Below are 140,675 nucleotides of genomic sequence, written 5' to 3'. Positions count from 1 at the left end.
TGCCATGTCCCTTCAGAGAGCAAGCCCGCCCACCTGAGCCCCCAGCCTGGCCCCCTGTGCCTCCTGTCCCTGCACAGACTTGCCGTGTCACGTGTCCCCAGGCTGGTCCTGGTGGCAGAAGGGATGAAGCAAGCAAGCTCTTACCCGCAAATGTCCTCTGTGAGCCTCTGAATCATCATTCTTGAAACTTTGTCTTGGAATTTGCTCTGTTGGCCCCCAGTTGAGTGTGTCCAGCAGGGAGGATCAGGCCGGGATTGGGGGGGGCGGGTGGTCTGAGGAACGTCACTTCCCTGGGAATGTTCCTGAGTTCAGCTGGCTCACACATGGATCAGATTTGGGCCCAACATCCTCTGCCAGGGAAAATAGAAACCATGAAAAAAATGAGAAAGGAATAGAGAGAAGCTTTTCCTCAGCCACAGTGAGTCACCAACAGGAACATGAGCAAAAAGCCTCGTGGGGAGCTGGGCAGGGTGGGGCAGGGAGTTGGGGGCCCTCGGCCCCCAAGTGTCTGGCCAGGTGGAGAGGAGGGGGTGAGTGCCTCCCATGCCAGGCCAGTACCCTCCAACCCTGCTCAGTGGGCAGGGCTGGGACCCCACTTAACTCTAAGACTCACACCCAGGAAGTCCCTAAACCCGGGCCCAGGTTCCACCTGGAGGGCAGGGAGGCAGCACAAGGCCTGCAGTGGCTGCCACTCACCCTTCCAGGGTCCAGCGCCCCTGCTCCTGGGCAGGGCATTCATATCTGTGTCCGGGGGCTCTCGTGAGCTAGTCTGGGGGTCTGCTGGGCACCCTGGCTTCTGAACCTCCATGTCCAGCTTCCTACGAGAGGCCCTGGCCTTCCCCCTCACTCCCAGGGAGGGTCTGCCCAAGGGGCCACAGCAGGACTGGGCTCGACAGGGAAGAGGGTGACATCTCCCTGGAGGGGGCCTACCCTCGCTGCCTCCGGAGAGAGAAAGGAGAGCTCTTAGGGATCCTGTGGGCTGGAGGGGGGGGTGTCCATGGAGCTCCCCTGCAGCCACGTGAGGGTGAGGCTGGGCATGGCCAGGCTGGGGTCGTCCTGTGTGGCCCTGGGAGCCGAAGTGTACTGCTGAAGGCTACTGAGAACCATGCCTCAAGGGCTGCCAGCCAGGGTAGGTTCTCTGGAGAGACAGCCCGAGGGGTGCCCCAGCCAGGGTCAGGAACAGGGGCCCTCAGGGCAGCAGTGAGGCCCACCTGGAAGGAGTGGGTGGGTGGGGCAGACACCCTGCAGGCTGCAGTGGAGGGGGGGGAGACGTGTGGGCAGAGCTGTCCCCTGTGGGGGATGCCACGGCCACTTTGCCCCATTCAGTAGTGCCCTGTCCCCCCAGCAGCGTGCAGTGTGAGCCACAAGCTCCCACATTGGAGGAGGCGAGGAGGTGGAGAAGAACAGGAAAGAAAGAATGGAACCCTCTTTCCCATCTGGTGAGGTCAGCCCCACAGGGGTGGGGAGGGAAATGGAAGCTTTGATCTGGGTCCGAAGGGATTGGCCTGGGACAGGAGGGAGAGGAGATTTCCTAGGAGTCAGTCTTAGGCCTGTGACCTTGAACACTTGGGTTGACTAGTCTGCACGAGGAGGGTGGCTCCAGGACCACCAGGGCCCCTTCCCCCAACAGGAAGGGAGTCCCATTGGGTACGGTCCCCAAGTAGCAGGGTTAGCATCTGTGTTTGCAGCTCGGACAGCTAGGGCCTTGAGGCAGGGCTGGCCTGGGCCTTGAGAAGCATGAGGGTCAGTCCCATCCTGGGGTGCCCCGGGTGACCTTGGCTCGGTCCCCCCCCACACATACCTCAGGGTTCCTTCTTTCCAAATGTGGGTCATCCACATAAGCACTAATTTTGCACATCTAGGTAATGGGGGGGCATGGTGTGGGGGTCAGGGGACCTGGGGGGACAGGAAGGAGGCCCTCTACTGGCCCTTCTGGGGAAGAGCCAACCTCTGGGCCAAAAGACAACCTCAGGCCAGGCAGCCACCCCAGCAGGGGACTGCCTCCCCCATTTTGCTGCGGCTGGAAAGTGCACCATCTCATTGCCCTCCAACCCCCAGTCTCCAGACCACAGCTGCCACCCCCCTGGTGCCAGCACCCTCACTTTTGGGTCCCCAGGCCTCTGTGGCATGGGTCCCTGACTGTGGCTCACTGGTTCCCTAAACAGGCCCTTATGGAGCACTCAGCCTCAGTGTGGCCCAGAGAGCCATGGGGTAGCCTTTCTCTGAGACAGTCTGGAGGGAAGGGCAAGTCAGTGACCGAACCCCCAGAGGACAGAGGGCAGAGGAGGGCAGTGACCTGCCGGGAAGTAGCGTCCTGCTCTGTGGAAGAAAAGGCGGGTCGGGGGGAAGACTCTAACCCCACCCTGGGACTCCCCCACCAGTCACCCACGACTCAGGGGCTGGCATGTGGACAGCAGATGGGGCAGCGGTTTATGCTCTCTCTATGTGGGCTCTGGGGCCTCTGGCACGAGGCTATGGGGCCAGGGCGGCCCTGGCTCCTCTGCTGAGGCCCAAGTGTCACCAATAGACACCTAGTGACCCAGCCTGGGCAGAGGTGGGAAATTCACCACCAGCAGCACCAGCGTGCCCAGGGTGTAGATGGGGCAGCACAGAACACAGGGGCCAGGGCAAGCAGGAGGGCTGAGCCTGGGAGGCTCCTGGGTCCTCTGAGGAAGCAGCTCAGATATGGAAGGCTGGGCCTCGGGGGGAACAGAGCCAGAGTTCAGATATGGCCGAGTGGGGCCTTCTGAGGGGCCTTCCTCCATGGCCCCGTTGGCCAGCCTACCTCAGATGGCAGGAAGGCTGGGCTCTGGACGGCAGGCCGGGGCATCAGTCTCCAGCTCCTCTCTGTCTCCTAGAGCCCTGGGTCTGTCTCCAGGGACTGAGGGAGGAGGACCCAGGCCCACCAGGTCCTTCCGCTCCTCTCTCTCTGGAGAGGCCCCCAGAAGTGCCCCCTTGTCTGCAGTCTGGATGTCACCAGGGGGGCTAGGCTGGTTGGACCCGCAAGAAGGGTGGTTTCCAGAGCCATGGGGCCTGGGGTCTCGCAGACGGAGCCTAGCCATCCACACAACTGGAAGAACAATCTCCTGGGTTTCTGACAACTTGAAAACCACATGTGATTTTCCACCGTCCGGTGTCCCTGCCCAGTTTGCTGGGCCAGCACTGCTGAGTGAGCAGAGTTCACCCGGATTCCTTCCACTCACCGCAGGGCCCAGCCCCTGGGGAAACGGGGGTCACCACAGCCGCGGGGGCGCTGCTGGCCAGCTGGGGGCAGGCTTCCAGTGCCCTGAGTCTCTTCCACACTGGGAGGACAGCGTGTAGCCAAACAGGGTCACAACTGGCCAGTGTCGTTCCCAGGGGAACAGGGGTTGTTCAGTTCCAAACTCCTTTTTTAAAATATTTATTTATGTTTGAGACAGAGAGTGTGAGCGGGGGAGGGGTATAGAGAGGGTGGGGGACAGAGGATCCGAAGCAGGCTCCAGGCTTTGTGCTGAGAGCGGACAGCCCGACACAAGACTCGAACTCACGAGCCACAAGATTATGACCTGAGCTGAAGTCTGACGCTTAACCGACTGAGCCACCCAGGAGCCTCCAAATGAACTCCTAATGGACTGAAGATATAGATGTCACAGTATTCAAGGAAAACACAGGAATCTGTGTTTATATCCCTCTTGGGAGAAACCTCTCAAGAAAAACAGTAGAAGGAAATCTCAAGAATGTCGGCTGGATAGAAGTTTTAGCTTTCTGTTCGAAACATACTGAAAATTAAATCAAAAGACAGAACGCTGGGGAAGGACCTACATCCCCAGACAGCATTTTAGGGGCCCATTGTGACCCCAGAGGTGCTCTCTGAGCCTCAGTTTCTCTGTTCTGGACAATGGGGTGATGACGGTATGGCTGCCTCATGACAAGGGCACACGGACTCCCGCAGGTGACTCTAGAAAGCTCTGCCCGAAAAACAGTGTCTTTGATAAAACAAAGCTGTTAAAGAAAATTATTTACATTTTAAACCAGTTTGACTTTGTCTCCACTTTTTAAAGTCAGCGATGAGACACAATCAGGCACTTCACTAAAGTAGAAACGTAAGTGGCCAGTGAATAGACACAAAAATGTTGACCTCATGAAAAATCATGAAAATGCCGACTAAAATGTGCTCACTGCTGTCTTTCCCATTATAAAATTCTCATTGACTTAACACCTCCTAGGAAGACTCGGGGCGCTGTCACTCAGAATCCTGTGGCTGCAAAGAGCAGAAAGCCATGGTGACTGCTAGCCATGTGTCACTGGTGGGGCCGGGGGTGCCCAGGGAGCTGGTCAGATGTCCTCTGGTCAGACGTGCCTGCATCTGGATCAGTGTGCCGAGAAAAGCAGACAGTGCTCCCCCAAGCAGGTGGACCCCTGTCTCTGCTTGAGCCGAGATGGAATCTTCTCCTGCCTGTCCTGGTACATCATCTCCCCAGCTTCTCAGGCCTTCGGGTGTGGACCGAACTGCAGTCCCCACTTCCTGGGCCTCCAGCTGTCAGACGGCAATATTCTCAGCCTCCATAACTCCATGTGCCAAACCTGAGTGATAGATCCGTCTCTCTATGTATATTATATGTCTACACAGGTATATTTTACCTATCTATCTACCCATATATTTATACATACACACAAATGTATCCTATGGGTTCTGTTTCCCTGGAGAACCCTGGCTGATGCACCCTCTACAGCAGCTGAGCCCTGACAGGCCACCCCAGAGACACCTGTGTCATCAGCTTTCACTGTCCCCCCAGGCCCCTCCACACCCCAGAACTTGAGCTCACTAGGTGTCCCAGAAAGGGCTGGGACCCCGTGACCGGACTCTAACCTACCCCTTGTTCCAATGAGACACAACCAGAGGGTCAGCCGTGTGCACACCACACATGACTGCACCTGTCCACCTGTGCAAGGGCAGGGTTGGGAAGGCCCCCAGATTGTCTTCTCAGGAAATTGGATGCCGGCCTCACAAATGAGCGTGTGCCCCTGCATCCCGCCCAGAACGTTTCCTGCCCTGACATGCGCTGTGGCTGCGAAAGAAGTGTCCTGTGGCCCTGAAGTTGACAGGCCTGACAGGCCCAGCCTGTCCACAGGGACTTCAGGGAGCAAGGTATTGCATTAGCCCCTGAGACACCCTCCCCTGACCCCACAGTCTAATTCAACATGTCCCTGATTTTAGTAGGAGAAAATGCTACCAGCATGGGGCATGTTCTATCCTGGGGATGTATTTGCTGTTCCTTCTATTTGCACACCTTTTCCTCAAACATCACTACTTTTACAAAGACCCCTGCTCACTGCGGCTTCCCCCACTGCCCTGCGTAGAGCTTCAGCCCCCTACATCTGCCGAAACAACCCACCTGACGACCCCCCCCCACTTCATGTCTGACGTATGGACCCATTGGGCTATCCCGACAGCATTGATGGCTCTGACTGAGTGGCCTTCCTGTGCTGATGCCCTTTGCCCTGTAACTTTGTAGGACACTCACAGGCTTGGCCACATGGCTATTCTGCCCAGTGGCACAGAGACAGACCCAGTTCAAGGAGAGGCTTGAAGAAGTACTTGCAATGTCCCCCGCCCCCTCCCCCCAACCTCCCAGAACTGTGGGGGCCCACCTGGGCCAGCTGGCTAGAGGACAGGCCACTGGACCAAGCTGAGCCCCTATGAGGCCAGCACCCTGCCAGGGGTACCATGAGGGCAACCAGGGGACCACCAAGCCGGGCTCAGACAGGAGTGTGAGCTAATATATGTGATTGTTTCTATCTGCTGAGCTGGGTGGTTGGTCGCTGAGCGAGAGCTGACACTTACCTCGTGTGTTTATTTTCTGTCCCCGACTATCTGTCCCCGACCAGCAATGCTGGCTTCACAAGGCCAGGGTTTGGAGCTGTGACATTTATTTCTGCATCTTCCTGTTTAGAGGAATGCCTGGCACATGAGGCCATGAGTGAATATCTGCTAAAGGTCTGAATACACCACAAACACCTTCACAGGATCCTGTGGGCCGGGCGGCAGAGTGCGCGGGAACCGTGTGAGAACGGCCGTGTGGCTGTGGCTGGTGCCCCCCACGAGCACTGGGGTCCAGAGAACCACCGTAGGTCCTGTCTGTGAGCGTCACGATGAAGAATAGCCAAGAGTCCCCTTCGTCTTCTGGAAGGGTAACAAACTCCGACTAATCATAACTGAGCACTCTAATTAAAGTGACACCCACGTGCTGGAGCACTCTGATGGCTTAGGCCAACGTCCCGGAGAAGACAGTGCATCAGGCACTGACTGCATCATTTCTGGAAAAGATACAAAGTCTCCAAAATGTAAAATCTGCTTGAACAATAGGATTTAAGAGCTCCATAACATACCAAGTAAAACTTTAATAAAAAAAAACAAAACAAAACAAAACCACTCAGTCTAATACTTAAGTTTGAATATTCTCAGGAAGCACAGAGGGCCCTTGTGTCCCAGTGGAGTGACACAGGGACGATTGATCGACCCTTTGTAACCTGCAACTTCCACTTATCCAAAACGGGCTTTTCCATCAAGACAGGGTCATATACGAGTGATGGAAAACCCAATGATGGCTAACATAAGATGAAGTTATTTTCCCACATACACAAATCAGAGGTAAGCAGTCCAGAGCTGGCATAGCAGCCTGACAACAATCAGAGATTCCAGCTCCTCTCCTCTCATTATTCCCCCATTCTCAACTTATGGCTTCCATATCTTGGTGCAAAATAGCTGCTTGAGATCCAACCATCATTACATCATCCCAGGCAGTAGAAAGGAAGAAAGAAATAGTAGAGCGCAACTTTTTCCTTTAAGAACATTTTCTACAAGCTCACACAAAGCTCCAAGTTGATTCCATTGACCTTGGCCTGAACTCAGTCACAGGCCGTAGCTACAAGGGAAGCTGAGAAGTGTAGTCTTTTTCCGATGGCCTTGTACTAGCGAAATTTCAGGAGTCCTATTACTGAACAAGAAGGAGATAATAGATGTTGAGGAATTAGTAACAGTCTTTGCTGCAGATGATATTCTGAGTCTGGAGAGATTACCAAACTCTTACGAAGGTATGAAAACACTCAGTCTGGTGGAGGAAGATGTCAAAGCTGAAATCTGTGGGGCACCTGGGTGGCTCAGTCGGTTGAGTGTCCAACTTCGGCTCAGGTCATGCACGGTTCATGGGTTCAACCCCGCGTTGGGCTCTGTGCTGACAGCTCAGAGCCTGGAGCCTGCTTCGGATTCTGTGTCTCCCTCTCTCTCTGCCCCTCACCTGCTTGTGCTCTGTCTCTCTCTCTCAAAAATAAGTAAATGCTTAAAAAAAAAAAGTTGAAATCCCAGGACAATATAAGAAACACACTATGGCATTAGCAATTTTGTAATCAGCTTGTGGTTAAGGTATTCATATTCTTGCCTGTGTGTCTACAGATCTGTGCCAAAGCCCAGCCAATGAAAACCAGAAGTGCAAACCAGCTCTGATGGAGGAGGGGGGCCCTCAGCAGGCGTGCACCCCAGTTCCACAGCTCCAGCTGTCTGAGGGGTTCCGGAATGCTCCCAGGGCCTCTGTGGCACCCTGAGTCCTGAGGGCTAACACCAGCACCTGCTCTGTCTCTAGCCCCTCCTGACAGCCAAACTTCTCAGCCTCTTTTTCCTCCTTCCTCGGTCCCAGGCTGCTGCACCTAGGCCTGGCACTCTTACCAAACCCCAGGGACTGCCCAGGGCCATCACACTCCTTTTGGGAACTTCTCCTGGACAGGATTGCCCTGTCCAGTCTGTTAGGGTCACCCAGACTTCTGGGCTGGCTCCTTCTGCCCCTCCCCCACTTCTGCACTGGGGCCTTTACAAAAATGTCCCCCACCCAGTCCACACCACATAGGCCCAGGACTTCCTCCTCTCAAATCACCTACCCCCAGTCCTGTGCTGGAGTTCAGCTCCAGCAGGGTCAGGGGTTCCAGAAGGATGAACAGCATTGGGGAAAATAACAAATGGACACAGACAACAACAGTGTGTTAGACTGGCCGCTTTATTGTGGCAAATGTGGCATTATATTTGTTAGCAGTTTCCTTGTAGCATGCGTCATCTACATCTATGCTTCTCGGCATTACCTAATTCTAAAAACGTTCCTTTGTGTAATCACCCATTAAGAAACAATATAGTTATTTTCTTGTAAACGTTCCCTCCTACCCTTTTGCTTATTGACTAATTTCTTCATATTATTTTCATTATGTATCTACGTTTGTAACTGGTAGGTGGAGGTCTGAGAGAGGCCCACAGGAAGAGTCTGTAGAGGGGAGTGGAGGGGTAGGCCAGGGTTGGGGCCACGCCCTGTGGACAGCTGGTCACACAGACCTGAGCACAGGGGCATGAATGAGGCTCTGTGGATTTGGGGGTGACTAATGGGGGAGGAGAAGGTCAGACGCACCCAGTGAGGGTGTGGAGAGAAGTAACCCTACCCCATCCAGGTTGATGTGGGGGTCAGATGTGATGCGGAGGTGGTCACTTGACCCTGTTCCCCCTTGAGATGTCACTTCCCGGAACGAGTGGTCTTGAGGGGGCAGGACTCCCAGTGCTAGTGCTGAGCTGGACATCAGGAGGTCCCATCAACCTTGCTGCTGGGTCTGCAATTCTGCCAGCTTGGAGTCATCAGAAACGGGGGTGGGGATGGTGGTGTCTCAGAGTGTCTGGTGCCCCTGCCCACCCGACACCTGCCCCACCCCTGCACCCCAGCGGGCTCGGCATCCCCACTTGGCAAAGTTGCAACTCCTCACGGCCGCTGGCTGCGGATGTACTGAACACCCTTCTTATTTCCAAGTTCCTTATCATGCAAGTGGTGGGTGCTCATTGTAGAAAAATCAGAAAATACAAATAGGCAGATAGAGCAAAGTGAGTATGGTAGGTCTTACTGAATGTAACCCACTTCCCAGAGAGAACCAGTAACAGTTTGTTACATAACCATCCGGGCTTCTAGGAAGCACATAGCCTGGAGGTGTCCGTGATGGAGACAGGCTTCTTGGGTCACATCTGTGAAATAATGGAAAATACGCATATGGGTGTCTGCCCCCACTTCCTGATACAGAGCTCCCAAAGCCGTTGTAATTTCCTAAGTGACGAGAGCACTGGGCACATGTTTTGTCCCAATATTCGGTCTCTGATCCCATCCCAGACACAGAGTTCCTAAATCTCTTGGAATTTCCTGGGTGAAGGGAATGTCTTTTGTTCTAAGAGGAGAGTGTGGTTGGCTTCAGGGGGGTGGTCACCAGAAAGATTCAGCCATGATTAGGAGCCTAGAGCATTCCGCCTCACTCCCATCCTCCAGGGAAGGGAGAGGGGCTGGTGGTTTGGTCAATGATGGACCCTGCCCCCGAGAGGAGACCCCCATAAAATCCCTGAAGTTACAGGGTTCAGAGACTTTGCCATGGCACACTCCATCTCCCTGGGGCAGGAATCACCTGTGCCCCGCACCCTTCTGGATCTTGTCCTGTGTGACTCTTCATCTAGCCGCTCATTCCTATCCCTTAATATCCTCTGTAAAAAGCACTCTAGGAGGCAAACTGTTTTCCTGAGTCCTGTGAGCCGCTCTAACACATGATTGAATCAAGGAGGGCTTCCAGGGAACCCCGATTTGCAGCCAGTCAGTCAAAGGCACAGAAGCACCGGGACTGCAGGTTGGCAGAAGTGGAGCAGTGGCCGAGCCCTTGACCCACAGGATCTGCGCCAACTGCAGTCGGTGTCAGAACCGAACTGGACCTCAGGACAGCAGCTGGTGTCAGAGAACTGCTCAGTGTGGGTTCAGAAGTTGTGCGACAGTAAAGGAGACACAGGAGTGTTTTTCCAACACAACATCTCAACACTGCCATTCACTAGCTGTGCAAATGCAGGCAAGTTACTTGGCCTCTCTGTGTCTCTATTTCCTCCATAGCAAGATGGGAACATGAAGGTCATCCACTGACAGGAATGTCCTGGGCGTCGACGAGCTGACATGTGTAAAGAGCTTAGGATGTGGGCGCCTCCGTGTCTCAGTCGTTTGGACGTCTGATTCTTCATCTCAGCTCAGGTCATGATCTCATGATTTGTGAGATCGAGCCCCATGTTGGGCTCTGTGCAGACAGTGTGGATTGGGATTCTCTCTCTCTCTCTCTCTCTCTCTCTCCCCCTGTCTCTCTGCCCTTCCCCTGCTCATGTGCTCTCTCTCAAAATAAACTTAAAAAAAAAAAAAAAAGAGCTTAAGACAGTGCCTGGAAGAGACTGTATGTGCATATGCTTAAAAAACATTTTATTATTAAAATTTCAAACATATGCACCAGTGGAGAGTCGATGAGCTGAACTTCCTTCCATCACTGGCATCTAAGTTATCAGTTCATGGCGCCGTCTTGTTTCACAGTGTCCCACGCTTTCCTCTACCCCAGCATCATTTGAAGCAAATCCCAGACATCACGTGATTTCAGCAGGAAACATTTTATTGTGCATTTCTAAATGAAAGGGCTCCCTCTGCCTCTCTCTGTTCAATATCACCGGGGTCACTGTTGACCACAATTCTGTTAGCACTCAGAGCTAGGATCAGTCAGCGCGCACTTCCCCAGCTGCTTCCCGCATTCTGCTGTCTATGCTGGTTTATTTGAACTGGGATCCCGATAAGGCCCACATGCTGTGATTGATTGAACACATCAGCTCTCACTGAGTCTGCACATCACCTGATGCAGGAGGGTGCTTCATCGCTGATGTGTACAAACCAGGAAACAGGCTGGTAAAGCCGCCCAAATACCTGGCAACAAAGCCAAGCACGAGCTTGAAGTGGGTGGAAGACAGAGGACATCTGGGGGAGGTGAGGGTAGGCCTAGCCCCACTCCCCACGGGAGCTGCTGGGTCAGGCCCGCAGCAAACCGTGACACCCCCGATTCTCGCCTCAGGTGAACTTGCTCAGCACCTGGCCTTCTCTCCGTGCCCTGGGGACAGGCTCCCCCCTCCACTGTGGAGGCCCCTCCCCGCCGCCGCACCCCCTAGCCGCTAGACAATCCGGCCAGACTGGCCGGCCCAGGGCTCTCCTTGAAGCCAGTACTCTGGAAACCCCCATCTTCATATCTTTGTTTTACTGCAATGATAACAGTAGTAAATGGGAAAATATCTAAATAAAGGACATTGGTTCTGTTAACCTCAGTGATACACACTGACAGTTATTGGGGCGCCTGGGTGGCTCAGTCGGTTGGAAATCCGACTTCGGCTCAGGTCATGATCTCGAGGTGGGTGGGTTTGAGCCCCATGTCAGGCTCTGTGCTGACAGCTCAGAGCCTGGAGCCTGCTCCGGATTCTGTGTCTGCCTTTCTCCCTGCCCCTCCCCAGCTCACGGTCTGTTATCTCTGTCTCTCAAAAATAAATAAATGTTAAAAACAACAACAACAACAACAAAAACCCCACTGATAGTTATTTCTTTTACCAGGAACAGAGGGGTTTACTCAGGAGTAAAGGAGGATTACAACCCGGGACAAACAGGTTGTGGCTAAACCGGGGCAAGTGGGGGGAACAGGGGAGAAAAGGAGAAAGTTGGGAGGGGCTGTTCCAAGGAACAGTGTGTGGAGGAGACTTCCAGTGGCCAGTGTGGTGGCTTCTTGCTGACGGAGCTGCTGGCAGGAGGTGGGGGCAGTGTCCACTGCAGGGGTAGTGGGAGCACGACCACGTGCAAGGTCACATCCAGGTAAGGTCAAGGTCAGCTCTTCCTGGCGGTCTGCAGTCGACCTCAGGCCGCGAGCTCCCCCTGCCTGAACCTCCCCCCACCCCGCACCCCAGCGAGGTTTCCCGTTACTGACTTTCAGTCACATCCATTCAAGAATGTAGTAACGTCATATTCTGTCCTAATATAAATGGAATAGTCTGTAGTGGGAAGAGATGATTTGTTAACTTATGATGGAGTTTGGGTCAGCAAACACCCCTCTTCTCATAAGCCTTGAGACCCCCTAGCTCCCCACTGTTGGCAACCAAGTGGAGCCAGGACTGGTTGGCCAGCTGAACCCAAAGAACTTCACTGAAGGACATGCCTCTTCTCTGTCATTCTTAGGCCACGTTCCCGTGGTGAGGGGAGTCAGGGGCTGTCCTCCTCCCTCTGGCCGTGTCTTTCTGCTCCAGATCCTGACCTTCCAGTCTCCCCACCTCTTTCTTATACCAAGCGTGTCTAGGTCCCCCCCACCCCCAAATTCACATGTTGGAACCCTGGTTTTAGGAGGTGGGCCTTGAGAGGTAATTAGGTCATGAGGGTACAGCCTCCTGGATGGGATCAGGGCCCTTGTGAAAGAGCTGCCGTGTGTGACCCCTTCCACCCTGTGAGACCACAGCAAGAAGTCCGCAACCCTCCGCAGCCTCCCGAACCGTGAGAAGTAAGTATCTGTTGTTTATAAGCCTCCAGTGCGTGGATTCACTATAGTTGTCCAAACGGGCTAAGATGCCATCCAATCAGCAACCCACCTCCTCCTGAAAAGGCAGTATGGTTCCTCAAAAATAAAGTGTCTTTATTATACAAACTTCCAGGCCCTTGGGAAGCCACAGCACCTAACACTAGCACATCTATTCCTATCAGAAACCAAATCCCGTAGCTCTGATAGATCTCTGCAGCTCAGCAAGGTTGATCACGGAGCCCCAGCAGCAGAGTCCAGAGCTGACCTAGGTCAGAGCTGTGGACTCAGGCAGCAGGGTAAATGGTGGCCATCCCCCCTCCACCCCCCCCCCCCCCGCCCCATTCACATCCACCTGGAACCTCAGAATGTGACCTTATTTGGAATAAGGGTCTTTGCAGATGTAATTAAGATAAGACATTTCGAGACAAGGTCATCCTGAGTTAGGGTGGGCTTTAAGTTCAATGACTGGGGCCTTTTTAAGAAAAGAGGAGAGGACTGTTGGGGTGGTGGGGAGCGGAGGGGGGGGAGGGCAGGCAGCCACTGGAGGGACCAGCCACGGGCCCAGACCTGCCCGGACCCTCTCTGTGAGGCAGGAAGCACCCTCCCCTAGAGCCTGCAGGGGAAGCACGGCCGTGGACCTCAGAACTCTGGCCTCCGGAGCTGGGAGAGAAGAAATTTCTGGTGTTTGAAGCCACTCAGTTTGTTGTGGTTTATTACGGCAGTGCCAGGATGGAAAAACACAGGGTGCTATGAACTGAATTGTCTCCCTCGCATCCCTCAAATTTCTATGTGGCAATCCAAACCGTCAACGTAGTATCTCCAATATTTGGAGATAACAGGGCTTTTAGGAGGTAATAATGTCAAATGGGGTCATGAGGGTAGGGTCCTGTTTTGATGGGATTAGTGGCAAAGGGCGAGGCAGAGAACTCTCTCTTACCGTCTCTCCATAGCACACGAAGAGGCCACATGAGCCAAGAGAGGATGCCTCAGGACGGAGTCTACCTGCCTGCACTTTGACTTGGACTTCGGGTCTCCAGACTGTGAGGAGTAAGTTGCTGTTATTCAAGCCTCCAGTGTGGTGTTCCATTGTGTCAGCCTGAGCTGACTGCCACACGAGGTACCCCAAGCCCACGGTGGTGTGGAGGGAGCGAAGGAAGGCCCCTGGCTAGCACTAGCGGCTGGAGTGTCAGCAGCCTGACCACATGCTCTCTGGAATGCTGCTGGCAGGCAGCCCCCAAAACACAGGAACCCGAAGGAGGGGTGGCCCCCTGAGCCAGGGCAGAGTCCTGGCCCCAGAGGCCAAGGACAGGTGCAAATAGCACCAAGGTGAACTTTTGAAAAGGTCCACAGGGAGGTTTGGAAGATCCTCCCAGGGACCTCTCTGAGCTGGAGGTGGAAACCGGAAATAGCTAGATGAGATTCATCTTAGAAAAATGCAAGCTCACATATCTGGGCAAAACTAATCCACATCACAGCATGAGACAGCCGCAGTATAGAGCGGGTGGGAGCATCGGTCCCCAGGGCAGCTGCAAGGGCCCAGGCAAGAGGTCATCTGTCCAGCCTGACTTTTTGAGGGGTGGTCTCAGCATGGGGAAAGTCCCTGAGGCTAGGGACTTAGGGGTCTGGCAACCCCAAGGCACGTTTATTGGAAGTAGAGGGCTGAAGCTTCCATTTCCCAGCCGGCCAGATGGCGACCTGATGGTCCACAGTGTTGCGGAGAGGAGCACCCCACCCAGCAGTGTTGTGGCCTCGCCCACTGGTGCCCAACCTCCACTCAGTGGGTACAGAGGGTTCCCCTCCCTGATCCTCCCTGGGTGTGGGAAGGCCATGTTCCTCCGTTTTGCAAGTTGCCCCGTGTTTTAAGCATTCAGGTGTGATGGGTCATTAGAAGTTAGAGACACAGGACACAAGAGGAAAGGAAATCGTTCTAGGGGAGATATGGCTGCTCCCTGAGGAGAGGCAGGGCCCGCATGTGAGGAACGAGGCTCTGACCCCTTACACAGGTCCTGGGAGCTACTCCTTCCCTGCTGGCCAGAGAAACGGGCACAGGGAAATGAGAGAGGGGCCAAAGCCCCGGCCTCCTGGCTGAGGAGTGAGCATCCTGTGGCCCAGGAGGGCAGGTGGAGGCAGAAGAGGCCTCTCTCAGCCCTGTGCCTAATGCCCTTGACAGGAGGCCCCAGGGAGAGGAGATCAAGGAGAGGGGCAGGAACAGGTTACACCTGGTCTGTCCCACCTGTTAGTCTGAGCATAGGCTAAACCTGCTTCAACAAAAAGATTCCAACATGTGGCACCTGAAAATAAGAGAGGAGCAGCTCCCTACTGTCAGGATGTCAGCTGTCCCAGCCTGATCTAGACAATCAAAAGAATCCCTATGTTGGAAAAGGCATTGCTGGGTGTGATTTTTGTTTTCATTTTGTTGGATATGGTTGCCAAATAGGCTTCCAAGAAGTCCTTTCTACAAAGTGCCAGTCCCCTCACATCTGACAAGTGCCCAGGTCAGGCAATCCGGTGGGAGTTTACTGAGTAGTGTTTCTTCTGTGGCATTCCTCCCAGTGTTCCTGCCGATTTTTCCATTAGATCACTGTCTTTTTCTTATTTATCTGTGGATAGTTTCACAATTACAGGAATTAGATAATTTCAAAATACATCGCAAATATTTTCCCCGGGGTTTGCCTTTTGATTATAATTTTTAACACATTTAAAATGCGAATGTGGTCAAGCTTATCACTCTTTTTCTTCCGTGTCTCCAGGTTTATCGTGACAGACTATGAAAACATTCGTGGACTTTTCAAGACGTTTTTCTGGTTTCTTTTTTAGGTTTGGATGTTTGATCCATCTGGATTGCATTTCGGTGTTAAGGACGGAGGGAGCCAACTTCTATTTTTCCGAATGGCCGGTCAGTGGTACCAACGCCGCTGGACTGGAAAACCTTCCCGGGTTTGAAGCCCTCCACCCTCACCTTCCACCCGGCTCCGCGTCGCCAGGTGCAGGAGGACCCCCGCCTGGCCCTGCCCACTGCGGTCGCCGGCTCCGCCCACCCCCGTCGACCCCCGCGGGTCCCGCCCCTAGCTCCGCTTCCACATTCCATGGCTCCGCCCAAGCCAGTTTCTGCCCTTTATAGCCCCGCCCCCACATCACTGGACCCGCCCCCACGCCCCGCCTCCGAGCTCTCCAGCCCCGCCCCACCCAGCCCTGGCCTTCCCTCTCCCCGGCCCCGCCCCTAGCCCCGCCCCCTCCGCGCTTCTCGGCCCCGCCCCAACGCCGGCGCTCTTCCGGGTCGTCCCCGGGCGGCTCTAGGCGCTCCTCGAGTCATTTAAGTAAAAGACGTGTCCTCTGGTGCTAATGGCATGGAGGAGGGGCGTTGCGCGCGCGGAACTCGTTGGGAGCCTGGGGGCCTACACAGCGCTTCTAGGGGCCTAAGTTGCCTGCGGCTGGACCGGCTCGCACGAGACCGCTAGGTGCCGCTTCCCCTTCCAGCCAGCCTCCGCCGCCTTCCTTACGACTTCCGCGTGCCTTCTTTCCGGCGCCCGCCCGCGGCCAGAGCCAGGATGCTTCCGAAGCGGCGGCGAGCGTGGGTCGGGTCCCCTGGCGGTCCTGTCCCCTCCACGGCGCGCTTCCCCGGCATTGCCATCTACCTGGCCGAGCCGCGCATGGGTCGCAGCCGCCGGGCCTTCCTCACGCGCCTGGCCCTCTCCAAGGGCTTCCGGGTCCTGGATGCCTACAGGTGCGCGGTCGTGGACGAGATTGTGGCCCAGAGCAGCACCTGCCCGAGGGCTCCTGCCCGGGGCGCCTTCGGGGACGCTGACCCGGGTATTCCTCGGGGGCCCAGCTTCTGGAGGCTCCTGCTTTGGGATGCCTGGGGGATGGCACCTGCCCGGGGCGCCTTAGTGGGGGGCGTCGCAGGAGGAGCGCGGGGAGGGTGTGACGCTTACAGCGGACAGTGTCGCCTGTGTGGGTATTGCCATACTGTCGCGCCCAGAGGACACTGCTGCGTGGTGTGAGGGCCTAAGCACAAATTGCTAGTGCTCAGAACTTTGCACGTGACCAGTCACTTTCACAAAAGGTGTTTCTTTACAGCTGAGGATATTGAGATCTAAAACGACTCACCTGGCAGCTGACCCCCCAGGGCAGAGGGGCACCTGAGGTTTTTGGATTCCAAGTTAACCCTGGAACTTCATGCTCACGTGGCTTTTCTCTCAATATCCTCTTCTATGAAAAGGTGCTGTAGTTAGGGCCAGGAGTGTTCTGTAGGACAAGAAGAGAACGTCTACCAGAGAGAGGCCTTGTAAAGAGCCATAGGGGTGCGTGGGGTTAAGGGTATCAGTGGCTAACAGCCTTCTGCTCTACGTGAGTTCATCTTGCCCCCTTAGCCAAAGTGACGTCACTCCTCGGGGCTGAGAAAGTGACTTGAGGGAGGTCCAAGAGCAGCGATAATGACAGGCTGAGATTAAAGAACTGCGGTTCCCATAGGTTTGAAGTGGAAAGATCCAGTCCTCCTGCAGCTTTTTTTTTTTTAAGTGAATTAACCATTTTCAGTGGTTAGACCCACTCTGGAGGCGTGTTTAATGTACTGGATGCTAAGACCTTTTGCTTATTAGCTTGTCTAATCTTTGTAACAACCCTACCCAGTGGATATGTTGTTATCTTCTTTAAAGAGGAGGAAATCAGGGCAGGGAAAAGGGATGTGCTCAGGGGCATGCAGCATGTATGTGGCAGAGCTGGGGTTCAAACCCCAGCAGTCTGGGTCCCAAGCACTTAGATGGAGACCCACTGGTCCTGCCCACTAGAGAAGAACTTTCTCAGGGGTCAGAGGAGAGGCAGACAGACGAGTGGACACGACCCTGGACTGGGCTTACAGTCACAGGTGGAGCAGACAGGCACGGCTCTGTGGGGTCCTGGAGCGCCAGAGGGGTTCACGTGCCAGAAGAGGTTCTCTGAGAACGTGACATTTGAGGAATGAGTGGGTGCGCACCAGGCAGAGGGGAGAGGGGCAAAGGCCAGGAGGTGTAGAGCGAAGCAGGAAGGACCTCTGGGCATCACCCCCTCCCCTCTCTCTGCCCAGCTCTGAGGTGACACATGTGGTGATGGAACAGACCTCAGCGGAGGAGGCCAGCACCTGGAAGGAGCACAGGGCGGTGGCAGGCTCTCCGCAGGGCCGCACCAGCCCAGTGCTGCTGGACATAAGCTGGTTCACGGAAAGCATGGCAGCTGGGGAGCCCGTGCCTGTGGAGCCCCGGCACTGCCTGGAGGTGAGCTGGGGGGAGGGCCACAGGGGCAGGCCTCGCCCGGCGGGTCAGGTGAAGTGTCATCACCGGCTGCCGTTAGACGAAATGGGCAGGAGGGCTCAGCGCAGGCTACCGGGGACCCTGGGAGGCCAGGCCATCCTGGCTTCTGCTGTCACCTGGCATAAGCTCTTGGGATACACCTGTTTTTAGCATATTCAGGCCTTTCTTGCTCAAGTAGTGAGATGGTACCTCCTCGTGAGACAGCGGGACGCCGTCCTCAGGTGCTGTGTGTCTGTGGCTTCTGTCTGCCTTGGTGCTTCCTGGTGAGCAGAGCTGGGGTGAGGGGATGGACTCAGAGCCAGGCTCTCCATGTTCGAGCCCCACGTCCCTGTCTATGAGGTGGAGTGACCAGCACTCTGAGCCACGTGACAGAGAGGGCTGGGGAAGTGGAGCACAGGCTGCATGTGCAACGACAGGAAATGTCCTCCGTCCTCCGCGGGAGCTGCTACTCTGGCCTGAGGAGCCCTCCTCCGCCTGCTCTGCAGGGCAGGGCTGCTCTACACCTTCTGTCCTGGGAGCCGGCCCCGCAAGCCCCGCAGCCTCCAAGTGGCCTCTGTATTGCCCATCTGCAGGTGGCCGTGCCCGGGAAAGGGCTGCCAGGCTCAGTATGGATGCCACAGTATGCCTGCCAGCGCCCCACACCCCTCACACACCACAACAGCAGCCTCACGGTGAGCCCTGGGCTCCCAGCCTCCCTGGGATGGGTCCAGGCCTGTTCCTGTGAGCACTGCCACTCTGCCCTGCCCCAGCCTGGGGACGGGTGGTGGAAGGGAGGGTGGGGTGGGGTACCCTTCCCCTCACCCAGGCCCCCTCCTCGCAGGAGCCTCTGGAGATGCTGGCGGAGGCGGCTGGCTTTGAGGGCAGTGAAGGCCGCTTCCTCTCCTTCTACAGAGCAGCCTCGGTGCTCAAGGCCCTTCCGAGCCGGGTCACAGCCGTGAGCCAGCTGCAGGGGCTGCCCCACTTTGGAGAACATTCCTGCAGGGTCATCCAGGTAGGTGTTCACCACCCTTAGCAGGGTGGTTGAGGAGAGGAGGGAGTGCAGACGGTTGGTGGTTAAGTCCAGCCATGGAGATTTCCAGGCTGAGGCAGGTCACCCTCTGCTCAGATTCCTCATCTGTAAATTGGGGCCACACGATGTGGCTGAGAGGGACCGGACAGGACTGGTAGCTGGCACTGTTGGCATTGGCCCAGCTGTCCAGGACGGTAGAAGAGAACCCATGACTATAAGCACCACTTCTTAAAACACAAAGTATTTGGGGCACCTGGGGGGCTCAGTTGGTTAAGTGTCCGACTTTGGCTCAGGTCATGATCTCATGGTTCGTGGGCTCAACGAACTCTGTGCTGACAGCCCAGAGCCTGGAGCCTGCTTCAAATTCTGTGTCTCCCTCTCTCTCTGCCCCTCCCCTGCTAACATGTTTTCTCCCTCTCTCTCTCAAAAATAAACATTAAAAAAAATTTAAAACAACAACAACAAAGTAAGGACGCAAAATGTTAAAATATCTTTTTGTACACTTATCACTGAGAGAATATATTGTGACAAAAAGACTTTTGAATTCAGTTAAACTTTTAAAGGAAGTCTCATTGAATGCACCGCCTGTGTTTTGAAAAGCAGTGTTTGGGGCGCCTGGGTGGCTAAGTTGGTTGAGCGTCTGACTCTTGGTTTCAGCTCAGGTCATGACCTCATGGTTTGTGGGTTTGAGCCCTGCGGACAGTGCAGAGCCTGTTTGGGACCCTCTCTCTCTGACCCTCTCCTGCTCACACTGTCTCTCAAAATAAGTAAATAAACTTTAAAAAAAAAGAGAGAGAAAAGTGATGGTTTCCCTGTCCTGGGACTTGTAACTCATTTGAGAGCTGGCCTGTCCCTGGGCCGAGGGGCTTTGAGGCTAGGAGATTTGGTGGCTTCCTGGGCACAGTCTCTCCTCCAAGTCCCCCTGCATCCTGACTGGATGAAACTGCCCTGTGGAGTGTTGGGGTTCCACCTGCTGCCTGGGCCCCAGCTCTTGTCTCCAGTCAGGCTGACTGTTCTGCTTTGTTCCCCAGGAAGTGCTGGCACGGGGAGTATGTGAGGAGGTGGAGAGAATCCGATGCTCAGAGAGGTACCAGACCATGAAGGTACGTGTGGGGCAGACCCTGGTGGGCACATGGAGCCCGTGGCCCTCCCTCAGGTGACAGCACAGCTCCAGCCACGGACGGGAGGCCAGCAGGGGCACCCAGGGGTCAGAGAAGGTCTCACTGAGGAAGTGGCAGCTAAGTTGACACCTGATACGCACGAGGCAGCCAAACAGAGTGGGGCCTGGAGAAGCTTGTTTTTAGCACAGGGAATTTTCTAGATCACTCAGTACCATCTGCTCTGATTGGACCATCCGTGGGGTGTTCTCAAGCATGTTGTATGCTCTGGCATCTTAAACAGAGCAAACTGGACAAAATGTAACCACCTCCTGGGTGTCGCAGGGCCACTCACCCTTGCACGGTCTCCTCGTGTCCACAGTGCATCTTCCGCTGTTCCCATCTGACCTGTTGACACCTGTCGCATCAGCAACCTGTTGGGGGAGTGGGTCACGATGCTCCGGGAGGTGGCCCAGAATGTTGTGAGGGGCAGTGGGGGCTTCAGAGAGGGACCAGAGCCACATGTGACACACGGAAGGCCCCAGGTAGGCAGAGGACGGGAGTGTATGGGCCACATGGGAGTTAGTGGATGAGCACTGACGGAAGGCAGGGCCCTCACCTCTCCCTGGGCACCCAGAGGTCACCCAGGCCAGCAGAGAGGTGGGTTAACGATTAGAAGTTTGTAGTCATAAAGCAATAGGTTAGGTTGTTCTGAGCATTTTTTTCTGGCAGGACCCAGCTGGTGCTCTTGGTTCAGGGGATCAAGGGAAGAGTGGGCAGCATAGCCCAAGAAGGGCAGGGCTGCAGCCGTCCTGCAGGAAGCAGGGCCTAAGGATCCACTTGCTGCCGGGTACTTCCCCTATTCTGCACGCTGGCTGCTCTGCTGGTTGAGACCTGGCCTCAGAAGGTTCCCTTTCCATGGGTTACAGCCTCCACCACTGCCCAGGCCAGACCTTCTGTTTCAGTTCCAGAAATCCCCAGGGAGGGGATTGGCTGGCACAGGGCAGGTGCCCACCTCTGACTGACAAGCTGTGGTTGGGGAGGAAAGAGGTGATGGGCTGGGGCTGGGGTCCGGGCCGCCCTGTGTGGGAGCCCCGTGTGGCAGGCAGTCCCCGGCAGGAGGTGGGCTCCCATGTCTGTCTTCCAGCCCCAGGCTTGCATTTCCTCCAGCTCCTGCTACAACGACCCTCTGGTTGTTAACTGCCTGTTGTTTTGGTGTTTGCTGAGGAGCAGAACGAGGGGAGGCTCCGATTGCTCTTAGGTGGGAGCGGCCACTGGATGGGAGCTGTGAGCTGTCTGTGTGGGATGCTGGAATCACAGGCTGGAGCTGCGGGTTCTAGGGAGACCGAGGCCCTCTGGGGGAGGTACACACGGGGTCTCTTTGTGCTGTGCACCGTGAGGCTGGGCTGCATAGCTGGGCTCGGGGATTGGATCCTGTCTGTACTGTCACTGTGTGGCCTCGGGCAGCTTGCTCACACTTGAGAACTGTGAGTAGGGACGGCACCTGCCAGGCCACGGGGTGGGGCTCAGTGAGGCCCTAGTGAGACGCTGTGGCGGTGCTGGCCTGGGACAGCACCCCCTTCACAGACTGCTGCTGCTGTCTGCATCTTCTGAAAGGGCTCTGCTCCTGACCATGCTGCGCTCATGCCCCAAACAGCTTTTCACCGGGATCTTCGGGGTTGGGGTAAAGACTGCTGACCGGTGGTACCGAGAAGGGCTGCGGACCCTCGACAGCCTCCAAGAGCAGCCCCAGAGGCTGACCCAGCAGCAGAAAGCAGGTGAGCCCTGTGAGAAAGGACAGGACCCTGGGCTCCCACACCATGGCACCCTCAGCATGGACACAGGGCATGTGCGGATGACTGCCTGGATGGCAGGGAATGGGGTCAGTGCAAAGGGCCATGGTGGCAGGCAGGCCTCTCTGGTGGCCTCCCTGGGTCTCCACCCAGTGGAGTCTGGATCCACTGCAGCCCTTTTGCAGTGAACAGTGATGGTCACAGTAGCTGCTGTGACATTGAGGCCTCCTAGTGGAACTCGGATCTGGACCAGGCCCCTTACTACTTCTTACTGCTTCTCCTTTTTTTTTTTTTTTTTTTAAATTTAAATCCAAGTTAGTTAATATATAGTGTAATAATGATTTCAGGAATAGAATGTAGTGATTAATCACTTACTTATAACACCCAGTGCTCTTCCCTATAGGCACCCTCTCCTTAATGACCATCCCCTTCTAGCCCATCTACCACCTCCCCTCCAGCAACTCTCAGTTTGTTCTCTGTATTTAAAAGTCTCTTACTATTTGTCTCCTTCTCTGTTTTTATCTTACTTTCCCTTCCCTTCTCCTATGTTCATCTGTTGTGTTTCTCAAATTCAACCTATGAGTGAAATTGTGATATTTGTCTTTTTCTGACTTATTTCACTTAGCAAAATACACTCTAGTTCCATCCATGTTGTTGTAAATGGTAAGATCTCATTCTTTTTGATAGCTGAGTAATACTCCATCGTATATATAAATCACATCTTCTTTATCCATTCATCCATTGTTGGACATTCAGGCTCTTTCCATACTTTGGCTATTAAAAGTGCTGCTATAGGGGCGCCTGGGTGGCGCAGTCGGTTAAGCGTCCGACTTCAGCCAGGTCACGATCTCGCGGTCTGTGAGTTCGAGCCCCGCGTCAGGCTCTGGGCTGATGGCTCGGAGCCTGGAGCCTGTTTCCGATTCTGTGTCTCCCTCTCTCTCTGCCCCTCCCCCGTTCATGCTCTGTCTCTCTCTGTCCCAAAAATAAAAACAAAACAAAACAAAAAAAAAACAAAAAACAAATAAAAGTGCTGCTATAAACATTGGGGTGCGTGTGTCCCTTCAAAACCGCATTTTTGTATCCTTTGAATAAATTCCCAGTAGTGCACTTGCTGGGTTGTAGAGTAGTTCTATTTTTAATTATTTGAGGAACCTCCAAACTGTTTTCCAGAGTGGCTGCACCAGTTTGCATTCCCACCAACAATGCAAAAGAAATCCTCTTTCTCTGCATCTTCACCAACATCTGTTGTTGCCTGAGTTGTTAATGTTAGCCATTCTGACAGGTGTGAGGTGGTATCTCATTGTGGTTTTGATTTGTATTTCCTTGATGATGAGTGATGTTGAGCATCTTTTCATGTGTCTGTTGGCCATCTGGATGTCTTCTTTGGAAAAGTGTCTATTCATGTCTTTTGGCCATTTCTTCACTGGATTATTTGTTTTTTGGGTGTTGAATTTGATAAGTTCTTTATAGATTTTTGGATCCTAATCCTTTATCTGATATGTCATTTGCAAATATCTTCTCATATTCAATTGATTGCCTTTTAGTTTTGCTGACTGTTTCCTTTGCTGTGCAGAAGGCTTTTATCTTGATGAGGTCCCAATAGTTCATTTTTGCTTTTGTTTCCCTTGCCTCCGGAGACGTGTTGAATAAGAAGTTGCTGCAGCCGAGGTTAAAGAGGTTGCTGCCTGTTTTCTCCTGTAGGAATTTAATGGTTTCCTTTCTCACATTTATTCACCCATTTTGAGTTTATTTTTGTGTATGATGTAAGAAAGTGGTACAGCTTCATTCTTCTGCATGTTGCTGTCCCGTCTTCCCAACACCTTTTGCTGAAGAGACTGTTTTTCCATTGGGTATTCTTTCCTGCTTCATTGAAGATGAGTTGACCATAGAGAATGTCCATTTCTGGGTTCTCTATTCTGTTCCATTGATCTGAGTGTCTGTTTTTGTGGCAGTACCATACTGTCTTAATGACTACAGCTTTGTAATACAGCTCCGAGTCCGAGATTGTGATGCCTCCAGCTTTGGTTTTCTTTTTCAAAATTACTTTGGCTATTCAGGGTCTTTCTGGTTACATACAAATTTTAGGAATGTTTGTTCTAGCTGTGTGAAGAATGCTGGTGTTATTTTGATGGGGATTGCAGACCCCTTACTTCTGATTCCAGGAAAGGGAGGCTGTGTCTGTGCCCTGTGCACACCTTGCTAGCATGGGGCCCTGGCCCACTAGGTGATGGCATGGGGACTTGTGTGGCAGGAGAGGCTCAGTACAGGGCTTGCATGGGAGGTGGCACCATGTGGTGGAATGAACATGAACTTGAGAGTTTGTCAGGCTTGGGTTTGAGTCCTGTCTCTGCAGCTTACTAGGTAGGTGACCATGGCCCTGAGACTTAACTTCTCTGAGCCTTGGTGACATTCTCCACAAATCATGGGGCTCTGTGAGCTCCTCTTTGTGAGGCCAGTGGGGAGTAGGTGTTAATCAGTGTCTCTGTCCTCTCCATGTGGCCCGGGGTGGGGGCCCCATTCGAATTGTTCCGCAGCCCAGCACCCACCACTTCTTTGAACATCTTCCCTCGGGCTGAGGGTCGTGCGAGGGTTGCCTGGTCGGTCCACAGGAGGTGAGACCCATGGAGTCACGTGTCCAGTGGAACATTAAGTGATATCATCATTGACTGCACTCAGTCCCCTCTCCCCATGGTGCCGGAGAGATGGAACCGCCAGCAGCACTTAGCCCGGCCACATGCTGTTACTCCCCACTTAGACTTCTCATTGTGTAGAAAGGCCAGTGACACTCCCATGGAGGGGGGGGCGGGGAGATAGGACTACAGTGAGGGGTTCCTGAGTGGCAGAGCCACCTTCTTCACGTGTTTATCGCTTTCTGGGCCATTTTATGGATGGGAAAACCAAGGCATTCAAAGAGGTAGACTGCGTCGTGAGTGCACTTACATCAGCCTCCTGATGGGATGGAGAAAGTTCTGCAAGACGCTCCCATTGGGGAGAACTGGGCAGGGGGCTCAGGGGTTTCTGTCATTTCTTCCAACTACATGTGAATCTGCAGTTTCCTCTGAATAAAAGTTTACTATTTAAAAGGGAGGAGGGGACAGTGGAGAGCAAGACAGTGGGGTTGAGAAGGTCAGGAGAGCCGCACTGCCCACAGGACTCCGGCACTACCAGGACCTGAGTGTGCCGCTCCAGCGACCCCAAGTGGAGGCCCTGCAGCGGGTGGTGGAGGCAGCCGTGGGGCACATCCTTCCCGGGGCCACCGTCACGCTGGCTGGCGGCTTTCGGAGGTAAGGGGGTCTGACCTGCCCCTCCCACCCCAGTGAAGGCGCCTGAGGAGGGGGCCACAGAGGTGGGCCTTCCCGCACTAGTGGGACCGGGGACAACAGGAGGCCCACATATCCTGTGTTGGCCCGAACTCAGAGCAGGCCCCCTCAGGGGCAAGTTGCAGGGCCACGACGTGGATTTCCTCCTCACCCACCCCCAGGAGGGCCGGGAGGCAGGGCTGCTGTCCAGAGTGATGCACAGCCTGCAGAGTCAGGTGAGGAGCTGCCTGCTGCCTACCCTGGGGGCTCTGCCGGGACCCGGGCCCCCTCCCCCTCCCCCCCCCCCCCCCCCCCCCCGCCCGGCACCGCGAACCCCCGCCACACCTGCTCCTCCCCCAGGGCCTTGTCCTGTACCACCAGCACCACCACGGCCACTGTGCAGATGCCGCCTGCCCGCCCCGGCAGAACCACGCCATGGACGGCTTTGAGAGGACCTTCTGTATCTTCTGCCTGCCTTCACCCCCAGGGGCTGCTGTGGGGGGCGCCCGGAGGGCCGTGCGGGTGGACCTGGTGGTGGTCCCTGCCAGCCAGTTCCCCTACGCCCTGCTGGGCTGGACCGGCTCGAAGGTAGGGGGCTTGCTACTGGGGCTGGGCGGGGCCTCCCGTCAGGGGCCCCCATACAGCCTCGTTTTCTGCAGCATTTCCAGCGGGAGCTGCGCCGCTTCAGCCGGAAGGAGAGAGGGCTGTGGCTGAACAGCCATGGGCTGTTTGACCCCCAGCAGGTGTGTTGCTGGGAGGGAACGGCCTGGCCCCGCCCCCCCTCCCCACCCCCACTGGCACTAAGGCTCCGGCTCCTGTTGCAGAAGAAACATTTCCATGCGGCTTCGGAGAAAGACATCTTCAGACACCTGGGCCTGGAGTACCTTACCCCAGAGCAGAGAAATGCCTGACCCAGCCGCTGGCCCAGTCTGCTCTCTGGAGAGGCAGGCCCTGTGGATGACCTCGGCCGCTGGAGGTCTCCAGGGCAAAGATGCACTGTGGCCCCAAGTCCTCACCCCACACCAAGGCCCGGATATAATGAAATGAGCACACGTAACAAACCAAGCTCTGTTTTTTTTTGTGCTGCTGGCTGCCCAGGGGGCGTGGTGCTGATTCTGTGCAGAGGCCCATCCTGCTGGGTGTTGGTCGGGGGCAGGGCTGTGTGACCCTGGGTCAGTGAGGACCTGAAGGCACCTTCTCTGTGGGCTGGTTGTGGAACTTGAGGTGGCGGATGGCAAGTGCTTTGTGTGGTGGGGGTGGGGGGGTTGTCCACCTGCTGTGTGGCCAGCCACTGGGGAGGACAGGGCCCAGAGGTCGGAGCTGGGGGCAGGGGGAGAATTTCCAGGGCCCGTCTACCACCTTCCAGCCAGGCTTCCTGTCTCTGCCTCTGCTCTTCTAAGGTCTGTTCTCAGAAGGCCTTTGTCAGCAGGTCCTGTCGCACCCCTCGTTGCTCCAGGCGCACACTCGTGCTCAGCGATTCCAGAGCCTCACAGTGGCCCCCAGAGCCCTGGCCACCCCTGACCACTGGCCTCGTCTGCTCTCCCACTGCTTTGAGCCAGGTGCCTTCCTGCCCCGGTGCCCATGTGAACTGCCCCAGACACCCGCGAGGCCAGGGCAGGTCTCAGCCTTTCCTGGAGGGGCCTTGGCCATGCAGTGTTCTCTGCTCCTCAAATCCCCAGGCCTGTGCCTTTGCCACAGGACCTTCCACTAGAAGTCCTCTCCTGACTCAGGTCTCTGTCAGTTGAGGACTTTCCTGACCACTCGCTGCGTTAAAAAATATTTTTTTAAATAACATGCAGACAAATTGATTCTTTTTGGTGTCCCTGTGTACACCCATTCCCCTCCACCTTGCGAGCCCTGGAAATAAAACAGCCAGTTATTGTGCCAGCAAAACAGGTTTGTTTACTTGGGAATGACTGAGGGACAGTAACCTAGGACAAGTAACCTGATAAAACCAAAAGATGGGAACAGGAGGAGGAACAGGAGGAACAGCCTTCCCTTTGGGAAGGGCTGTCATGTATGAAAGTCCGATGGAAATTCGGAGTTCGGGGTGGTGGTTTCTCACGGGCTGGGCTGGTGCCAGGACAAGGACCCTCCTCCTGTGGGCAGTAGGACAGGCTTCCCTGCCTTCCCTTCCTCTGTGCTGTCAGCACAGAGCCTGACCCAGGGCTCAAACTCACAACCCAGGGATCATGACCTGAGCCAAAATCAAGAGTCGGACAGGGGCGCCTGGGTGGCTCAGTTGGTTAAGCATCCAACTCAGTTTCGGCTCAGGTCATGATCTCATGGTTTGTGAGTTCGAGCCCTGCATCGGGCTCTGTGCTGAAGGTGCCGAGCCTGCTTAGGATTCTCTCCTTCCCTCTCTGTGCTCCTCTCCCACTCTGTCTGTCTCAAAAATTCTCCCTCTCTCTGCTCCTCTCCCACTCTGTCTCTCTTTCAAAAAAAAAAAGGTCGGACACAACTGAACCACCTAGGCACCCCTAATTTTCATTTTAAGTAAGCTCCGTGCCCAGTGTGGGGCTTGAACTCACAACCCTGAGATCAAGAGTTGCACACTTGGGGCGCCTGGGTGGCTCAGTCGGTTAAGTGTCCAACTTTGGTTCAGGTCATGATCTTGTGGTTTGTGGTTTTGAGCCCCGCGTTGGGCTCTGTGCTAACAGTTCAGAGCCTGGAGCCTGCTTTGGGTTCTGTGTCTCCTCTCCCATGCTCATGCTCTGTCTCTTAAATAATAAATAAAACGTTAAAAAAAAAAAAAAAAAAAAAAAAGAGTTGCATGCTCTACTGTCTGAGCCAGCAGGGAACCCTTATCTTTTGTCTTTTCGATAATAGCCGTCCTAACAAGTGTGAGATGATACCTCCTTGTTTTGATTTGCATTTCCCTGATGATTGGTGAGTTAGAGCATCTTTCCATGTGTCTGTTGGCCATTTGTGTGTCTTCTCTGGGAAAATGTCTATTTGGTTCTTCTGTCCATTTTTTATTAAAATTTTTTTTTAACGTTTATTCATTTTTGAGAGAGACAGAGTGTGAGTGGGGGAGGGGCAGAGAGAGAGAGGGAGACACAGAATCCAAAGCAGGCTCCAGGCTCTGAGCTGTCAGCACAGAGCCCAACGCGGGGCTCAAACTCCTGGACCGTGAAATCATGACCTGAGCCGAAGTCGGACACTTCGGCACCCAGGTGCCTCTGTCCATTTTTTAATCAAATTGTTTGGCTTTTGCCATTGAATATATGAGTTCTTTATATAACTTCTATATTAACCCCTTGTCAGATACAGGATTTGCAAATATTTCCTCCCATTCCATAGGTTGGTTGCCTTTCCATTTTGTTGGTTGCTTCCTTTGCTGTGCAGAAGAATTTCAGTGTGATGTCCCACTTACTTATTTTTGCTTTTGTTACATTTTGATTTGACATCCAAAAAATCATTGCTAAGATATCCTTCCCTGAAGTCAGAACCGAGGTTTGCTTCCAGATACACGTGATGGTAGCACCTTACAACTTCTAGGCCCTTGACTATGATATCCTTGGCATTTCCCAGGCCCATGCTGATCAGGCCCCAAGTTCAGGTCTAAAATAGTGATATAGAATGCTCCTGAACTCACTTTCTTCTCTGGATACACCAAATCTGCAACACAGAAGCAATTTCCTCTAAAAAGAAATCCAGAAACTAGCTGAACAATTCCTACCTACTGGACAAACTGAGAATATCCACATCAAGATGGGTCACCAGTGTCTCCCTGGAAGGAGCTCATGCACATACCTGGTGCATCCAGAGGACATACCCCTTGATCACCTGGTTCTGGTGGCCGGTGGGGTTTGCATTTGCAGGGCCCCACAGACCTGTTCAAAGAAACCATTCTTAACCAGCTATCCTTCCAGTGTTCAGCACAGAGTATGCAGACCGAAATCCTGTCTCCCAGGCCTTCCACAAAAGAGGCCTGTTTGTCTACGAAAGCTGCAGCCTGGGGGTCAGGCTTCTAATTTAGCACACATCTATGGCTGAGCCTCCCCTCTGGGACACTGACAGGCCTTGGCATACTTTCAACCACTGGAATGATTATGAACAAAGAAGGTGCTCGGGCAATCACGAAAGTTTGAGAGAATCGAGAGCTTGGGCTGGGCTGAAGGATAAGGTCCATCCCCTTCATGAGACCCCCCCCCCCCCATCAAACCTTGGAGAGGTGGCTGTTTTGTCTAATACACAGAAATCAACACAGAGTCAAGGAAAAGGAACAGAGGAATATGTTCCGAACCAAAGAACAAGATAAAACTCCAGAAATAGACCTTCATGATATGGAGATTAGTGACTTAGCTGATAAAAAGTTCAAAATAATGGTCATAAAGATGCCCACTGAGCTCAGGAGAATAATGCATGGACAAATGAGAATTTCAACAAAGACATGAAAATTATAAGAAAATACCCAACAAACCACAGAGCTGAAGAATACAGTAATGGAACTGAGATTCAACAGAGGGGTTCGGCAACAGACTATATAAAGCTGACTCAGATGAATCACTGGATTCTACTCCTGAAACCAATATTGCATTGTATGTTAACTATCTAGAATTTAAATTAAAAAAAAAAAGTTAAAGCTGACTTGGGCGTGCCTGGGTGGTTCAATCAGTTGAGCATCTGACTCTTGATTTCAGCTCAGGGTTGTGTGATTGAACCCCATGTCGGGTTCTGCACTGAGTGTGGAGACTGCTTAGGATCCTCTCTCTCCCTCTGTCCCCTCCTCAGCTTGTGCACTCTCTCTCTCACTCAAGAAAAAAACAAAAAGCTTACTTGAAGACAGTACAATGGGATTCATCCAATTAGAGGAGCTAAAAGAAAGAAGTGAAAAAGAAGATAGCTTAAGGGGCTTATGGGACACTACTCAAGTAGGCCAAAATGTACATTATGGGGTCCCAGAAGGAGGAGAGAGAAAGAAGGCTTATTGGAGAAATCATGGCTGAAAACTTCACTAACCTGGGAAAGAACTAACTATCCCGATCCAGGAAGCCCAGAGAGTTCCCAATAAGATGAATTCAAGGAAACCCACACCAAGACACATTTTAATTAAGCTGTCACAATTTAAAGACAATGAGAGAATATTAAAAGCAGTAAGAGAAAAACAACTGGTTACATAGAAGGGAACCCCCACCTCCCATAAGACCATCAGATTTCTCAGCAGAAACTTTTCAGGCCATAAGGGAATGTCATGGTATTTTCAAAGTGCTGAAAGAAACAAAACAAAACAACCCAAAAAAAGCCCTTCTGGTCAAGAATACCATACCTGGCAAAATCATCCTTCAGAATTGAAGGAGAGATCAAGAATTTTCCAGAAAAGCTTGAAGGAGTTCATCACCATTAGATCAACCTTACAAGAAATATTAAAGGGACTTCAAGCTGAAACAGAAGATGTTAATTAGTAACAGGAAAGCATATGGAAGTATAATTATCACTGGTAAAGGTTAATACCTAGTTAAGTTCAGAATACTCTGATATTGTAATGGTGATGAGTAAATCACTTACCAATCTATAATTCACTTAAAGGTTAAAAGACAAAGGTATTTATAGTAATTTGTCAATGGATATAACATGTAAGGAGATGTAAATTGTGATATCAAAACCAAAATGGGGGGGGGGGTAAAAATACAGAACTTTAGTATGTGTTCAAAGCTAAGGTATTATCAACCTAAAATAGACTGTTAAAACTATGTAACCCTCATGGTAACCACAAAGTCAAACTCTGTAGTAGATACACAAAAGATTAATCTAAGCATATCACTGCAGCAAATTATCAAATCACAGAGTGAAAGAGGAAGAAAGGAATGAAGGAATTACAAACCAACCAGAAACAATGAACAAAATAGCCATAGTAAGACTGTATCTATAAGTAATTATTTAACAAAAATTTTTAACGTTTATTTTTGAGAGAGACAGAGTGTGAACGGAGGAGGGGCAGAGAGAGAGGGAGACAGAATCTGAAGCAGGCTCCAGGCTCCCAGGTGTAAGCACAGAGCCTAATGCAGGGTTTGAACTCACAGACTGTGAGATCATGACCTGTGCCGAAGCTGGACGCCCAACTGACTGAGCCACCCAGGCACCCCAATATAAGTAATTAAATGTAAATGGACTAAATTCTCCAATGAAAAGATATAGAGCAGCTGAATGGATTATAAAAAAGACCAACTATAAGCTGCCTTTAAGTTTTAAGGAAGCAGACTGAAAGTGAAGAGATGGAAAAAGATATTTCATGCAAACGAAAACCAAACGAAAACAGGGGTATATTAGACAAAATAGACTTTAGACCAAAGACAGTAAGAAGAGACAAAGAAGGTCATAATATAATGATAAAGGGGTCAATCCAACAAGAGGATAAAATAAAAATTTAAAATTATTGTTGTACCCAACATAGGAGCACCTAAATATATAAAGCAAACAGTAACAGACCTGATGAGAGAAATAGACAGGAATACAGTAACAGCAAACTTCAAGACTCCGTTTTCAGTAATGGACAGAAAATAAGAAGACTTAACTATGCATTAGACCAGATAGACCTGACAGACATCTACACAATAGTTCATCCAGCAGCAGAATACACATGGGACATTCTCCAGGATACAGAATATCCACAAAACAGGCCTTAATAAATTCAAGAAGATTGAAGTCCTATCAAACATCTTTTCTGATCATAATGATATGAAACTAGAAATCAATTACAAGAAGAAACTTGGAAAGTTCACAACATGTAGAGATTAAACAACACACTTCTAAACAATCAGTGGTCAAAAAAGAAAAAGACAAAATATATCTTGAAACAAATAAAATGGAAATACAACATACCAAAACCTATCAGATGCAGTAAAAGCAGTTTAAAAAAAATTTTTTTTTAACATTTATTTATTTTTGAGACAGGGAGAGACAGAACATGAACAGAGGAGGGTCAGAGAGAGAGGGAGACACAGAATCTGAAACAGGCTCCAGGCTCTGAGCTGTCAGCACAGAGCCCGACACGGGGCTTGAACTCAGGGACTATGGGATCATGACCTGAGCCGAAGTTGGATGCTCAACCAACTGAGCCACCCAGGAACCCCTGTAAAAGCAGTTTTAAGAGGGAAGCTTATAGCAGTAAACGCCTACATTAAGAAAAAGCTCAAATAAATGACCTATCTTTACACCTCAAGGAACTAGAAAAAAAGCCCCAAATTAGTAGAAGGACAGGAATAAAAAGATCAGAGTAGAAATAGAGTCTAAAGAGATAATAGAAAAGATCAACAAAACTAAGAGATTTTTTTAAAAAAATATAAAATAGACAAATTAGCTACTTTTACTAATAAAAAAAAGAGGACTCAAAATTATAAATGAAAGAAATGACGTTACAACTAATACCATGCAAATACAAAGGATCACAAAGGATGACTAACACCAGCAAACTGGGTCAGCTAGAAGAAATGAGTAAATTCTTAGAAACATACAACCTACCAAGACTGAGTCATGAAGAAACAGAAAATCTGGACAGACCAATTACTAATAAACAGATTGGTAATCAAAAACCTCCTAACAAGGATTTCAGGACCAGACCGTCCTGGTGCTTCTACCAAACAGTTAAAGAAAAATTAACACCAATTCTTCTCCAACTATCCCAAAAACTACAATAGGAAGGAACAATTTCAAACTTATTTTATAAGGTCAGCTTTACCCTGATGCTAAAACCAGACAAAGACACTCTAAGGAAAGAAAAATTACACTTAACTATCCTTGATGACATGGATGTGAAAATCCTCAACAAAATATTAGCAAACTGAATTTAACAATGCATTAAAAGGGTCATACACCAGAGTCAAGTGGGAGTTAACCCAGGGATGCAAGGATAACTCAGCACCCACAAATTAGCCAGTGTGATCCACCACATGAATACAATGAAGGACAAAAATTATGATCATCTCAATAAATGAAGGAAAAGGATTTGACAAAACTTAACATTGATTTAGGATTTAAAAACCCTCAACAAAATGCATATAGAGGGAACATATCTCAGTACAGTGAAGGCCATATATGATAAGCTCACAGCTAATTACTCCTAACAGAGAAAAGCTTTTCCTATTAAGATCAGGAATAAGACAAGAATACCCACTCTCACCACTTTTGTTCAATGTAGTACTAGAGGTCATAGCCACAGCAATCAGGCAAGAAAAAGAAATGAAAGGCATCCAATTGGTAAAAGAAGAAGTAAAACTTCCTCTATTTGGAGATGATATGATCTTATATATGGAAAACATTAAAGGGATGACAAAAAACCCCTCCAAACTGTTAGAACTAATAAATGGATTCAGTAAAGTTGCAGGAGGCAAAATCAATACACAGAGATCAGTTGTATTTCTATGCACTAACAATCAACTATCAGAGAAATTAACAATCCCATGTGTAATCGCATCAAAAAGTAATAAACGACCTAGGAGTAAATCTAACCAAGGAAGTGAGAGATCTGTACACTGAAAGATACTGATGAAAGAAATTGAAGACACACAAATGGAAGGATATTCCATGCTCATGGGCTGGAAGAATTAATATTGTTAAAATATCCACATCATCTAAAGCAATCTACAGGAGCTCCTGGGTGGTTCAGTTGCTTAAGCTTCTGACTCTTGATAACAGTCAAGTCATGATCTCTCGGTCATGAGATCAAGCCCTGTGTTGAGCCTGCTTGGGATTCTCTCTCCCTGCCTCTCCCCCATTTGCTCGAGGGTGCTCTTATTTTTGAGAGACACACACACACACAGAGAGAGAGAGAGAGAGAGAGAGAGAGGGAGAGAGAGACAGAGACAGAGACAGCATAAGCAGAGGAGGGGCAGAGAGAGAGGGAGACACAGAATCTGGAGGAGGCTCCAGGCTCTGAGCTGTCAGCACAGAATCCAACACAGGGCTCAAACCCATAAACTGCGAGTTCATGACCTGAGCCAAAGCTGGATGCTTAACTAACTGAGCCACCCAAGGTGCCCCAATAAACATTTTTTAAAAAGGCAACCTACAGATTCAATGAAGCCCCTATCAAAGTTCCAAAGGCATTTTTCTCAAAATAGAAAAAATAGTTCTAAAATTTATATAGAATCACAAAAGACCATGGATAGCAAAGCAATCCTGAGAAAAAAGAACAAAGCTGGAGGCATCATGCTCCCTGATTTCAAACTATACTACAGAGCCATAAGTAATCAAAAACACTATTATTGGCATAAAAACAGACACATAGACCAATGGAACAGAATAGAGAACCCAGAGATAAACCCACACATCATGGCCAACTCGTTTATGATGAAGGACCAAGAATATACCATGGGGGCAGTATTTTCTCTGCAATAAATGGTGTTGGGAAAACTGGACAACCATGTGCAAAGGTGTCCTAGATATTTTGAACAGTACCACGAGAGTCTGGGTCTTATTTAAATCACAGGGAGAACGCTGAGTGTATTGCTCTGGCAGGTGTTAAACTACCTGCCTTCTGCCCCTGTCTTCTTGCATCCATTGGCTGTGTGCAGTGTTGCTAGTCGGGTCGGAGCTGCGTCTGTGCAGACAGTGGTTGGCATAGGACCTGTGGTGGTGCGTGTCTGCGGTCAGACCCCACAGGTGCACTCATCAGACAGCCGGGAACTACACTGGACCACTCACCTGATCTCCTTCCTCTGCAAGCCTGCCCTGCCACTTCACAGCTCCCTGGGGCCTCAGTTTCCCCACCCTGCTGCACAGGGCCGAGTAGCTGCGCACACGCCTCTGGTTGGAGGGCAGCCTGCCTGGAGGGGCGCTGCCATAAATATACCACCTGCACATTATTACTCAGGAGCTGGGGTGGGGAGGAAGGGGACAAGGGAGGGATCGCCCCACCCCTGACCCTCAGGGGCTTCATTTCAGCTACTCAGACCAGAGGGATTCTCCGGAGCGCTTTCCTTGCATACTGGGGCGCACTGCCAGCTGGGCAATCCTAGAAATGAAACTGGTGAAGTCACTGCTGTTTCGTGGAACTTCCCATCCCAACTCCTTGCATCACCTGCCTGCTCCTTCTACCCCCGGCCCGCCCCCAAGTTTGCTCTCTGCGTCTGTCTGCCGAGGACTCACAGCTGTGCTCAGGATGCTCCCTCCACCTCCCCAGGACCACCCTGTGGAGACAGCAGCCCCCTCGCTCCCTTGTCTGAGGCCTCGTCACCACCCAACCGCCAGGCCAGACGTGATGCCTCCAGTGTCCGCTCACTGAGCTGCAGGCCCCTCGGGCCGTGCCTCGCTTGCCCCCTGCAGCACCCCCAGCGCTTGAGCCGCCCCGGCACCGCAGACGGATGGACTTGTGCTTGTGGAGTGGGTCCGAATCGGGCCGGCACCGGCGCACAGAGGCCTGGACCCTCTGGTCCGAGCTCATCGGGGCACAAGCCCCGCCCCTCTCTGTGCTCCTCCCTCGGGGGGGGGGCCAGGCGGGGGTGGGGGGTGGGGGGGGAGGGGCAGCGAGACCCAGCGCCTGCCCAGTCCCACAGCCTCTCAGCGCCCATCTGCGCCCAGGTCAGGCCGGCTCCTCTACCAGGGCCCCCGCTGGTAGAGCTGTCTCCAAACAGCTTCTTCTTACCGCTGCAGTGACGTTAAAATACGACCATGCTTCAAACTCTCCAGTGGCCCGTGTCAGGACGCAGGACCCAACCCCTCATACCCCCCTGCCACACACCTGTGTCCTCTCTGGTGGGGACCGGTTCCTTGCTGGCCCCTCTGCCTGGAACACTGTCCCCCAGAACTCGGTCATGGCTGAGCCCTTTGCCTCCTGCTGCACCTGAAAGGGGCTGTCTCTACCCCTCCTCTATCCCCTCCCTCCCCTGGCCCTCCCATCTCTCCCTATGCCCTTTTTACTCATTCCTAGACTAGGACAAACTAGAACAGCTGCTTGCACCGTTCTGCCTGGGCCCTGCTGGGGCATCCCAGGGCCTGGTCAGTGGTCAAGGGGACAAAGAGTAGACCATGCATAGGAGAGGTGGCTTTAAGGGGGGTAGAGCTGGAGTGGCAGAGCCTGTGTGTGGCACCGTCAGGAGGGGGAGGGTGACCTCCACTTGCAATCTGTGGGGTGGGTGTGCGGCCTCCATGTTAGGAACCCAGAGCTGGGAGGCTCTCCCTTGAGTGGACAGCAGGGCTGGAGGGAAGCATGTCAGGGCCAAGTCTCAGTGTAGTAGCTGACCCTCTGCTGGCCTCCCGCTCACCCTTTTCCATTTTCAGAAGCATGATAGGGTGAGGGTGTGGTCACTGCAGCAGTTGGGGGGAGGAAGGGGACCCTGGACAGCCTCCCTCATGACGGTGCAGCCCCCGCCCCAGTGGCCTTCGTCTCCCGAAATCAGAATGCAGAAGTCTCGGGCAGACCCCCCAGCACCAACCTCAGCCCATTTCTGGGCGCTCTTGCTTAGCTGGGCGTGAACCCGGCAACCAGTGTCTCTGGTTCTGGGATCCCTGGGGAGCATGACTCTTGGATTTCTTTCTCCTTAAAGGTGGTTTCAGTGGGGAGGGGTAAGCCTGGCTTTGGTGATGGCAGCGGGTGGGAGGGGTGGCAGGTGTGCACCAGAGCTTGACAGAGGGGCCCAAGAGGAAACAAAGGCACCCTCTTCTTCCTTCTGGCCTCCCCTCCCCTGGGGTTGTCTTAGAAACAGCTCTGCCTGCTTGGCCTCAGCCTGTTGCCCACACTGCTGCCTGCTGCTCTCCCTGCAGGGCCAGACCTCTCTCCCCAGGGCTTCGGTCCCCACCGGTTCCCTGGCTCTGCCCACAGCAACCTGACCTTTCACTACCTCTCCCCCCTCCCTTGAGGGGACTTGTGGAGATTATGTCACAGCCCCTCCCAGTCCAGCCATCAGCCACAGGCTCCTGCAGGCCTTCCTCTGAGGGCAGGGCCTGTCAGAGCAGCAGGACCTGAGGAGAGGGTCCAGCACCCCTAAGGAAAGACTGTATGTGGCCCCCACTTCCGGGTGAGCAGAGTTGAGCCACTAGGGGAAGGGATTTCTGGCACTTTACATGCACATACACGTACACGCAACAAGCACCAGATACGAGCACATGTGTGTACATGCAACGCACAGCAGGCATGCACATGTGCCCACACACGTGTGTACACACTCAGGCGCATGTGTGCACACAGCTCCTGGCTCCCCTTTACATGGGTCAGTTTCTCACTGAGATGCAGGCATGTCCCCACTTGTGTTAACAAGGAACAGGAGAAAGCAGGTGGGGATTCACTGTGCCTCGGCCTGAGTGTCGGCCCCATTGGGACAGAGAAGTCTTGCTCTGGGGACCCCCTCTACTCCTGCCAGCCCTCTTCCCCCTCCTCAGGCTTGTCAAGGGCCCTGACTTGTGCCCTGCATGCTGGGTCCTGCTCAACAGCCCCACCCAGCCCAGGGGCCAGGGTTGGTAGGGCTATTTTAAGTCCGGCTCTGTGCCTGCCCTCCCCCCAGGCTTTGCTACTGGCCACCTGCCGCTGCCCGTCAGGCCTGGAATGCTGACTGGCAGTTGGCCAGGGTGGGGGCTGGGGACAGACTGTTATAAAACTGGGTGCACCTGGGAGGCGGCTGTCCCTGTCCAGAGCCTGCCACGCTCCCCAACACCACCGCCATGTCCACCCACCGCCTCGTGATGGTTCGGCACGGTGAGAGCACCTGGAACCAGGAGAACCGCTTCTGTGGCTGGTTCGATGCAGAGCTGAGTGAGAAGGGGGCCCAGGAGGCCAAGAAGGGTGCCGAGGCCATCAGGGACGCCAAGATGGAGTTTGACATCTGCTACACGTCGGTGCTGAAGCGAGCCATCCGCACCCTCTGGACCATCCTGGACGGCACAGACCAGATGTGGCTGCCCGTGGTGCGCACCTGGCGCCTCAACGAGAGGCACTACGGGGGCCTCACGGGCCTCAACAAGGCAGAGACAGCCGCCAAGCACGGCGAGGAGCAGGTGAAGATCTGGAGGCGCTCCTTCGACATCCCGCCGCCCCCCATGGACGAGAAGCACCCCTACTACAGCTCCATCAGCAAGGTGGGCTGCTTGCAGCACCAGGGGCAGGTCTAGGGCAGGGGCCCCCGGGGATGGCAGCTGGGGTCTGGGGTCTGGCTTTCTGGGGACAAAACAGCAGTGTGGATGCCCCCAGGAGCGGCGGTATGCAGGCCTGAAGCCCGGGGAGCTGCCCACGTGTGAGAGCCTGAAGGACACCATCGCCCGGGCCCTCCCCTTCTGGAACGAGGAGATCGCCCCCCAGATCAAGGCTGGCAAGAGAGTGCTCATCGCCGCCCACGGGAACAGCCTGCGGGGCATCGTCAAACATCTGGAAGGTGAGGACTACCTTGTGGGATGTGCATGGAGGTGGGGTGGTTACGTACCTTTGAACCATTCGGGCCCCAACTTCTCACGTTAGCCAAGTACCCCCTGCATGATGGAGGCAGCTGTGCAGACAGGAGCCTGCAGGGTGGGGGTTTCAAACTGAGTTGAACTGAGGTTGAGAAACCACTTACAAAAAACCCACTTTGTAAAATGTTTCACTTGCTTGTGTACAGTGAGTTTCCTTCTGAAGACTGGGTGAAAACATCTGCCACCACTGACCCAGGCCCAAGCCCTGCACAGGGGTCACAGGCCTGGGGCGGGGCTGGCTTCCTAGCTAGACACAAGCCTGGGCTAGAGACAAGGCCATGCCCAAGGACACCCAGCTGGGCAAAGGCAGGGCCGTCTGGCTGCACATTTATTGTGACCCTCGTCAAGTCACTTCACTTGTTGGGTCTCAACCACCCTCTCTGGGGTTTGGCGGGGGGCTCTTGGGGCTCCTCCCAGTACTGCCTGCAGTTGGACATGAAGCCCAGGGCAGAGCCCCAGCTCACACCCATGCCAGGCAAAGGTAAAACCAGTCAAAAGAAGGGTGCAGGGTGTGCAGCAGTCCTAGCCGCCTGGCACATAGCTGGGTTCCCCCACCCCTGCACGCATGTGTCTCCACCGAGCCCCCCTGATACTACCTTAGACAGTTGCACAGATCCTCAGGAGAGTTTAAATTAGCATTCAAATGGACTTCACGCTTGTGGGGATTGTGGAAAGGGGAAGAAGGCAGGCAGGGTGTGGGGTTCCAAACCTCCTGCTTTGGGGGTCAGGTGGGCAGCTGGCCAGAGCAGAGAGAGGCCCCTGAGGCCTGGCCAGCCCCAGCCCCCCCTCCCCAGGATGCTGGGTCCTCACATGGTGGGAAGACCCTCCTGTCCCCTCCCTTTCAAGGGCCCCATCTGGGAGGGCAGGATGGAGGCCTCAGCTTCCCATTGCCTGGAGAACATTTTCTTCAGTCACACTGAGGGGGCGGGGTGTCAGGAATCGCAAAGGTCGAGCTGCTATTCCAGGCCAGGGGCTGTGGAGGCAGGCAGGGTCAGGTTTCCTTGGGAACCCTTGCCCTTTCCACCCAGCAGGGCCTCCCTCCACCTTGGCCATGGGAGGCCCTTCTCACTGTCTCTCCAAGCACATGTGTCAGGAGCACCCCTGCTCCTGACATGTAGAATTTAGAATGTCCTAGAAGCCAAACATCCATCGATCTGGCTGGAGGAGCCCAATGGCACTGTCCCAGGTCAACAGCAACTCCAGGCTGGGGGTGCAAGGTCCCGGCTCACCACAGCTACTCTGTAGGGCACTCCGTCCCTGCCTTCTGGCTTGACCTTCCCCAAGCCCTTTTCTGTGGCTTACTGTGGGGGCATGAGGGTTGACGCCTGGCTGACCCAGCTCTGTGGCCCATAAAGGTCATGGGGCCAGCTGAATGTGAGAGCAGGCAGCTGCCTGGCACAGGCCAGCAGGGAATAAGGACCCTGTTCCCCCGGTCCAGGGATGTCAGACCAGGCCATCATGGAGCTGAACCTGCCCACGGGGATCCCCATCGTGTACGAGCTGGACCAGGCACTGAAGCCCACCAAGCCCATGCGGTTCCTGGGTGATGAGGAAACTGTGCGGAAAGCCATGGAGGCTGTGGCTGCCCAGGGCAAGGCCAAGTGAGGGGTGGGCTTTTGGCAATAAAGGCACCTCCTCCCACCACCTGAGTCCAGTGTGGCTCCGGACGCCTGGCTCCTAAGGCCTCCAGCTGGGGGTTCCACAAGCCCTGCCCCAGGGCACTTGGCCTCGGCCAGGCCCCTGCCACCTGCCCTGCCCACCCCCGTTTAGGTGCAAGGGCCCCAGGAGCCAGGGGCAGGAGTCTGCTCCCCAATCTGGGCTATCAGGTAACTTCTAACAAGCCCCCTATGGTGACCCTAAAAAGCAAAACAGCCACTTGGTGACTTTGCTTTAGGATCTGGGTGCCTGGGGTGAACAAGCTGTGCCCAGGATGAGCAGGGACTGCAGCCAGGACAGCATCACTTCATGGCCACCTTCCTGCAGACGGGGTGTCCTCTGCTGTCCCTGCAGCCCCAGGGACCAAGCCCCACCTCCAAGGCATCCCAGTGTCTTAGGACAAGCCCACAGCTGGCCTCAGAGCCGTGTGACCCTGACTCATGGAGCCTCCGAAGCTGGTTGGGCCCTGCTGGCTTCGTGGTGGAGAAATTGGGATGTGGTAAGGCCTGCCTGAAGCTCAGCCTGAGACAGATGAGATGGGACAGCGATCCCCTTAGTTTGGCCTGTGCCCCAAGCTGCTTCCACCCAGCACCTGCCAGAGCATGAGGAACCGTAATCTGTGACATTCGGGGGGTGCCAGGCACCTCATTCCGTGCACACGTGCACACAGGCTTGGCCCTGCATGGGCAGAGGGTCCCCAGGGTAGGGAGGGAGGCCCTCAGCCCCTCCCAGAGAACTGAAATCCAAGAGGCTGACTGTGGTCACAGCTTCATGTTTATGCCTCTCCCAGGTGGCTGTCTGGCCTGAGGTCTGAGGGTGCACGTGCACACACACACACCTGCACACGCGTCCCACAGACACCCAGGAAGGGGTCTGTTTCCACACGGGGGCATTCAGGCCACAGCAGGGCGGGTCACAACTGGGGCCTGCATGGGGCAATTCTCTGAAAGCAGACAGGCCTGGGGCACCTGGGGCGGGACAGCAGGCACAGGCTGGGGCCATTGTGGGGGGTGTGGTACACAGAAGGACGCTCCCATCCCTTCCTTCATACACTCGGGGGCGGGGGGGGGCATGCTCAGCCCCGGCAGAGGGACAGAACTGGGGACACAGGGCAGGGTCCGGAAGGGTGATCTGACGCTGCCCAAACTGTCACGACCCGAGACTTTGGTCATAAACTCTTAAGTTCACTGTTCCCGAGGGTCACTAACAGCTGTAACCACCACTCTTCAGAGCCAAGAGGAAGAGGAGATAAGGAAATGCCCCTGCTCAGACCGCCCGGCTCAGCAGTGCCACTCTCCTCAGGCAGAGGTCACTGAGGGGCTGGCCATGGGCAGGGCTTGGCTCAGTGTCCTCCGTGGGGGTCAAAGGCAAGGCTGGTGGGGCGGGGGCGGGCCAGGAGCTGCCAGAAGCAGGTGTTGGGAATCAGCTGCATTGAGGCGTCTGCAGGAGCCCGAGGGCTCATCTTCTCTGGGGGTCCCATTCTTGGAGGACTGCTGAGCGGCTCTCGAGCCACACACGCCACGTCCCCCGGTAAGAAGGAAAGCACGCCTGGGTGGGGAAGGGAAGGACAGCCTCGGAGCGGCCAGCGGTGGGGGGTCCTCACTCAATGAGCTCCACGTAGTTGGCGGGAAACATGCCAAAGTGGCCGTCAGGCCCGTAGCCGCGCCACCAGCCCTCGTCAATCACCTCGATGCCCGTGATGAGATTTTCGGGGTCGAAGGAGATCTCTGTGTCGTCGGCTGTGGGAAGGTGAGCCAGAGGGTGAGCCGGAGGCCGCACTGGAGCTGGGGGCCTGGCAGCCAGGCCCTCACCTGTCCAGACACAACACGGCAGCACGCCTCCCAAGGCCTCCACCCAGACTCGCCAGGGGCCCAGCGTCCAGGGTGTACCCAGCCCTCTGGTCACACCTTCAGGCTCAGCGCGGCGCTGGCAGCAGGGATTCACACCAACAGACGTTGGGCAGCTGCCCAGAGGGCACGTGAAAGCCCGGGCTGTGTGGGGCATCCACCCCATCCTCACCCTTCTGGCCCCCCAAGGGAGCCCCCAAAGCCTGTCTCCTGACGTGGGGCCCTGTGGTCTGAGCACATTACCTGCCTGGTAGTCGTACAGGGCCCGGGCACAGAGCCCCTTCCCGCTCAGCCCTGGGTAGTGGTCCACGTGCTCAGAGCCGGCATCTTGCTGCTGCACCTGCCCGCGGATGGAGAGAAGAGGAACCTGGGGTCCTAGTTACCGGCTCGCACACAGAGGACGGGGGCTGCCGCCACCCCACCACCCCACCACCCCAACGATGCTCCCCAACGCAGGGCCTCCCACATGGCAAAGTGTGCCAGACAATTCCTCACACAGGGCTGCTCCGAGACGAAACAAGATAATCCGCACGTAGTGAACCGTCACAAAGTTAGGCGTCCCACGAGTGGTATGGCTGAGGAGGGTGTTTCTAGGCCCCCTCACAGCCATGCCCCGCCCCACTCAAGGGACCCACCATCGGGGGCTCCTCATAGAGGGTCTCCTGCTCTGGGGGCTCCTCGTACACAGCTTCCTCCTCTTCTACCTGCACCGGGCACGGCGGCGTGCTGGGCGCCGGCTCCTCACAGAGACCTGCACAGGAGGGCGCAGCCCGCTCTGAGCCCAGGGAGCGGAGGACACCTCCTTGTCCCTACCGTGCCCACATGCCCAGCCTCCCACGGGGTGGCTAAGCGCCTTGCCTGGCCTGGGCCCTGAGGTGGCCTGGGCGGGCTCTCTGCTGAGGTGGGTCTCTGGCTGGGTAAGCTGCTTCTGCAGGAAGGGGCTCCGCAGTTTGCCTGCAGACCAAAGGCACACGCATGAGAGCTGACAAATGGGAAGAACAGGCAGTCTCCACCGTTTCTGGGCCTTGTGCTGGCGGACCTGTCCTGGAACAGTGGCTGTCACACGGAGTGAATGGGGACATAGAGCAGCTACAGAAACACCACGGTGCGCACACACACATGCACACTCACAGAGCAGTCCTGTTTCCCTGGGGGCCAGAGAGCAGGTGACAGAGGCTCCTGGGGCCAGCTCTGAGCCAATGTGCGAGCTGCACTACAAGTTTACAGGGCCAGGCTGGAGGGTCTCCCCTCTGAAGCCACACGTGGCCCTGCCCTTCCAGGTCTCTGCGGGACGAGGCTGAGGGCGGGGAAGGGACCCCTGAGGCCCAGGCTCCCCTCTCAGAAGCCACTCTCATGAGCACGGGCTCTCCCTGCTCGTGTGTGTCTGTCATACTCTGACACATCTGTCACCTCAGGGAACCCTGTACTGGGACCCCAGGACCCCTCGGCCGGCCTCTACCTCAGGGCTAGGCCCAGAGGGTAGGCTTACCTGGCTGGGGGCTGGAGATGGATGTGGTAGACAGGGCCCTCTCCTTCTGTCTGAAAATGTCCCGTGGATGTGCTGGCTGTGGACTGCCAGGGTCCTGGGGGGTGGGGGGAGGGGGGGAAGGGTGCGAGCACCTGGCAGTGAGCGTGGGCCCAGGTGCTTTGGGAGGGGCTCCCAGGCCTCGTCTTGGACAACAACTTCTGCCTTTTGAGCTCATTTCCACCACCACCGAGACACACCCACACGCGCTCCAGGCTCCACTCTGCCCAGCCGGCCACGGGACCCTCCCGGAGACCCCCGCATCACTGGACAGACAAGTCTCACCTGCTCCTGTCTGCTCCCCAAAACCACTTCTGGCTGCTCACATGTCCTGCTGGGAGGGGCACAGGGAGGAGCTGCAGCCCGGCTGCCTGCTTAGGACCCTCCCTCTGCCCGCCCTCTGGGCCCTCACCTCTGGGGCGCAGCCTCGCTGCCCTGCTCCTCCCGATAGCGCTGTTCCCTGCGGGCGGCCTCACGCAGCTCCCGTTCCCGGCGCTCCTGCTCCAGCTGCTGCCGCTCCTCCTCTGCCCGCCGCTTCTCCTCTCGCTTGCGGTTCTCCTCCTCCTTCTGCGGGGAGAACAGTGCCCGTGGTCCACTCAGCCCCCGCGCCGCAGGCGGACCTGCCCCCTCTCCGAGTCCACCCTGGCGTTCTTGCGAGTGCCGCCTGGGGCGTCGGGGGCCTGTGGCCTGCGTGCAGGGGTGCAGGTGAGTGCCCTCGGGCCCTGTCACTTAACTCCCTCAGCCCAGTCTGACAGCCTATGAACGGGCGCGAACAGGAACATGTGTCCCAGGGGTTCACTGTGAGAAAAACCAAGGGACAGAGAGGAAGGCACACTTAATCTCTGCGAAGGGCACTCACCTCTGCTTTGGCCCAGAAGCTGTCTTTGCCAACCTTTTTGATCTCAGACATGGCATTGGTCTTCTGGTACACGGAGCCCTGCAGAGGACAGAGGGTTCCCCACTGGACCGCCCACAGAACATGAGCAACAACCTTCAGGATGGTGCCTGGCAGGGCAGGGGCGCCGGCCCTGGCCCTCTCAAGGAGACCAGAACCAAGACAGCCCAATGGCCCTAGGAAACCACCAGGCAAGGAAGCTCTCAACCCCAGGCAACACTGAGGAGGTCTCTGGCTGCACCAGACCCCTGTGGATGGAGGCCAAGGAGGTTCTGAGACCGGCCTCTGGCCATTTCTAGGAGGCTGGTCCACCAGACACAGATAGCTGACTGCACTGGGTGGTGCCCGGGAATCTCCACAGACTCCGGCTGTGCGTCAGGGGACTGGATCCCCCCCACCTGGCATTAGGACTACAGGCGTCTGCCCATCCACTGCCTTACATTCCTCCACAGTGCCCCCCACCCAGGGCTGTGCAGGACACACCGGTGCTGTGGCCTCGAGGGTGTCCCTGCAGAGAGGCTCCAAACAGCTGGTGGGACCAGACAGGGTGGAGGGCTGCTCCTCATGCCCACTAGCACCTGCCCCACCAGGGGGGGCAGCTCCCACTTCTGTCGGCCATCTGCACCTTCATCTGGCTCCGGGGCTGGAAGCCAGGTAGCCAGGAGCCCAGCCCTGTGAGGGATAAACCACCCAGGGCGGGTGCAGCCAGGTGGGACAGGGTAACTGCACACTCCTGACCTGCCCCTGCCCTGCTGCCCGCCCAGGCAGCACTCACCACGGGGGCCTGGGGGCCCGTGTCCTGGAAACGGCCGCTCTCCCTGTGGAAGGCATAGTTGGCACCGGAGGCTCTGGCCACCTTCTGCATGATGCACTCAGGCTCCACATCCTCCTCGGCCCTAGCATTGATGGTCACATGGGCCCCCTGCAGCAGGAGAGCAGTCAGGAGGTGCAGCTCCAGGAGAGGACAGGATGCACACCGCAGTCTGCACAGCTCAGACAACTGCCACCCAGGCTCAAGGACAGGGGACCCTGCTGGGCACCTAGGCACACTCTGCTCATGTCCCACAAACCACCTTGAGGCAAACTTGTACTTGTCCAGTGCGGGCACGAGGTCTTTGCCCTCTGCGGCACTGCCTACGGCTTGTTATGTGTGCGGCATGCTCTCTGCTGCAGGCCCAGGTGTTAAAGAGCTCCTTTCTCATGAGCAAAAACAAACTTTAAAAAGAATCTGGAAACTCATTTTCTACAAAAAGCAAGCCACCGACTTCTTGAGAAGTCAGATCCACGACCTCACTCACTGTTAGTAAACACCTAATAAGCTTGGGATCCTCTCTTTCTTTCAGCTCCTAGAAAAGAAAGCGAGGCATATCTGGAGAAGCACTGGCAGAACCAGAAATCAAAGTCCTGAGTCTCTTTGCCGGTAACCAAGAAATGCAAAAAGTTACCCGACAAGCAAACAACAAATGCTTCTGGCACTGAAGGAGGTTCCGCTACAAGGATGGACATAAATACGTGCGGGGACAGGCTGGAGAGGAGCCATCAAAAGGAATGTGCGTGCTGAGGCGGCTGGGCATACACAACTGTTCTCCTCCAGATCCTGACCACACTGACAAACTAGGGGAACCCAAGGCCCTGCCCTGCCCCAGGACCAGCTCCAGCCTGTTCCTCCTGAGCTCAGAAAGGACAGTCATTCACCCTTCCTCCCCACTAAAGCCAGCCTGCTAGTGGCTCTGGCTGCAGTGTGGCCTCCCACGCACCTGCTGAGCAAGAGCACGGCAGCCTCGGGTCACACCCTCAAGTCCAGACAGAGTACTGGGGCATGGGACACACTTCCAGCTCTGGCTGCAACTCCTGCTCATGCACACCCAGGAGCCTGGGGGCCTGGCAAACTCTGTGAGGCCCTCAGGGAGCAGCCCTCACCTTCAGAAAGCTGGCCATAGTGCTGACGTGGTTGGCGCATGCTCCCTTCCGTACGTCGTTCACACCCTCGCCTGTCTGCAACACAACACACCCAGCATGACTCACCAATCCCTCCCTGAGGGCTCAGCAGCATCCCTGTGTGTCCCAGCAAAGACAGAGCTGGGACCCTAAAGCAGAGGATAAGGCAAGGCCCATACCTCCAAATCAAGGAGGTTCTTGTGGCAGGATGACCACCAGCTTCCATGGGCAGGGGGTTGGCTCAGAATTTTCTAGTCCCACCCACCAGTCCTGTGTTCTCAGAGCCTTCTCCAGGCCCCCTGCTCCCTCAGGATGACTACTCTGAAGGGGACACAGGCAAGGGGGTCCTGCGATTGTTTGTACTCCATTTTGTAGGAATAATCCTGGGCTTGGGGGGGAGGCACTGGGAATTCTATGCTAGCCAGGCCCCCATTATCCTTTGGGCCACAATGACTTAATCTACTAGTGTGTTCCTTCACCACCTCCAAGCTGCCCTGAAGTCAAATCCTTCTCTGCTCCAATCATGAATAGCAGAGGAGGAGAAGGAAAGGGAGTTCTTCCGGGTCACACCTGGATGAGAACCGAAAGCCCGCCAGTTCCACATACCCAGTTGATGAGGACAAATTTGGGCAGGCCGGAGTTGGGGTCTTTCACCCTGCAGAAGCCGTACATCACCTTCCCGCTGTTGAGTTCCTCCACCATCTCCTCCAGGCCTCCCTCTGCAGCAGGTCACAGGGAAGTGAGGGGCCCCACACCTGCTGCCCGCCCTGGCACACTGTCCGCCAGGAGACCAAACCCAAAATGGCTCTAAACCAGGGGTTCTCAGTGTCGCCTACATCAGAATTGGATTCCTGTGCCTGTCCTCACTGAGCTAACTCACAGGAGCTGGGTGGGACCCAGGATCTGCATTTGTGACAAGGACCCCAGGTGATTTTTTTTTTTTTTTAAGATTTATTTTTGAGAGAGAGAGTGGAAGTAGGGAAGCAGCTTAGAGGGGGACAGAAGATCCCGGGCAGGCTCTGCGCCGACAGTGGCGAGCTCATGCAGGGCTTAAACCCACGAGCTGTGAGATCATGACCTGAGCTGAAGTTGGACACTCAACCAACTGAGCCACCCAGGTGCCCCGAGGACCCCAGGTGAGTTTTAACATACGCCAGTCTAAAAACCATTCCTATAAAACCCATGGGTAATTCTGTAAGTAAAATCGTCATTTTTGTTACAAACTGGGCATCAGGCTTCCAAATGGAGGATCTCTGCAACAATTTTACTGTTGCCTGGACCTACTGAGGGCCCTGGAATAGGCCTGCTGGGAGTCACCTGCCCTACCCATGAGTCTGCTCAGACCCCCAGGCCACCAAGAGGGTCCCAAGCAGGTGGGAACGTCCTGCAGTCACGCTCAGGCTCAGTTCTTAGATCCTCCAAGTGAAGGTAAGGGGATGGGTGATGAGGGCACAGGAGTGAGCCATCCTCAGCCATTCTCCTGACACTGAGGCTGTGGTCCTTATCAGCTAGTGAGGAGCTGGGTCGGGTACTTTAGCTATAGGGCCACAGAGACCTGGGACAGCCCTGAGCCCCTACTTGGAGTGCGCACAGCAGAGCCCTGTGAGTACCAGTGGAGGCGGTGGTAGGAAATGCAGGCTACTGAACCCTGCACTTCTCCACCACCTGAGGCATCACAGTGCACGTGACAGCACGGCCAGCAGTGGTCCTTCTAAAGGTCAGGGAGCAGCCCTCACAAGGGAGGGGCTTTCTAGAACAGGTCACCAGAAGCACTTGTATGGCAAGTGGAGAATGCACTGGTGAACATTTGCTGAGTAACAAAGCTGTGTCCAGCTCCCCAACGGTGATGCTACTGTGGTGTGGGCTGGGGACCCTGATGGCTACCACTCTCTCCCCTCCTCCCACCCTCCTCCCCCACCAGCCTCCTCGCCCCCTCACTTGGTTATACTCACCTCCAGTGCCAGCCACACGGATGTCATTGCTGTTACCCTCATAGGTAAAGAGAGCCCTGAAACAAAACACAGGTGAGCTCTGTAGCCAGTGCGCTGGGTGCCATCTGCCCTTGCCACACCCACCAGAGCTCAGCATGATGATAACACAGGCCCCAGGCTGGCCCAGAGCCATGGCCTTCTTAGTTCTCACCCACAGGGGCTTATCCTGAGAGACAAACTTATGAAGGGGAGCCTATGTCTACTGTGAGGGAAACTAAGCTGTAAAGTTTGTTTGTCTGACTTGATTTTAAGGAAGCTCTATGCCCAATGTGGGACTTGAACTCATGACCCAGAGATCAAGAGTCACACACTCTACCGACTAAGCCAGCCAAGCATCCCTATGCTGGAAAATTTGTTTGACTTTTTAAAAATTTTTATTTATTTTGAGATTGAGAGAGATGTGGGGTGGAGGGGCAGAGAGAGAGGAAGAGAGAGAATCCCAACCAGGCTCTGCACTGTCAGCACAGGGCCAGACGTGGTGCTCAAACCCATGAACTGTGAAATCATGACCTGAGCTGAAACCAAGAGTCGGATGTTTAACTGACTGAGCCACCTAGGCACCATCTGATTAGATTTTAAGGAAGCTCTATGCCCAACATGGGGGTGGAATTCACAACCCAGAGATCAAGAGTTTTACACTCTGCCAACTAAGCCATCGGAGATGCCCCTAAACTGGAAAGTTTTATGGCAACTGTCCACACATTCATGTGTGAAATACTCACTTGTCTATCAGGTTTGTGAATTTGAGAAGATAAAAGATACCTGCATATTCCTCAACCCAAAGCCCCCCAAGGAGAAGCACATGAGGCATTTCGGAATGCCGCCCAACACCTTGTGCTTATCTGCTCCGCCTTCTGAAAGCCTGGAGTTTCTGGAGCAGATCTCTCTGGGCTTTGGACTCTTCTGGAAAACCCAGAAACCACATGGGCCATGACTCACCATGAAGTCAAGCAAATTCTTTTTTCGGAGGAGCCTTAACTCTCCACAGGTGACCATAGACCACACCTATCTTTTTCTGTAAGACTAATTATTCACAAGAACTGTGGGAAAAATTTGTTTTTATAAACGAGCCCCAGAGGTGTTGAGAAAATATAGCAGATTTTATTATATGTGGGGCATAAAAAGTCCCATGACCAGAACAAAGGTTACCCAAGGAGAACGTTCTGGAACAGGTGGCTTCTCCACAGTCCGCACGGAGCTCAACCATCAACACCAACTCTGCAGGAGCTCAGCTCCAGGTTGGTGGAACCTGGGGTAGGAATGCTGACCCAGCAGACAGCAAGTCAGAGGCAAAATCTGGTCTTGTGCACTATCTCCCCCGCTCTGAGCACAGCTCTGCTGTGGCTGGCCAGACAGGGACTTTGGGGTAAAGAGTCCACAAGGAAGCAAATCAGCCTCCACTCAGCTTCCCCAAGGCCTTGCTAAGGCACAGGCAGAGCTGCCCAGCCTGAGGAAGTCAGAAGAAAGAAACCCAGACCCAGAGGGTCTGGCTGGCGTGGGGGACACCCCTCCTAGGAGAGAGACACTAAATGGAACACACAGACAAATGGAAAGGATGTGGGAGGAGGGGGACATCCAGATTCTGGTGACCGGAGTCCTGGTCAGCCCTCTTCCTGGAAGAAGCTTGGATGTTTGAAGCCACCAAGCCCTGACTGCAAAAGACAGGGACACCGGACACACTGCGGGGAGCAGAGACTTCTGCTCAGTGCGGCTCTCCCAAGAAGTGACCCAGCAGCTAGTAAGAGCCAAGCTCCATGCCTGCTGCCTGCCCTCCAACTTGACCCCCCCTATACCCTGGGCTCCAGCCCAAGCCACCTTCTTGAATGTTCCCAGATCAGAGGCTCATTCCCACATTCAACTGACTTCCATCCTTTTTTCAAATCACCATGGAAAAGCGGTATGCTGGTCTGTGCACAGCACAAGGACTGTGGTGTGCTGAGCACCTTGTAACTCAAACCATCCCTTCTGACACATGTACTGAGAACCTGCTGCTTGTGGTGATGGGCACAAAGCTTCGGATACATCCAAAGAGGCCCTTCCATGAGCATGGAAGTCACCTTCTAATGGGAGACAAGAAAGAAACACACTGTCAAGAATGTACTGTCAGGCAGTGATATGGGTACAAGAGGTCAACAAACATGACTCCATCTAGGAGAACAACCTGGGGAAGCAAGAAAAAGATCCAAGATTGGGAGCTGACATGCCTGCCCCCTACCCCACCCAGCTTCGGGTCCCAGCCCAATGCCACCCACTCTGCATGTGAAACCTTTCGTGACCTGCCTCTTCTTGCTGATACCCTCCACAGCACTCTGTGCCCTTCCCAGTCCAGTCTCACCCAAGCACTGAGCACACATGGTAGCCCTGCACCAGGGACAGACAGGCCCTATTCCTCCTGGTGAAGAGAAAGGTGACAAGAAAAACCATGTGTCTGGAGACAGTCACCCAAGAGACAGAAAATGTGAGTGCATCAGGGACTGGGGAGTTGAGGAAGGTCTCTCCATGCTGAGAAGTCTGGGGAGACCCCCAGGGATGATGAGGGTGGTAGAAAGCAGAAGCGGCAAGAGCGAGGGCTCTAAGGAGGAACCAGCTCACATGTTTGAGGAAGAGAAAGAAGACCAGAGCGGTGGCAAACAGGTGTGGCCCCAGTATGGTAAGGGGGAGGGGTGGCAGGAGGGGTCAGGAGCTAGCTGCACAGGGCCTGCTGGCCGAGGTAAGGGGTCTGGGCTTTATTTCACATGAAACAGGAAGCCGCTCAAGTTTATGCACAGAAGTAACACAATCTAGGTATTTTTTCAGCTGAGTGGGGTCTACCACATGTACCTGTTGAGATACTTAATGGCTGTGGCAGTGGGAGCAGAGGCTGGCTGGTCACATGGTGAGGGGAAAGAGGCTTAGCACCCTCCTCAGGGACAGAGAGGTGGGGAGGGGAAGTTTCAGAGCAGGGTGGTGGCAGACAGCTCTGAGAAGCCTAAGGAAAAGCTGCGAGCGTAGGAGGCCTGAACTGCCAACTGGGCTGTGGGACATCATCCCCAAACCGGTGTAAACTGAGAATGAAGAGAGACCTGGAAGGAAGCCAGAGGGAGGCCCAGGAGTCCCTTAGGTAAGTCATCAAGGGCTATAGCACGTCCTTAAGAGCACACAAGATAGCAAGACCCTAGCTGAGCAGGACTGGAGAGGGGCAAAGATGGTTCCGGGGTCTAGAGTCAGGTGGCCTCATGTAGATGTCAAAGGGGACACTTGGCAATACTGTCAGCAGGGTCTGGAGTCACAGCAGAGGGCTAAGGGCTCTCTGGGAGTAGGAGAGAGGTGGGGTGGGGGCTGACATCTAGAAACTCTTAGGCTTAAAAAGAAGTACATGATTTGCGGGTGAACTTCCTAAGCATAATGAAGCCGCGAAGGCAGAGAAATCCCACGGTTAGCAGACACCCTTCCTCACTAATTAGATGTGCTGCAAACAGAGGAGCTGCTTGGCTCCCCTGCAAAAGTGTGCACGAGCCCCGGGCAGGGAGCCCACGTCAACTCTGCCCGAGAGCCTCTGCTGACCCAGGCAGCTTGTGTTCCCAAGCTCTCCCCGACAAGGCTGAGGGCTGGAGGAAAGATTAGAATGTTCCCCGTGCCACAACAGCCCACGGTAGGAAAGCGCTCTGTGTTGGGCACCAGGAAGAGCAGAGATGGGGAAGCAGCACCGGGGCGGCGCAGAGAGACCAGCCTGTCGCTGCAGCCTGTCCCAGGGGGCCCTGCCCCCGCCAGGAGCAAAGGCTCCCCAAAGCCGGTCACCTTAGTTCATCACACTCAGCATATTTCCTTAGTACCGGAAGTGCTCAAAACTGGTCAGCGAAAACGGTTCAGGCAAAGGGGAAAGTGATGGAGAATGACCGCGCTGTACTCCCGGTCTGCCGCCCAAGGCTGCCCCAGAGCCCTCGGACAAAGGCTGCCGGTACCGTAAAACCCCAGCAACTGCATGAGGGGTACTGGACACTGACGGCCCACTGGAAGCTGTCACGAGGAGGTGGACGGATGAGGAGGGGTCTCCTTCCAGACTGGTGGCCGGCAGTTTCATTCGTGTCCGCGCGGCTCAAGCACGGGAAGGACTATTCTCGGAGAAAGGGAGGTTCTGAAATCCACACTCACAGAGCCCGGGGGACCCGAACGCCTGACCTCCTGGGATGGCTCCCATTCCCAGACGGGCTTCCGGCCGCCCAGGGCCTCGTCCCTGCAGTGGGAGCTGGGGAGACGCTCCCTCCGACGGCTGCGGAGATCCCCTTTGTGTGGGGACGGCCGTCCGCCGCAGCCCGACGCCGAAGCCAACATGGAGGCCGGCGGAGGGGGGGAGCTGGGGCGGCGCGGGCCCCCCACGCACGGCGGGGCTGGCGGGACGGCGGGTGACGACGGTGCGGACGGCACCTCACAGGGAGCGGCGCAGGTGTGGCTGAACCGGGAGCCCCAGCGCACCCGTGGCCCCTGGCCTCCTGCCCCCCGCCCGGCCCGCTCCCTCCCGGCGCCCACCAGTCAGTCGGGGACTTCTCGGTGACCACCCGCACGTAGGCGTCTTGCAGCGCCGGCCCGTTCCGGCTCAGGTTCGCAGCCATGGCCGGCCCTTTCGGTCCCCGCGCCGCCGCCGCCGCCGCCGCCGCCGCCGCTTCCGGGCCCCGCCCACTCCGGCGGCCTGGAAGCGGCAGCGTCTTCGCGGCCGGAAGCCCCGCCCCCACCGCAGGAAGCCCCGCCCCTAGGCCGGAAGCGGAAGCACTGAGGGCGGGGCCGACGGGAGAAGGTGTGGCTGGCAGAGAAGATAGAGGGCGTGTCCTTTGTGTGGCAGAGTGGCGGAGGAGCCCAAGCCGGGCCCCCATAGCTGCGCTCACGGAGGACCGTGCATTTCTCTCCTCTCTTGTTGCAGTCAGTGCCCTGTTTTCAGAATCTTGGGCTCACCTTTCCCGTGGGCTCGGTCTGTGAATGGGTGAAGCGTGAACGCATCGATGCGTGCACGAGTAAACTCGAGGTGCTGCTGAGCCGCCTCCACCTCGCCTGCACTTTGTCCTCTTGTTGGTTAAGGACCGGGTGCAGAGAGAACCCCGCTGGCCTCCCTGCACAGACGGGCCCCGGGGCCACCCCACGGCCCTGCGCAGGTGCATGGCAGCCTCTCGGGTTTCGGAGCAGCAGCACCACGCGTGTCCTGTGCGCTCGGGAAGCCCTCCCGCAGGGTCCTGAGCAGTATCCCAGCGCGCTCCTATTCCGCACCCATTCTGTGAAACGTCACCCAAGCCGGCCAGCGAAAGACTAAATAGCTTCGTGGCAGTTCGGGTCAGGACTTGCTGCCGAATCAGCTACTGAAATCTTAAGGTGTTGGGGTCTGATTGTGTAGATAAAGGCTCGTGAACTTTATTTGGACACAAACCTTGTTCATCGGTTATGTCCGCTTTTACTTCCGTACATTCTGTCATTGCTGCTTGCCTTACAGGCAGAAGTTCTGGCATCTCATGGGCAGAGAGGCAACCTCCCCCCCCCCCCCCCCCTCCTGGGTCTTCTCTGATGCAAGGTGCAGCTTTCCCCATTTCTCCACTTTGACTTCACTGCTGTGTTTGCATCAGAAAACCGAGCTCTAGCAACGGGGAGGCCTCGGGGGTCTCCCAACTCTCTCAATTTCTAAGTCTTCTTTTCTTCAGTAACGTCTCCACTGCCCTTGTTTTTCCGTCACACCCCCTCAGGTGACTTTCTGCTCCATCCCAGGCTGTCGCCCTCCATGTTCAGGGAAGTTCAGCCCTCAGTCTGACTATCCTGCCTTCTTTCTTTTGGCCCCAATGCATCTTTTTTCTTCTTTCTCTGGGAATATTCTCTATTTAAACATGTCCTAGTTCCCAGTTTCTTCACTCACCTAGCTGGTAAGCCCCACATAGGGTCCTTGGACCCTTAAGAGGTCTGGGAGCACTTTTCAACATTTTGGTCAACTTGGAGAGAACCTACCAGCCTGAAAAGAGGCAGGTCTCTTTGTTCTGGAAGTAGATCCGCTCAGTGTGCTAACCAGGTGCATCTACACTGAACGGAAAAGCAGGAAGACATGGGCTCCACGAGAGAAGGTTATTAAGGAGTGTTCCCTGGTGTGGAAAGTTGGGGCCCCAGGATTCTGTTTTTCTGCTCTAGGGTATGGGAGCCTATTTCCACTTGACAAGCCAGGAAAGGCCTGGATATGGGATGGGGAGCACAGCTGTGGCAAGTCTGGGAAGAAGTGCTCCAGGCAGAGGGAGCAAGATGTGTTGGAGCTGCGAGGCGGGATCCAGCCTAATGATGGGCTGAGGATGGAGCATGAGGGTGGAAACTGGGACCCGGAGGACCCTGTGGGTCAGGGAAGGGCTTGGCACTTTATTCTAGGTGTAATGGAATCCCTGGCAGCCTTTATGGAGAGCAGTGTGATCTTGTGTGTGATCGGGTGATTTTTTTTGAACAAAATTTTAATGTTTACTATTTATTTTGAGAGAGAGAGACAGCCCGACACGGGGCTCCATCTCACAAACCGTGAGGTCATGACCTGAGCTGAAACCAAGAGTCAGATACTTAACCGACTGAACCATCCAGGTGCCCCAGAAGGAGACATTTTTTAAAGAAATCAAGAAGCTGCTATTTGGTCTGATAGAGGATTTTTACAGATTCTCCATAGCTGTCTGGTTTTGTTAGTAATAAAATCTGTCAACAGGGAAAAACCAGAGTGGGGGCTGATGAGGCCAGCGGACTGGCCAGGGGGAACAGTAGGTATTTCCTCCTTCACCAGCAGCCAGCACACAGCTCTGGGCTGCTGTTGTGGGGAATGGCAGTCACATCCTCCATTTGTCAGAGGACCATCTAATCCAGGTCCAACCCTCACCCAGCGCTGCTGGGGAGGAAGCAGGTGGCACAATGAGAAGGGCCAGTGGAAGAACAGAGGCACAGGATGGGGGTGGGTGGGTGAGAGTCCATGGTGACCTCCAGGCTCTTTCTCAGCACCACCTCCCACTGGGTACCCGCTACAGACCTCAAGCAGAGAGCTCTGCAGAGCAGTTCCCCAACTGCCTTTCTGGCCCTTAAAGACACTTGCTCTCTAATTGCAGAAATCTGCCCAACCCTGAGCACTTGAAGTGAGGTGGCGTGGCGTCCCACGCGTTGATGTAGTGCTCAGGGTCAGCGGCTAGGCCTGTTGGACATTTGTGTCCCAGCGTTTTAATCCCCTGTCAGAAAATCTGGACTTGTGCCATAGTCTTAGAACTGCTGGGTCCTGGGGCGCCTGGGTGGCGCAGTCGGTTAAGCGTCCGACTTCAGCCAGGTCACGATCTCGCGGTCCGTGAGTTTGAGCCCCGCGTCAGGCTCTGGGCTGATGGCTCGGAGCCTGGAGCCTGTTTCCGACTCTGTGTCTCCCTCTCTTTCTGCCCCTCCCCCGTTCATGCTCTGTCTCTCTCTGTCCCAAAAATAAATTAAAAAAAAAAAAAAAAAAAAAGAACTGCTGGGTCTTCCTGGAGCTTGACAAAGGGCCAGGATCTCGGCACCACCCCCTAAACGCAGATGCTTCTGGCCAGAGTTAATAGACTTCCATTCGTGGTAGATTGGTTGCTTAAGATCATGCAGCTTCCTGATCTGTCTGGTCCACAGGGAAGAACAGCACATCCCCCCAAAGGTGGGTTTTTGGATCTGCTCCCCAGTTGCTGGCCTGGGACTCACCTTGGAAACATAGCATTTGGACAACAGTGCACCATGGTGAGTCTTAAAATAAGGTTTTGGCCTAAGAAGCCTGTTCTTGAGGCTGACCGGAGCCCTGGAAGGCATGATAAGCAGACAAGTTCCCCAGGGGGAGAGAGTCCAGGGGACGTGCCAGAGAGACTGTGGGCCCCTGTCCAAGCAGCCTGGCAGGTATAGAGCACAACTCAGGCTTGCAAAGGGTGAATGATAACTTACACTGTGGACCTGAGAGCGTTGCCTTCACTCTCTCTGCTCCATTTCTCCAGCAGAGAGAGCAGGCTCGGGAAACTGACTGGACTCAGAAAGGTCACCAGTTTCCTGGGTCTTAAGCTGTTGTGCTTGAACATGGCACCCGTGGTCTCAACACCAACCTGAACCTAGATTCTCCCTCTCTGAGCTTCTGATTGGTCTCTGAAATGTGAACTTACTGCGAGGTACAAGGTGGCCACTGTCTGAAGTGGCAGAGCCATGCTGAGAAGCTTCCCAGGAGGTATGGTGACAATGGCATTCTTCTCCTCTATTAAGATTTGTCATTTGGCTTAAGCAGAGAACAAAGGGATAGCAAAGAGAAACATTTAAAAGACAATTCTCACCATGGTGAGGCAGGAAATAGGGCCATGGAATCCAAAAGGTAGCCTTGTGGTAACAGAGGGACCCCCCCTGGGGACCCCCACAACGACTCCGACCAGGCTCCAACTTCTGCCTGCTTTGCTCAGGAAGTGGTGGTGTGGCTAAACTCAGTAATCTCACTGGAGTGCTTCAGCAGTGAAACTGTGCTATAACTTGGGAGCTGCTGGAGCAAAGTAGCCCCCTGTGGTCACCTTGATCTCCAGGTCCAAGGTCTGGAGGCTTCCTTCCCAACTCCGCGGGTCTGCAAAGCCCCGTTCTGGCCTTTGATCGCAGAACTTGACTGCTTCTCTGCCCACCACCCTCTCTCGTGAGAGGCGAGGCCGAGGCTCCTGTGTGGCTCATGGTGATGAAAAGGCAGAAGGGGTGACAGCCTCACCCACGGTGCTCACCTCCTTCCAGTGCAGAGCGGAGAGCAGACCTGATGCAGAGGGGATGCTGCCACTTCTCAAACACTTGTGGCTGATACGAGTGAGGGGAACAGACCGCCTTGAGCAAAGACGGTCACACAGAGGAGGTGAGTGCTGGGCTGGGGGTTCCTGGCGGCTCCATATAACCGTCTGCCATGGGAGATGAAAATGCCACAGGCCTCCTCCCTCGCTCTCTCCTGTTCTACCGTGTGGGTGCATGGGGATGGGGGAGATGCACAGAGATCACTTGGGATGGTTCCAGGCTTTCTGGCACATGGACTCCAGGGCACAGCTTTGGAGCCCGGCCACTGGCGTGAGTCAATGCCACCGTCGGCAGCCGTGGAGCAGGCATGGCTGCCTCCTGGGGGTCAGGTAAATGTGGGCATTTGTCCTCATGACTGTAAGGAGATCTGGTGCCATGACACTAAGATTTGTAGTCAAAGGAGGCAATGAACAAAATAATTTTTGGTATGTCTAAAAATCTCATAGTAAGTGTTAAATAAATACACTTTATGTATTTATTTTTAAATGTTTATTTATTTACTTTTGAGAGAGAGAAAGAGAGAGAGAGAATCCCAAGCAGGCTCTGTGAACAACCTGAGTTGTACTGTGTGACGTCCCAGTAGTCACGGAAGGGTTCACTCTGCCCACCTACTGGCCTAGCAGCACCAGACTTCACCGCTCTAGGGCCTTTTTGCCCTGCTCTGCTGAACACCACGCTCCATGCACCTCAGCTGCTCAGTCTCAGGAGCCCTGCTCAGTCGTAAGGAAAGGGAACTTGGAACATTCCAGTAACTTGTCCAAGGTTACAGAGAGTCCTAACCTAAGGGCAGGGCTCCTGCGTGCCACCTCTCTACCTCCCCTACTGCCCTCCCCACCACAAGGGTGTGGCACATCCTGGGGCTCTGGGGGTGACTAAGGACATGGGGGTCATTCTCAGGGTATGGTAAACCCAGGGTGCAGGGCTCATGCATGTACATGGCTGACATTCTTCCTGACCCGAATTCAGCCTGAAACAGCTCATCCTCAAAGACCCTCCTGATGCCACCTAACGTGTCTGAGCATGCTGAGCATTGTAGTGACCCCCCACCTCCCTAGCTATCCTGTACTTCTCCCAGTCCCCACCAAATACGGTTGGCCACGGTGAGATTATTTGCACCGTGGAAGCCAGCACACATGACAACTTGGGGCCACGTCTCACACCAGAGGGCTGGTTTTCAAACACCCACCAGAATTCCACTGGCCAGTTGTAATAAGTAACGTGTCTAAACGGGGTACCTGTGCTCAGTAAGCAGAGTTGTCACGGCAGCAGTGAACGTGGGGAACTAAGGTCATGCAAGGGGACCCGTGGACACACTCAGAAGTGCAGTGTGGCCCCAGACACTTTTCACAGGGCAGTTTCTTTCCTGCTCACTTGTGCTCCCAGGGGCAGGTTGGCTCCTTGATGGAAGGTCTGTTAGGGCAAGTCCTGGGGAGACCATGAGAGCCGTGGGGGCAGGGAAAGCTGGCGGTCCCGGCTGTTTCCCCCTGACTCTAGGGGTTTCTGAACAGCATGGGCTGTTCCCTGTCCAGAGAATGCACCTCCCTCTTTGGCGTTGTGGAGAGTGGATACTAAGACTTAACCATTCCTGAAAGGCCAGGAGTGGTCTCCATTGATAGACTCCAACCAATACTGAGGAGTTTCGAATGCTAACTGACATTTCAAAGAACGGTGTGATTTGAAAGAAACTAGTCCCCATGTGTCGCATTTCTGTGCTTATCTAATGCGGTTGGAAGACCCAGGTCTGAGTCCCAGCTCTACCACTGGGAAGATCACTGTGACCTCCTTGGGCCTCGGTATAATTATCTGTTAAGTTGTAATTCTAACACTGGCTGGCCAAGTGGCCAGCACTTTCGGATGGCTATACGTTTTGTAGTGTGTATAGCATGCACAAGTGTCCCCAGCATGGAATCCGGGAAGACAGCGCGTACAGGACGCACTGTGAACACAGGTGAGGAGTGTGTAGAAGGTATCTGGTACCAGAGGAAGAAACTGGTGGCCCCAGCGAGAAGTGGAAGGCTGGGGGCAGGAGCAGATGTGAGGCTTTCTCTGCAGATCTTTTTGTACCTTTTGAGTTTTGAACCATGGGAACTTACTACTTATTCAATACATATGTAAATAAAACATTTGATTAATTGTAAAGGACTCCACAGGTTATGACTGTATAGTAATGATTGTTATACATAACAAAGATGATAAACATGAGTCCTGAAACCGGGAAAGGCTAAAAGCACAAGAGTATCACCCGGGAAAAATAGTCGGGCAAACATTTGGACGCACTCAATTCTTTTACTGTTTCATCGAACCCAAGATGCCATCCAATTAAGATACAATTTTATTTTGTGTATAACTAAGAAAGAAGGCACATGGCAATTAAGATTGAGCGCTCTCTTTATACATGAGACATTTAATTTAATTTAATTTGGGGCGCCTGGGTGACTCCCTTAAGCGTCCGACTTCGGCTGAGGTCACAATCTCGCAGGTCATGAGTTGGAGCCCCACGTCGGACTCTGTGCTGACAGTTCACAACCTGGAGCCTACCTCAGATCCTGTGTCTCCCCCTCTCTCTGCCCCTCTCCCGCTCGTGCTGTCTCTCTCTCTCTCTCAAAAAATTATATATATATATATATATATACACATATATATATACATATATATGTATATGTACATATATATGTATATATATATGTGTATATATATACATATGTATATATATTTTTTTTAGGGTGAGCAGGGTAGGGGCAGAGGGAGAGAGAATCTTAGCAGGCTCCACACCCAGCATGGGGCTTGATCTCACCACCGTGAGATCATGACCTGAGCTGAAATCAACAGTTGGAAGCTTAACCAATTGAGCTACCTGGGCGCCCTACTTTTAATTTTATTTTAAAATTATTTTTTGAAAGAACAACTTTTAAGCTCTTGGGCATAGGTTGTTAATATTATTTTTAAGATCAAGTATCACTTTGCATATGCAGAAAAAGAAAAAAAAAAGGAACAAGAAGGGAAATAAATAAATCGGTTGTATCCATTGAGTCTAAAGCTCACCCTGGGTCATGGATGTTCTGTCAATCATCCTCTGTGCCTTCCAGGCAATGCCATGTAGAAATTTTTACAGAATCCTTCATTATTCTTTCCCAAGTTTCCTTCCATGCCATCGAGACCCATTCTGCAAAGCCCTGTGATACACAACCTCTCTGTGCAAACCTCAGCAAACACAGAGGACCCAGCCTCCCTGACCTGAGGGTTGGTGATACCTTTCTTTCTGGGGCCTGTGGAGCATTTGGTTGGCATAGAAACAGGTGATTGCAATCCTTCCTCCAACAACAAATATCTGTTCCACTAACACAAAATGTATTCCCTACTCGTCTGTTTCTGTGCCTATGTTTACAAAAGCTTTTCTTTCTAGTACTAAATCACAGTATCTTTTTGAAGACATTTTTAAAGCAATTAAACTCAATACACCAACCATGAATTTGCCTCAGTAGTCACTGCCATGACCAGCTCACGCATACAGATGGTGACAATTAAGTCACTACTGCTGCCTGGCTGACAGCAGTTTTAAAAAGCATTGTAATTTCAGGGATGTGAAAGTGTGAAAAAACACTCACTGTAGAAGAGATGAAATATGGTGTTATCTATACTTCCCTGATTGTGCAAGTTCTCCAAAGAACAATTCAATCAGAAAAAAGTTAACGAAACTTTTTGGAAAAGATAAATCAAGTATTATGCAGTCATTGAAAATTACAGTTTCTAAATACTACAGAGTAACAGGAGAAAAGGTCATGACATTAAGGAAAAAAGAGAGGAATGGGCAGAATATAAAATTCGGTGTACCATGTGACTACAACAATCAGAAACGTGCATGGCAAAGAGACTCGAATGGAATCCATCAAAATGTTAATCACAGATACCTCATGGGGCTATAGATGACTTTTTAAAAAACTGCATTTTGGGGAATTTTCTAAATTTTCTCTAAAGGACATGTATCGCTTTAGAAAGCAAAAAATATTGTCATTAACTATCAATTGTCCTATAAACATAAACCTAATTCTGCCACATAAATCACTGTCCCTATTAAAGACATTTAGAAATATTACATGGACACATACTCAGATTTTTAAAATGGGCGTTCTTGTTTGCACATAAAATAACTGAAGTAATATTTTTCCAATAAAGTGAAACATCATCTACAAATATTTAGAAGTTTCTAAAAAAGGGATGACGTTGGTTGGCAAAGGCTGTGGGTTGGGAGGTGAGGGGGCAGCCAGTAGAGGCCCCTCTCTTGACCCTGGCTTCATAGTGCTGCTGGTGTCCACTCCCCTTCTTCCTGAAGAGCTCCTGTTCAGTTTGGTCCCTCACGAGAGGTAAATTCACCCTTTTCAAGTTAGTCTTTCCCACAGCTGTGTTGTTTCTCCCATGACTTGCTACGTAATATGTGAAATGAAAACGCAGGGTCTCTTGTTCAATAATTATTAAGAATTTCAAGCTGGTGACTGCAGACCATTAAACCAAGGGCAGGACCCTTCATCATAAGGGCCCTGTGACCCCTGTACGGGTCACATCCCTATAAGGCCAGGTCTGGTTCCTTCTTTCAGTGATTCCTTTCAAGGAAGTTCTCCCTCACCTTATGACTTCAGTCACCTGTGTCTGTGGTTGCCACCTCATCCTCATGCCCCAAACTTGTTCCTACCGGTTCCCCTCTTACAGATCATATCAGCCTCCAAGTTCCAACCTGTAGGGTCAGATCACACTGCTCATCTCGCCCATCCTGTTCCCTGCCCTCAAGATTTCTATCTTCACACTTAGGCAAGGACACACCATCCACCCAGGGGCCCATCTGGGGCCTCCCTCTCTTCCATCACACTCGTCCTCAAGTCCAGTACACTCCATCTCTGCCATGCCATCCAAGCCCTGCCCTGGCCTTGGTGTCTGCTCCCTACTCAGTAACTGGAGCCAAGTCTTTGGGGGGCTTTCACTCTAAGCCCCTCTTACTCCAGCCCACAATGCAACCACCAGTGTTTTTTTATCACACAGATCTCAGCATATCATTCACCTGCCTCCAAGTCAGTCCTAGGAAGGCAGATGACCCCTTTTAGAGAATAATTTGCCAAAAACATTCCTTTTTGGAGAACTATTTACAAAAAATGAGTCATACCCTTAGAGACTGTGTAATTACATATCTAGCAATGAAACCTAAGGTCAGTGCACAAGATGCCTGTCAAAGCATTATTTAGTTTATGAAGAATTCAGAATATCAGTGGCAGTTAAGTCACTTTGAGTGCTTGGTGTGTGCCAAGTACTTGCTAAAAGTGTATCATCTCATTTAACTTTCTATATAAACGTGGGACACAGAGGCTGGGAATGATTGGTGCCTTGCCTGAGGTCCCACTGGAAGTGACCTCATGCCCTATCCCACCCCCCGGGGGTGGGTTACTATAGGTAACCCACCCATTACTATAGGTAATGGTAAAATAAGTTACTGGAATGTTAACCTTTAAAATTGGTCATGAATACTATTTCACAACATGGAAAATGGTCACTTTAAAGGCTATGAGAAAAAGTGGAATACAAAATATGCTACAATGACTTATTTTTTAAAAAGCTTATTTTTGAGAGAGCCAGAGAGAGAGAGAAAGAGAGAGAGAGAGAACAAATCAGTGGGGAGAGGCAGAGAGAGAGGAAGACAGAATCTGCAGCAAATTCCAGGCTCTGAGCTGTGAACACAGAGGCCAGTGCGGGGCTTGAACCCACTAACCGGAGATCATGCCCCGAGCAGAAGTCGGACCCTTAATGGACTGGGCCACCCAAGTGCCCCTACAGTTATTTTTTAAAAAAGTATGGTAAAGACTGGTAGCAGATGTGCTAGACTGTCAACAAATGGTAAGGTAGCGAAATCGGAAATACTTTTTCTTTCTATTGTTGTACACGTTCCAGATTCTAATCTACTGAATGCCTACAGGGACTCCCAGTTACCTGCAGGAGAAAAAAGTTATCCCAGCACTGCCTCTAAGGCCAGTCCCGCCAAGCCACTCCCTTCCCGCTTCAAGCCACGCCGTGCGGGCTCCCGGTGGCCGAGGGCGTCTGTGTCCCTTTTCTCCACCTGCAGAATCCTTACTTATCCTACGGATCCGGCTCCAATCTCGACTCCTCGGCCAGCCCCCCAGACACCCCTACAAGGGCAAGCCCTCCTTGCTCAGGGGACTCGCCACCAGGCGACCTGAGGACAGCGATGCAGGTTCCGCAAGGTCGCAGCAAGGGCCGCGGGCGAGAGGCCCCTTCCTCAGGCCCCGCCCCGCCCCGCCCCGCCGCCCCTCAGGCACCGCCCCACGCGACGCAAGCTCCACGTGATGCCGGCGCCGCTCGGTGCCCTTTTAAGGCCGCGCGGCTGCGATCCCGCCTGACGGCCTGGCGGGTGCTAGTCTCTTCGTTTTCGACGGCCTGCGCGTGCGCGCCGCGGTGCACTGTGGGGCCGGCACTGCCGAGCGGGACGCTCCTCGCCGCCTGGCGAGGTGGGGAGAGGCTATGAGGCCTGTGGCCACCCGTCCGCCGGGGTCCTGACACCCGGGACGGCCGGCGGCGAGAGGGGCGCTCGCCGGGGTGGCCGTGCTCTCTGTTCGCCTGCTGGGCTCGCCCCCGGGCCGTGGTTCTCAGCAGTGCTCTGGACTGCGGCCTGTAAGTACCGACGCCCGCGGACGCCCTGTGGGAGGCACCTGCCACGGAGATGCGCGCAGCCCTATCTTCCATCACACACTTCAAGTCCAGACCCTAGGTTTTCATAATACTTATGTATTTGTGTACGAATAGAAACCTCAGTGACAATGATGGTTATCTCTGGATGGTGCGTTTGCTAATGTTAATTCTGAAATTTCCATAGAGGATTTGCATCAGTTGTATAACAGGAAAGAAGAAAAGAAACAGAATTGTGTTGAATAGCAAATAAAAAAAAATTCTTTTGCAGCTCCTGTTAGGAATTTAGTGCAGAGTATTTTAAACGTTTTACATGAATTTTTATATGTAGTTTTTTATTTTTTATTTTATTATTGTTTTTTTAAAAAATGATTATTTTTGAGAGAGACGGAGCATGAGCAGAGGGGCAGAGAGAGAGGCACAGAATCTGAAGCAGGCACCAGGCTCTGAGCTGTCAGCACAGACTCCCACTCAGGGATGGAACTCATGAGCTGTGAGATCATAACCTGAGCCGAGGTTTGTTGCTTAACCGACTGAGCCACCCATGTGCCCCTATGTAGTTTTTTATTTTGATCATTGTGTATTTTGTACACCATCTTCCATATAATTTTATATGTACAGAAGTGTTGTGAATGTAGTAAAAGATATAAAATTGGTAAATTGGACTTTATAAAAACTTAAAACTTTTGTGTTGTGAATAGCACCATCAGGAAGCAAAAAGACAACCCACAGAATGGGAGAAAATACTTGCAGATCGTATATTTGATAAGGGCCTGGTATTCAGAATATATAAGAACTCTCACAACTCAATAAAAAGGACAAACCAGGGGCACCTCGGTGCTCATTCGTTAACAGGCTGACTCTTGATTTGGGCTCAGGTTATGATATCATGGTTGCGTTTGTGAGTTCGAGCCCCACATTGTGCTCTGCACTGTCAGTCCCACGTTGTGCTCTGCACTGTCAGCGTGGAGCCTGCTTGGGATCCTCTTTCTCCCTCTCTCTGCCCCTCCCTTGCGCACGCTCTCTCTCTCAAAATAAATAAATAAACTTAAAAGGCAAACTAATTAAAAACTGGGTAAAGGATTTGAATACACATTTCCTCAAAAAAGATGAAGGAATGGCCAATAAGCACGTAGAGCAGACAAACTCAGTATCCTGAGTCATTAGAGAAATGCAGATCGATGGCATGTTGGGGAGCGTGTGGAGAAGTTGGAACCCTCACCATGGCGGGAACATAAGCTGGTGCTGCTGCTTTGGAAACAGTTTGGCAGTTCCTTAAGGAGTTAAACATAGAATTATATGACCTAGCATTTCCATTCTTAGGTATATACCCAAGAGGAATTAAAGTGTGTCCACATAGAAATTTGTGTGTCAGTGTTTATAGTAGCACTACTCACACTAGCCAAAAGGCCAAAACAGCCCAAATGTTGAAGGGATAAACCAAATATGATAGATCCACTCAGTGGAATATGTTTGGCAATAGAAAGGCATGAAGTACTGATATATGCTACAGTGTGGATATATTAGATTGCGGTAACAAAGTACTCCACACTGGGTGGCTGAACAGAAATTTATTGTCTCATGGTTTTGGAGGCTAGAAGTTTAATGTTTATTTATTTTTGAGTTGGAGTGGGAGTGGGGAAGGGGCAAACAGAGAGAGAGAGAGGGAGACACAGAATCCGAAGCCTCTCCAGGCTCTGAGCTGTCAGCACAGAACCCAACACAGGGCTTAAACCCACGAGCCATGAGATCATGACCTGTGTCAAAGTCAGACACTCAACCGACTGAGCCATCCAGGCACCCCTGGAGGCTACAAGTTTAAAATCCAGGTATTGGCAGGGTTGTTTCCTTCTTAGGGCTGCGAGGGAGAACCTCCACCCTGCCTCTCATCTAGCTTCTGGTAGCCTCAGGCATTCTTAGCCTGTAGATGGTGTTCTCCCTGTGTCTTCACATTGTCTTCCTTCTGTGTGGATTTCCGTCTGTGTCCAAATTTCTCCTTTTTATGTGGAGTCCATTCGTTTAAGGCCCAGCCTAATGACCTTATACCTTGACAACTGCAGAGACCCAGTTTTCAAATAAATCACATTCACAGGGACTGGGGGTTAGGACTTCAACATCTTTTGGAGGGGTCACAATTCAAGACATGACAATGGATGAACCTTGGAAACATGGTAAATGAAAGAGGCCATTCACAAGAGGCTACATACTGTGTGATGCCACTTATGTCAACTGTCCAGAATAGGCAGCTCTCTAGAGACAGAAAGTAGGTTAGTGATTGCCTAGGGTTGAGGGACGGGGGAATGTGTGTAAATTATATGTCTGTGAAGCTGTTGAAAGTATAATAAGAACCACAATACACAGTTCTTGTATGTCCATCCAGCTTCCTCTGGGTGAATAAAATAATAGCATATTATATAACTAATAAGGTTGGCTAGTCCAGAAGATTAACGTCTATACAATACTATTAGCTAATTTACAGATTTCATTCAAATTTCATTACTTGTCCAATTACTGTCTGTTTTCTGGTCCAGGACATGGTTTCGGATGCCATGTTGTATTTGTTTATCCTAGCTCTTAGCCTCCTGCAGAAATTCTAGTCTTTTTTTTTTTTTTTTTTTGTCTTTGATAACCTTGTCATTTTTGAAGAGTATGGGAAAGTTATTTTGTAGAGTGTCCTTCAGTTTTGATTTTCTGTTTGATGAGATTAAGACTTTGCATTTTTGGCGAAACTATTACGGAAGTGATGTGTTCTTCTCAATGCATCATATCAGAGGGTACATGACATTGATACGTTTTATTACTAATTAAGTCTGATCACTTTGTTATGTACATATTTGTCAGATTTCTCTTTTAACTGTAAAGTTAAATTTCTTTTTAAATTAACAAGTAGCTTGTCGAGAAACGTAAAAGTTTATGTAGCACAGTTTCATTCACTATCTTTAGGTTACGTTATTGTCTATAGCAATTATTACTGTGGTGTTTACCTATTTCTAGTTCTCTTCCTACATTTATTAATTAGAATTCTACTGTAAGGAGGAGCTGTCTTTTCTCCCCCATTTTTATTATTTATTTATTTAACACTTTTTTTTTTTAAAGTAATTTCTACGTCCAATGTGGGGCTTGAACTCACGACCCTGAGATCTAGAGTCATGTGTTCCACTGACTGAGACAGCCAGGTACCCCTTTTCTCCCCAATTTTTATTTATTTATTCAGTTATTTTGTTGATATGCACGGACTCATGGCTATTTATTGTATAGTTTTTAATCGATTAGTGTCATTATCTATTATGTTGCTAAGATTGTCCTCGATATGGCCATTGAGAGCTTGTTGTAGGGAGCCTCTAAGATGTCCCCCAGCAAGTCCCACTTCCTGGTATTCAGGCCCTTACGTAATCTCCTCTCCTTGAGTGTGGGCTATATTTAGTGATGTTTCTAATTAATAGAAAATGTGATGGGATGTCATTTCTGAGATTAAGGTAAGAAAAAGACTGGCTTCCATCTTGGGCAACCTCTCTTGCTTCCTTACTCTGTCACTCCCTTGCTCTGATGGAGGTCAGCTGCCATATTGTGAGCTGCTCTATGGACAGGCCCCTATGCCGAGGAACTAAGGGAGGCCTTCCAGCCACACCTAGTGAAATACTAAGGCCCTGAGGCCAGTACCCCACCAGATCACCCCATAACCTTACTACTATCTAGCGTACTGGATGTTCTAGCTGTTATTATAAGGCAAGGAAAAGAAATAATGACAAGGGAAGAAGTAAAAATGTTTTTATTCACAGATGACGTGCTTGTGTACACAGAAAATCTGAGGGAGATGACAGAAAGCTTCTGGAACTATTAATACTTTAGCTGTTACAGATGCAAGATCATCAATTGTATTTCTATGTGCTAACAATCAGAAATTGAGAAAACATTTTAATGCCACATACAGTACTATGAAAAATATGGAATGCTTCTGAATAAACTTGAGAAAATATTTGGAAGACCTTTACACTGAAAACTACCAAACGTTGCTCAGAGCAATTAAAGATCAAAGTAATGGCAAGACATAGTGTTCATGGATTGGAAGAGTCAATGTTGTTAAGATATCAGTTCTTCCTGAATTCATATATTCGGTGCAATCCAAATCAAAATCCCAGCAGGCTTTTTTGTTTTGGTAGAAATTTACAAACGGATTCTGACATTTATGTGGATATGCTGAGGATTCAGAATGGGCAGTACTCAGGCTATATGATTACAAGATATAAAGTTATGTAATGAAAAGGTGTGTTGGCATAAAGATAGCCAAGTTGTCTTGAAACAAAGAATGGAAAATGAAATATGAAAATGAAAGAGTACATAAATAAACCCACATATTGATTTTCAAAAAGGTGCAGCTATAGACTGAATGTGTCCCCCTAAATGTCATATGTTAAATCCTAACCTTGTATTAGAAGGTGGGGCACTTTCCAAATGATTAGCTCATGAGAGCAGAACCCTCATGAATGGCATTAATACCCTTGTAAAAAAGAGACCCTAGAGAGTTCCCTAGTCCCTTCTGTCATGTGAGGACACAGCAGACAGCCATCTATAAACTAGAAAGAGGACCCTATCAGATACTGAATCTGCTCGTGCCTTGATTTTGGAATTCTCAGCTTCTAGAACTGTGAGAAATATATTTCTGTTGTTTATAAAAAGCCCCCCAGTCTATGTTTTTCTGTTACAGCGACCCCAATGGACTAAGACAGGTGCCAAAGCAATTCAGTGGAGAATGGCTTTGGAACAATTAGACAGCCATATAAAAAAATAACCGCAACTTTACCTCATGTTATATGCTACAAGTAAATAAAAATGAGTCATAGACCTAATTGTTAAATTAAGTTAGAACTATAAAACTTCTAGAAAAAAACATGAAAAAATCTTTGTGACCTGGGGTTCAACAAAGATATTTTAACTATAACATAAGCATGAGTTATAAAAGAAAAAAAATCAATAAATTGGGCTTTATCAAAACATAAGCAAACTCTGAAGTGTGGAGAGAAGATGGCAAACTTGGGAAGGGATCTTAAGATCTGAAAATGACATGACAGTGAGTTCTCTTTTTGCTTAATATATCCCGGATTGAGTGCTGGAGAAGCCAGCAACCAGGGAATACCAATGGGAGCGGTGAGGGGGGGAAATCCCCAAAAGTAGCCTCCTCTCTTTCACCAAAGGACCAGGAAAGGGGCAATTTAGCAAGACAGAAAACCTATAGGCAATGACTGCTTTACTAAAGTCAAACACCGTGGAACAAAATGGCGCCCCATCCCTATCAGCCTAGAGTTTGATGATAGCCATGTTGTAAAGGGGCAGTCCTCCTCCCTTGCTGGGGTGGTGTCAGAGAAGGCCCAGAGGAACTGGGATTATCATGCCCACCCAGTGATGAGACCTTTTCTCTCTCACAGTGTCTGTGAAGGCGACATGGAGAACAGTTACAAGGCATTCCTCACCCTCTGTATTAGTGTTCTCTAGAGAAACGGGGGCGGGGTGGTGAGGAAAGGGAGATAGATTTATTATAAGATATTAGCTCATGGGATTATGGAAATCCCATGATTGGCTCTGTACAAACCGGACACTCAGGGAAGCTGTTGGTGCAGTTTGAAGGTCTGAGACCTGGAGAACTGATGGTGTGGATTCCATCTGTGTCCGAAGGCCTGAGAACCAGGAGCACTAAGTACAGAAGATTGATTTCTTAATTCAAACATTTAGGCAGAGAGCCAATTTAACTTTCCTCCACTTTTTTGTTCTGTTCAGGCCCTCAACAGATTGGATATAACCATCCACATTGGAGAGGACCATCTGCTTTATTCAGTCTACCAATTCAAAGACTAATCTCTTCTGGGAACACCCTGACAGATGAATTCAGAAATAATTTTTAACCAGCTACCTGGGCATTTTGTAGCCTAGTCAAGTTGACACATAAAATTAACCACCTTTGCAGCCAGGGTGGTGGACTTTCATCTTCACGTGGCTGTAATAAGGTGGGGTCTTCATTCTTGTGTTTGTGTGATGTCACAGGAGGCCTGAAAAAAAAAAGATTTAAATAAGATCCAGAGTCTCATAACACGATACTCAAAATGTCCAGGGTACATTTGAGAATCATTCATCAGACCAAGACTGTCTCAATGAGTAAGGTAAGACAGTTATCAGATTCCAAACCAGAAATGACACAGAGATGAGAATTATCTGACAGATTAAAAAAAATTTTTTTTAATGTTTATTTATTATTGAGAGAGACAGAGCATGAGCATGGGAAGGGCACAGAGAGGGGGAGACACAGAATCCACAGAACCCAAAGCAGACTCCAGGCTCTGAGCTGTCAGCACAGAGCCTGACACGGGGCTCAAGCTCACAAACCATGAGATCATGACCTGAGCTGAAGTCGGACGCTTAACCAACTGAGCCACCCAGGTGCCCCTCAGATTTTAAAGAAGGCATCATAAAAATGCTTTGATGAACAATTAGGAAAATGCTTGAAGCAAAAAACCAGAAAGTCTTAGCAAAGAAATACAAAATATAAAGAGGAAGCAAATGGAAATTTTAGAACTGAAAAATACAATAAAGGAAATAATAAACTCACTAGATGAACTCAACAGCAGAGTGGAGATGATAGAGGAAAGGATCAGTGAAATTAAAGATAAAACAATAGAAATTAATCCAACAGGGAGCAACAGTGAAAAAAAAAGATTGGGAAAAAAAGTAAATAGAGCCTCAAGGACCTGTGGTAGTATAACAAATGATCTAACATTTCATTGCATCTGAGTCCCCAAGGAAGATGAGAAAGAATTTGGAGCTGAAAAAGTATTTGGATAAATAATGGCTGAAAAACTCCCAAAGTTTGCAAAAGACGTAAACTTACAGATTCAAGAAACTGAGTTAAGCCCAATGGGATACACCCCAAGAAAGACCATGCCAAAATATGTCCAGTCAAAATTCTGAAAATTAAAGACAAAGTATCTTGAAAAAAAGAAATAGTATGTGAAAACCAATTGAAATTACAGCGGAATTCTTACCACAAACCAGAGGCCAGAAGGAAATGGCATGGCATTGGCAAGTGCTAAAAACAAAGAACTGTAACTCAGAATTGTCTCTCTAGTGAAAATATCCTTCTGGAATAAAGTGGAAATCAAGACATTCTCTGATGAGAGAAAAGTAAGGATTTGTCACCAGGGGAATCTATCTTTAAAAAAAAAAAAAAAGGCTAAAGGAGTTTCTTGAGTTGGAAAGGAAATGATAAATGAAGGAATCTTGAAACATCAATAAGGGATATAGAACAATAGAATGAGTAAATATGTAAGTTAATACAATGGAATTTTTCTTTTGTTGAGTTTTATAAAATATATTTGATAGTTGAAGCAAAAATGGTAATGTCTGATATGGATCTCAAAGCTTGCAGGGGGAGTCTTTAGGACAACTGTATTATAAATGACAGAGGGTAAAGGAACTTAAAGGATTATAATGTTTTTACATTTCACTTGAACTGGTAAAATGTTGACACCAGAGTGCTGTGAAAAGTTATGTATGTGTAACATAAAACCTAGAGCAACTGCTAAGGGTCTGTTCAAAGAGGTAAGTTCAAAAGCAGTATTGATGAAATGGAATTCTAACAAAAGGCACAAGTAAGCTGGAAAAAGAAAACAGACAAATGAACAGGAAAGAAACGAAACAAAATGAAAAAAAAACCCCACTGAAGTCCTAGCATATCAATAATTGCCTTAAATGTAAATGTCAGGATACACCAATTAAAAGAAAGGGGCAGAGTGGTTAAAAATATATACTCCCCATAAGAAAACTCAGTTCAAAAGTAATGATATAGGTAGGTTGAAATTAAAAAGATGGAAGAAGGTATGCAATACAGACTGTAATCAAAAGAAGGCAGTAGTATTAACATCAGATAGACTCTAGAGCTAAGAAAATTACAGGGACAGAGAGGAGTTTTTCATATGATGAAAAGGGTCAGGCTATCAAGACATGGCAATCCTAAATTTGTATGCATTAAACAACAGAGCTACAAAATATGTAAAGCAAAAATAGACCTGAGAGGAGAAATAAACAAATCATGATTATATTGGAGACCTCAACACCCCTCTTCCAACAATTGATTAAAATACCCAGAAAATCAGCCAGGATATGTAATAACTCAATCAACAGGGTTAACCCCCCCCCCCCCCCCCCAGCAACAGCAACAGCAGAATAGGCATTCTTTTCAAGTTCTCATGGACAGTTTACCAAGATAAGCCATTTACCACAATAGGGTCATAAAACAAGCTTCACCGTATTAAAAACAATTGAAATCCTACTGTGTGTGTTCTTGCCACAATGGAATCAAACTAGAAATCAGTAACAAAGGTAACAGGAAAATCTTGGAACAGTTGGAAACTAAACAATTTTGCTAAATCTATGGGTTAAAGGAGAAGTCTCAAAGGATAATAAAAACAACATATTGAACTAAATGAAAATGAAAGTAAAACATACCAAAATATGTGGGATGTAGCTAACGTAGTGCTAACAGGAAATTTTATAGCACCGAATTCTTAACATTAGAAAAGAGGGAAAGTCTCAAGAAAATAATTTAACCTTTCAATTTATCCTATAAAAAGAAGAGCAAGATAAACGTAGAGGTGCAGAAGGAAGGAAACAATAAGAGGAGAAACCAAATTGAAAAGAGAAAAACAGTGGAGAAAATAAAAGATGGTTCTTAGAAAAAATTGACAAACCTTTGATAAGACAAAAAAGGATGACACGAATTACCAATATCAGGAATGAAATGGGCTAGCACTATAGGCCTTACAGACATCAAAAGTATAATAAGGGTATAGAACTATACATATATAGATTTGACAACTTAAATGGACTAATTTCTCAAAAGTCATCTAATATAAAAGATAATTTGTATAGTTCTGTAAATCTTAAATTGAATTTTTAATTTAAAAACATCCAACAAAAGAATCAGAGATTTTCAGTAAAGAATTCCACCAAACATCTACAGAACAAATTCTACACATTATTTTCCAGAAAACAATAAAGGAGAGATTTTCTAACATTTTATGAGGCCAGTATTATGCCCAAACCATACAAAGACCATCCAAAAAAGGAAAACTACAAGTTAATATATCTCAGGAATACAGATGCAGAAATCCTCAGTGAAACATTAATAAGTGGAATTCAATGTATAAAAAGAGTTATGGGATTTGGAAAGGATGACAGAGTAGAAAGCACCAGAAATCTGTCTTCCTACTTAGACAATTGTCCTGGCAGAATGTGCTTGACTTAATTATGTTTGAACTCTGTAGTTTATTCAAAGACTTGTAACTTCCTGAAGAAGGCTTGAATGGGAGAGTGCAGTTAATTTTGGTCAGTTTCACCAATGGATACCCACCACCCATCTTCCACTCAGTGACAGTCATGCATTTGTTCCAGGAGCAGCTTACATCTAGGTGAGCCAGGGTGGGCAATATGGGCCCTGTCCTTCAAATATCAGGATCTGTTTTGTGCTTGCTGCTTCTTCTCATGGAAGTACAGACACAGGAGCGGGCAGCCATTGCTGCATGTTCCCTCCCATTGTTTCTTTTTTTTTTTTTTTTTTTTAAATTTTTTTCAACGTTTTTTATTTATTATTTATTTTTGGGACAGAGAGAGACAGAGCATGAACGGGGGAGGGGCAGAGAGAGAGGGAGACACAGAATCGGAAACAGGCTCCAGGCTCCGAGCCATCAGCCCAGAGCCTGACGCGGGGCTCGAACTCACAGACCGCGAGATCGTGACCTGGCTGAAGTCGGACGCTTAACCGACTGCGCCACCCAGGCGCCCCTCCCTCCCATTGTTTCAAGCCCCTTGCCCTACAGCGGAAGTGACTTCCAGGAGATTTAAAGAGGTGGCACCTTTCCCCCCACCTTTATCTCTTTTCCTCATTTTGGGAGCCAGACATTTAAGGACGAGGTCCTTAAATGGCAAAAGTGACCACACATACAGGGGAATTTAGAAAGTCTTTGTGCATGCCTAGGGAAAAGTTCAGGCTCAGAAAGACCTGAGAAGACCTTAAGTTTACTCCTCAGGCTGATCTCAGGCACAGAGAGCCTACAACAATAAAACTAAAGCAAAAAACAACCCCCCAAAACCCCAAAGAAAATCCTGGGGAGATAGAAAAGGAAGAATCTGATTTCCAGGCTTCATACATTATTAGATTCAAGCATGAGGTTTTCAGGGAAAAAACAGTCACAAGACACACAAGGAAAGAGGAAAGTATGGCCCATTCAAAGAAAAAAACAATTACAGTAGAAAATGTCCAGTGAGAAAGGCTAGCTGGCAAATCTAGAGAAAGACTTTAAAACAACTGTGTTAAAGATGCTCGAAAAACTAAAGGAGGACAATGGAGAGAGTCGAGAAAATGATGTATGAGCAAAATGGAAATATTAGTAAAACCACAAAGAAATTCTGGCGCCAAGGAGAACTGCAGATTTGAGCAGGCAGAAGAAAGAATCAGTGAACCAGAAGGTAAGATAATTGAAATGATCGGGGCGCCTGGGTGGCTTGGTCGGTTAAGCTTCCGACTTCGGCTCAGGTCATGATCTCACGGTCTGTGAGTTCGAGCCCCGCGTCGGGCTCTGTGCTGACAGCTCAGAGCCTGGAGCCTGTTTCAGATTCTGTGTTTCCCTCTCTCTCTGCTCCTCCCCCGTTCATGCTCTGTCTCTCTCTGTCTCAAAAATAAAATAAAACGTTAAAAAAAATTAAAAAAAAAAAAAAAAAAAAAAAAAGAAATGATCAAGTCTGAGGAAAGGAAAGAATAAAGATTGAAGAAAAATGAACAAAGCCAAAGGGACCTGTGGGACACCTAGAGGTTTACCATGCATTGTAGAAGTCCCAGAAGAGAGAGAGGGTCAGAGAGATTACTTGGAGAAATAATGCCCGAAAACTTACCAAATTTGAAGAAAGACATATAAACGTCCAAGAAAGAATATAAACATCCAAGAACTTAAACTTCAAATAAGACGAATTCAAGGAGACCCACACAGAGACACATAAATTGTTGACAACTAAAATAGAATCTTGAAATCAGCAAGAGAGAAGCAAATCATCACATAAGAAGGATCTTCAATAAGACTATCACCAGATTCCTCATTTGAAACTTTGTAGGCCAGAAGTCAGTGGGCTAGCATATTCAAAGTAGTGAAAGGGAAAAAAAGATGTCAGCCAAGAATACCGTGTCTGCCAAACTGTCCTTCAGAAGTGGTGAAGAAATTAAACCCAAAGCTAGCAGAAAGAAAGTAATGGAGATCAGAGATGAACAACACATGGAATAGAAAAAAACAAATAAGAAAGATTCTAGGAAGATGGGGTCAGAAGCCTCAGGAATCTGTTTCCCTCCTTCGACAACAATTGTACTTGCAGAATCATCTGATATAACTATTTTGGAACTCGAGTCTGTTGAAGGCTTGCAACTTTTAGGGAAAGGCTTGGATGGTACATTTTACTTTATTTCTGTTCTTAGCATGATAGTAGCTACACATCCCAACCCCCAGCCACTTGACAGACAGCCGTGTTGCTGGATCAGCTTGCACACAGCTTGTGGGAGCCAAGCAGGCAAGAAGGACTCTGTCCTCTGAATATCAGGGATCTTTCCTCTGATCACTGCTGCTTCTGATCATAGAGGTTCAGAGAGGCAGGGAGCCATTGCTATTGCACCTCCCCCATCTGGCTCAAGTGTGTTACAATATATTTAAAGGGCCAGTGCCCTTTCCCCCCTTTTGTCCCTTAATTTTTTTCTTTTCTGTGTCGGGGGGAGATGGGGAGTCAGAACCAGATGTTAAAGGCTAAGGTATTCAAACACTCCTGCATATACAGGAAAAATTAGAAAGTAATTATGCATGTCCAAGGAAAAGAGATGAGAAGAGTTAAATCTACATCTCAGGCTGATTCTAAGCACAGAAATGGTATAACAATCAAAAAGACAAGTAACAACAGCAAACCCTGAGGGAAGGGGAAGAATCTAATTTTCAGAGTTATCACATTATTAGATTGAAATGTCTAGTGTTCAACAAAATATCACAAGTCAAAGAGACAGGAAAATATGTCTCATTCAAAGGAAAAAAATACAACAGAATCTGTCCCTGAAAAATACATTGGGAGATATATTAGGCAAAGACTTGGTGGTAAAGATACTAAAAGTCAATGGGGTGCCTGGGTGGTTCAGTTGGTTAAGTGTCTGACTTCAGCTCAGATCATGATCTCGCACTCCATGAGTTCGAGTCTCATGTTGGGCTCTGTGCTGACACCTCAGAGCCTGGAGCCTGCTTCAGATTCTGTGTTTCCATCTCTCTCTGCCCCTCCCCCACTCATACACTGTCTCTTTCAAAAATAAACATTTTAAAAAATTAAAAAAAGACACTAAAAGTCAAGAAAACAATGTGAGAACAAAATGCAAGTATTCATTAAGAGATGGAAAATCCAGAAAGAAACTAAAATGAAATTCTTTAGCTGAACGGTACAATAACTAAAGTAAATCACAAGGAGTCAAAGGCAGATTTGAGCTGGCAGAACATAAATCAGTACTTTAAGGTAGGACAATGGAAATTATTGAGGCTCAGGAACAGAAAAAGATGAAAAATAGCAAACACAGCCTGAATGTCTATGGGAAACCATCAAAAGCACCAACATAGGCATTGTGGGAGTTTCAAAGAAGAAGAGTGAGAAAGGGGCAGAGAGAATATTTGATGAAATGATGACTGAGAATTTCCCAAATTTGAAAAAGGACATGAATAGAAACATCCAAGAAGCTCAACAAACTTCAAGTAAGATGAGCTCAAAAAGATCCACTCCTTGGGTCCTCCCTCAACCTCCAGGAGCTTGTGGAGGGATGTGTAACCTCCCCCTCTTGTCCACCCTATTCCCAGGATGAGAGGAAGCCTCTCTCCTTCCCCATCAGACTGGATGTGCCTTTATCCTCCAATGCCCCGATCTCTCTGAACACCCCCATTCTCCACCTGGTGGTGCAGGGTGCTCCTTGACCCACCCAGATTCAACAGTTCAGGGGCTCCCCTGCTATATCTCCTCCCATCCTGTACCCTATTTCTGGGGCCTCATCACTGTGGAAGACAGGGACAGTAAGGGTATAAATGGATGGGAGGCATGGGTAAGGTTTTGGAGTAGAACCAGGGTGTGTGTGTATGAAGGGGGAGTGATAAAGTCCCCTAGGGGAGGGGGGGACTAACCTTGTCTGGTGGATGAGAAGGCATACTTATTTTTTGCCTTCTGTACAGTATTTGAAAAGAGAACTAAAAAACCCAAATGGCAAAAAAAAAAAAAACCACCCCACATTATAATCAAACTTTCAAAAGCCAAAGAAAAAGGGCAAATCTTGAAAGCAGCGAGAGAAGACAATTGTCTCATACAAGTGATCCTCAGAGATATGCAGATCTTTTTTTTTTTTTTATAAAAACTTCGGAAGCTAGAAGACAGTGGGCAGATGCATTCTAAGTGCTCAAAGAAAAAGAATCTCTCAACCGACAACTCTATATCCAGCAAAACTGTCCTTCAGAAGTGAGGAAGAAATCAAGACATTACTTGATAAAAGCTGAGGGAGTTTGTGACCACTAGACCTGCTCTGCAAGAAATGCTTAAGGGAACCCTGCAAAATGAAAGGACACTGGACATTAGCCTGAAGCCATGAGGAGAAATAAAGATCTCAGTAAAAATAAACACATGAACAGTTAAAAAAGCTAGGATTATTGTAATAGCTTGTAACTGTGCTTTTTCTTTTTTATGGAATTTATGATACTAATGCATTTAAATAAAAAATGCTAATGTAATTATTACTGTAACTTTGCTTTGTAACTCCAAATCTTATTTTGTACATAATTTAGGAGACTAATGCATTTAATATACTAACTTATGTTTTGGAGCATACAATGTATAAAGATGTGGTTTTGTGACATCAACAACCAAAAAGTTTAGGGACAGTGTGAAGGAGCAGCTTTTTTTGTGTGTATTATTGAAGTTAAGGTGCTATAAATTCAAATTAGAGTTTGACAGCTTTAGGATATTAAGTGTGAGTCCCCATGGCAACCACAAAGAAACTAGCTATAGAATATATACAAAAGGAAAGTAAGAAGGAGCTTAAACATTTTGCTACAAAAAATCAACTAAATACAAAAGAAGACAGGGCTGTGGGAAATGAGGGACAAAAAAGCAATAGGGCATATAGAAAACAAATAGCACAATGATAGAAGTAAGTCCCTCCATATCAGTAATTATTTTTTTTTTAATATTTATTTTTGAGAGAGACAGAGCATGAGTGGAGGAGGAGCAGAGAGAGAGAGGGAGACACAAAATTTGAAGCAGGCTCCAGACTCTTAGCTGTCAGCACAGAGCCCTATACAGGGCATGAACCCACGAACCGTGAGATCATGACCTGAGCTGAAGTCAGACACTTAACCAACTGAGGCACCCAGGCATCCCAGTAGTTACTTTAAATGTAAATGGATTCTGGGGTATCTGGGTGACTCAGTCATTTAAACATCTGACTCTTGATGTCTGTTCAGGTCATGATCTCATGGTTTGTGAGATCGAGCCCTCTGTTGGGCTCTGCACTGACAAGGGGGAGCTTGCTTAGGAGTCTCTCCCTCTCTCTCTCTGCCCCTTCCCTTCTTGTGTTCTCTCTCTCTCTCTCTCTTAAAATAAATATAAACAAACCTTTAAAAATGTGAATGGAGAGGCACCTGGGTGGCTTAGTCGGTTAAGCATACGACTTTGGCTCAGGTCATGATCTCATGGTTTGTGAGTTCAAACCCTGTGTTGGGCTCTGTGCTGACAGCTCAGAGCCTGGAGCCTGCTTTGGATTCTGTGTTTCCCTCTCTGTCTGTTCTTCTCCTGCTCACACTCTCTTTCTCTCTCAGAAATAGTTTTAAAAAATGTAAATGGATTAAACTCTCCAATTAAAAAACAGATTGCAAGAATGGACGAGAACACATGATTCAACCATATGTCTGTCTACATGAGACTCACTTGAGATTGAAAGATACAGACTTCTTGAAAGTGAAATGATGGAGAAAGATATTCCAGGCAAATAAGTAACCGAAAGAGAGCACAAAACACTATACAAAATTCAGATGAAATAGACTTTAAGTCAAAAAAGCTTACGAGAGACAAAGATGTATGTTAACAAATGTTTTAACAGCAAGAAGGAATTGTAATTATAAACATTTATGCACCTAATGGCAGACCATAAAAATATATGAACCAAAAAGTGACAAAATTGAAGGAAGAAATAGTTTTGCAATAATAGTTGGAGACTTTAGTACCCCACTCAAAGTAGTAGAACAACCAGACAGAACTTAAGGAAATAAGGACTTAAGCAATACAATAAATCAACTAGTTCTAGCAGACTCTATACATATAGGGTACTCTACCTACCCATAACAGCATACACATTCTTCTCAAGTGTACATGGGAGATTTTCCAGGATGGACCATATGGAGGGTCACAAATTAACTCAATAGATTTTAAAAGATAGTTATAATACAAAGTGTCTTCTCTGACCACAATGGGTAAAGTTAGAAGTCAGTAAAAAACTAAAATACACAAAATTTTGGACACTAAACAACACAATTGTAAACAACCAACAGATCAAAGAAGAAATCATAAGGGAAATTTGAAAATACTTAGAGACAAATGAAAAGAAAGACACAACAGAACTCATGAGATGCATTGGAAGTGGTGCTAAGGGGGAAATTCATTGGTATAAATGTCTACATTAGAAACAAGAAAGTTCTAAAACAACAACCAAACTTTACAACTTGAGGAACTAGAAAAAGAATACACTGAAGCCACAGCTAGCAAAAGGAAAGAATAAAGATTATACCAGAGAACAATGAAATAGAAAGTAGAAAAAATGGTACAGAAAATCAAATGAGACCAAAAGGCGGTTCTTTGAAAAGATCAACAAAAACTGACAAACCTTTAGCTAGATGACTTAGAGAAAAGTCTCCAATTACTAAAATCAGAAGTGAAAGTGGGGACATTACTATTAATTCTAGAGAACTAAAAAAAATGTTTATAAGGAAGTACCTTGAACAACTTATGCTGACACATTGGATAATCTAGATGAAATGGACAAATTTCTAGAAACAAAAACCTACCAAGACTAAGTCATGAAGAAATAGATAGTCTGAGTAGACCTATTATTTGTAAGGAGATGGAATCAGCAATTTAAAAAATCTCCCAACAAAGAAAAGCACTGGTCCTGAGAGCTTCACTGGTGAATTTTACCAAACATTTAAAGAAGAATGCCTTTTCAAACATTTCCAAAATATTGAAGAGAACATTTTGTAGCTCATTCTATGAGGCTAGCATAACTCCTTGGCCAAAGCCAGACAAAGACTGCAAGCAAAGAAAACTACAGACTAATGTCCCTTATGAACATTGATGCAAAAATCGTCAACAAAATACTAGTGAATAATTCAGCAGCATTTTAAGAGGATTTTACATTATGACCAAGTGGGATTTATCCCTGGTATGCAAAGATGGTTCAAATTATGCAAATCAATCAATATCATGCACCACATCAATAAAATGAAGGGGAAAAACACATGATCATCTCATTTGGTGCAGAGAAATCATCTGTCAAATTCAACATCCTTTTATGATAAACACGACAAATTAGGAATAGAAGGAAACTACTTCCATGTAATAAAAGCCATAAATGAAAAACACAGCAGATGTAACACTCAATGGGGAAAGACTGAAAACTTTTCCTTTAAGGTCAGTAATACGGCAAGGATGTTTTCACTACTTCTCTACAACATCGTACTAGAAGTTCTAGCCAGAGCAATTAAGCAAGAAAAAGAAATAAAAGGCATCCAAAGCGGCAGGAAAAAGTAAAATGATCTCTGTTGGCAGATGATAGCATCCTAACGATGCTACAAACTGTTATCTAATAAATGAATTCAGCAAAGTAGCAGGATGATGTATTTTTACTGATTGTTATTTATTTTCATTATTAGTGTTTGTTTTATATATTTTGAGACAATGCTATTAGTCACATGCAAATTAGAAATTGTTATATTTTCCTGGTGAAGTTAACATTTCATCTTTATGATTTTTTTATCACTACCTAAAAATAAGTATTCTGAATGAAAGAAGCCAGACCCAAAGGGATATAAATTATATGAGTCCATATATATGACATACTGGAAAGGGCCAACCCAGAGGAATAGTATAAAGATCAGTGGTTGCCATGGGTTGGGGATTAGGAGAAGAGGCTGACTACAAACTGCAAAGGAAATTTTTGAGTGGACTGTGGTGAACATACAACTCTATTCTTTTTTCAGAACTCATAAAACTATATACCACAATGAACACATTTTAAAATGGGAACCTTTATGTTATTATATTTTGCCAACAATTAAAAAAAATTTTTTGAGAGAGACAGAGACACAGCATGAGTGGGGGAGGGACATAGAGAGAGGGAGACACAGAATCCAAAGCAGGGTTCAGGCTCTGAGCTGTCAGCACAGAGCCCGATGTGGGGCTCTGACCCACGAGCTGTGAGATCATGACCTTAGCTGAATTTGGATGCTTAACTGACAAGGTCACCCAGGTGACCCTACCAACAATTTTAAAATTGCATATAGAGTTCATACTGGTACGTCAGAATCTCATCTAGCACCACAGGGTAGCATTCTTCCTTTGTGTATCTGTAACTTCTTTCCCTGATGTTGGGAAACATACTCTCGTTATCTATATTTTCATATTTGTTATACTCATAATTTCAGAATTGCTAACCCCATATCCTGTGGGTTACAGGATGTGTGAAACATTTACTAACCAGTCTGTTTATGTATCATTCTTTTTGTCATTAGCCTTATAGTATCCAGTGAAAAAACACTTTTCCAAAGTTATGTAGGTTTTAGTTCCTTCATTCCCACCCTTTTCAAATGTGGTATGCTATATATTTATAACACAATTAGGTTCATTTGTCACAATCTGCTTTCCACACTGGGTTTCCCCAATAGCATGGTACCATTTTTAAGTGTACAGTTCAGTGGGATTAAGTACATTCACACTGATATGCAACCAACATCGTTAACTATTTCCAGAACTTTTTTTGTCATCCTAAACTGAAACTCTGAACCCATTAAACAGTAACTCCCCATTCTTCCTCCCCACAGCCCTGGTAACCTCTGTTCTACTTTCTGTATTTGTATTCAAGTATCCTTATATAAGTGGACTCATACCATAGTTGTACACTAATACCAGACTTTTTTTGTTTGGCTTATTTCACTTAGCATAATGTCTTTAAGGAACATCCTTATTTTAGTATATTTCAGAATTACATTCCTTTTTTCAAGGGATTACATTCCTTTTTTCGATATTTTATCATATGTATATACCACTTTTATTTATCCATCAGTGGTCATTTGGGTTGTTTCCACCTTTTGGCTATTGTGAATAATGTTTTTATGAACACTGATGAACAGATATCTGTTGGAGTCCATCTTTTCAATTATTTTAGTTATATACCCAGAAAAGAAATTGCTGGATCAAATGTTAATTGTATGTTTAACTTTGAAAAAAATTTTTTTAATGTTTATTTTTGAGAGAGAGACAGAATGTGAGCAGGGGAGGGGCAGAGAGAGAGGGAGACACAGAATCCAAAGCAGGCTCTAGACTCTGAGCTTCAGCACAGAGCCTGATGTGGTATTCAAACCCACAACCTGTGAGATCATGACCTGAACCGAAGTCGGACGCCTAACTGACTGAACCACCCAGGTACCCCTTTATGTTTAACATTTTGAGGACCACCATACTTTTTCCACAATGACCACCATTTTACAATGCCACCACCAATGCACAAAGGTCCCAGTTTCTCCACATTCTTGCCAACATTTCTTATTTTCTGCTGAATACACACACATACATACACACACACACACACACACACACACACATATACATACACACACACACACTCATATATTTGTAGGTAGATCAATAGATATGTGTAGATATGACTTGGTATATATACACAGGTTTTCCTGATCTGTCAGCTGAGGGCCTAAAAACAATGACACACTGATAGTGATGAGCACACCTAGCTCCCAGATCTTGGTTTCTAAATACAATTCTTGAGTCCAAGGGGCCAGGGCCACTTGGAGAAGTGCTTGGTTCCAGGGCTGAGGCAAGGAGAATACAAGCTAATTCTGGAGTTTCTTTGGTGGCAGACAGTAAGGAAGTGCTAGGTAAAAAGAGAAAAGGATGGGGGCACAAAGAAAGATACAGAAGCCAACCTGAAAAAGTTCCCATTGGCCACAACCAGAACAATTTGGAAAACATTTCTGTAGTATAGTTCTCCAAAATCTATGACCCTAGTCTACTTATTATAGAAAGATACGGGTTTAGAGTCATTGTGATGTCTGTATGTTTTATGCTTGTAGTGATGTCTCTGGTACTTTGACTCACAGGATCCCCCTTAGGATCTCTTGTAGGGCTGGTTTAGTGGTGACAAATTCCTTCAGTTTTTGTTTGTTTGGGAAGACCTTTATCTCTCCTTCTATTCTAAATGACAGGCTTGCTGGATAAAGGATTCTCGGCTGCATATTTTTTCTGTTTAGCACACTGAAGATATCGTGCCAATCCTTTCTGGCCTGCCAAGTTTCAAAAGAGAGATCAGTCACGAGTCTTATAGGTCTCCCTTTATATGTGAGGGCACGTTTATCCCTTGCTGCTTTCAGAATTTTCTCTTTATCCTTGTATTTTGCCAGTTTCACTATGATATGTCGTGCAGAAGATCGATTCAAGTTACGTCTGAAGGGAGTTCTCTGTGCCTCTTGGATTTCAATGCCTTTTTCCTTCCCCAGTTCAGGGAAGTTCTCAGCTATAATTTCTTCAAGTACCCCTTCAGCACCTTTCCCTCTCTCTTCCTCCTCTGGGATACCAATTATGCGTATATTATTTCTTTTTAGTGTATCACTTAGTTCTCTAATTTTCCCCTCATACTCCTGGATTTTTTTATCTCTCTTTCTCTCAGCTTCCTCTTTTTCCATAACTTTATCTTCTAGTTCACCTATTCTCTCCTCTGCCTCTTCAATCCGAGCTGTCGTCGTTTCCATTTTGTTTTGCATTTCGTTTAAAGCGCTTTTCAGCTCCTTGTGACTGTTCCTTAGTCCCTTGATCTCTGTAGCAAGAGATTCTCTGCTGTCCTCTATACTGTTTTCAAGCCCAGTGATTAATTTTATGACTATTATTCTAAATTCACTTTCTGTTATATTATTTAAATCCTTTTTGATCAGTTCATTGGCTGTTGTTATTTCCTGGAGATTCTTCTGAGGGGAATTCTTCCGTTTGGTCATTTTGGATAGTCCCTGGAGTGGTGAGGACCTGCAGGGCACTTCCCCTGTGCTGTGGTGTATAACTGGAGTTGGTGGGCGGGGCCGCAGTCCGACCTGATGTCTGCCCCCAGCCCACCGCTGGGGCCACAGTCAGACTGGTGTGTGCCTTCTCTTCCCCTCTCCTAGGGGTGGGATTCACTGTGGGGTGGTGTGGCCCGTATGGGCTACTTGCACACTGCCAGGCTTGTGGTGCTGGGGATCTGGCGTATTAGCTGGGGTGGGTAGGCGAGGTGCACGGGGGCAGGAGGGGCAGGCTTAGCTCGTGTCTCCTTAGGTGATCCACTTCAGGAGGGGCCCTGTGGCAGCTGGAGGGAGTCAGATCCGCTGCCGGAGGTTTGGCTCCGCAGAAGCACAGAGTTGGGTCTTTGCTTGGAGCGAGCAAGTTCCCTGGCAGGAACTGGTTCTCTTTGGGATTTTGGCTGGGGGATGGGCGGGGGAGATGGCGCTGGCGAGCGCCTTTGTTCCTCACCAAACTGAGCTCTGTCGTCTGGGGGCTCAGCAGCTCTCCCTCCCTTTGTCCTCCAGCCTTCCCGCTTTCTGAGCAGAGCTGTTAACTTATGACCTCCCAGACGCTAAGTCGCCCTTGCTGTCGGAACACAGTCCATCAGGCCCCTCCACTTTTGCCAGCCAGACTCGGGGGCTCTGCTTGGCCGGCGAGCCGCCCCTCCGCCCTGGCTCCCTCCTGCCAGTCCGTGGAGCGCGCACCGCCTCGCCGCCCTTCCTACCCTCTTCCATGGGCCTCTCGTCTGCGCTTGGCTCCGGAGACTCCATTCTGCTAATCCTCTGGCGGTTTTCTGGGTTATATAGGCAGGTGTAGGTGGAATCTAAGTGATCAGCAGGATGTGCGGTGAGGCCCAGCGTCCTCCTACGCCGCCATCTCGACCCTAGTCTACTTATGAGATAACATCAAACAAACCCAAAATGAAGGACCTGACCTTCAAATACCTTCAAAATACCTGACCTGTACTCCTCAAAAGTGTCAAGGTCATAAAAGACAAGGAAAGACAGGATCTGTCACAAATTAGGAGAGAATAAGGAAACATGACAGCTAAATTGGAGTGGAGCCCTGGATTGGATTTTGGGACCAAAAAAACCATTAGTGGGATAGCTGGTGAAATCTGAGTGAGGTCTGTAGTTTATTTGGTGACATTGCAATAATGTTAATTTCTTACTTTTGATAATTGAACTGTGGTTATATAAGATGTTAACATTTGGCTATAGTGGGTGTAGAGGATAGGGGAATTTTGTACAATCATTGTGACTTTACCATACATCAAAAATGTCCCTTAAGTCAGATTTATGTTTGTATATCCCATGTGCTTAATTGATTGTGTGTGTGTTTCTGAATGATGCTAAAATCTCCCATCATGATGTTAGATTAGTCTATTTCCTTTGTTAAAAACAAGACAACAGGCCCAAAATGGAGTCACTTGTGCTAAACTCCACATCACCAGATTGAGACTTAGACTTGTCAATCAGGAACCACCTGGTCAGCACTAGTGAGGTCATCTGCCTGCTACACCCTTGCCATCCCCTAAAGGGCGGTGACCTTGCTAGAACCAGTCCACTTCCTTGTCCTTGCTCCTTCTGCCTGTCAAAGTCTTTCATTGTGTCCAGCTCTTCAGAGTTTCTTTCCATCTGCTGCATGGGATGCGGCCCAATTCACGAATCACTGAGTAAAACAATAAGACCTTTAAAATGTACTCAGTTGAATTTCTTTAAATACTCTTCCTCATTTTATCAATGTTTATGTTTTATGTATTTAAGGTTATATTATGAGGCACATGCAAATGTAAAATTGCTTTATCTGCCAGGTGAAATAACATTTAATCTTTATGAAGTTTTCCTCTTTAACCTTTGTAGTGATTTTTGCCTTGAAATCTCTTTTGTCTGGTATTAGTGTAGGTATAGAAACTTTCTTTTGGTTAGAATTTACCTAAATATCTTTTGTATCCTTTGACTTTCAACCTCTCAGTATACTTATGCTTGAGAAGTGTCTCCTTAATACCAGCATGACAAACTGTCTTTTAACTTGAACATTTAGCATATTTACATGATTGTAATTACTGATATGTTTCAATTTATAACTATCCTCTTGTTTTGTACTTTTTCTTGAACTACCAGTTTCATGTTTCTTCTTATCCTCTTTTGTATATATTTGGTGTTTTTTTCTCCTCTCCCACTGTTAACCCCTCTCCCCAAATACTTTGGAAGCCAAGTTAGGGTATAGTACTTTCATTGTTACTCCAAGAATTCCAAATGCTCTTTCTCTTAAAAAGTAACACATTTAGTAAATTAAAGTTCAATTTGTAACACTTGCCTATTTCTGTTATGTAAATACTTCCATCTGATTTCAGGCTACCTTCAGTGAATGTGCACTTGGAAAGAGAGGTGCAGAAGTGGCTTGTAAGAAGCTGCTTCCAGCTAGTTTCACACCACTTACACCCTCGATAAAGACTCTTAAAATACTTTAACTCTATTTTCCAACTCTGAAGCTATTGTGGACATGTATTGTAACTCTCTATTAGTTTTCTATTGCTCTGTAACAAATTATCACCAGCTTAGTGGCTTGGTATAGCACCAATTCATCATCTTACAGTTCTGTAGCTTAGAGGTGCTAACAAGGCTGTGTTCCTTGCCAGAGGCCCCTGGTGAGAACTCTGTTTCCTTTCCTTTCCCAGTGCCTGTCGATCTTGTCTCGTGACCCCTTGCTCATTCTTCAGATCCAGCGACAGCCGACCAAGCAGTCCTTGCATCTCCTCATCGACCTTCCTGGACCCTGGTAATGGCATTGTCCCTTCCCCCAATCCAGATAGGTGCTCCACATTAAAGTCAGTTGATGACCATCCTTAATTCCATCTGCACTCTTAATTTTCCTTTGCCATGTGACACGAAATATTCCTAGGGTATGGGGATCAGTATGTGAGAGACCATTACTTTGCCTCCAACTCTTGCTTTAAACATTTTAAAATTTAACCCACAATACATTATTATTGTTTTTAAGGCCAATGTTTGTTTTAATTACTATTTTCTGTGCTCTTTATTACTTCTTGAAGCCCAGATCCATCTGCTAATTTCCTCTCACCTAAAGTACAGTCTCTTGTCTTATGCATTTCATTCTTATAGAACCTGGTGTGGATTTCTTTTTATTTGTCCCACTTGAGATTTGTCTAGCCCTTTGAAGCTGTGAGGCAGTATCTTTCATCAGTTCTGGAAAATTCTTAGTAACTGTCTTTTCAGATATTGCTTCTCCATTTTCTCTGTTCTCCTGTCTGGGTCCATAATTATACATATGTTAGACCTTCTGACATTATCTTGTGTGTTTCTTAGCCCTTTTTCATCTTTTCCTTCACTTTGACTGGTTCTCCATTACTGATAACCTTTTCAGTACTATTTTCCATTTCACTAATTTCAGTGTGTCTAATTTGCTATTAAACCCATCTGTTACACTTGTAATTTCAATTCTATTGTATTTAAATTTTGATTGTTTTTCAAATCTCATCCTTTTTGGATATATTTCAAGGTTATCTTTTGTCTATTTCAAAATGTTAAACATAGTTATTGTAAAGTCTGTTTCTAATAATTCCATTTATCTGAAATTCTTAAAGGTCTGTTTGACTTTGTTTTTTGTTTTTGTTTTCTCATTCATGGTGCCGTGTTTCTGTTTGTGTTATTTTTGACTACCAAAATTTTATTTGGAATTTTTCTTTGGAATTTGATTTTTCTTGGAATCTTTTTTTTTTTTTTTTTTAAATTTTTTTTTTCAACGTTTTTTATTTATTTTTGGGACAGAGAAAGACAGAGCATGAACGGGGGAGGGGCAGAGAGAGAGGGAGACACAGAATCGGAAACAGGCTCCAGGCTCCGAGCCATCAGCCCAGAGCCTGACGCGGGGCTCGAACTCACGGACCGCGAGATCGTGACCTGGCTGAAGTCGGACGCTTAACCGACTGAGCCACCCAGGCGCCCCTCTTGGAATCTTATTTCATAAATTCTCTGATGCCCCGAATAAATGTGGATTCTTTCAGAGGGGATTTGTGTTGGCATCTGCCAGGCTCTAGAAGCACTCCCAACCCAGGATCACTCTAAAGTTCCTTCTAATTTTCAGGTTACCCAGGTGGTAGGAGTTCAGGCTGCACAGCCATGAAAGGGCTACTCATGGTTTTCATATCCTCAGAGGGAATCCTCTTCCAAACCAAATTGGAGACACTCTCCTCAGGGGTGGAGGCCAGTTATTTCTCTTTCAATGGGTACGACCCTTTGGAATCCTAGCCTTAGAGACAGAGGCTACTCTTTTACAGCCCCTACCTTGGATGGGTCCTGAGGGCTGGTTTCTGTTCCTCAAATGCTGGAAGCTGTGAAATCTTGAATGTAGGTTCTCTGGTGTGGTGAAGGTCCCCAGAAGGAAGCTGCTGTCATTCTCTAGGCTCACCTCTTTGCTTCTGGGACCTGACCAGAGAATGCCCAGCTTTCTTACCAACTCATTAGATAATTCTGATATTAAAATAAATTTTCAGTGCTTTTAACTGGTTTTAGGATTAGCTCTGATTAGGTATATAGCTTGCATTTTCTGATAATTAAAATCCACTCTTTCAGACCTTTTATTTCAACAATATACTTTTTAAATTTCTGAGATGTCTAAATAGATTCTCTTCAATTTTTTTTTGTTTTGGCAAAATATATACAACATAAAATTTACCATTGTAATAATTCTAAGTGTACAGTTCTGTGGCATTCATTACATTCCCAATGTTGTACAACCACGACATCAGTTTTTCTAAAACTATCATTCCACAGAGACTCTGTAACTACTAAGCAGTAACTCCCCATTCTCCCACCTCTGGACCCTGGTAACTGCTAATTCACTTTCTGTGTCTGTTAGTTTGCCTGCTCTGGGTTCCTCACATAAGTGGAGTCCCACAATATCCTTTTGTGTCTGGCTTATTTCACATAGTGTGTTTTCAAGTTTCATCCGTGTTGTAGTATGAATCAAAATTCCACCATTTCTTGTGAATGAATAATACTCCATTTTATGTTTATACCATATTTTGTTTATCCATTTAGTTGTTGATGGGCATTTGGGTTGTTTCCACCTTCTCGCTATGGTGAATACCTGCTACTTTGAACCTTGGTGTACAAGTATCTGTTTGAGTTCCTGCTTTCACTTCTTTGGGACATATACCCCAGAAGCATAATTGTTGGATCACATGGTATTTCTGTGTTTCGCATTTTTAGCAACTGCCAAACTGTTTTCTACAGTGATCAAACCATCTTACATTCCCACCAACACTGTACTAGGGTCCCAGTTTCTCCACATCCTATTGACACTTGATATTTTCTTTTGATTGGTGGTAGTCATTTTAGTATGTGGGAAGTGGTATCACACATACTTTAATGCATTTCTTTAATGACTAATGATGTTGAGCATATTTTCATGTGCTCATTTGCTGTGAGTATATCTTCCTTGGAGAAATGTCTATTCAAGCCCTTTGCCCATTTTCTAATTGGGTTGTTTGTTTTTTTTTTTTTTTTTTTTTTTTTGTGGTTGAGTTGTAGGGTTTCTTATGTATTTTAGATATGAGTCCATTATCAAATATATGATTTGCAAATATCTTCTCCCATTCTGTGGGTCGTCTTCACTCTTTTGGTAATGTCCTTTGATACACAAAAATTTTTAAACTTTGAAGAAGTCTAATTGATCAAGTTTTTTCTTTTGTTGCCTATGCTTTTGGTGTCAGATCCAAAAGAATCAGTGTCATGAAGCTTTTCTCCTATGGTTTTTCCAAGAGTTTTATTGTTTTAACTTGCATGTTTGGGTCTTTGACCAATTTTGAGTAATTTTTGTGTATGATGTAAGCTGTGGGTCCAACTTCATTCTTGTTGAAAAACTGTCCTTTCCACATTGAATGGTCTTAGCACTTGAGTCAAAAATATGTTGGACCATGTATGTGAGAATTTATTTCTGGGCTCATTTTTCTATTCCATTGGCCTATATGTCTGTGTTTATGTACTACACTATTTTGATTACTAAGTTTTATAGCTAGTTTTGAAATTTGGATGTATGAGTCCTCCAACTTTGTTCTTCATTTTTAAGAGTGTTTTTGTTATTCAGTGTTCTTGAGAGTCTGTATAAATTTTAGGATGACTTCTTCTATTCTGTAAACAAATGTTTTGAGATTTTGATTGGAACTCCATTGAATCTGTAAATTGCTTTGGGTAACATTGACATCTTAACAGTATTAAGATTTCCAATCTGTGAACATGGGATATCTTTCCACTTATTTATATCTGCATTAGTATTTTCAACATTGTTTTGTAGTTTCCAGTGTCACATTTTTTGTCATTTTGAGTAAATGTATTTCTTTCTTTTTTTTTTAAATTTTTTCAATGTTTATTTATTTATTTTGAGAGAGTGACAGAGAGCTTGAGTAGAGGAGGGACAGAGAGAGAGACACAGAACGCAAAGCAGGCTCCAGGCTCTGAGCTGTCAGCACAGAGCCCGACGCGGGACTCAAACCCACCAACGGTGGGATCATGACCTGAGCCGAAGTCAGACACTCAACCGACTTAGCCACCCAGGCACCCCTGAGTAAATGTATTTCTAAAGATTTTTTCTTTTTGATGCTAATGAAAATAGAATTGATTCCTTAATTTCTTTTTCATATTGCTCATTGTTAGTGAGTGGAAGTGCAATGGACTTTTCTCAATCTCTTTATTGAGTATGACTGAAATTCAAAAAGCTGTACATACATAATGTATACACTTTGATAAGCTTGGAGATCATAATATCCCTGTAAAAACATCACAATGAAGGCCATAAACCTATCCATCACCTCCAAAAGCTTTCCTCTCATTCCCTATATGTATTGTTATTATTTATGTTTATTTATTTATTTATTTTACATATATATATATATATATATATATATATATATATATATATATATATATGCTTGTGTGTATGTGGTTAATGGCACTTAACAGAAGATCTACCTTCTTAACATATTTTAAGTATACCATTGAGTGTTAATATAGACCCTATATTGTACATTAGATCTCCAAAACTTACTCATTTTACGTAACTTTGACTAACCAACACCTCTCTGTTTTTCCCTCCTCCCAGCCCTGGCAACCACTATTCTATGTTGTGGTTTTAAATTTACTATTTTAGATTCCTCTTAAAAGTGGGATCATGCAGTATTTGTCCTTTGGTCTATTTCACTTAGCGTAATGTTCTTCAGGTACATCCATGTCATTGCAAATGTCAGGATTTTCTATGTTTTAAAGGCCCACTGATATTCTATTGTATTTATACACCACATTTTTCTTTATCCATTGATTCCTTGATAGACAATTAGGTTGTTTCCATATCTTGATTATTATGAATAATGCTGCAGTGAATATTGGAGTATAGATATCTCTTTGAGATCTTCAGTACTTTTGGATATATACTCAGATGTGTGATTTTGGATCATATGGTATTGTTTTCTTTTAATTTTTCTTTTCTTTTTTATTTTTATTTGAGAGAGAGAGCCTGTCATTGGGGGAGAGGGGTGGGGAAGGGGGAGAGAGAGAGAGAGAGAGAGAGAGAGAGAGAGAGAGAGAATGAGAATCCTAATCAACTCCTTGCTCAGTGCAGAGCCTAACACGGGGCTTGATCCCACAACTCTGGAGTCATCACCTGAGCCAAAATCAAGAGTTGGATGCCCAACCACTAAGCCACCTGGGTGCCCTGGATCATATGGTATTTCTATGTTTAGGTTTTTGAGGAACCTCTATACTGTTTTCCACAGTGGCTGCACCAGTTTGCATTCCCACCAACAGTGTACAAGGTACCCTGTTTCTCAACATCCTTACCAACACGTTTTGTTTTTTTGACAATGGCCATTCTAACAGGTGTGAGGTGATATCTTATTGTGGTTTTCATTTGCATTTCCCTGATGAGGTTATGTTGAACACCTTTTATATACCTGTTGGCCATTTGTACGTCTTCTTTTGAGAAATGTCTAGAGGTCCTTTGCCCATTTTAAAATCAGTCTTCCTTAAGTTTATTCATTTATTTCTGAGGGTGGGGGGACAAAGGATCTGAAGCAAGCGCTGTGCTGACAGCAGAGAGCCCAATGCGGGGCTTGAACCCATGAACCCTGAGATCATGACCTGAGCCAAAGTCAGAAGATTAACCGACTGAGCCACCCAGGCACTCCTAAATCAGTTTTTAAAAAATTATTATTGAGTTGTAGGAGTTCTTCTATATTTTGAATATTAACCTCATATGGGATTTGTGGTTTGCAAATAATTTCTTCCATTCCATAGGTTGCCTTTTCGTTTTGCTGATTGTTTCCTTTGCTGTGCATTTGTTTTTCAGTTTGATATAATCTCATTTGTCTATTTTTTGCTATTGTTGCCTGTGCTTTTGGTGTTTTATCCAAGAATTCATTGCAGAGTGCAGTATTTAGCTTTTTCCCTAGGTTTTCTTCCAAGAGTTTTATAGTTTCAGGTTTTAGGGTTGTCTCTTGCCCATAGTGCCCTGCCATTTCAGTCGGAAGGACTCCCTTTACCGTTTGTTCTAAGGTAGTTTGCGAATAAGGCCTGTTGAAGGCAATGAGTCTGTGGGGACTGGGAAACTGGATACTACCTGTTGAAGGCCAAGGCCACTGCTACTGTGGGGGAAGGGTGAGACAACGCAATTAAAAATACCACTGAACTTTCCTGCAATTTTAAATATGGCCTTTTCTTGCTTGAGTGTTTGCTTGGTTGCTGTAAATCTTGGGTGTTCAGAGCCTCTACACAATTAGTTCAGAGAGTTTCAGGTGGTTTTCTTCACGTTTCTGTGGGGATATGAGAACCGGGAACTTCCTAGTGAGCCATTTTGCCAAAATACTGTTTTTTTAACCTATCACACTGGCAATAAAAGAAATTGTGAAATTTACAGAGTGAGTTTTGGGAAACTGGCACTATTACCGGTGTTGGTGACTATGCTGGGAGAGTAATCTGTAGGTTTGTGTATAGGTATGTTTAAATATGTAAGTGTATGTATATGTGTTGTCCATATGTATATATGTATGTGTATATATGTAAGTGCATATATACATGTTATCGGCACGTATATGTGTTTTCATGTGTGTATATATTTGTGAGTGTATATACATGTGTATTGGTATATATGTATGTGTTTGCTTGTATGTATATATGTATATTATATATTTATCTGAAAAGACTTAAAATACTAATATCATCTGACCTAGAAATACAGCTCCTAGAAACTTGGCTTAAGGAAATAATCATGGATGATTACTGGATGAAGTAATCATGGTTGGGGAGTTTTGGCTATGAGGATATTTATTGTCCATATTCCTTATAATAATGAATACTGCAGCAGTATTTATGTCCAACAGTATGGGCTGGTTAGAACAGAATCATCCACCAGGCAGTGAAATGGCACACACACTAAAACTTATGTTAAGGATGAATAATATATCAGAGACCTTGTATATAGTTATTACTTTAAAGTATTATTTATGTATTTATGTATTTATGTATTTATTTTTGAGGTGAGGGAGGGGTAGAGAGAGAGAGGGAGAGAGAGAATCTTAAGCAAGCTCCATACCCAGCACAGAGCCCAATGAGATGTGGGCTCTGTCTCACTACCATGAGATCATGGCCTGGGCCAAAATCCAGAGTTGGATGCTTAACTGACTGAGCCACCCTGGTGCCCCATAAAATATATTTTATTTTTTTTTATTTTTTAAAAATATATTTTAAATTTAACTAAGTTTATTTAAAAAAATTATCTGACCTCCCTCACTCTAGTAGCAATCATTACTGCCTTGAACTACGCCATTTAACAGTTGCTTGCTCCCAAACTCTTCCTAACCCCGGTCCTCTGAGATTTCTTCCAATTTGGGGTCTCGAAGCCCCTGTGGATTTACTTAACTCCCTTTACAGAGCACTAATTACCTTCTGAACTTAGGGCAGCAATTCTGTGAGCTTCCATTTTACCGAAGGGAACACGGATCCTCACAACGGTATACGGATTTTCAGGAAGGGGAAGAGACCATGCACCAGCCAATGTATTAGTCACTGTACAAATATTAACTCATTCAACCCTCAGAGAAAGGCACCTATTTCTACCCGATTTTTCAAATGAGTAAACTATGGCCCTGAGAAGATTCTATCTTGCCCATGTTTCCAGAGTTGGTAATTGGTGGCTCTCAGATTTCAACCCAGATATTCTGGCTCCAGAGGCAAGGTTTTCAGTCATTGCTTTGCTATCTCTCATTCTTATTAGCAGTAAAAACAAAATATTGATTATCAATAATACCTAATATAACACAGAAATGTGATCAACAGTGGTTTATATTTTCCAGAGCTTTTTGTCAGGCGTTTTCACTTACAAGAGCTCATTTATTTTTGAAAACTCATTTTGCTGAAACAGCAACTGAGGCCCAAGCACTCACAGATGGTGCCTGTGAAACGCACTGTGGGAACCCCAGACTCATTATCGCTTAATAACACAACGTAAAGAATAATAAAAGTGTCCACGGTCCTTAGAGATGAACAGTGTACTTTTATACACATTTTACACGGGATAACTGGCTCAGAGAGGCCAGCAACTCATGCAAGATAGCACTTAATCAAGTAAGAAATAGCAAAGTTACCACTTGTTTAATAGTAGTAACAACGCCTTGCTCTCCTGGGCTAAAGAAACGCTTTCCTTACAGAAACTAAACTCAGATCGCAGGGAGGTGTCCACTTCACCCAGTCCCGCTGCAGCTTCATGGCCCCGGGACAGGTGTTCGGTTGGTTTGGCAACCTAGGCACCCGTCCGAGAGTCCTGTCCCGCGGGCACCCGGGCAGGTGGGCCGCCGCGGTCGCCCCCTGCTCCGGGTCCAAGCCGGTGCTGTGTCGCCCCCACCCCCGCCCAAGGCCGCTGGGAGACGATACTGGGCTCTCTCCCAACACCTCCAAAAGCTCGGCGAACCCCACCGCTCCCAGGCGCCCTTCCAACGACCCCCTGCGTTCCTTCCCAAGCGCCCCGATCCACTGTCCCAGGCCCCCTCCCCGAGCGCCTCCCTCTGCTGCCCCGCGCCTCCTCCCGGATCGCCCCCGCCGCCCCGGGACCGCTCCCCGAGCGCCCCCCATCGCCCCGGACCCCCTCCCCAAGCGCCCTGGGCTCCCTCCCCACCACCACCCCGGGCCCCCTCCCCGCAGCCCTGGGCTCCCTCCCGAGCGCCCCACCACCACCCCGGGCCCCCTCCTCGCCGCCCCGGGACCGCTCCCCGAGCGCCCCCCATCGCCCGGGACCCCCTCCCCGAGCGCCCTGGGCTCCCTTCCCGAGCGCCCCACCACCACCCCGGACCCGTCCCCGAGCGGCCCGGGCCCCCTCCCCGCACCCCTGCCGTCCGGAGCGGCCCGGGCGGGCGGCCGTGGCCGGCGCGAGGCCCCTCCCCGGCGGAGGCGCTCGGCGCGGAGGAAGCGGAGGCGGCGGCAGCGCCGAGACCTCGCCGCGCTGATGGCGTCGCCCGGGTGAGTGAGGCGCTCAGGCCGCGCCGGGGAGGGGGCTGCGGGCCGCGGGGTGGGGGCGTCCGGGTGCAGGTGCGGGCGCGGGCCGCCTTCACTGCCCCTGGCCCGCAGCCCCCAGCCCGGACCCCCGCCCGCCGGGCCCCGCGGGCCTCCAGCAGACCTTGGGCGGGCGCGGCCGGGCGGCGGGGGGGGGGCGGGCGCGGGGGCGCGGGCCGGGGGCGGCCGGGCGGGGGGCTGGGAGCAGGGCGGGGGCGCGGCCCGGAATCCGGGAGCCGCTGGGCCCCGAGGGCCCGGAGCCCGGTCGGCCGGCGCCCCCGCCCTGCCCTGCGCAGCTGTTTTCCACTTGCTCTCCGGGAGCGGATGCCGGGCCCTCCCCCCACCCCGCGGGGCGCAGCCCGAGGGTCCCCGAGGGTCCCCGTTGGGGGGGGGGTCCCCGGGGGTAGGGGAGGCCTCTGCCCGGCCGGCTGGGGCTTCGGGTCGGGACTCGGGTCAGGCCAGGGCCGCGGGCCCCGATAGGGTGGCAGCCCCTGTTCTGACATCACCGCTTTCCACCGCCTGGGTGCTAAAATGTTCTTTCTTGAGGAAAAGATGGTGACACACAGAGTTCGTAATTTTTGAAAAAATTCCTTACTTGTGAAATAAAACCTCAGCAATGAACTGTAATTAGTTTTTGCTTCCATAATATAAGTGGTCATGAAAGCTGGGAATGACAGTTAATCCAATACCTCAGTTCACAGAGGAGGAAATTTAGCCTCAAGGTCATTGCTTTAGTTGGTAAAATTCTTTTTTTGACTACTGTCTACATTCAGAGGGTCTTAGACCTGGTGGCTGTGGTAGCAGCTCCAGTGGGGTAGAGACGGTGGGTGTCAGGCCTCTTACAGGTGGGGCTGGCTCTGTCCTCAGCCTCCACGGAGCAGGGGGTTTGTGATAACCAAGTGGTGGGTCTTTTCCATCTACCTGCAGGCTTTCTAGGTCTGGGGAGCTCTGGTCATAAAGTGCCCAGGACTCTGAGTTCATAAGTAGAATAAACACTGGCCCATCCCTCAGAAGGCCAGACTGATTCCAGCGGGTTCAAGGTCCCACCATGTTCTGGCCCCTCTTGTTGGGAGCAGGCGAGGCAGGGTGATGTCTGAGCCTGTGGTGCGGCTGCTGTCTGGTCTTCCAAACGTGATGGCCCATTTGGTGTCCCAGCACACTCCTTTTAGACCTGGGTCAGAGGTGGAGTTTATGGTGGCCTGGTAAGCCCTCTCAGAGCCAGCAGGCCCTACCTAAGTGGTGTCCCTGTAGCAGGTGGCATTAGTTTAGATTTGATATTGTACCATAGTGGGTGTCCCCATGAGTCTGCAGTTAGTAGTACTAAACTGTAGTTTTCTGACATGTACTCATTGCAGAGCTGAGGTCACAAAACTTTAATTTTGCTTTATTTTATTTTGTAGAGAGAACTGTCACTCATTGTGGCATGTACGCATTTGGGGACAGTCCATACTTCCAGATATAACCCCTGGGTGTCTACTCTGCAGGTTTCACTGGTAGGGCAGAGTCCAGCCAGGAAGACCTGACTTCCTGGGACTTTCTCGCCTGTCTCAGTCAGCTGACCAGCAGATGTCCAGCCTGCTGGACTCGGTACTGTGGAAACTAGTCCAGGGCATCAGGGCAGGGATGGGAAGGGATCTGTGATTTCTCCTGGGCTGTTCATGGAGGCACCTCTGAATCCCATCTTCTCTCCTAAGTGAATCTCTGCAAGAGAGCTGGGAGAGAAGGAAGAGACCCTTACTGATAGGCTGGGCATTTTGCAGAAGGAAATGGTGAGAAAGCGGGCATCACAGGGAAGGATACATCTGAGGTGACCCCCAGCCCCATGAGTTTAGAGCTATGCAGAGACCAGGGTGCCTGGCCAGACTGTGGGCCTGGCCTCGTTTGTGGGCTTGCTGCCCACCGCTCACTGAGGGGGAGTCCATGTGACAGCAGCGTGGTGGGGCCGGAACACACGGAGCTCCTCACCCTGCTACCGTCAGCTCCATCCTGCCGGCCTTCACTCCTTGCTGCCCCATGGCTAGTCTTCTGTGCTCTGCCTGTGCCTTTGCCGTCAGGACTCCCGGGGGCCGGGGAGTCTGTAGTCCATTTCTGCTAATCCCAATGTGTTCTCTGCCAGATTGTGGCGTTTTTGTGGTGGTTTTTTTTTTTTTTTTTTTTTTTTTAAGTTTATTTTTGAGAGAGAAAGAGAACATGACTGGGGTGGGGGGCAGAGAGAGAGGGAGACAGAGAATCCCAAGCAGGCTCCACCCTGTCAGCACAGAGCCCAACACGGGGCTCGATCCCACAAACTGTGAGATCATGACCTGAGCTGTTGTGGAGAGTCAGATGCTTAACCGATTGAGCCACCCAGGCACCCCTATTTCTGTGGTTTTAAATGTTGTCTAAATCAGAAGTTCTTAACCTGGGGTCCATGATTCATTGGTGGACTTTCAGGGTTCCTGTGCAGTGTCGGGAGTCAGTGAGTATGTTGGTGGGACCAGGGTCTGTAGCCTTTGTTGTCCACAGCCCATCTTGAAGGGGCTCTTACCTCAGGAGCCTTATAGCCACTCATCTACACTCACTTGGAGGGACAGCAAACCTGGATTACATGGGCAAATATATTTACATTTTAGATTGTTAATTGCAGATAATTTAAACAAAAATATAAAACAAAATCAAAATCAAATGTGATCCAAATTTCCATAAACTACCACTTTTAAATTTTTGGTGTATTTTTTTTTAATGCTTATTTATTTTTGACAGAGAGAGACAGAGCATGAGCGGGGGAGGGGCAGAGAGAGAGGGAGACACAGAATCTGAAGCAAGCTCTAGGCTCCGAGCTGTCAGCACAGAGCCCGACGTTGGGCTTGAACTCACAGACTGCGAGATCATGACCTGAGCCGAAGTCGGACGCTTAACTGACTGAGCCACCCAGGCACCCCAAGAATCTTTTTTTTTTTAATTTTTTAATATTTATTTATTTTTTGAGAGAGAGAGAGAGAGACACAGAGTGTGAGTGGGGGAGGGGCAGAAAGAGAGAGAGGGAGACACAGAATCTGAAGCAAGCCTCTAGGCTCCGAGCTGTCAGCACAGAGCCCGACATGGGGCTCGAACTCACCGACTGCGAGATCATGGCCTGTACCAACTGAGCCACCCAGGCGCCCCTTGTGTATTTTTAATTAGGCTGTTCTTATCAGAGAGACAGACTTCCAGATACACCTGGAGTGTCGTTCCCTGCCCCCCACCCCCTGCCCCTGTGTCTTAACTAGGCAACTATTCTGACATTTTCCTGTGCATTTACACATTATGTTTGTTCTTTGCTCTGTCCGCCCCCGCCCCATTTTTTTTTTTTATTGTGGTAAAATACACATAACACAGTTTACTTTTCAGAGCATGTATTTGTTCTGTTTTTACTTAAATGCTCTCATGCTATTTTGCAGCTTGCTGTCCTCAGCCAACATGTCAGAACCAGGATCAGATCTACCTAAATCTTGACATTTATATCATATCATGTGACATGGTCATGTTACATAGTTAAGGAGGTTTCCAGTTTTCTCTGTAAGATGATGCCACACATCACATCTCCCCCGGACATGCACAAGTGTTTTTCTAGAGTAGGTTCAAAGAATTGGGTGTTGTGGTCAGGGGGCCTGAAACTACTGAAGTGTCCTCACAAGGGGCCACACCACCTTCCCTCTCTGCACCTCCCAACACATGACATCAGACTTTAAAAGTTTTGCTTGTCTGATGGAATTACTGAGTTAAGAACTAGGAAGCTGGGGCGCCTGGGGGACTCAGTCAGTTAAGTGTCCGACTTCAGCTCAGGTCGTGATCTCACAGTTCATGATGTTGAGCCCCACGTTGGCTCAGAGGCTGGAGCCTGCTTTGGATTCCGTGTCTCCCTCTTTCTCTGCCCCTCCCCTGCTCATGCTCTCTCTCTCTCTCTCTCTCTCTCTCTCAAAAATAAATAATAAAATCATTTAAAAAAAGTTAAAAAAAAAAAAAGAACTAGGAAGCTAATGGCATATTCACTCACTGGGTCTTTAAAGATAGAAACTTCCTACCTGACTGCTTGTGTTCCCTCAGAAATAGTCCCAGTGGCTTTGATCCCATTGTTGACATTGGGTTCTAGCCATGTACACCCCGTAAGTGAGATGTAACACAGTGAGGCCTGTCCCCGAACAGAAGAGCAGGAGGTGAGCAAGTCTGCTGGGGTAGGTGACCCCCCATCATGCACCAGACATTTAAAAGTATCTGAGACTTTATTTTAACTGTTTATCATTCCTATCCAGGAAGATCCTCTCCTAACACCATCATTTTGTGGGGAAGGAAAGGATCTGGGGCTTCGCCTTCTGGGACGGGTTCAGCTTTCCTGCCAGAGCCTGGCCTGGTCCAGATGGGCTCTTCACACCAGGGGGGAGGAGAGGACCCACAAACACACTGTGGGGTGGAGACACTGAGGAACTCAGGCAAGGTGTGTGTCTGCTCCAGGAGAAGTCTGTGAGGAGCTCTTTGCCCGCTCAGTGGCTGCTGTCGTTCCTGGGGAAGGGATGCGGTCTTACCAGCGGGCTGCAGACTTTGCCACCCCCTCCCCCTGCCCATTCCCCAAGGAGCCACACCAGCCCTCAGGGTGTCCCCGACTGGAGAAGAAGGGAGAGCGACGAGGGGCCGTTGTAGGCAAAGCATCCCTGGCTGTGCAGAGCAGCTCAGCAAAGCTTACCTAGCCGTGGTGGGGGGCCACGCTTGATCGAGCAGGATGGCTGTGCTGCCGGCCTCTGTCCAGCTTAGGGAAGGGCATCCTACCCAGGACCACGAGTGTCAGGGGCTTTCCAGCCAGTGAGTGTTCTTTTTTAAAAAAATTTTTAAAGTTTATTTCTTTATTTTGAGAAAGAGCATGAGCAGGGGAGAGGTAGAAAGAGAGCCCAGGCAGGCTCCACACTGGCAGAACCTGACACAGGGCTCTATCCCACGAATTGAGAGATCACGACCTGAGCCAAAATCAAGAGTCGGACGCTTAACTGACTGAGCCACCCAGGCGCCCCATTAGCTGCCTTATATCTCACAACAAGTAATGCACACACGCTACAAATCTCAAAAGGTGTGAAAGGACTTTTGTGGAAATGCAGGCATGGTGCCCAGGTCCCACCCAGGAGGCATCCTTACCCCCCGACTCCAGGGCACAGCCGGGCTCTGGGTCCTCCTTGTTTTGTTTTAAACCTGACATGCATTTTGGAGATGTCCTGTCTCACTTTTCTCTTTGAAGTCTTGGCTTTTTCTTGTGGATTTGTAGCTTTTTGTACATGGAGAAAACCAGCCTTTTGCCATTTGTGTTACAAAGACTTCTGTTGTCGTTTGCCTTGTGACTTTATGAAGCCTTCCCGGCTCTGATTTTTAAGTCTTTAATATTTCCTTTGAGTGCACTTTTTGTTTCCTTTTCCAATTTAAATCTTAGGTCTAGTTGATACTTTGGTGAAGGGAGCGGCCAGGGTTTGCCGTTACCTTTTCCACGTTGTTTTTAGCCCCCAGACACTGTGAGCTCCCAGGGTCAGGGACCAGATTCCCTGTGGGTTTGGGGCCTGCCCCTGAGCCTCCTGCCACCCAGCGGCCTGTCTGCTCATGAGCCGGGCCTGCAGCCTTCATTTCTGGTGGCTGGTCCTGTGTCCTACCCTCCGGCAGGTTTTGTCTCTTTCATTGCTGTTCTTTTTCAGAATTTTCCTGATATTGTACAAATATTTCTCCATAGAATCAGCTTATCTGTTTTTCAGCCTAGATGCACAGACAGGTTAACTCAGGGAGCATTGACTTAGAAAATCACGTTAAGCCTTCCTTTCTCAAATAGGATACACCTCTTCATTTGTTCAAGTCTTTTGTGGTCTTTGGGATCTGAAAGTTCTCATACAGATACTGCCTGTTTGCTGTGTGGATTCTTCACTCCTCTCGTTGACGTTGTAAATGTACGTTTCTTTTTTTTTTTTTTTTTAATTTTTTTTTTCAACGTTTTTTAATTTATTTTTGGGACAGAGAGAGACATAGCATGAACGGGGGAGGGGCAGAGAGAGAGGGAGACACAGAATCGGAAACAGGCTCCAGGCTCCGAGCCATCAGCCCAGAGCCTGACGCGGGGCTCGAACTTACGGACCGCGAGATCGTGACCTGGCTGAAGTCGGACGCTTAACCGACTGCGCCACCCAGGCGCCCCTGTAAATGTACGTTTCTAACCTGCTTGTCTACAGGGTGTTGGCCGTGGGTTTTGATTCTTTTATTTGCAAGTAGATCTGGAAAACTGCCGCCCCAGTGAGAGAATTTGGGAAGCTGGGGATACACAAATAGTTTCTTTACACTGGTCTCTTGAGATGCGGGCAGCTGTCAGTCCGGCTGTCTGCTGCCTGCACTGTCTCACACGTTCTGCCTCATCTGCTGAACCCTTCACAGAGACTTTGAGTCCAGCCCTGTGTCAGTGTCTCTGGTGCTGCCACCACCCAGGTTTGACCTTTGTCACTGGACAGGCGTGCCACCTACACTCAGCCCTTCCCCCCTCCCTCCTCCCCTGGAATAAAAGTGGATCTTGTCTGTGGCCTGAAGAGCTCAGCCTCACCTGTCCTGCTGCCTCCTTTTGCTCACCCTGCCCTCCTGCTCATCCTGGGCCTCCTGCCCTGCCTGAGCTCTCCTGTGCCCCCCCTCCTCTGGGGCCCCCCTGCCCTGCCTGAGCTCTCCTGTGCCCCTCCCCCCACTCTGGGAGTCCCCACCCCCTTTTACCCACAGCAGCCCCAGCCCAGGCCTCAGGGCATCTTCCAGTGTGCCTTCTACTTAAAAGTTATTACTTGTCCATCTCCCCCAGCTGAGAGCAAGGATGTCTGTGTCCTTCACAGAATGATCCGAAACTCCTAGGGAAGTCCCTGGCAGGGAGTAAATGTGAGGGTAAGTCCAGGAGAACATTCACTGCCTTATATGAACTTGCTTCCCACATGTAAACCTCCCTGGACCCTCACAGCACCCTGATGAGCTGTGCGGGGCGGGGACGGCCAGCCTTGGCTCAGAGGTCAGCCTGTGTGTCTTGTGGGGTGTGACACGGCTCCTGTGTGAGCTCTCGGAGGGCTCAGAGTCACTTCCTCTCGCTCAGTGAACCCAGGACACAGCCTCATTGCACGCAGCCCCGTTCCTGCTCCGCTTGGGGGTGCGATGATTATGGCCCCGGGAGGGGGGCTGCTGAGGGGGTGTGCTGTGATATCCCGCATCTGCTTGCGTCCCCGCCCCTAGGCGCTGCCACAGACCCAGCTCCTCTGTTTTCTCAGCCAGTCATGCCCCTGCACATGATGAGAGTTGAACACTTCAATGTGGGTGGTCCCTGTGGAGCTGGGATGGCCTCTCCTGTGGCTTGCATGTTGTTAGAGGTTGAATCGTGTCACCTCCAAAACGTGTGTTGAGGTCTAACCCCTCATGCCTGTGAATGTGACCATTTTTTGGAAATAGGCTCCTGGCAGCTGTGATTAGTTAAAATGAGGTCATGCTGGGCTCGGTGGGCCGTCCTCCAATGACTGGTGTCCTTGCAAGTAGCAGAGAAGGGACGCACTGGGGAGAACGCTGCATCCAGCCATCAGGAGCCACACTCGTGCTCTATGAACTCTGCTGGGGATGCTGTCACAGGGGCCACAAAGAAGAGAGAAGCGTATTCCGCCACCATTCCAGACACCAGGAGTCTGGGATGAGGGTGTGGGCCCGGTTGGTGCCTCCCTGTCCCCTGGCTTCTGGTGGCTGCTGGCGATCTGTGGATTGTAGACACAGCACTGCGGTCTCTGCCTCCCCTGCCCACGTTTTCCTCACTGTGGACCAACCACACTTTCCTAATGAGAGGACCCACCCTACCCAGTATGATCTGGTCTTAATTTAACTAATTATATCTGCAAAGACCCTATTTCTAAATAATACCACACTCAGTACTGGGGTTAGGGCTTGAACATACCTTTTTGGGGGACACATTTCTTTTTTTTATTAAAAAAATTTTTTTAATGTTTATTTATTATTGAGAGACAGAAACAGAGCGTGAGCAGGGGAGGGGCAGAGAGAGAGGGAGACATAGAATCCAAAGCAGGCTCCAGGCTCCAAGCTGTCAGCACAGAGCCCGACATGGGGCTCGAACTCACCAACCATGAGATCATGGCCTGAGCCGAAGTCGGTCGCTTAACCAACTGAGCCACCCAGGTGCCCCTTGGGGGGACATTTCAACCCTAAACACACACCAGGTTGGTTTATAAAGGTTTATTACTAATTTAGTGAGGCTTCCTAGGCAGAACAACTGGCTTCGAAGTTTATTTTGTTTCGGGGGTGGTAGTGGGAGGAGGGCCCCCCACCCCTCCTCCAGGGCCAAGGAAGAAGTCCCTAGGCTTACTTGTCAGCTGGCCCAGGTGTGGGGCAGGAGGGCGACTGGCGGGTCTTACAAGTTGTCAGCATAAAACAGCAAAAATTGAGCAGATTCTTTATTATCCAAAGCAATTGATAGTAGGCTGCTGGCTGCATTACAGTAAGCAAATGCACCTGTATTTCTCTCATATCCTGCTTGGGATGGTTTTCTGTGCCATCTTGCTTTACTGTCACCACCTGGTGAAGGAGTGGGGTTTGTTGCTAGGAATTAGCCCTGCTCACCAGGTTTCGACCATTTATTCTGGGCATTGAAGAGCGCTGCCCGAGAAGTGTGCAGCTCTGACGGGGTGCAGGCCCGGGCCGCTGCTGTGCTTGTGACATGGGCTACAGCTCGGGGCTCCCATGAACACCTCCTGCCTAGGATGCCAGCAGTGAGAATCCAGGCTGCCTCCTATGCTTCTGGCTGACTAGGGGTGAGTCCGGTTCCCATGACCCCTCTTTGGGGTCAGTTAATTGCTGCAGTGACTCACAGAACTCAGGGAAACGTGTTACTTACTAATTACCCATTTGTTACAAAAGGAGTGATTCGGGAATAGCCAGAGGAGGATCTGCACCAGCCAGGTGTGTGGGGAGGGGCACGGAGTCTCCCTGCCCTCTCAGATCTCGTGCTCACCAACCTGGAGGCCCTCACAACCCCGTCCTTTCTGGGTTTTCTGGAGGCTTCATTACACAGGCATGAGTGATGAACTCATTGGCCACTGGTGATTGATCCAACCTCCAGCCCCTCCTGTCCCCGAACTTAAAGTTCCAATCCTGTAACCACGTGGTTAGGTCCCCAGGCCACCTGCCCCCATCCTCAGGTGCTTTCCCAAACTCACTCGTTAACATTATAAGAGGCACCTTTACACCTCACAAAGAAAATCCCAAGGGTTTTTAGGAGCTGTGTGCCAGGAATGGAGACGAACCAAATAAATTCTTTTAAATCACAGAATCACACTCTGCACAGACCTCGTCTCCAAATGTAGTTGCACAGGGGTGACAGCTTCAGCAAAGGACTTTGAACACAATTGAGGCTGTGAAAGTGTTGAAAGTAGATCGAAAGGTAAAAAGTGCCAGGCGGAGCCAAGCTTCTGATCCCTTGCCAGGCTGGGCCCTGTGTTCTGTTCACAATACAGATGTGCAGTTTGTGGACAGGAATACAGGACAGAATCCCTGTGATAATATCACTTTTGTTGCCTGCTTTCTTGTGTTGGAAGGAAAGGGTTGAGGTTCAGCTCTTGTCCCAGGAGCCCGTGTGTGGGTGGGAGGAGCCCCCGACTGTAAACACCTGTCCTTTGGTCCTCCCCTCTCCCAGCCTGGACCTCAGACGTGTGTGTGCGGCCAGGCCATGCCTGCTTCTACTCTGGGAGCCAGTTTATACCCGTCCTGTTGTCTATTTTTAAGGTTACTTTTTTTCTTACTACAAAAGCAATGAAAACTCTCATTTTTTTATCAGCATCGGGGGCGGAGCTTAGCGGTCTGTGCTGTACAGTTGTGTTTCCAGGACTCTCCCCACAGCAGGCAGAGGATGAGACGCCCAGAGACCCGGCGTGGAGTCTCCTTCCGGACTGCGGGTGTGACTTGTTTGCTGGGGAATTAGCGGGGGCTGGATGGTCTGAGGGTCCCTTACATGGAGTTGAGTGTCCGCATGCTCCTGGAAGACACAGCAGTCTGGTCTCCCTGGGGCACCTGCACATCTTATTCTGGCCCAGACCCCTCTCATTGCATCATTTTTAAGTTCTTTTAAGTTCTGGTTTTATTAAATCAATACATGCTTCTTTCACTTAAAGAATGTAAATAGAACAAAATAAACTTTGACATTTTTTATTAAAATAACTTGTACCTAGAGATAAATGATAAAAGTGAAAGGCCCTTTATCCAGAGTTTTCTGTTTTTAATATTTTAGCTCACTTACCATTTTCATTTCTCATGCTCTGGCTCTCGCTGCATGTGTGTTTATGTACACACACGAGTACACTCATGCGTAATCTTTCTTACGCACTAGAGAGTCAGCTACATGCAGCATCCTGTTTTCTCACCAGATCCTTTGGGGTTTCCTGAGAGCAGAGATACTCTCTTACAGCTGTGGTTCAGTCATCAACATCCATGCTTTCAACACGCATAGTGCCCACATTTCAATTCTGTCAGTTGACCCCAAAGTCTCTCCCTCCAGTTCAGGATCTAGTGTGGGGTCAGGTCCTGCATTTTGTTTTCACATCTCTCCAGCACCCTGAATCTGGAACGTTTCCTCCACCTTTGTTTTGTCCTTTGTGACTTTGGGATAACATAGTCCTCCCCTCCAGGTGACTTTCTCTTTTGGATTTGCCCCCGCAATTAGACCAGGACTTTTCATTCTTAGCCGGAACACTGCCTGGTGACGTGTTCTTTCTTAGGGTGCGATGGCTGGGGCACACAGTGGCCATCTGTCATGTTGTCACTGATTTGATCACCCAGTCAGGTATTGCCCAAGTGTGCATCGTTGTAATTACTAGGTTTTTTTTTTTTTCTCCCTGACCCCTAAGAAGCAGTCTGTGGGGAGACATTTTGAGAGAAACAGAGAGAGCGCGCGAGAGAAATAGCACGTGTGCACTCAAGGGAGGGGCAGAGAGCAAGGGAGAGTGAGAATCCCAAGCAGACTCTGAGCTGTCAGCCCAGAGCCCGAAATGGGTCTCAAACTCACAAACCCTGAGATCATGACCTGAGCTGAAGTTGGACGCTCACCGACTGAGCCCCCCAGGTGCCCCTGGCCTGAACCAGTCTTCATTGAGATTGAGATGGTCACAGAATGATACTACTCCAGCTGCAGCACTTGACTCATTGGATAGTTGTGAGCAAGAGCCCTCCTCCCTCCCCCAGTTTGTTTATGTATACCTACACGGACTCATTCAGTCCTGCTTTTCAATGGTTTTTCATTAGTTACTGTATTTATTATGCTCACACTCAGATTGTCCCAGACTTGGCCGTGGGAGCCTCTTCAAGCTGGCACCTATGTTCTGTGACCTACCAGCATTTTTTTGAGCACTTCCTTGTTTTCTGAAGATGCTCAGACTTCTCTTGTTCTTTCCCGGCCATCCCTCCAAGGAGACCTGTTGTCTTTTAGTGTGGAATGGCACGGAAGGGGGTTGGTGTGCTCACTGCCCCCCTAGAGTATCTTTGGCCCTTTTGGTGGACGGAGCTAGGAGAGAGAATGCGTATAGATGCAAACGCGTACCCACACGCTCGCATGTAGAAATCGTGCCGTTGCTCTGGCCTCACTGGTTCCCGTGTGCCCCTGGAAGTTCTTGTTCTAGCTTCTTCTTTCCATATTTGTGTGTCCCTTCTTCACCAGTGGAACCCCTGGCTCCTGACAAAATCGGCACATTTACTCAATTTTATAATATATTTAAAATAGTTCATTCTTAAACGGACTGCACTTACCAAACCTACTTAAAATAATTCAGGACCACCCCTGTCTGCCCACACTGTTACTCTTGATGAATATCCTTCTAGATCTCCTTATGTACACCTGTAGGGAAATACACAAATACAATTTTATTGAAACATCATACTATACATATTGTTCTGTAACTTGACTTTTCCTCCTGCTAATGAATATATCATTAACGTCATTCTGTAACATCGTCCAACGTCTCTGTGTCCACAAGGTGCGTTCCATACAGTATTTTCTAATGAGTACAGAATAAGACTGTACCATACTTCTCTGTAATCGGACTTTGATTTTAAAAGGCATCCAGTTTTTCACTATTATATGTAAAGCTGACATCAACATCTTTGTAACTAAATCTTAATTATTTCCTTAGGCTAGAAGTGGAATTACTGGTCAAAGGGTATGTATATTTTTCTGTCTTTTTGAATGACGATGTGTGCTCTGGCCTGCGGTTGCAGAGAGGGCTGGTTTTTCTCGGCCAGGGCTTCTCTGTGGTGGCTGCACGTTGGAATCACCGAGGGAGCTCTTTGAAACAGTGCTGCCCGGGCCCAGCCCCCAGGTCTGGTTTCCATGAGCTGGGGCGCGGCCAGGATTTGTAGTTTTCAAGTCCCCCCAAGAGGTTCTGACGTGCAGCCAACTGGACAGGTAGAATCAAGTTGTGGTATTACTTCATTATTTTCATTACAGTTTTCCTTTGGAATTGTTTCAGACGCTCAGATTTGGGAGAAGTGGCCCCAGAAATAAAAGCATCTGAGAGACGGACCGCGGTGGCCATTGCAGGTAACGGGGGCCGGCACCCGCTTGGAAGCTGGTTCTGGTGGCGTCCTGGGCAGGGGCGCACAGGCCTCAGAAATAAATAAGCCTAAGGCTTTTGTTTTTCCTTTTATGAAAAGATTCCATTCAAGGGCCTTTTAACTTCATATATTCAAAGTAGGGTTCAGTTTCCAACAGGTGATTATCCCACAGTTTTCCGGGAACGTATCGTCCAATTCAAGCATGTTGTCCCTGCCACCCTGAATCTTGGCTTTGGGGGACTGTCTACTTTGTGACCTGGGCACTTCTGAGTGTTGTATTGGGACAACAGGGATAAAGCAGAACTGTCCCAAGCAGACCGATCCGTGGTCTTCCTGGCTGTGGTTCACACGGGCTGGGTCTTTTCCTCAGTGGGTTTGGGGGCTGGGGCTGGGACTGCCTCTCGTGACTTCACCTTTGAGGTATGGTGGCCACACATCAGACACCTTTTCTCTTAGAAATCCATGTTGGATCTATTGCTAATTCAGTGCTTCTTGAAATAAATATGTCCTATTGGATATCAGAGTGGTATGCAAAGATAACCCCACAAAAATATGTAAAGAAGTCTGGATTAATCAAATTCTGTTTTATTTTATTCATCCAAACAAATATTTGTTGACCACTTACCATGTGCGGGCACTGGAGTAGGCACTGTGGATATAGTAAATAGTAGTGAATGCAGTGGCCCACGATCCATGGAGCTTCTGTTCTAGAAGGTAGGCACTGGGAGAAGTAAAGGCCAGGTCAAGCCTCACAGCAAAGTTGGGATCAAGTAGAAATTGGCCAAAGCCTTACACCTTCTCAAGATCTAGAATGTGCTGTTCGGTACAGTAGCCATTAGGCACACAACGTGTACCTTGGTCACACCAGGTATATTTCAGGTGCTTGTGGGACATGCAGACTTAGAACATTTCCTTGACCACAGGGATTTCTGTCAGAATGAGAGTTGCTCTAGAGAGACTAGGAGGCAGCATGGGGTGATTGGGGGAGGGAATCCCCTCACTGGATGCCTGTTGTGAGCCAGGTGGTTAGTCATTATTGGTCCTTTGTTTCATTGAGGAAACCAACGCTCAGAGACACTCTGCTACCTTCCTACGTCCCATCTTTATTATCTCTCCAATGAATAAGCCTCTAGTAATTATTTTAAAAAATTTTCTTCTTGAGGTATGTGATTTCCTCTTCAGCCTGTTTCATTAATAAGACTTAAAAGCAAACTCTTCAACCTATAGGATTAAGAGGGAAGTTGTATTGAAGTGTGATGTACACCCGAAGAAGTGCCCACATTCCCAGTGTGTAACTGGAGAAATTTTCACAAACATGAACAGACCTATCTTAAGCAGCATCCAGACAAAGAAGCCAAACACGTCAGTTTCCCAGTAGTCCCCTCCCACCCTGCCTCTTCCAGGGATACTCACACTCCCGATTTTTAAAAGCATGGATTCGTTTTATATATAATCCTCTTACAGAGTTTATTTACCTCATTTCCATCTGAGGGTGTTAATTACTTCATAGCTCATTCCTTATTTTTTAAATTTATTTTTGTAAAAAATGTTTATTTTAAGAGAGAAAAAGAGAAAAGGGGAGGCGCAGAGAGAGAGGGAGAGAGAGAATCCCAAGCGGGCTCCATCCTGTCAGCACAGAGCCCAATACGGGGCTCGAACTCACAAACTGTAAGATCATGACCCGAGCCGAAATCAAGAGTCAGATGCTCAACCGACTGAGTCACCCGGGTGCCCCTTTAGCTCATTCTTTAAAAGAAATTTAAGAAAACTCTTTAAACTCTTCTCATTCTGGGAAGGTGGCAGAATAGGAAACGCCAGGAATCTGTCTCCCAACCTGCGCAGCACTTGTACTGGTGGATCTGGCCATTAACTGCTTTGTAACTCTGGAGTCAGGTGGAGATTTGCCACTTCCAGGGGGAGGCTTGGGTAGTAAATCTGTAGTTAGTTTGGTAAAAGCTACGTCTCTCAGCACAATAGCAGCTCCCTGCCTCCCATTCCTAGACAGATGCAGGCTGCTATGCACACAGTCCTGCAGCAGCTTGCACACGGCTGGCGGGAACCAGCTGGAGTGGGCAGAAAGAACCCTGCCCAAATACTGGGGATCTCCGCTCTGCTGCTTACTGCTTCTGATCACAGAGGTGCAGACACAGGGTGGCCGTTGGTGTTGCTGCCCCTTCCTTATTGTTGCAAGCCCCTCCCCCTCCAGCTGAAGTGACTTCCAGGGGATTTCAAGACCAGCACCCTTCCTCCCCATTAATTTTTTGCCCTTTCCCCTTCTGGGAGCCAGACATTAGACACTAGAACATTCAAAAGCAATTGCATATGTGGGGAAATTAGATAGTGGGTGGGCATTCCCAAAGAAGATTTCAGAAAACACCTCAGAGGGCCTAAATTTCACACCTCAGTTTGCTCCTAAGCACAGAGCTCACCTACACAACCCAACAAATAATAACAAAGAGCAGCAAACCCTGGGGAAGGTGGGGGTATCTGATTTCCAGAGTTACCACATTATTAGATTCAAATGTCCAGTGTTCAATAAAGCAATCACAAGGCACACAAATAAACAGGGAAATATGACCCATTCAAAGAAAAACAATTGAACAAAAGCGGGCACTGAAAAGATTGAGGGCAGATGTATTAGGCGAAGACTTTAAGACAATGATCCTAAAGATGCTCAGAAATCTGAAGGAAAATGTGGAGAAAGTCAAGAACATGATATGTGAACTAAACAGTAATATCAATAAAGAGCTAGAATAAGAAACTAAAAGAAATTCTGGAGCTGAAAAGAACAGTAACCAGAATGAAAACTTCACTTGTGGAATTCAGAGGCAGATGGAGGCAGATGGAAGAAAGAATCCGTGAACTTAAAGATAGGACAATGGAACTTATGGAAGCTGAGGACCAGAGACAGAAAGATTGAAGAAAAGCATACAGAACCTAAGATGCCCATAGGACACCATCAGTAGGTACTCATTGTGGGCCTCCCAGAAGGAGGGGGGAGAGAGAGAGAGGGGCAGAGAGAATATTTGAAGAAATAATGGCTGAGAACTTCCTAAAAAGACCTGCATATAAAATCCAAGAAACTCAACAAAGTCCATGTAAGATGAATTTTAAGAGACCCACACCGAGACACGTTACAATTAAACTTCAACAAGAGAAGGAGTGAGTCTTGAAGGCAGCAGCAGAGAGGCAGATCATCACATACACAGGATCCTCCAAGATCATCTCTAGATTCCTTATCAGAAACTTTGGAAGCCAGAAGACAGTGGGAATATATATTTAAAGTGCTAAAAAAAAATAAAAATAAAGTGCTAAGCAAACAAAAAAAACTATGAGCTAAGAATCCTATACCCAGCAAATCTGTCCTTCAAAAGTGAAGGAGAGGGATGCCTGGGTGGCTCATTCAGTTAAACTTCTAACTCTTGATCTCAGCTCAGGTCTTAATCTCAAGGTCATGAGTTCAAGCCCCATATGGGGCTCTTGCTGGACATGAAGCCTACTTTTAAAAAAAGTGAAGGAGAAACAGATATTCCCAGGTAAAGAGAAGCTGAGGGAGTTGGTGACCTTACACCTGCCCTACAGGAAATGTGCCAGGGAATTTTACAGGTGAAAAGAAAGGACACTAAACAGTGACTGTATTATTGATGCATTGAGATGTAAAGATCTAAATAAAGGTAAATACATGGGCAATTATAATAGCTAATGTAACAATTCTAACAATGGTTTGTAGCTTACTTCTTATTTTCTATATGATATAAGACTAATACATTTAAAAAAAATGTAATAGTAATATTACTATAACTTTGGTTTTTAACTCCAAATCTTATTTCCTGCATAACTTATGAGACTAATGCATTTGAAAGAATTAGTAGTTTATGTTCTGGGACATTCAGTGTATAAAGATGTGCTTTTGTGATATCAACAACCAAAAGAGGTGGGGGTAGAATGTAAAGGGGCAAAGTTTTTGGACGTATATAGGTCATATAGAAAACAAAGAGCAAAATGACAGAAGTAAGTGCCTCCTTATCAGTGGTTACTTTAAATATAAAGGCATTAAACTCTCCAATGAAAAGACAGAGATTGGCCCAACTATATGCTGTCTACAGGAGACTCACTTGAGATCCAAAGATAAAAAAGAAGTTGAAAGTGACAGGATGAAGAAAGGTATTCCATGCGGATAATAACCAGTGGATAGTAGGAGTGGCTATACTAATATCAGACAAAATAGATTCCACATAAAAAAGGTTGCAAGAGACAAACAAGGGCATTGTATGTTAATAGAAGACTCAATACAGCAAGAAGATACAATAATTATAAACATGTACACACCTAATGACAGCCCATCAAAATATTTGAAACAAGAACTGATAGAAAGGAGAAATAGCTCTACAGTATGAGCTGGGAACATTAATACCCCACTCACAATAATAGATAGAACAACCAGACAGAAGACAAGAAAAGAAATAGAGGATTTAAAGAGCACAGTAAACTGTCCACATCTAACAAACATAGAGAACACTTAACCCAGCAACATGACACACATGTTCTTCTAAAGTGTACATTCACAAGTCAAGTCTACAGAGATTTTACAAAATAGATATCATAAAGTGAGCACGATGGGATGTAGTTAGAAATCAATAAAACCTAAAACTGAATAATTGTAAAAATTGTGGACACTAAACACACTTTCAACCAGGGTTTCAAGGTAGAAATCTCAAGAAAGTTAGAAAATACTTAGAGACAAATGAAAGCAAAAACACAAAACACCCAAACATGTAGGATGCAGCAAAAACAGCATTAAGAGGGAAAATTTAGAGCTATAAGAACTTACATTAAAAATAAGAAACGTGTGGGGCTCCTGGGTGGCTTAGTCGGTTAAGTGTCCAACTCTTGGTTTCAGCTCAGGTCTTGATCTCAGGGCTCATGAGTTTGAGCCTTATGTCGAGCTCTGTGCTGACAGTGCAGAGCGTGCTTGGGATTCTGTCTCCCTCTGTCTGCCCCTCCGCCACTCACTCTGTCTCTGTCTCTCTCAAAATAAATAAACTTAAAAAAAAAACAAACATCTGGAGCGCCTGGGTGGTTCAGTCAGTTAAGTGTCTGACTTTGGCTCAGGTCATGATCTCGTGGTTCGAGGGTTTGAGCCCTGTGTTGGGCTCTGTGCTAACAGCTTGGAGCCTGTAGCCTGCTTCGGATTCTGTGTCTTCCTCTCTCTCTGCCCCTCCCCAACTCATGCATGCTTGCTCGCTCGCTCAAAAAAATAAACATTAAAAACATTTAAAGAAATAAGAAATACCTCAAATCAACAACATAATTTTACAACTTAAGGAACTAGAAAAAGAAGAACAAGTGAAACCCGCAGCTAGCAGGAGGAAGAAAATACTAAAGATTGTAGCAGGGATCAGTAAAACAGAGATTAGAAAAATGGTGCAGAAAATTAATGAAACCAGAAATGAATTCTTGGATAAGAGCAACAACACTGACAAACTTTTAGCTACATTGACTAAGAAAAAAGGAGAAAAGACTCCTATCACTAAAATCAGAAATGGACGTGGGAGTGTGAATGGTGTGGCTGCTGGGGAAAACTGGGTGGAGCTTCTGCAAAAAAAATAAATATAGAAATGCCATATGGCCTAGCAGTTCCATTTCTGGGCGGGGCCCAAAGAATCGAAAGCAAGGTCTGCAGGAGATCTTTATACACCTGTGTCAATAGCGTCATCACGACAGCTAAAACATGAAGGTGACCCAAGTGTCCATCACCTCCTGGAGAGATTTCCCAAATGTGGTCCATCTGCACAATGGAATGTGATTCAGCCTTAAAAAGGAAGAAAATCCCACCATATGCTTTAGCATGGATGGACCATGAGGACATCATGCCAAATGAAATAAGCCAGTCACAAAAAGACAAACGCTGTGTGATTCTGTGTATGTGAGGCACGCAGAGTCGCAGAGCCCAGAACTGGTTTACAGGGACTGGGTCGGGGAGAATGGGAGTTACTATCTAGTAGGATTAGGACTCCGTATTCACAGTGCTGGTGGTAGATGGCTGCACAACAGTGAATGAACTGATTCAACACCACTCAGCTGTACACCCACAAATGTGCAAGGTAGTAAATTTTCTGTTATGTGTATTTTTTTAATGTTTATTTTTGAGAGAGAGCAAGAATGAGTGGAGGTAGGGGCAGAGAGAGAGGAAGACACGCAATTCAAAGCAGTCTCCAGCTCTGAGCTGTCAGCACAGAGCCCAATGCAGGGCTCAAACCCAAGAACCGTGAGATCACAACCTGAGCCAAAATCAGATGCTTAACCAACTGAGCCACCTAGGTGCCCCTGTTATGTGTATTTTTTTAAAAATGTTTTTAAAATTATTTTTGAGAAGGAGAGCATGAGCTAGGGAGGGGCAGAGAGAGGGGAACAGAGGATCTGAAGCAGGCCCTGTGCTGACAGCAGAGAGATGGATGTGGGGCTTGAACTCATGAACCATGAGATCATGGCCTGAGCTGAAGTCTGACGCTCAACCGGATGAGCCACCCAGGTGCCCCATGTTATATATATTTTAACACAATAAGAAAGGAGAAATTATTTTGAGAGCAGGGGAGGGGCAGAGAGGGAGAGGGAGAATCCCACGCAGGCTCCACACTGTCAGTGCAGAGCGCCATGCGGGGCTCGAACTCGAACCATGTGATCATGACCTGAGCCAAAGTCAAGAGTCGAACTTTTTTTTTAAAAATTTTTTTACATTTATTTATTTTTGGTAGACAGAGACAGAGCACAAGTGGGGGAGGGGCAGGGAGAGAGGGAGACACAGAATCTGAAGCAGGGTCCAGGCTCCAAGCTGTCAGCACAGAGCCCGACATGGGGCTCGAACTCACAAACTGTGAGATCATGACCTGAGCTGAAGTCGGATGCTTAACCAACTGAGCCACCCAGGTGCCCCAAGAGTTGGACGTTTAACCAACTGAGGCACCCAGGCACCCCATCCTTTGAATGGGGTTTTTTCTTTTTTGTTTGAATTTGCAAGAGTCGTTTATGTATCCTGGAAACTGGACCCGAATCGCGTATGATTTGCACGTGTTTTCCCCTATTCTGTAGGTTGTCTTTCCACTTTGTTCACAGTGCTCTTTGATGCACATGAAATTTTTATCTTCATGCAGTCCTGTCTGTTTTTTTTTTCTGTTGTTGCCTGTGCTTTGGGCATGACAGCTAAGGATCCATTGGCAGATCCAAGGTTACAAAGATTTACTCCTTTTCACTCTTATATTTAGGTCTTATAGAGTTCATCTTTGTACAGGGTGTGAGGTGGGAGTTCAACTTCATTCTCCTTCATATACACTAATAGCCCCAAGGTGTGAAGCGGTGTCTTCGATGTCCACAGACTGTCCAGTAGCAAGCACTCCAAAACACGGTGAAAGCTCTGTGGAGTGAGTACTGGGTGCCATAATAACTGGGGAAAAGTAATTCAGTTTCGTGGGTGAGAGTCGTTCTAATCCCCCCACTGACCTATCATTTCAGTGGGAGCACCCGGCCAGCACTCTGTCCCTGTCAGCCTGGCACCCCCGGGGGTCGGAGCCTGGGCCTGTCCAGCAGGAACTATAGTGAAGAGCTTGGCCCCCCCAGGAGCAAGCCCTTGCCGGCCCCCACGTCTGCTGCTGACTGGTGCTTATCTGGGCTCCCAGCGATCTTGGCCTACGGACGTCTAGGGTCCCCTGCCCCACGGTGGTTCCTGCAGTTTGATAGGCTCACCCTTTGGCCACTTTGTGCCTCCTTGACGTCACCCACCTGTAATCTGCCCTGTGCGCATCAGAGCTGTGTCCCATCCCTACCAAAAGGAGGTCCTGGCTTCTGTGAGTCTGAGGTTTACCCTGTGATTCCTGCTCACAACTGCTCTCAGAGCTACCTGGAGCCAGGCCTGGGCTCCTCTCTGTCCCGTCATCTCCTATAACTCATATTTTCTTGGAGGGCATTTTGGATTCCTTGGAAAAAATCCTTCTGATGTTTTTTCTCCACTTTGAATAAACTGATCTTTTGATGGCTCAACACAGTGGTTTGATGTGTGTGACTCATCTGTCCTCCATGCTCTCGTGATTTCTCCAACCACTTTCCTGTTTCTCTTCCCTGCTCTTCACATGTGTTTCCAGAAATGCCATCAAAGAAGACTGTTTGAAAGGTCATGTTTATCTGCCTCCTGATATGGAAATCATGAGAGGAGTTAATCTGAAAATATCAGAATCTTTTCTTGATTCATAATCTTTAAAAAATATAATTTTAATTTTGGATTAGATGGTACTTTTACTTGGATCAAAAGCCAGAACAATAAAAAAGTACACACTGAAGTCTTGCTCCCACTGTCCCACGTTTGCAGTCAGGGCTGTAGGGTTTTGAGGTCTTCGTACATCTGAATGGCACTAACTGAAATACACCCTGTAGTAAAGTGTTAGTGTCAATGGACATACCCTGATGCTAGAGTTTGGGCAGATAACTGTGGACGTGGAAGTCATGGCCCTTCCCCAGGAGAGGTGCCTCATTTCCAGGGATTTCAAAAGCTCTATGATAGAATAAAAATGATGTCTGTAGGAGGTCATCTTGAAATTGAGCCAAGGAATTTGCATTGACTTATGTTTTAAATAGTTTCTAACATCAAAGATTAATCTATAAGTTTCATGAACTTATTTATATTTTATTTTTGGAAACTTGAAGTAAATTCTTTAAGATACATGTTCTAGAGCAAATCAGTGTTTCATATGTAGCTGTTACTACTTTGTGTCATATTTGGGGCTGGAAAAAAATGTACACAGGAAAAACTGAAGTTAAAAGCACTAATAATAAACAGGAGCCCCCACATTCTCACTGAGACTTTTTGGTAGAAATGTCCTAACTTGCTGATGAAAGTCCTCATGTGTGTGTTTTCTTCCAGATCTGGAATGGAGAGAAATGGAAGCAGATGACTGTGAGTCTCGTGCGGGAGGAGACAGCAGGGTTTGGGGTGGACCAGTCTGGGGAAAGGGAGCGGGTGGGTAGACTGAGAACTCACCGGGATTTTACATTGTGAACACTGGGGAGAACTTGCTGTCTTAGTGAGAAGAAGGCAGGTTCTGGGTTTAGCCTAAATTAATTTGTGTCAGTCTAAGGTGCTGATTTGATTGACACCTCATTTTCCTTTGCTTTTTTAGACGGTACAAATGAGGCTCAGGACAGTGACTTCCCAACAGGTACGTGTTTTCTCCGCTCTCACCCCTGTCCTGTCGAGGGAGGACAGCTCCTGTGTCAGAGTCTCTGCTAGCCCCTTAGCCCTCAGTGCCACCACTAACCGGGACAGTGATGGACACTAGCATCTTGGCAGGGGAAGCTGCAAGTGCAGGAACCTTACTTGTGACGAGTCCCCACAGTGGTTCTAAATTTTTTTTTTTTAATGTTTATTTATTTTTGAGACAGAGTCAGAGTGTGAGCAGGGGAGGGGCAGAGGGAGAGGGAGACACAGAATCCGAAGCAGGATCCAGGCTCCGAGCTGTCAGCACAGAGCCTGATGCGGGGCTCGAACCCATGAACCCCAAGATCATGACCCAAGCCGAAGTCAGACCCTCAACTGACTGACCCCCTCCCCCCAGGCACCCCCTGCTCCAACAGTGGTTCTAAAGTGCAGTGGGATCCGGGGGGGGGGGCCCTCTGGCTGTTCCAGTGGTTTCTGTGACACTCCCACCAAGGGCCACACACTAGGCATGGATGCCTGTGACGTTTCTTGTTCTGGCTTTTTCCCATTGCCCATCACCACCATGCTACTTAAAAGACAAAAACCGTTGTTCCATGTCTGGGTAAGAAAAACCACGTCCCTGGTTTCATTCAGGCAAAACTCAAGAGACCTGAGCAGCACCTTTTCTATTCCTGTGTGACCCCATGCATCTCTTTTGTTTCTGCAGCAAGTTCACCAGCCCTGTGTTACTGCAGCCACATTGCACCCCCACCCCCTCCCAATGCAGGGCAGGTTCTGAAGAGAGGCGGCCCCTGCAGGGGAGGAGACACCTGTGTCCCAGGGCTGAGTCCTGCTGGTCACCCAGGAGGGCCCCGGACCAGGGCTGTGCCTCCTCTCAGGGTTTATATGAACATGTGGGTAACTTCATAGGCTTTCTCTTTTGAGAAAGGAGTGGAAAAAAGCCTGCAGCTCAGTAGGATTTGCATTTTTTAATTGTTCGTTTATTGGACCATGACAGCATACTAATCCTATGCAGTATGGAAATTGGCCAGATGCCACGCCCAAGAACAGGGGCAGTGGGTGAAACCTTTCGAGGAGTTACTGTGCTGAATGTAGTGCTTGCTAAGAGTTCGTACTGTGTTGGGTGGTATTTGGGGATCTGGACAAGTAAGTGCAGACTTCTGGTAATCTCTACCAAATATTTTACCCCCGTAACATTAAAACCACATTATTGGCTTCAGAGTCACAAAACTGGTTGCTAGCTATGATTTCTGTGACTCTCTATCTAGTGATAATTTCCTTTTCCCTTTAAAAATTCTCCAAGTTGTTTGTAAAAAGAAAAGAATGTAACCTGGAAAATCCGAGTGACTCAGTGATTGTGTTGCCTGTGGGAAATTCCTGGGGACAGTGTGCAGGGACCCCACTGCTGGCCCAGAGTGTGGGGAAAGTCCACGGGGTCACTTGGCAGGGGTGGGGGTGTGGTCAGAGAAGGGGTCCTGCGTCCCATGTGTGGGTGCATGGCTGTGCACTCTACACGGTTCAATTGGGGCCCCAGTGTGGCTGGGTGTTATGGGTTTCAGGAGAAACCAGACGTGTAGACTGGACTCTCCCAGTTCTTAAATGTGGCCCCTGGGTGTCTTCTCTCTAATGTCCAACGTGTCTGGCGGTGTTTGGGTCTGGGGGTGGTGTGAGTTTGATCTCAGGCAGGCCTTGGGAGGCCGTCCCCCATCCCACCTGTAACCGGGGCCCCTGATGCGTGGGGTGAGCACTGATGTCTTCTCCCCCCACCCCCCCACAGCAGAGAGGAGCAGGCTGCAGGAGATGCTGTCGCTGCTGGGGCTGGAGACCTACCAGGCCCAGAAGCTCAGCCTCCAGGATGCCCTGCAGATCAGCAGCGACAGCATGAGAAACTGGGCCCCTCAGGCCCCCAAAGACCTGCCCTGGAATTTCCTCAGGAAGCTGCAGGCCCTCAACGCTGAGGCCAGGAACACCACCATGGTGCTGGATGTGCCCCTGGACGCCAGGCCCATGGAGAAGGAGAGCCAGATGGAAGAGGAGATTATCTACTGGGACGCGGCTGATGACATCTCCGCAGACATCTATTCCTTCTCAGAGCTGCCGACGCCTGACACGCCTGTGAACCCCTTGGACCTTCTCTGTGCCCTTCTGCTCTCCTCAGATGGTTTCCTGCAGCAGGAAATTGTGCTGAAAATGTCCCTGTGCCAGTTTGCACTCCCTCTCGTCTTGCCTGACTCGGAGAACCACTACCACACATTTCTGCTGTGGGCCCTGAGGGCCGTGGTGCGGACGTGGTGGGCGCAGCCCCCGCGGGGCGTGGGCGGCCTCCGAGAGGACAGCGCGGTGCTATCCCGGGCTCCCACCTTCGCCTTCGTGCGCATGGAGGTCAGCAGCAACTCCAAGTCACAGCTGCTCAACGCTGTGCTCAGCCCCAGCCACCGGCCACGGGACTGCTTCTGGCATCGAGACCTGAGCGTGGGCACCAACCCCCGGGAGATCGCAGATGGGCTGGTGGAAGTCTCCTGGTTCCTCCCCAGCGGCAGGGAGGACCTGGACGTGTTCCCGGAGCCCGTGGCCTTTCTGAACCTGCGGGGCGACATCGGGTCTCACTGGCTGCAGTTCAAGCTCTTGACCGAGATCTCGTCCGCCGTGTTCATCCTGACCGACAACATCAGCAGGAAGGACTACAAGCTGCTCTACTCCCTGAGGGGCTCGGCCACCAAGTACTATTTCATCCTGAGCCCCTACCGTGGGAAGCGGAACACAAACCTCAGGTTCCTGAACAAGCTCATCCCGGTGCTGAAGATGGACCACTCACATGTGCTGGTGAAGGTCAGCAGCACCGACAGCGCGGGCTTCGTGCGCAGGGTCCGCTCCATCGTGGCGCACGTGGCCCGGTCCCCCTGCAGGAGGTTGTCTGTGGAGGAGATGGCGCACGCGGCCCGTAAGCTGGGACTGAGGGTGGACGAGGACTGTGATGAGTGTCAGCGGGCAAAGCAGCGCATGGAGCGCATCACCAGGAGGATCAAGGACTGTGACGCCTACCGCAGGGACGAGCTGTGGCTGCAGGGGGACCCGTGGCGGAAGGCAGCCCAAGTGGAGAAGGAGCTATGCCAGGCCCAGAGGGCGGGGGACCCTCCTGACAAGGGCAGGGCAGAGCTGGGGCACCGGCTGCTAGAACTTCGTGCACAGCAGAACCGCCAGGACCCCGCCTGGGGGCTGCAGGAGTTCATCGCAGGCATCAGCAGCGCCTCACTGGCTGAGAAGCAGTACTTCCTGAGGTGGATGGAGTGGGGACTGGCCCGCGTGGCCCAGCCAAGGCCGCGGCAGCCTCCTGAGACCATTCTTAGCCTGAGACCCAAGCACTGTGGCATGGTGGACTTCGGGGAGCTACTCTGGCCCGAGCCCCTGGGTGTAGAGCACTTCCTGCGGGAGATGGGACAGTTTTACGAGGCAGAAAGCTGCCTGGTGGAGGCGGGGAAGCTGCCGGCCTGCCAGAGGCGGTTTGCCCACTTCCCGGGCCTGGCCCTGGAGCTGCTGTTGAAGGGGCTGCCCTTGGAGCTGATCGACGGCAGCACGCTGAGTACCCCCCTGCGCTGGGTCACGGGGCTCCTGAAGGAGCTGCACGTTCGCCTGGAGAGGAGGTCGCGCCTGGTGGTCCTGTCGGCACTGGGTGCGCCGGGCACTGGGAAGTCCACGCTTCTCAACACCATGTTTGGGCTGCGCTTTGCCACTGGGCGGGGCTGTGGCCCTCGAGGGGCCTTCATGCAGCTGGTCACCGTGGCTGAGAGCTTCAGCCAGGATCTGGGCTGCGACCACATCCTGGTGATAGACTCTGGGGGCTTGATAGGCGGGGCCCTGACCGCAGCCGGGGAGAGGTTCGAGCTGGAGGCCTCCCTGGCCACTCTGCTCATGGGGCTGAGCAACGTCACCGTGGTGAGCCTGGCCGAGACGAGGGACATACCACCAGCTGTTCTGCATGCGTTTCTGAGATTGGAGAAAACGGGGCATGTGCCCAACTATCAGTTTGTGTACCAGAACCTCCAGGATGCGTGTGCCCCCGGCCCCAGGCCTCGGGACAGAAGGCCGCTCCTGGATCCCCCCGGCGATGTGAGCAGAGCCAGCGCACAGATGGAGAAGCAGGGCGATGGCATCCGGACGCTGGCCGACCTGGCCTTTTGCGACCCTGAGAAACAGCATGTTTGGCACATCCCTGGCCTGTGGCATGGGGTGCCTCCCATGGCTGCAGTGAGCTTGGGGTACAGTGAGGCCATTTTTGAGTTAAAGAGGTGTCTGCTGGAAAACATCAGGAACGGCCTGTCCAACCAGAACAAAAACATCCAGCAGCTCATTGAGCTGGTGAGGCGGCTCTGAGTGTTAGGAGGGGGCCTATTCTGAAGGTGGTGTGCCTGTGGGGGCTGTGCCCAGCACCTGACCCCATGAGAAGGGAGAAGGGCAAGAGCCTGGGGGGAGGGGGCTGGGGTTCCCTAAACAGTGTTGAGAAGGAGGTGACCGCACAGACCTGTTCAGAGATGCTCTCGGGAGCCAAGGGGCCCTGGGGCAGGGTGTGGACACACAGCAAGAGTTTGTGTGCAGCTCCTTTCCAGGCCCCTGTGCTCTGCTCCCTCTCCTTCGTCCCTGGGGTGGGGGGTAGTACCCCTGCAGCCCAGCCGGTATGGGGGGGGTGAAGAGGGGGGGTTGCTGGACGCCTCCCTGACGAAGTGGAGGCAGGCCCTTCCTCCATGACCTGCTGGTCCCGACTGACCCCCATGGAGAGTCCCCCCTGGCTCCCTCCACCTCCTGCAGCCGTGTCTGCCCCGCCCCAGACTGTGAGCTCCTTGGGGATGGGTCTGTGTGTGACCCGACTCTGTACCCCCAGGGCCTGGCACAGGGCCCTGTGCACTGTAGGCGCTTAATAAATGTTTGTTAAAAGAGTGGAGTGAATGAACGTGCATGTGATAGTGACAGGCAGGTTCCTCTGTTTCCTCAAAGAGGATCATGGTGTCTAAGGAGGTTGCACACAGAGCATCTGCAATGGGGGGGGGGGGGGGGAGGGGACACCTGAGAGAAGTGTCCTACAGCTGCCCTGCTGTCCCCTGTCTTTACACAGAGGTCTGCCCTCAGGCTATTACCAGGAGCACAGAAATAAAAGTCTTCACAGCCACGCTGGGTGTGGCCATCAAGGTCCCACTTTCTAGGCTACGAAGGGAGGCCTAGAGCAGTGAAGCCCCGCCCCACACACGTGGGTGGGGAGAGGGGCTGACCTGACGGGACGCCTGCAGCTGCCAGGCTGACCCAAGCCGGACCTTGGGGTCCGCCCTTCATCTCGCTTCCTGTCTGTGGGCCAGGTTCCCTCCCCGACGTCACCTTGAGCCCCTCCACCATGGATGCTTCAGCCTGATCCTTGCCGGCTTGGCCCTCCCTGAGGCCGGGGCACCTCAGGATCCCTGGAACCCAGCCCCGCTCCCTCACCAGCTCTGGGGGTCTGCTGCTTAGGCCCTGGGGCTTCCTCCCCTCCATAAGTTGTGACTTTGGGGAAGAACTGGGCCCCCAATGGTGACCAGGAGCTTCTGGTCCTCCGTGTGTTCCCTGTTCTCCTTTGCCAGACTCCACAAGGGGGCGCCCTCTGGACCGGACCGCTTTCCCAAAGCCCTTTTCTGTACTTCCAGGACGCCCAGCCTGCTGCTCCCCTGATGTTCAGTGCTGTGCCTGGGTCCTGGGAGCCTGGCTCTGGACGCACCAGATGGAAGCTGAAAACCTGACCTCTTGCTAATAAATTTAGGAAAACCGGGGCGCTTGGGGGGCTCAGTCGGTTAAACGTCCCACTTCAGCTCAGGTCATGGTCTCAAGGTTCATGAGTTCAAGCCCCCCTCACCCCCCCCCCCCCCCCCCCCCCCCCCCCGTTGAGGTCTGTGCTGACAGCTTGGAGCCTGGAGCCTGCTTCGAGTTCTGTGTCTCCCTCTTTCTCTGCCCCTCCCCCACTTGCTCTCTCTCTCTTAAAAATAAATAAAAACATTAAAAAATATATATCATTATAAATTTAGGAAAACCTTTTCCCTTCTGAAACTCAGAACCTCTAACCTTCAGGCTCTAGAAACTCATCTCTTCAGGATCATTAACACAAATTGTACGGGGTTGGTTCACCTGGAAATACTAAAACCTCTTCTTACTTTCTTCCCGTAAAGCTGGGGAACTAGCCAGTAGCTTCTCCAGCACAGTAAGAATATCAGTCAGGATCATCATGGGTCCAAAGTTCAGGCATTGGAAACCTTGCTTAGAATTTTTGAATATCAACCATTTCCCTTAAAAATTGATTCAAGCTCTTCCTGAAATCTGAAATGAAAGTTATCCCTAGTGGCTCCTACTAAGCAAAGATTCTTAACCTTGTTGGGTCTTTCCATTGTCCAAAGATTTAATCACTGAATTCCAGATAATTATGTGTGTGCTTTTTTTTCTGGGGAAAGAGTTCAACAGACTTTCAAAAGGATGCAGGATCCAAAGTAGATTAATAACTGCTTAGTAATCAGGAAAATTATATCCCCCTGACCTAAGATGCTGTGAAATTGCAACTAGCGTTTGCCACAAGTGTTTATTTTCATTTTTCTATATTTTAGAGGAGGGGGGGAACACAAGCAGGAGAGGAGCAGAGAGAGAGAGAAGGGGAAAGAGAGAGAGAATCCCAAGCAGGCTCCTCCCTGTCAGCATGGAGCCCAATGCGGGGCGGGGGGGTGCTGGAGCTCACAAACTGTGAGGTTATGACCTGAGCCGAAATCAAGAGTTGGATGTTCAGTCCACTGAGTCACCCAGGTGCCCCCTTGCTAAAAGTGTTTAAACTTTTGCAAACAGACCAGTCTGAAGACAGGGTGTAACAGAATCTGAGCACGAGGTTGCCTCAGACAGGACCATTGGTGGGTGTACTCAGTAACTGCACCCACCCCCACCACAGCTGCCTGGGCAATGTCAGAAGACTGTCACCTCTCAGGTACAGGGACAGGAGAGGTTGTGCTGGAGCCAAGTGATTTTCCCAGAAATCTCCCCTAATCCTTTTTTAGGTGATGTTCAATTCCACGAGGGGTTCTCCTTCACACACTGAAGTCAGAGCTGCTCTTGTGATTCTAGTTTTTACAATACTTAGGCCTTGCCTAGTGACCTGGGGCTCGGAATGCTAAGTCTAAGTTTGCCCTGCCCATTCCTGGAGACATCAGGGTCTGAGGGGCCCTGAGATTTGCCACAGGGCTACTGGGCACTGATATCCTTGGAGCCAAGCTTGGTGAGGTGGAGAGCCACTCAGAGAAGGTGGACAGGCAGCTCCCAGGGGACCCTGTTAGTCAGTGATGGAGTAAATGTGCCTGGGAGTCTGTGACCAGGCACAAGAGAGCCTGCCCTTCTCCCAGGAAAGAGCTCTCAGACTGTGGGACACCTGGGCCATTGCTTCCTGCTAATTATGTTGCCCTTGAGCAAAGTTATCTCAACTTCCCTAGGCCTTACCCCGCCACCACTAGCACCTGCTCTGGGGAGGGTGCACAAGCCTGGTGTTTGAGGAACCAGTCTGTGCTCATGGCACTGCACACTCACAAGTCTTGTGCAGAGGAAAGTGCCTATAACAGGACATCTTGTAATCAGTGGTATCTTAAAATTTGCAGCCCTTTCTCTTTTATTTATTTTTAAGGCAGAGACAGAGAGACAGGGCATGAGTGGGGAGTGGGGCAGAAAGAGAGGGAGACACAGAATCTGAAGCAGGCCCCAGGCTCTAAGGTGTCAGCACAGAGCCTGACATGGGGCTCAAACTCATGAGCTGTGAGATCATGACCTGAGCCGAAGTCGGACGCTCAACCGACTGAGCCACCCGGGTGCCCCAGCCCTTCCTCTTTCTTAATAGTACCTAAAGCAATGTCTTCTAATCAACATTATCTTAGACTTCTTGAAACACAGGAGGGCTGGTGTTGAGAAATCTGCACCAATGTAAACCTGATACGGCAGCTCTCTCCAGCTCCTCAGATGTAATTAGCCCAGTTAAAAAAAAAAAACAAAACTTTATTTTTTTTTCTAAATCAGTCAATAAAAAAATGATTTTGGCTATAAACTTGTCCTGAGTTCCTAAGACTTCATCCAAATTACGCCGTAGTGCAGCTTTATGGGCCCAGGGGAGTCAGGACCACAGAAGAGACCCAGGTGACCTTGATCCTGACTTTGGCGGCCTCCTGCCCGCCAACCCACACTCTGTGCCCCATGGCTTTGTTCATGCTGTTGTCTGCCAGGGGCTCTTACCTGTTCCTTTCCTGGCAGACTCTGGCTGTCACCTCTCTCAGGATGGCCTCAGGTGGCAGCTCCCCCTCCATCTCACCCTCTGAGAGGTGCCTTGTCCTCATCCTTGTCTTTTCTCCTTTTACTTGTCTGCTTTTCTGCCCTCTTGTCTGGGGTCCCTGTGGGAGGCAGAGCCTCTTGCTCATTTTTGTGTCCAGATCTAGCCTGGTGTGTGAGAACCAGGGAGCAAAACTCCAGCTGCTGGCACACAGGAGGCCTGTCTACCCGGCCCAGCTGGCAGGAGACCACACCTCCTCCCTCAGCGCCCCAAAGCAGAACATCACTAACCCAGCAAACCTGCCCCTTCATCCTGGGTCCCAGCAGAGGGAGAGCGGAGGTGGGGGAACTGAGATCAGAGCCCCTCTGGCTATCTGTGCAAGAAACAGGACAATTCAAGACTCTGCTGTAACTAGATGTCAGTGGCGGTTCGGCTTAGTTCCACAATAGAGCTGAGAACCTCTGGTGAATGTTTGGCCACTAGGAGATGAATTACCAGGAGTATGAAGAACCAGATTTAGCAGAGGTTTACAAAATGCAAAACGTCAGCAGTTCTGAGTTAGGATAAGTCCAAACGAATGGGGTTGTCTCGGCTAATCCTGCATCCAACAGGAAATTATCCATCCTTGAGGCTAGATTCTGGTGACTTCCAGGAAATGAAACCACGTTCCGGGCTGGACTGCCTTCTATAAGTCCAGCTGGGCCCAGAGTCTCTGTCTCACCCAATGTTGTCCCGCAGCCTGGCCGGCACTTTATCCTTGAATACAGGTGCACCTGTGAGTTGTGCTGGAGCCCACTGGGCTGTCTCAGAGACTTGCAGCCCCCCCCCCCCCCCCCCCGCCTTGTGGCCTAAGAGTGGTAGGACTGGGCTAAGGCCAGGCCCCTCAGAGTGAGTGCTGCCATGGTCTTGTATCCAGTGGTAGAAAAGGGGTGTGAAAAGCACCAAACAGCCCTGTCCTCGAGAAGGATCTCTACATATCAGGTTCTGGGAGACTCCCACATAAACTTGGAGCTTAGGACTTGACCCTGGCTGCACATCAGAATCATCTAAGCAGCAGGAAAGCTTGGGGATGGCCCCCTCCACCCCAGTTCTGTACCTGTGCTGTGGGGCCCAGTAGACTCAAACAAGTAGACACTACCACTTTGAAAGCATACAGGTGACCCTAGCTCTTCCTGGTACTATCAATAGGAGAGCAAAGAGGCTCACATCTGAGAAAAAACAGGTGTATACCCTCGTCTTCCCAGGATTCTGGTCTGGGGACCCAGGAGGGCCCTTTGTGTGGGTCCCTTGTTCCTAAAGGTGGCTACTGCATTTCCAGGAGGTCCCCCAGGGCCAGCACTGAGCCTTCTGCACCCACCTCCAGAAATCCAGGCCATTTCCCCATCCTACATGGTTCTGAATGTTCATGCCCACCCAGGGAGGGGAGAACCCCAGATAAGGAATAATCACACACTTTGGAACAAGAAGGCTTACTACCATTGGCTGGTTCTGTGACCTCAGGTGACTCTCTGACCTCTATCTTCTTTTCTGCAAAACCTGGACAATATTGCCTCCTTTACAGGGTTTCTGGGAGAAGCAAAGTACATGAAAACACTAACCAATGGCAATTACGGAAAATTAAAACACCCATTAAGCTTTTTCCACTGGCGATTTAAAACAATGTGAAAATTGATACTAATGCTTAAGTAAATTTTTTCAGTTATTTTAATCATGCAAACACACAAGACCCACCCTCAAACAAGGCCTAAGAGACAGTGACATGAATGAAGACAAACATAAATTTGAGGGTGTGACTGCCTGACACCTTGAGGATGAAATGAACCAGAGCCACCTCTGCCCAGCAGCCCTGCACTGCCGCCTGCTGCTCCAGTAGAATTCAGAAATCACCTTCTCTGGAACACCAGCCTTCCTTTCTCTGGGGAGCGTGGTGTTCCTGTGAGCCCTCATGAATCCTTCATATCAAGTTCATCTCCCTAAGCAGATGTACACGTCAGGGACTCTACCTGCAACATGGGCTCAAACTCACAACCCCAAGATCAAGAGTGGCATGCTCCACAGGCTGAGCCAGCCAGGCACCCTGGTTTTATTGTTTTTTAAAAAACATTTATTAGTTGCATTTTACAATGTAATTTTCACAACTGTCATTGTGCCCATTTTATAGATGAGAGAAACTGAAGCTCAGGAAAGGTCAAGTCACTTGCCTAAGTTGCACAGCCAGGAGCCTATAATTCACATACCAGATCCCATATTCCTCAGCATGTTGGGCAGATTTAAAACTTTTCAAATTATGAAATTATCAAACTTTATAGAAACTTTAAAAGAAAAAAAAAGTCAGTTTAAAAGGGTCCTTTGAGGGGGCACCTGGATGGCTCAGTCCATTAAGCATCTGACTCTTAAAAATTTTTTTTAAAAATGTTTATTTATTTTTGAGAGATAGAGCATGAGCAGGGGAGGGGCAGAGAGAGAGGGAGACACAGAATCTGAAGCAGGCCCCAGGATCTGAGCTGTCAGCACAGAGCCTGATGTGGGGCTCAGACCCTTGAACTGAGAGATCTTGACCTAAGCTGAAGTCAGATGCCCAACTGTGCCACCCAGGTGCCCCTAAGCATCCAACTCTTGATCTCAGCTCAGGTCTTGTTCTCAGGGGTGTGAGTTCAGGCCCCACATTGGGCTCAACGCTGGGCGTGGAGCCTACTTAAAAAAAAGGTCCTTTGGGAAAAGTTGAACGTTCTCTTATCTGGAAAGTATTGTGATTGGAGAACAGATCATTCTTCTATCTCCTTATCCAGTATGCAGAGCAGTTGGGAGGCCACAGTTTAAAAATTTAGAAATAAAACATTTCTAGTGAGTTGGACATGAGAGATGCTGTCCCTTGACGAAGATTGTTTTTGAGCTTCTAGTTGTCACAGAAATCTTTATTATGGAAAATACAGTGGCTGCAAGCCAAGAGACATATCTTGGTCCCTCTGTCCCTCCCCTGTGTCATCTTGGGTAACTCACCATCCACTTTTGCCTCTATTTCCCCTCCACGTAGATGACAATCCAGTCCTCCCTACCATGAGAAACCACAGGAGTATACAAGCAGCATTAGGGTCAATGATGTAGGTCAAAAATGGCCAAACGTTGGAATTCCATATCATTCAGCCTATCAATAACAATCATTTATCCTAACAGCTCTATGAGGTAGTTGTGCTAATAAAACACATCTTCTAGATTGTGGAGCTGAGGCTCAGTTCCACAAAGACTGCCACACCTGGGCTGGACTCAGTCCAGGCTTTTCCATTTCTGTGAGGAGTTCTGAAATAAGATACCCAGTGTTGCTATTTTCCCCCTCTGATAACAATTACTGGATACCCGATTACAGCGACAATGCTCTGGTTTGAGTATGAATTTCCTTACTATCCAGCCTTTTCTTACACATTTCCTTCCCCAAGAACCAGACACTAGGGTTTGGGCCCATGTGAAACCCTACCTATTCCCCCAAAGAACTGGGTTAAGTTTTAACCAAAACGTATTTCTTCTTTTTGTGGATACAAGCCAGAAAGGGTTTTTATTTTTTTTTATTTATTTTTTATTAAAAAACTTTTTAAACTGTTTGTTTGTTTGTTTTTGAGAGAGACCGAGTGTGAGCGGGGGAGGGGCAGAGAGAGAGAGGGAGACACAGAATCCGAAGCTGCTCCAGGCTCTGAGCTGTCAGATCCCAGGGCTCGAACCCACGAAACACAAGATCATGACCTGAGCTCAAGTCAGACGCTTAAATGACTGAGCCACCCAGGCGCCCCTTTCCTTTTCTTTTTAAATAATATTATTTGGAGGCAGAACTCAGCAGCCTGATTTCTAGAATCTGGGGACGAGCTCCGCTCACATCCGAGTCCCAAGGGCTCCGGTGAGAGCGCGGTACGTCCAGGTCCGGCGAACGCCAAGCTGTCCCGGAGGCCCTTTCCCTGCCGGAGCGAGCTCCAGGAGGGCGAGACCTCACCTCCGCACCACCCACGTTCCGAACCTGAACCACCGCGCACACGCCGACCGTGGCAGGCCGAGGAGAGGTGCATGGCTAGGCGTTCCTGGGCTGCTTGTTGCGGGAAAGTCCAGCTCCCAGCATCGCTCCCAGAGGAGGAGCCCGCCGACCTGCCACCGAAGTCAGGCAGCGCCCGGGCCGGAGAGACCCCGCCTACCTGCCTGCGGGGCCGCCCTGGCCGAGAGACCCAGACCTTCAGCAGCCTCGCCCGGGACAAGCAGCAAGCATGCGAGCTGACCCGCTCCGACTGAGAAGCCCCACCCGTCTTGCTGCTGCTCGGCGGTCCCTCAGCGCAGGGGAGGTCCCGCCCCGACATAGAGACCCTGCCCACTAGCGGGCCTGCCCACGAAGACAAGCCCCGCCCCAGCCGGGAGGCAAGGCCCCACCCCCGCAGACAGCTTCTTGCCCCGATCGGGAGACCCCGCAATTCCGCGGGGTCGAACCCGGCCAAGCGCGGGATCCGATTTGGTCTCGTCTGCCATCGTAGCCTCCCGAGGGTTGACCTTTGCCCTGAACTCGCCCCGCCCCGTCTTCCCCTCCCGGCGCCGTGGTACATCCGGCGCGTTGCGCTTGGCCCAAGATGGCGGCGCCCATGTGCTTCCGTGGGCTCAGGCTGCGGGTGAGTGAGCGACGCTGGCGGGGTCCTGCGGTTCGTGGTCGGGGCCTTAGTCTCCGTGTCACGTGCTCCTTATCTCACAGGTGCTGCCTTGGAGCCGAGAGCTGCCGTGCTCCTGGTGCGCCCTGCACACGTCCGCGGTCTGCACTAAGGTGAGCACGGCCGGGCGCGTGGGCGGTGTGGCAGCGGCTTGGGTCGGTGGGTGATCTCAGTGTCACGGCCCCTCCCTGCTTCTAGAACCGGGCGGCCCGAGTCAGAGTGGGCAAGGGGGACAAGCCGGTGACTTACGAGGAGGCGCACGCTCCGCACTACATCGCCCACCGCAAGGGCTGGCTGTCGCTGCATACAGGTGAGGGGGCAGCGGGGGCCGCTGTGCTGGGGGCTGTGGGAAGGAGAAGTTCTCGGCTGCGGCCTGTGACACAGAGTGAGATAAACACGTGCAAGAGGCTTCTTTCAGCTCCTACTTTTTCACAGGTTTTATTTCCAGATTTCATATTCGTGAGTTGTGTGCGGCGTGTGCTGTCACCCTCATTCTTAGACGGGGTAGAGCAGCGACCTCTCGTACTCCTCCGCTGAGGTTGAGCGAGGCTTTGCCTTCTTGTTTCAGCGTCCGTGCTGTAAACAAGTGTTCTTTTTGAGATCTGCTAGTGCTCCGTTTTTACGATTTTGTGCTTTTCGTCGGTGATTGCACCGCCTTAAAATAGCCCAGATGCTGAACCGTGAAGCACAAGAAGGGTGTGACGCACATTGCAGAGAAAATCTGCGCGTCGGGTGGGCTTTCTTCAGGCATGAGTTACAATGCTGCTGGCAGAGAGTTCAGTGTTAATCGCCGTTTGTATTAAACAAGGTGTCTTTAAACAGAAACATGTGAAACAAAGTTACGTATTGATGTGTTGACCAAAATATCTTAATCAAGGGCATACAGAAACGTAACCCTGTATTTCCCCCAGGAGCGATGGTTCAATGTTCCCTACTTCGTAGTTCATGGTGATTTTATAGAATATAACCATTAGCTGATTAGGATCAGCTGTATTTTCTTCATTATGAGGGTTCTCAGCTTTTGGATGTGTTGAGATCCATCTGTCTAGAAAACTTACTTAAAATACACATGACTGCCCTCCACCCTGTTCAGGTTCTGGTCCTAAGGTCTGGGGATGGGTGTGGATGCTCTAAGATGTGCAGGAGTTGCTGGAGCTATACTGAGAATCCACTGGTTGAGGCTGCATACCTGGCTGGTGAGAGAGCTCATGGCCCCTATCTCTGAAGCTGGTGGCCTCATCTCTCGGGACCAAAGGGTGGCCAGTGCTTCCATAAGGAGCCCAGAAAGAGTGTGAAAGGGCTAGACAAAAAGGATCATCTGGGTTTTGTGCCCTGTTAAGGCCTTGCTCTTCCATTTTGTAAAACAAGGATAACCAATAATATCTACTTCACAGGATTTGTTCAGGAATTTAATGAAATAATGTACTTTGAACCAAAAAAAATTTTTTTTAAATACAATTTACTGTCAAATTGGCTTACATACAACACCCAGTGCTCATCCCAACAAGTGCCCACCTCAATGCCCATCACCCATTTTCCCCACCCCCCCCATCCACCCTGTTTGTTCTCTGTATTTAAGAGTCTCTTGTGGTTTGCCTCCCTCCCTGTCTGTAACTTTTCCCCCCCTTCCCTTCTCCTCTGGTCTTCTGTTAAGTTTCTCAAGTTCCACATATCAGTGAAAACATGTGATATCTGTCCTTCTCTCACTGACTTACTTCACTCAGCATAATACCCTCCAGTTCCATCCACTTTGCTGCAAATGGCATGATTTCATTTTTTCTCATTGCCAAGTAGTATTCCATTGTATATATATAAACCACATCTTCTTTATCCATTCGTCAGTTGATGGACATTTAGGCTCTTTCCATAATTTGGCTATTGTTGAAAGTGCTGCTATAAACATTGGGTACATGTGCCCCTATGCATCAGCACTCCCGTATCCCTTGGGTAAATTCCTAGTAGTGCTGTTGCTGGGTTGTAGGGTAGGTCTATTTTTAATTTTTTGAGGAACCTCCACGCTGTTTTCCAGAGTGGCTGCACCAGTTTGCATTCCCACCAACAGTGCAAGAAGGTTCCCATTTCTCCACATCCTCTCCAGCCTCTATAGTCTCCTGATTTGTTCATTTTAGCCACTCTGACTGGCGTGAGGTGGTATCTCAGTGTGGCTTTGATTTGTATTTCCCTGATGATGAGTGACATTGAGCATCTTTTCATGTGTCTGTTGGCCATCTGGATGTCTTCTTTGGAGAAATGTTCATGTCTTCTGCCCATTTCTTCACGGGGTTATTTGTTTTTTTGGGTGCTGAGTTTGGTAAGTTCTTTATAGATTTTGGATACTAACTCTTTATCCGATATGTCATTTGCAAATATCTTTTCCCATTCCGTCGGTTGCCTTTGAGTTTTGTTGATTGTTTCCTTTGCAGTGAGGAAGCTTTTTATCTTGATGAGGTCCCAATAGTTCATTTTTGCTTTTAATTCCCTTGCCTTTGGAGATGTGTTGAGCAAGAAATTGCTGTGGCTGAGGAGGTTGTTGCCTACTTTCTGCTCTAGGGTTTTGATGGTTTCCTGTCTCACATTTAGGTCTTTCATCCATTTTGAATTTATTTTTGTGAATGGTGTAAGAAAGTGGTCTAGTTTCATTCTTCTGCATGTTGCTGTCCAGTTCTCCCAGCACGATTTGCTGAAGAGACTGTCTTCTTTCCATTGGATGCTCTTTCCTGCTTTGTCAAAGATTAGTTGACCATATGTTTGTGGGTCCAATTCTGGGTTCTCTATTCTATTCCATTGGTCTATGTGTCTGTTTTTGTGCCAATACCATGATTACAACTTTGTAGTAGAGGCTAAAGTCTGGGATTGTGATGCCTCCTGCTTTGGTTTTCTTCTTTAATATACTTTGGCTATTTGGGGTCTTTTGTGGTTCCATACAAATTTTAGGATTGTTTGTTTTAGCTTTGAGAAGAATGCTGGTGCAGTTTTGATTGGGATTGCATTGAATGTGTAGATTGCTTTGGGTAGTATTGACCTTTTAACAATATTTATTCTTCCAATCCATGAGCATGGGATGGTTTTCCATTTCTTTGTGTCTTCTTCAATTTTCTTCATAAGCTTTCTGTAGTTTTCAGCATATAGAGCTTTTACATATTTGGTTAGGTTTATTCCTAGGTATTTTATGGTTCTTGGTGCAGTTGTAAATGGGATCAGTTTTTTTCTCTTTCTGTTGTTTCATTATTGGTATATAAAAATGCAGCCGATTTCTGTACATTGATTTTGTACCCTCTGACTTTGCTGAATTCATGTATCAGTTCTAGCAGTCTTTTGGTGGAGTCTTTCGGGTTTTCCGTATAGGGAATCGTATCATCTATGAAAAGTGAAAGTTTGACTTCTTCTTTGCCAGTTTTGATGCCTTTTGTTTCATTTTGTTGTCTGATTGCTAATGCTAGCACTTCCAACACTATGTTAAACAACAGCAGTGAGAGTGGACATCCCTGTCGTGTTCCTGACCTCAGGAGGAAAGCTCTCAGTTTTTCCCCATTGAGGATGATGTTAGCTATGGGCTTTTCATCTATGGCTCTTATGATCTTTAAGTATGTTCCTTCCATCCCGACTTTCTTGCGGGTTTTTATTTAGAAAGGATGCTGTATTTTGTCAAATGCTTTTTCTGCATCAATTGACTGGATCATATGGTTCTCCTCCTTTGTTTTATTAATGTCATGTATCACATTGATTTGCGAATGTTGAACCAGCTCTGCAGCCCAGGAATGAATCCCATTTGATCATGGTGAATAATTCGTTTTATGTGCTGTTGAATTTGATTTGCTAGTATTTCATTGAGAATTTTTGCATCCATGTTCATCAGGGATATTGGCCTGTAATTCTCCTTTTTTGTGGGGTCTTTGGTTTGGGAATCAAGGTAATGCTGGCTTCATAGAATGAGTCTGGAAGTTTTCCTTCAGTTTCTGTTTTTTGGAACATCTTGAGAAGGATAGGTATTAACTGTGCTTTAAATGTCTGGTAGAATTCTGTTGGAAGCCATGTGGTCTAGGACCCTTATTTGTTGGCAGATTTTTGATAACTGATTGAATTTCTTCACTAGTTATGGGTCTGTTCAAATTTTCTGTTTCTTTCTGTTTGAGTTTTGATAGTTGTGGGTATCCAGGAATTTGTCCATTTCTTCCAGGTTGTCCAGTTTGTTGGCATATAATTTTTCATAGTGTTCTCTGATAATTGCTTCTATTTCTGAGTGATTGGTTGTGATAAATCCATTTTCATTCATGATTTTATCTCTTTGGATCCTCTCTCTTAAAGTCTGGCTAGGGGTTTATCAATTTTGTTTATTTTTTCAAAAAACCAACTCTTGGTTCTATTGATCTATTGATATGTTTGTTTGTTTGTTTTTTTTTTTACTCTATATTGTTTATTTGTGCTCTGATCTTTATTGTTTCTCTTCCCCTGCTGGGTTTGGGTTTCTCTGTTGTTCTGCTTCTAGTTCTTTTAGGTGTGCTGTTAGATTTTTGTGTTTGGGATCTTTCTTGTTTCTTGAGATAGGCCTGGATTGCAATGTATTTTCCTCCTAGGGCTGCCTTTGATGCATCCCAAAGGGTTTGGATTGTTGTGTTTTCGTTTTCATTTGTTTCCACGTATTTTTAAATTTCTTCTTTAATTGCCTGGTTGACCCATTCGTTCTTTAGTAGGATGTTCTTTAACCTCCATGCATTTGGAGGTTTCTCAAACTTTGTCTTGTGATTAATTTCAAGTTTCATGGCATTGTGATCTGAAAATGTGCATGGTATGATCTCAATTCTTTCATATTTATTGAAGGCTGTTTTGTGACCCAGTATGTGATCTATCTTGGAGAATGTTCCCTGTGCACTCGAGAAGAATGTATATTCTGTTGCTGCAGGATGAAAAGTTCTAAATGTATCTGTCAAGTCCATCTGGTCCAGTGTATCATTCAGGGCCATTGTTTCTTTATTGATTTTCTGTCTAGGTGACCTGTCCATTGTTGTAAGTGGAGTGTTAAAGCCCCTGCAGTTACCACATTCTTATCAATAAGGTTGTTTATGTTTGTGATTAGTTGTTTTATCTATTTGGGTGCTGCTGAATTCAGTGCATAGACATTTATAATTGTTAGCTCTTCCTGATGGATAGACCCTGTAATTATTATATACTTCCCTTTTTCCTCTCTTGTTACAGCCTTCAGTTTAAAATCTAGTTTGTCTGATAGAAGTATGGGTACTCCAGCTTTCTTTTGACTTCCAGTAGCATGATAGATAGTTCTCCATCCCCTCAGTTTCAATCTGAAGGTGTCCTCAGGTCTAAAATGGGTCTCTTGTAAACAGCAAATAGATGGGTCTTCTTTTTTTTATCCACTCTGATACCCTATGTCGTTTGGTTGGAGCACTTAGTTCATTTACATTCAGTGTTATTATTGAAAGATATGGGTTTAGAGTTTTTGTATTATCCGTAGATTTCATGCTTGTAGTGATGTCTCTGGTCCTTTGTGGTCTTTGCAGCATTTCACTCAGTGTCCCCCTTAGGATCTCTTGTACGGCTGGTTTAGCGGTGATGAATTCCTTCAGTTTTTGTTCATTTGGGAAGACTTTTATCTCTCCTATTCTGAATGACAGGCTTGCTGGATAAAGGATTCTTGGCTGCATATTTTTCCTGTTCATCACATTGAATATTTCCTATACTCTATTCTGGCCTGCCAAGTTTCAGTAGATAGGTCTGCTACTACCCTTATGTGTCTACCCTTGTAGGTTAAGGCCTGTTTATCCCTGACTGCTTTCAGAATTCTCTCTTTAACTTTGTATTTTGCCAGTTTCACTATGATATGTCGTGCAGAAGATCTATTCAAGTTACGTCCGAAGGGTGATTCGGATGCCTCCTGGATTTCAATTCTGTTTCCTTCCCCAGATGGGAGAAGTTCTCAGCTATGATTTCATCAAATACAGCTTCTGCCCCTTTCTCTCTCTCTTCTTCTGGACATCCTATGATACAGATATTGTTCCGTTTCACTGAATCACTTAGTACTGTAATTCTCCCCTTGTGATCCAGAATTTTTTTATCTTTCTTTTTCTCAGTTTCATCCTTTTCCATAATTTTACCTTCTGTTTCATTTAATCTCCCCTCTGCCTCTTCAGTCCTCGCTGTCACTGCCTCTAGTTTATTTTGCACCTCATTTATTGCATTTTTTAAATTCATCATAACTATTTTTTAGTTCCTTGATCTTGGCAGCAATAGATTCTCTGCTGTCTTGTATGCTTTTTTCAAGCCCAGCGATTAATCTTATGACTATTATTTTATCTTGTTCAGTTATGTTGTTTATATCTGTTTTGATCAATTCTTTAGCTATCATTTCTTCCTGGAATTTCTTTTGAGGAGAATTCTTCCATTTCATCATTTTGGCTAGTTTTCTGTCCCCTTATGTGTTTTAAAACGTTTTTATGTGTCCTGCACCTGTGAGCACTACTATATTAAAGAGGGGTGATACACTGTCCAGGGCCTGGCCCTTCAGGAGGTGTTTTTTGGAGTGTGTTACTTGCTCTCTGTTGTTGTGACTTTGGTTACCTTATCTCCCTACTCATAGTGATGTTTTGGACCCTCCATCAGGTGTGCTTTGATTTGTTTGCTGAAGTAGCCCTTAATAGGAAAACAAAAAACAAACAGAAAACAAAAACAAACACACAAAAAAACCCCCAAAAACAAAAAACTGGAAACACCAGCTACAAGTAAACAGCAGGGTGGAGGTGGTGCTGACTGAAGAGGCCTTATCCCATACAAAGAAATGACAGGGACAGGGAAAAAGAAAAAATAAAAATTGACCAGACAGAGAAACTATACGGCTTAATCCAGAGAGAGGGAAAGGAAAATAAAAAAAGGAGGTGTAGAACATGTATCAACAGAATAGATTAAATGTGTCTGCTTAAACAAACCAACAACCAGAATAACCCAATTGGAGGAGGGAAGATATGAGAAGGAAAAAAGGAAGAACATATCTATATAATAAGAATTGTCTGAGAATTAATCCAGGCAGTGCAGCAGCACAGGTCTGGAGGAGCAGTTATCTGTCTGGTCTTCAGCATCAAGCCCGCTCCAGTATCCAGTAGATTCGTAGTTACCCGGCACAGAGGGGCGTAGTTTCGTGTAGGTGGGTCCCGCCTCCACTGGGGGCCCCGCTGTCCGATCCCTGAGGACCCACCTTGGTGGTGATGGGGAGAAAAATGGCGACACCCCAGTCTCTCCTCCACAGACTGGGTGTCCCAAACCACTCTGTTCGAGCCGTCCTCACTGTGCCACGGGTGCAAAAGAGGCGGTTTGCCCCGCTCCGCTGACTCCTGTGCCTCCCTGGTGCTTGGCTGGGATTCAAACTCCTGCTCCATGCACCCCAGTACTGGGGGAGTGCCACTTGGCACCGCCTGATATATGGTCTCTGGCTGGCAGGCGCAGGCAGTCTTTGTGCTTTGAGCGGATGTATGCCTTCTTTCCACAGCACTCCAGGGAGGGGATCGCTTTCTCCTACTGCAGACTTTGTCTCTGACCTAGCCACCAGTCTGGGGCAGGCTCCCCTCCTCCCCAGGTGCGCGGTCAGGGCAGCCAGCCCCCAGAGAAAGCCCCGCAGTTAGAAAGTGGATCTCTTCCTCCTGGTCTATGATTTTCTCTTGTCCAAATACAGTCCTATGCTTCCCCAGCCTCTGTTTCTCTTCCCTTTGTCTCTGCAGAAGGGGATCCTTCCACTCGGTTCATTTTCTCTCTCCCAGTTCACAATCATGCACCTATGGCCTGTCAGGTTGTCCCAGTGGGTCCCTGGAAGCTACTTTGTCACTTTGCCTTCCGGACTCTTCGAGTTCAAAGTCCTTTGGCTTCAACACTGCTTTGTTTGAGAGACGAGGGAACTTTGAGTCCCCTTCTCTGCCATGTTGGCCCCCCTGTACTTTGGACTTTAAAGTGGTACTCTTTTTATTTCACTTATGGAAAAAAAGAGAAGAAGCCAGGGTGGGGGGTGGAATTGAGTGTCAAGTGCTCTTGGATGTTACCTCCGGAGGTTTTTGCTGATTCTTCACGGTGCCCTTCTCTCTTCAGGTAACCTGGATGGGGAGGACCATGCTGCAGAGCGAACAGTGGAGGATGTTTTCCTTCGAAAGTTCATGCTGGGCACTTTTCCAGGGTGTCTGGCTGACCAGGTTATCCTGAAGCGCCGGGCTAATCAGGTGGAGATCTGTGCCCTGGTCCTGAGGCAGCTGCCTGCATACAAGTTCTACTTCCTGGTGGGTTACAGTGAAACTCTGCTCTCCCACTTTTACAAATGTCCTGTCCGTCTGCACCTCCAAACTGTGCCCTCCAAGGTTGTGTACAAGTACATCTAGCACAGTCACCTTTTTTGCATCAGGCTTGAGCCTGCCAAGGACAGGAATGTGTGGGAAAGGGGTGAAGTGGGAATGGGGAAAGTGTATCCCTTCAGTGAACTGAGGATTCGTTTTCAAAGCTGCTGTTGAATAAATAGACTTTCCATGTTGTCTTGCCTCTTGGTTTGTCTTTACTCTTTAGAGAACTGGAATAGAGTCCTTTTGAGGGTGCTCCAAGGCTCCCAGACAGGCCAGGCCACCAGTTGTTTGAGGTTTGGGTAACAGCTGCAATGCAATGATTATCTTGTGCCAATCACTTTATCAGGAACTTTACTGAAAGTTCTTTGTTTTCTCTCAAAATGGAAAGATCCGTTTTTGGTGATTATAAAATAATGTTGAGTTTAAAAAATTTTAAACAATATCTACATGTGTCGACCATGAAAGTTTCTTGTAATTCTCCCACAGAGAGAACGACTGGGTACAGTTTATTTGCAGATGATCCCCCCCCGCCGCCACCTAGAAATACCCTAATGCGTACCCATTGGTTTATTACACAAGCTTTCAACAGAGCAGTGACTCTGTGCCACAGACTCTTCTGAGTGCTCGGAATCCATCAGTGAACAAACCATTCTGTTCCAGGATCCTGCCTCCATGACACTTGTGTCTCTGTGGAGGTGGGCATGACTCCAAGCAGGTGAGGGAGGTAGACCTATAGCTCAGTGGGAGAGAGCATTTCAGAAAGTGGCATTTGCAAAAACTGCACGTGGTGCTGGGTGGTGGGGCAGGAATTGCTGACCAATTTCGCTCTGACTCTGACCTTGACCCTCACCTTGATACACTTAACCTTGAACTTCAACCTCACATATCCTACTCCCAACTCTGACCTTGACTTATTACCCTCTGATTCTACCCTAAAGCTCTACTCTCACTCCAACAGAAATGCTGTCTCTAGTCCTACCTACCACTTGACCATCACTCAACTTCACTCTTGCCTGAGGGTCTCAGTGGGATCCTCCTGGCATCATGTCTGACTCTGACACTGACTTTGATCATGTCCCTCATATAACCCTCTCAGTTTGAGTTTCTGAAAACATCATTCTAATGCTATCTGATCCTTACCGTGACCCTGACTGACCTCATCGTAACTCCCAAGTTAGGAGTTGCTTGCTTTGACTCTGACCATAATCCTGATCCAGATTCTTATGACCTTGACCATAAAACTGAAAGTCATTTAAATTTGACCCTATCCCTGATCTTCCTTCAGTGATAAAGTGGACTCTGACTTTCACCTTGAAACTCAACCATCACCCAGACTCTCCCTTGCACAGATCTGACCCTATTCTTAACCCTGATTGTAACCCTGATTCTAACAGTCAACAACCTTTGATTGATAAGACTGATTGTCATTCAGGCCCTGAGATACCTTCACACCCTGCTGACAAAACTCAACCTTGACCTGATTCTGACCCTTCTGACCTCCACTCTGACACTGACCATGACCCTGGATTTCATGTGAATTTGACCCTCACCATCCTCCTGATTCTCACCATAACACTTTGACCCTTACCCTAAAAGTGATCTGACTGAACCTCAGCTGGATTTGATCATGTCACTGACCCTCATGACCCTGATCAACCCACATACCATGAAACTTCACCTAACCCTGACCTTGACCCTGAACCTTATTCAAATCTGTAACTGACACAGGTCCAGACTGTGACCCTGATGTGCAGCCTTGCTTTGATAATCACCATTACTCACCCAGATCTTGACCCTGATCCAGTTTTTAATTGAAATATATTTGACATATTGTATAAATTTAAGGTGTATCAACTTAACATGTACATCTTAAATGTATCAAGTTAACATGTACACCTTAAATGTACATATGTATCTTGATACATATCATGATTGCAACAATTAGCTCTGTCATATTACAGAATTATTCTGTCTTTTTAGTTGTTGGAATAATGAAGTTCTACGTTCCTAGTAAGTTTGTTGATTATAATACAACATTGTCTATATTCACTG

At 48.9% G+C, this 140,675-nt stretch overlaps 5 protein-coding genes across 15 annotated transcripts; 4 read left to right on the top strand and 1 right to left on the bottom strand.

Moving 5' to 3' along the window:
• The first annotated feature begins 15,655 nt into the window (after nt 1–15,655).
• Nucleotides 15,656–25,899, top strand: POLM (DNA polymerase mu). 4 transcript variants are annotated; one of them, XM_078442642.2, is made up of 11 exons: nt 15,656–15,845; nt 17,450–17,636; nt 18,245–18,343; nt 18,493–18,663; nt 19,713–19,784; nt 21,436–21,556; nt 24,723–24,855; nt 25,004–25,106; nt 25,231–25,458; nt 25,530–25,613; nt 25,695–25,899. In XM_078442642.2, exons 2-11 carry the CDS (start codon nt 17,472–17,474, stop codon nt 25,779–25,781), a joined length of 1,263 nt encoding a protein of 420 aa, XP_078298768.2. In that variant the 5' UTR covers nt 15,656–15,845; nt 17,450–17,471; the 3' UTR covers nt 25,782–25,899. The 4 variants fall into 4 exon arrangements, with proteins under 4 accessions (XP_078298768.2, XP_060487979.3, XP_060487977.3 ...); XM_060631996.3 differs by having other exon boundaries at nt 15,656–16,111; nt 25,252–25,458; XM_060631994.3 differs by having other exon boundaries at nt 15,656–16,111.
• Nucleotides 25,900–37,393: 11,494 nt separating this feature from the next.
• Nucleotides 37,394–39,891, top strand: PGAM2 (phosphoglycerate mutase 2). Its single transcript, XM_060632014.3, has 3 exons — nt 37,394–37,881; nt 37,994–38,174; nt 39,689–39,891. The coding sequence occupies exons 1-3, from the start codon at nt 37,468–37,470 to the stop codon at nt 39,853–39,855; spliced, it is 762 nt and encodes a 253-aa protein (XP_060487997.1). The 5' UTR covers nt 37,394–37,467; the 3' UTR covers nt 39,856–39,891.
• A 771-nt stretch (nt 39,892–40,662) lies between these two features.
• DBNL (drebrin like) lies at nt 40,663–52,781 on the bottom strand. 3 transcript variants are annotated; one of them, XM_060632008.3, is made up of 14 exons: nt 52,609–52,722; nt 52,044–52,193; nt 48,064–48,119; nt 46,718–46,830; nt 46,094–46,168; nt 44,949–45,095; nt 44,138–44,215; nt 43,691–43,845; nt 43,564–43,612; nt 43,243–43,336; nt 42,612–42,707; nt 42,389–42,504; nt 41,997–42,093; nt 40,663–41,645 (listed from the first exon to the last, which is right to left on the bottom strand). In XM_060632008.3, the coding sequence occupies exons 2-14, from the start codon at nt 52,160–52,162 to the stop codon at nt 41,506–41,508; spliced, it is 1,335 nt and encodes a 444-aa protein (XP_060487991.1). In that variant the 5' UTR covers nt 52,163–52,193; nt 52,609–52,722; the 3' UTR covers nt 40,663–41,505. The 3 variants fall into 3 exon arrangements, with proteins under 3 accessions (XP_060487991.1, XP_060487993.1, XP_060487994.1); XM_060632010.3 differs by lacking the exon at nt 52,044–52,193 and having other exon boundaries at nt 52,609–52,781; XM_060632011.3 differs by lacking the exon at nt 52,044–52,193 and having other exon boundaries at nt 43,564–43,609; nt 52,609–52,781.
• A 10,728-nt stretch (nt 52,782–63,509) lies between these two features.
• Nucleotides 63,510–122,258, top strand: URGCP (upregulator of cell proliferation). 6 transcript variants are annotated; one of them, XM_060631980.3, is made up of 6 exons: nt 94,726–95,492; nt 107,702–107,728; nt 108,038–108,108; nt 117,034–117,066; nt 117,290–117,328; nt 119,105–122,258. In XM_060631980.3, the coding sequence occupies exons 1-6, from the start codon at nt 94,744–94,746 to the stop codon at nt 121,696–121,698; spliced, it is 3,513 nt and encodes a 1,170-aa protein (XP_060487963.2). In that variant the 5' UTR covers nt 94,726–94,743; the 3' UTR covers nt 121,699–122,258. The 6 variants fall into 6 exon arrangements, with proteins under 6 accessions (XP_060487969.1, XP_060487963.2, XP_060487964.2 ...); XM_078442643.1 differs by having other exon boundaries at nt 95,404–95,492; nt 105,358–107,728; XM_060631982.3 differs by lacking the exon at nt 94,726–95,492 and adding an exon at nt 102,228–105,475.
• A 7,732-nt stretch (nt 122,259–129,990) lies between these two features.
• MRPS24 (mitochondrial ribosomal protein S24) lies at nt 129,991–138,815 on the top strand. The gene is made up of 4 exons (XM_060632015.3): nt 129,991–130,263; nt 130,344–130,412; nt 130,498–130,609; nt 138,382–138,815. The coding sequence occupies exons 1-4, from the start codon at nt 130,225–130,227 to the stop codon at nt 138,663–138,665; spliced, it is 504 nt and encodes a 167-aa protein (XP_060487998.1). The 5' UTR covers nt 129,991–130,224; the 3' UTR covers nt 138,666–138,815.
• Nucleotides 138,816–140,675: the final 1,860 nt, after the last annotated feature.

This window comes from Panthera onca, chromosome A2 (assembly GCF_046562875.1).
Source record: "Panthera onca isolate mPanOnc1 chromosome A2, mPanOnc1 haplotype 2, whole genome shotgun sequence".
NCBI classification, from domain to species: Eukaryota; Metazoa; Chordata; class Mammalia; order Carnivora; family Felidae; genus Panthera; species Panthera onca.
This window is presented reverse-complemented; position numbering and strand designations above follow the sequence as displayed.

Coding starts and splice junctions, on each gene's coding strand:
- DBNL (XM_060632008.3), bottom strand. CDS start 52,162: ATGAAACTGCCGGCCACCAGTCTGGAAGGAGACCCCTCCTCATCCGTC. Junction 46,169..46,717: donor AATTTGTCCTCATCAACTGG/GTATGTGGAACT, acceptor GTTGTGTTGCAG/ACAGGCGAGGGTGTGAACGA. Junction 43,613..43,690: donor AGCGAGGCTGCGCCCCAGAG/GTGAGGGCCCAG, acceptor TGCCCCTCCCAG/CAGGACATGTGAGCAGCCAG.
- MRPS24 (XM_060632015.3), top strand. CDS start 130,225: ATGGCGGCGCCCATGTGCTTCCGTGGGCTCAGGCTGCGG. Junction 130,264..130,343: donor TCCGTGGGCTCAGGCTGCGG/GTGAGTGAGCGA, acceptor CTTATCTCACAG/GTGCTGCCTTGGAGCCGAGA. Junction 130,413..130,497: donor CGTCCGCGGTCTGCACTAAG/GTGAGCACGGCC, acceptor CCCTGCTTCTAG/AACCGGGCGGCCCGAGTCAG.
- URGCP (XM_060631980.3), top strand. CDS start 94,744: ATGGCCCCGGGACAGGTGTTCGGTTGGTTTGGCAACCTAGGCACCCGT. Junction 107,729..108,037: donor GTGGAATTACTGGTCAAAGG/GTATGTATATTT, acceptor GAATTGTTTCAG/ACGCTCAGATTTGGGAGAAG. Junction 117,067..117,289: donor AGAAATGGAAGCAGATGACT/GTGAGTCTCGTG, acceptor TTGCTTTTTTAG/ACGGTACAAATGAGGCTCAG.
- POLM (XM_060631994.3), top strand. CDS start 15,936: ATGCTTCCGAAGCGGCGGCGAGCGTGGGTCGGGTCCCCTGGCGGTCCT. Junction 24,856..25,003: donor CTGGCTGGCGGCTTTCGGAG/GTAAGGGGGTCT, acceptor AGGCCCCCTCAG/GGGCAAGTTGCAGGGCCACG. Junction 25,459..25,529: donor TGGGCTGGACCGGCTCGAAG/GTAGGGGGCTTG, acceptor CGTTTTCTGCAG/CATTTCCAGCGGGAGCTGCG.
- PGAM2 (XM_060632014.3), top strand. CDS start 37,468: ATGTCCACCCACCGCCTCGTGATGGTTCGGCACGGTGAGAGCACCTGG. Junction 37,882..37,993: donor ACTACAGCTCCATCAGCAAG/GTGGGCTGCTTG, acceptor GGATGCCCCCAG/GAGCGGCGGTATGCAGGCCT. Junction 38,175..39,688: donor CATCGTCAAACATCTGGAAG/GTGAGGACTACC, acceptor CCCCCGGTCCAG/GGATGTCAGACCAGGCCATC.